At 41.6% G+C, this 144,179-nt stretch overlaps 1 protein-coding gene across 1 annotated transcript; it reads right to left on the bottom strand.

The window, feature by feature from the left end:
- Positions 1 to 37,874: 37,874 nt before the first annotated feature.
- Positions 37,875 to 139,607, bottom strand: ldlrad3 (low density lipoprotein receptor class A domain containing 3). The gene is made up of 6 exons (XM_061773581.1): positions 139,198 to 139,607; positions 111,633 to 111,779; positions 97,256 to 97,381; positions 95,092 to 95,226; positions 43,266 to 43,653; positions 37,875 to 41,259 (listed from the first exon to the last, which is right to left on the bottom strand). Exons 1-6 carry the CDS (start codon positions 139,238 to 139,240, stop codon positions 41,088 to 41,090), a joined length of 1,011 nt encoding a protein of 336 aa, XP_061629565.1. The 5' UTR covers positions 139,241 to 139,607; the 3' UTR covers positions 37,875 to 41,087.
- Between the last annotated feature and the right edge of the window lie 4,572 nt (positions 139,608 to 144,179).

The following is a 144,179-nucleotide window of genomic DNA, read 5'->3' as shown; positions in this document are numbered from 1 at the left end:
TCTTTATGGTATATTTCTTTCACAAATTTTACATGCACTGATGAAATGTGTCCTCACTCCTTTAGCTCATCACAGTAGTGGGCAAACTGGAGCAGGGATCGACTAAGAGCGACTAGACATGTGAACTGGGTTTTACTTAACTACTCGGCTGTCAGACACTGTGCAAATTAATCTTCATTTGAGGCGACCAACTCCCCTTCGGTGGAATGATTTCAAGTTACGGGCATCGTTTGTTGTGCAACACTATGAACGATGGCCAGCTCCCAACGGTCATACAACAGTGTGATGGAATTGTGATTGTATTACATGATTCAGTAGTAGTGATAAAAAGTTATGTGCTGCAGACAACAAAAAGGGGTGCTCCATATGCGCACAAGCATGGGAATATTTTGATCCCACATCTGTGCATGCTTTCATGCTACAGAAAGGACCAGGCCAGATGGTGACTGTTGGTAAGGGGTGGGGCCACTACGTGGTGTGAGTGTCCATTCAGACAAGCTGTGTGATGTGGACTCCTTCAGCTCCTGAAACTTGTAGTACCCCCCAGGGTAGGATCAGAGGTTGAAGTTCTTTCCCAGGAATTAATAAAAATATATTTTATTTTTGTAGCACACTGTATATTGTAGTACTTCCCTGCATTTGTTTGTTTGTACATTACATAACTTGGAGACTTATGCAGTGGACCAAATCCTCTGAACCTGTGTTAAACTAAAGAGTGAGTCCAGGTTCTATAGAAATATATATAATTTTAGATATCTCACATCAATGGAATAAAATGAGGATTACAACATCCCTGTTTAATGAGAATGTGTGTCATATTTCATTTTTCATTTTTCAGGAATGATATAAATTTGTTTATTTTCTCATAAAAAACACCACAAATGACTTCTAGGCAGCATAACAGCCATTAAAAAGTACATTTATTTTTCTACAACTATCGCTTTATGCTCTACATGTTCATTCATTAATTGTATTATATAAGAGAAATAAATATTTTATCTAAAAGAGACAGTGCATATTAATGAACATAGACAATCAATCAATCACATTTTTTTAACCAGGTAAAAAAAAAAATAATTACATAAAAAGAGTGGGATTACATGATTGCACAGGTCAAACCCAAGATCCAATTGAACTTATTTCTATGTTTTTTTTATAATTGTCTTGAATTCCCCAGGGTTATAAGATGAATGAATTTCAAGTATTTTTCTTTTTTCTTTTTCTCTTCAATTACCCAACATTGTTTTTTTTTTTTTTTTTTGGTCCTGTTTGGCTTTTACGTCAAGCAGATTCGAGTATCTATATCCCTTTAATGCCGGAACAGTTTTATTGTGTCACAGTGGAGTTTTTAAGCTACCGCTAGTTTCCTAGTATTATAATGGATATTGATTGAGAATCAGTCGATCGAACAGAACAAGGTTTCTAGAGGGGAGTAAAAAAAGAAGACAACAAAAGATGAAGCACTAACTGTAAACAAGATGACAAAAGTACATCCTTATATGTCTACAACCCCAATTCCAATGAAGTTGGGACGTTGTCCATCCATCCATCCATTTTCTTCAACGCTTCTCCTCAGTAGTGTTGCAGGCCGCTGGAGCCTATCCCAGCTATCTTCGGGCAGGAGGCGGGGTACACCCTGAACCAGTCGCCAGCCAATCGCAGGGTACATATAAACAAACAATCATTTGTGCTCACAATCATACCTACGGGGAATTTAGAGTTCCGTATTAACCTAACATGCATGTTTTTGGGATGTGGGAGGGAACCGCAGTGCCCGGAGAAACCCCACCCAGGCACGGGGAGAACATGCAAACTCCCCACAGGCGGGCGCGGGATTTGAAACTGAACCCCAGAACTGTGAGGCAGATGTGCTAACAAGTCGCTCACCGTGCCAGCGTTGGGACGTTGTGTTAAACATAAATAGAACAGAATACAATTATTTGCAAATCATGTTCAACCTATATTTAATTGAATACACTACACTACTACTACACTACTACTGATATTTAATGTTCAAACTGATAAAATTTATTGTTTTTAGCAAATAATCATTTCCTTAGAATTTTATGGCTGCAACACGTTCCCAAAAAGCTGGGACAGGGTCATGTTTACCACGGTGTTACATCACCTTTTCTTTTAACAACATTCAATAATAATAATTGTTGAAACTTTGAATGTGGAATTCTTTCCCATTCTTGCTTGATGTACAGCTTCAGCTGTTCAACAGTATAGGGTCTCCGTTGGCGTATTTTACGCTTCATAATGCGCCACACATTTTCAATGGGAGACAGGTCTAGACTGAAAGCAGGCCAGTCTAGTACCTGCCCTCTTTTACTACGAAGCCACGCTGTTGTAACACGTGCAGAATGTGGTTTGGCATTGTCTTGCTGAAATAAGCAGGGGCATCCATGAAAAAGACATTGCTTCAATGGCAGTATAAGTTTCTCCAAAACCTGTATGTACCTTTCAGCATTAATGGTGCGTTCACAGATGTGTAAGTTACCCATGCCATTAGCACTAAGACAGCCCTATGCCATCACAGATGCTGGCTTTTGAACTTTGCGTCCATAACAGTCCAGATGGTTCTTTTCCTCTTTGGCCCGGAGGACACGACGTCCACAATTTCCAAAAACAATTTGAAATGTGGACTCGTCGGACCACAGAACACTTTTCCAATTTGCATCAGCCCATCTTAGATGCGCTGGGGCCCAGAGAAGCCGACTGCGTTTCTGGGTGTTGTTGATAAATGGCTTTTGCTTTGCTTAGTAGAGTTTCAAGTTGCACTTACGGATGTAGCGCCGAACTGTATTTATTGACATTGGTTTTCTGAAGTGTTCCTGAGCCCATGTGGTGATATCCTTTACACATTGATGACACATTAGATATGAGTGTTGTATGTGACAGTAGTGCTACACCCTGTGAGGGAAGTACAGGACAAGATAGGACAGGACAAGGACAGGAGAGGAAGCATTCAGGACTAGGGTCGTGAACCCGGCTGTACAACTGAAGTGTGGTGGCAGTGACTATGTAAATTATAAAAGTCTATAGGACAAGAGTGTGAGTGAGGGGATACCCAACCAATTCGTATATTCATGAGTTATTTGTCGCAATAAGTGAGTGGCCCCACACCCAGCGAAAAAGAGCCCAGGGGTGTGTGTCTTCGGACACATGCAAGTGAATTGACACCATTTTGCAAGTGTCCTGTAATGGCTGTGCCTGCACTGCGGAGGCTGAGGACCCCACCCAATCAATCGAGAGGTGGGATCTGGCCCAGGAGTCCACCCGAGAGAAGCCTGGCGGATGGGACACGTCCCACATCGAGGGACCCAGGGTGGTCCGCCGACCCCACCAAATCGACACGACAATCGGCCACCCTGAAGACGACGCAGGGACCCAATGCCAACCCCCTCGCACACACCCCCCCCACCATCGCCCCACGCATCCACCCCCCCCTCCCAACCCGCAGGGCCCACGATGCAGCCAGCGCCCAGCGGTGTGACGGTGTCCCTTATTTGTTGGAAAGCAGGGCGGATAGGGGCGCCCGACAAGGGGGGAACACAGGGGGCAGCCGCGGGGCATGGGAGGGGAGTCCCAACACCAAGCAGTCATCCACCCCAGGAGGCCTGGCCTCAGGAGCACCGCCATGAAGCTAGTGAAAACCCACCTGAACCCCTGTTACTATGACTGCCAGGTCCCTGACTGGCAGTCATTTGCCCTACCCCGTGTATCAGTGAAGGGGGCTGGGGGCTGGGCTGCCAGGTACTGCTGCCTAATAGCCAAATCCCCCCCACCCATGACCCACCGGACCCCAGAGATGGGTGTATGTGGTGCATTAAAAGAAATGCGGATGAGTGTGTGAAAAAAAATCCTGAGGGACAGGCAGGGCGGAGGGGAAGGGTGCCTGGACTGGGAAACAGCACTGACGTACTGAAACCCGGTCCTGCACCCGCACTCTCCCGACCCCACACCAGTCCCCCAGGAAACCGTGGATATCTGTGTGTGCCCAGATGTGACTAGTGGAAAAAATATTTCCAGTGAGTTGTGTGAGTGTGTGCTCGGTGAGTGATTAAGAGGCATGGCTCCTGCAGGTCGGGCCATGAGGCAGGACAACCGCAGACAAAAAGGGCCGCCCTACCCAGCCCCGCAGCACTGACCCCCGGATTCCCTCCACATTCCAGCCACCACCAATTTCTTTAAAAACTGAGTAGAAGCATTCATAAAAAGCAGGTCTCCAGAGTCCAAGAAGGGTAAAAAAGAATTGGTCAGTAAATGTTTTCTGATTTATTTCTATGTTGTTGATGTGCAGTTTAAAGGACAGGTTATCATCCGTTAGAATGCCTAATTATTTAAAAGATGCGACCATATCAGTTTCAACCCCATGCACAGTTGACACCCTCGGAAGTTGAGGAGGAAGCTGCTTGCCATTTAAAAACAACATTCTTTGATTTATCTGCATCCACCACTAACTTGTCAAACAGGACTGAAAGGTGCCACAGTCTTACTGCAAAAACTCAAGTGATTTTTAAAGCTGACGACAAAGAAGTATAGATTACTGTATCAGCATAAAAATGGGATATAGCATCAGGCAATATTTCAAAAAGATTATTCACAAAAAAGCGGCACGGTGGCCGACTGGTTAGAGCGTCTGCCTCACAGTTCTGAGGAGTGGGGTTCAATCCCCGGCCCCGCCTGTGTGGAATTTGCATGTTCTCCCCGTGCCTGTGTGGGTTTTCTCCGGGCACTCCGGTTACCTCCCACATCCCCAAAACATGCATGGTAGGTTAATTGACAACTCTAAATTGCCCGGAGGTGTGAATGTGAGTGCTAATGGTTGTTTGTTTGTATGTGCCTTGGGATTGGCTGGCAACCAGTTCAGGGTGTACCCCACCTCCTGCCCGATGATAGCTGGGATAGGCTCCAGCACGCCCGCGACCCTAGTGAGGAGAAGCGGCTCAGAAAATGGATGGATGGATATTCACAAAAAATGTGAAGAATAGTGACCCTAATATGGAACCTTGAGGTATACCCTTTTGAACAGGCAGGAAAGAGGAAAAAGATTTGGCGGCATGGACACACTTCGATCTAATCTGATTATTACTAGTAATTAGATTACCAGTCTACAGCACGGTTCGATAAGGCATTCTGGTGGAGTCTGTCTGCCAGGATAACATGGTCGACTGTGTCAAATGCCTTTGACAAAGTCCATAAAAAGAGCTGCCTCCATGATGTCTGTTAGCACTTTAACTGCTGTTTATGGAAACCTGACTGATATTGTGAGAGGAGACCATGACCAGCTAAAAAGCTTTTGAGTTGTTTACTGACCAACTTCTAAAAATGTTTCGAGGGAACACACAATTTTGAGATTGGGCTATAGTTGTTAACAAACAAATATACACAGTCACATTCCCACCTATGAACAATTTAGAGTCTTCAGTGTAGCTAATTTGCATGTTTTTTAAATATGGTAGGAAGCCAGTGTCATGGGTGTGTGTTATGCTTGTTGTCTTCCCCCTGTCTCGTACACACCTGCTCCTGAGAGCATGTTCCCCACCTGTGCCTCGTTTACCCTAATTACCCCATGCATTTAACCTCATGTCTCATACTTTCTGGTCGCCAGTTCGTTGTAACTTGTTGTCACGTTTCAGCATTCCTTGTTTCCACGTCAAAGACTCACTGTAAGACTAGACCCTGTTCTGATAATTGACCTTTCCTTTTTGCCTCACGTTTTTTGGATACTGTTGCCTTTTCGGATTGCCTGCCTATGTACCGACCTCTGCCCGTTTATTAAACCTCTCTTTTTGAAACTGTCCATTTGATTTTTTTTGCATTTTGGGTCCTGTCCTTTGTTCTGTTCATGACAGCCAGTGTACCTGGAAGAAACTCACACAAGCTCAGGGAGAACATGCAAACTCAAACTGGAAGATTGAGATTTGATCCCCAAACTTCAGAACTGAGAGGCAGATTATTCTGATTATTATTGCATCTCCCCATAAGCAAGCATTAAAAATGGGTAGGTGCTGACCCATTTCATGAGATATCAAATAAGACTGTATGGGGCTGCTCGACCTTGGGCTTCAACACAGATGTCACTATATCTCTTTGCAACCCTTTCCCACCCAACTTCAAAGGTAGAATCTCCACATCACGGATTTGTTTGCTGAGCTAACTGGTTTTCCTTGAGGAGGAAAAGAAGTGACAGGGTGATTCTCGAGGGATATTGATGGTTAAGTTCAGATGGCTCATTGACCCTCATCCACCCTCTCTATCTGTGTCTCTGTCCCTCTAGGTGCCCCTGTATGACCCCTGGTCACCAACTTTGACCCTCAGGCGCCCAATGTCCACCCCCAGTGTCCACTCAAAGAAGTGAGGGGTCAAAGGTGCAGCAGTGAAGGTGAATATTCGTCTCTGGCCTCTGCTGTTTGTTCAAGGTGGCCTTTATGCAGACCCAACAGCCAAGTTCAGCTATAAGACTTCTCTCTTCTCACTGGAGAGATGCACTGCCTGTTGTCTCTTTCATTGCAGAGCATATCACTGGCACAGGACCTACTTCATTCTTTTTCTTGCTTCAATGGCCTCTTTTTGCTTCTGTCTTTGCCAGCCTCTGTCCTGCCATTTTCTCATAACCTCTCTTTTATATCTTAATCATCCACATTCTCTCTTAGTGCATCTTTCCTCTTTATCTTATCTCTCTTTTATCTTCAATCTTCTGTTCCTCCATCTCCTCTCTGATCCCTATTCCTCCTTCCGTCTCTCTCTCAGTGTGGCCTAGACACCCCGTAGTCTGGAAACGGGCCCGTCCCAGCCCTGCCCTTGAGGCCCTCTGCACGGCCCCGTGGGTAATGGGCATTGTATATTCCCACTGATCCCTGACGGAGCCATATTGTGCCTCGGTGGGATGTCAGGAGCACAAAGCCAACCAGCCTGCCACATTGTCTCACACTCCAAATGAAGAAGTTCCTCCTCTGGCTCCCAACCTAGCCTTGAAATGTCAAAAGAAGAAGGAGGAGGCAAAGAGTGTTGGTGTGTGTTGAATGCATGTGTGTTTTGTTTGGGGAGGGTGGGTGTTTTGTTGGAGATGAGGGATGTGAGTTACTCATTAATGCACCAACACTCCACTCATTTGGATCCAAATCCCATAGCAAGTCCTGGACACACACATTCTCATCGGTGGCTGCTTACGTACACAGAGATGAGCTCACAGACAAACACACATGTAGGGCAACAAGTGTGGCTGGGAAACCAATTGTGTATTTATGAATGGTATTTCTATGTCAATGTTCTGGTTCACATCAACTATCAGTACAGACTACCAGTCAGGTAGGTCATACTGACTGACACCGAGTGTCTTTTGGGTCCGTTTTTAACAGAAAAGGAATATGAAACGTCGTTTTTTGCATTCATCTAAATGAAAATGTTGTTTTGGAGCGTGAAAATACAAATGTTTTAAATCACTTCACAACCCCAACATTTCGGACACAGTTATTATTTTCATTTAAACAATAATAATGGTAGTTTGCAAAATTCTATGACTTTTCCATGTTCATTCTAAGAATGTGCAACCAAACAATGGTCAAACACAGCGTTAAGATTCTCCAGCAAAGTATATAAAGGAAAAAGGTATATAAAGATATGCATATGCTGACTAGTGTATTCAAAATATGCTTTTGTACAAGACCCAGGAGGAAAAGCAAATGGTGTGAAAAGCAGGAAGTGTTTCTTTACAAAGTGACGTATTCAACTACTATCCGGGTAGTTTTCAGTTACTTAAAAACCTAAATGAAAGACTTGGTGATTCTTACTAGAGGACATTTGGAAATGTATTCCTTTTACTTTGAGGTGAGCTGAGCTGCTCTGTGCAAACCAACTGAGAGTGACCATCCATCACAAGTCAGATGATGAAGGTGCGCAGCTAGATAAACAGAGATAAGCATAAGCTTCCCAGGATAGTAGATTGCTTCGCCACTATCACCAAGCAGGAGTGATTGGGAAGAGACGTGCCGACCATGTTCTCTCTGTCCACCAGTCTGTCTAATATTGATAGAAAATAATTAACCTACTCCTTTAGTATTGGTTCAACTGTTAACATTTCGGTAGACATCTAAAGAAATTATTATTGTTATTATTATTATTATTATTATTAGTGAATATCCAAGTTGCATTAACCCTCTTGATAAAAAAAAAAGTTATCCTACTATTATAAGTTAGGTCTGAGGATATTTGAAGAAACCTAAGAAAATATGTCAAGTGAATGGATGGTGTCTTGCAAAATCAACTAACTCCATATGCTGCCATCGTCAGACTATAACGCTCTTTTGTAGCAGAAAAATGTCCAGCCAACAAAGTGACATAGTTTGCATACATCTGCGTGGTTCTGAGAGTACGAAAATAAGATGGTTGTGGATGAGAATAGCGGTTAGCCTTGCCAGCTTTGACTATTCTGATCACAGGTAGTCTTTAAAAGATTCAAAACCAGCGGTACCTTGGGGATGGCGGTGAGGAACGAAGGTACTGAATGTGACTCATTCAAATGTTGGGACTACTGTAGTGTTGATTAATCGACTTCAACACAACTTTCATCACACTGGAGTTGACCACAAAGAATCTTTAGTCGTTCAACCCCGAATATATTGTCACGATAATCTGTAAAGCATCACAGGATCATATTAAAAAAACCTTGCCATTTTAAATATCATGAAAGGCCAGATTTGGCCCGTGGCGCTACTGGGTTGTGTATTGCAATTAATGTGCACTAATTGAAGTGTCCGATGCAAAATTCACTGTTGTAATATCTGAGCTTGTGTTCATTTAAGTGTTTATTTGGGAGCAAAAGTTTCAGCTGAGCAAAGGCAGTGACTCAGTTGTGGACAGATATGTTTTAACATGTTTATATTATACAACTACACTGAAAACCAATTTGCAAAAATCACACAACTCAAATTTGCGCAACCCCCCACCCCCAATATTTAGAGTTGACTGTTCTTCTTCAAGACCTCTGCAGTTTTCTTTTTAGAAGTTTTCTGTCCAGCACTACATACAATATCTTTGCATCTTAAATTGGTTCTAGAGAGACATTCACATTTCTGTTTAGATGATTATAACCTGAACATACTGAGCGGATCACTTTAAACCTCATTGCGTTCCATGTCGAGGCCTCCACCATTTACATTCCATCTATTACTGAAGGGGGCTATTAACCTGTGAATGGAGCTGTATTTATTTTACTTGACTAATAAGAACAGAAAGAGCAAAGATGCCACTTAATCAAATTATCCCTGCCTGTGGATGATGTACTTTGTCTGCGCAAGAATGTTGATCTCACTCAAACATACTTGCACACACTTACTGCCATCATATTTGAATTCCTAAATTAGTCAGTTAACAAATGTTGTGTTTGTGTAACACTTGCACCTAACGGAGTGAAAACATGTTTCCCTTGTGTATGTTTACAAAACCAAGTAATACCCACATATTTGTCGTCACGTTGGTCTTTCTCATTTAAGTCCTCTCAACAGTGCCTCAAAAAGCGTATGAAGTGTTGTTTGTAAGAGTGGGAATTTGCCAGCTGGAGCGGTGGTGTCAACAGGATCAATACTGGTAAGCCTACAGGCTGAGGTTGAGCAAACTGCCCCCTGTGAATCCACTGTGTGAGCCGTTGACACTGAGCACAGTTGGATTGGTTGTGGCTAGACTGCAAACATGGCCGAGGTTCAAAGGACTCGAACTCTGCGCTGCCCAGTTACTCAGACGTCCTGGAGAGAGTTTGTCTGCTTGTCTGAGGTGAAGAGCGCTAATCCTATCCGCACACCAGAGAGCGCTCACCATAACGTTGGAGAGCGGTGGAACGCAATGACAAATTTAGTTTGTCATTGTCAATGAGGCTAGATTCAAATCTAGATACGTTTTTCAAAACTTGCATACTTTACCTTAATCATAAAAACGAAACAATGAAGAGCGCGGACAAACTATTATCGTGGCTTTAGCCTGCAAAGAAAAGTTTGGATCAAGAGAGTGCTATACAGTAGGCACAATAATTGAAGAGGATGAGAGCGAGCCAAGCACAGGTGCTGACAGTGGCTCCTCTGGGAGCCCCGCCGAGTGGCAACAAAATATGACTCCAACTTTCTAAAATGTGGTTTTATTTGGAGCGGGAAAGAGGATGAACCCATTCCACAGTGTGTGGTTTGTGGCCAAGTGCTGAACGCATCATGAAACCATTGCATCTCAAACGTCATCTCGTAACAAAACACATGGCACTATTGTAGCAGGTTTTCTTTAAGGAAAACATGATGAACTGAAACAATCAAAGTCCACTATTGAGTCTTTTTGTGGTGCAAGCATAACCAAAACAAGGGAATCTTCGTATCGTGACACTCTACTGATCGTCAGAGTCGGTAAGCCCCACACAGTCGGGGAACAACTGTGCTTACCTTATCGCCAAAGCTTTCGCCTTCTTTTTCCGACCACCTCTCTGTGTGAGAATGGCTTCTCTTTAATTGTTATGCGTGTTTCTTTTTCAGAAAGCAGGCATTGAAGTTTGGGATACGATGAGAAATCTTCCTTGGTTTAAAGAATAAAGTCATTATTAAGTAAAATTGTTTTAAATATACTTAGAAAAGTTTGAGAACCGCTGTTTTAGGGTAATGTTACTGTTTAAATGGCATAATGTAAGAGTGTCTTGCATTCCTTAAAATAATATATAACGACAACCCCAATTCCAATGAAGTTGGGACGTTGTGTTAAATATAAATAAAAACAGAATACAATGATTTGCAAATCACGTTTAACCTATATTTAATTGAATACACTACAAAGACAAGATATTTAATGTTCAAACTGATCAACTTTATTGTTTTGAGCAAATAAGTGTTACATCACTTTTAAGCAGGGGCGTCCATGAAAAAGACATTGCTTGGATGGCAGCATATGTTTCCCCAAAACCTTTATGTACCTTTCAGCATTAATGGTGCCTTCACAGATGTGTAAGTTACCCATGCCATTGGCACTAACACAGCCCCATACCATCACAGATGCTGGCTTTTGAACTTTGCGTCCATAACAGTCCGGATGGTTCTTTTCCTCTTTGGCCCGGAGGACACGACGTCCACAATTTCCAAAAACAATTTGAAATGTGGACTCGTTTCGACCACAGAACACTTTTCCACTTTGCATCAGTCCATCTTAGATGAGCTCGGGCCCAGAGAAGCCGGTGGCGTTTCTGGGTGTTGTTGATAAATGGCTTTTGCTTTGCATAGTAGAGTTTCAAGTAGCACTTACGGATGTAGTGCCGAACTGTATTTACTGACATTGATTTTCTGAAGTGTTCCTGAGCCCATGTGGTGATATCCTTTACACATTGATATCGGTTTTTGATGCAGTGCCGCCTGAGAGATCGAAGGTCACGGGCGTTCAATGTTGGTTTTCGGCCTTGCCGCTTCCATGCAGTGATTTCTCCAGATTCTCTGAACCTTTTGATGATATTATGGACCGTAGATAACTAAATCCCTAAATGCCTTGCAATTGTACGTTGAGGAACATTGTCCTTAAACTGTTCGACTATTTTCTCACGCACTTTTTCACAAAGAGGTGAACCTCGCCCCATCTTTGCTTGTGAATGACTGAGCAATTCAGGGAAGCTCCTTTTCTACCCAATCATGGCACCCACCTTTTCCCAATTAGCCTGTTCACCTGTGGGATGTTCCAAACAGGTGTTTGATGAGCATTCCTCAACTTTCTCAGTCTTTTTTGCCACCTGTCCCAGCTTTTTTGGAACGTGTTTCAGCCATAAAATTCCAAGTTAATGATTATTTGCTAAAAACAATAACGTTTATCAGTTTGAACATTACATATCTTGTCTTTGTAGTGTATTCAATTAAATATAGGTTGAACATGATTTGCAAATCATTGTATTCTGTTTTTATTTATGTTTAACACAACGTCCCAACTTCATTGGAATTGAAGTTGTATATTTTTTGAAATAAAACCTCTGCCTTGATTTTTATGACCATTTGGTCCTACTACACTAATGTATTTTAATGTTGGATAAGATGTGGTACTTGGAGAACTACTGGTAAATATTTTTTGGGGTGGTAATTGTAAAAGGTTTGAGAACCACTGCAGTACATTTGTAAAATAAATATATTTGTATTTAACTTGCGGCACGGTGGCCGACTGGTTAGAGCATCAGCCTCACAGTTCTGAGAACCCGGGTTCAATCCCCGGCCCCGCCTGTGTGGAGTTTGCATGTTCTCCCCGTGCCTGCGTGGGTTTTCTCCGGGCACTCCGGTTTCCTCCCACATCCCAAAAACATGCATGAATTCGAGACTCTAAATTGCCCGTAGGCATGACTGTGAGTGTGAATGGTTGTTTGTTTCGATGTGCCCTGCGATTGGCTGGCAACCAGTTCAGGGTGTACCCCGCCTCCTGCCCGATGACAGCTGGGATAGGCTCCAGCGCGTCCGTGACCCGAGTGAGGAGAAGCGGCTCAGAAAATGGATGGATGGATGTCCATCTATGGGCAATTTAGAGTCTCCAATTAATGCATGTTTTTGGGATGTGGGAGGAAACCGGAGTGCCCGGAGAAAACCCACGCAGGCACGGGGAGAACATGCAAACTCCCCACAGGCGGGGCCGGGGATTGAACCCGGGTCCTCAGAACTGTGAGGCTGACGCTCTAACCAGTCGGACACCGTGCCGCATGGATGGATGTATTTAACTTAATTTCAATACATTTCCAATTGATGTTTTGGAACTGTCAATTATTAATTTCGGTACAATTTTAATTAAACTCTTGCGTGCAATACATTTTTATTTTAAGCATTTAAGTACAGTTTACTTTTCTACTGTATATTCAAGCATGTTACAGTGGTTTACATTTACAAAATTTAATACAACTTTTAGGAATACAACTCTTGCTATGTTTTTAATGAACACTTAGGCCAAGACTTAGTACACTTCTGTATTTTAATGCTGGTCAAAATGCTTGTACATGGAGAGCCAATTATTTTTCTAGGTGTAAAATGTTTAGAACCAAGCAAGAGGAAATAAATGCTTTATGGAACATTAAGGTATGCAATTCACACACTGACACAGAGCTACAGAGTGATTTAAAAGTAACTCCCTACTTTAAAATACTTATAATTTATTCAGCGGCAAGGTGGGCGACTGGTTAGAGTGTCTGCCTCACGCTTCTGAGGACCGGGGTTCAATCCCCGGTCCCGCTTGTGTGGAGTTTATGTTCTCCCCGTGCCTGCGTGGGTTTTCTCCGGCTACTCCGGTTTCCTCCCACATCCCAAAATCATGCATGATAGGTTGATTGATAACTCTAAATTGCCCATAGGTGTGAATGTGAGTGCGAATGGTTGTTTGTTTGTTTGTATGTGCCCTGCGATTGGCTGGCAACCAGTTCAGAGTGTACCCCGCCTCCTGCCCGATGATAGCTGGGATAAGCTCCAGCACGCCCGCGACCCTTGTGAGGATAAGCTGCTCAGAAAATGGATAGATGGATGGATAATTTATTCATATGTTGCAATATTTTTCTCAATTTTTTTGTGTATGTTCCATGATTAAAGGAGCGAGTCTATTCCACCAAACCAGCAGCTTTTGGAAGAACTTGAAGGGCGAGTATGAGAAGGTCTTCCATCCTACAATAGGTCCTTGTGAAATCAGTTAATGCGGTTAATGGCGGCTTGAGAAACCGGTGGCTAATGCTGGCGAACATATCGAATTTTAAATAAAACGCCATGCAATACACTTTCTTCTCATGTTCATTTCTTGTAAGAATTATAGTTCAGAAATAAATTACAAGTACTTAAAAATGGGAGTTACTTTTCAATCACGCAGTATAGTAACTTATCTGGACCAAACATTTGTTTAGCCATAAAACTGTAAAATCAGCAGTGCCATTAGTGCAAAAATAAAAACTTTTGACTGTATAATCTGTAATGCCATCAATTCTGCTCTTCCTGAATCAGTGAAATTCAAGTATGAAAAAGAAAAAATATATATAATAAGTTCAAGCTTCTGGTACTGTGACACAGACATGCCTGAGGACTGTGATCTTTTGTTTATCATTTCAGTGGTGACTACATGTATGAAAACTGACTAGCATTTCCTGTCGCTCAAAGAGCCTATTTAGTTAAAAATGACATCATCACACCTGACTTTCAAAAGGTGACTCCTCTTTTAAAGGTTTGGTCTGTCTCTCTCCTTCCACATTCTACATTATTCACCATTGTAGCTGAAGCCTTGTCCACACTCCTTACTAATCCTCCCTTTTAGCCATCATATGCAACAACAGACTGTTCTGAGATTTAATTGAGCACTCTTGGTATCTCTTCGGGATGTGCACTAATTTAGACATGCACACCCTTTCATACACAAACATGTTTTTAGGTCCGAGATGATCGACACTTAACTTGCAACGATGTACACTAAAAGCAAAAATATCTTGTAATTTAAGCTTAAAAAATTGTGGTCTAAAGTATAGAGCACTGATTAATACACCAGTGCATATCATAGTGAGCCTCGGAGACCTTGCAAAAGCGCGTCTCGTAAGTTGCTGCCGATAGAATGACGTCATTGCTGCATCATTGCGCTCCTTTCTTCCTTCCTCCTGTTTTCTTCCTCAAAACGGTTACAGGTGAGCTGGAGCCCATCCCAGCTGACACTGGACACACCTGGACTGGTCATCAGCCAATTTCAATGCGGCTCTCCTTCCAATACTCATTCACAAGTATCTGTGTTTTTCTTTCTAGCAATATCACCACTATAAACAGCTAAAGAGAGTGGAAGAACAGTCATTTGTTCATTTTTTTTTTGACAGACAACAAACTCAGAATCACTTGGATGTCACAGACAGGAGAAAAGCATCTCTGATGTTACCATGGCAACCCTAGATTACTGTTAACGATCGAGCCATCCACTTTCTAGCGAGCTCGTCCTCATTGGGGTTTCGGGTGCACAGGAGCCTATCCCAACTGAGTTTCTACACTTTTGTACACCATATTCTCCAGCCAAATACAATACTTTAACTACTAACTACTCGTTTGCAATATAAGCAGACCAGGCTGGATTAATTCTTTTCATTTTGGGTTAGCACTAATGTAGATGCTAACATTATTGTTGAAAGTAATGTACAGTGCTTGGACAAACTTTGCAGCGCAATACAGTGATCCGGGAATGGTGTCATTGACAGTGACCTTTGTTTACATTTAAATGGCACATTTAGTGGCTTTAGCTTCTGGCCTTGTCGTTTCCAATTGGGTGGTAAAAAACAAAAAAGAAAAAAAATGCTTTCAAGTCAGACTAGCCTCACTGTACTTCCTTACTTACTTAAACATAAATATGTTGATATACTCAATACAGTTGAAAAGTTTGGACTTCTTGTTTCAATAATGCCACCTTCTAGAAAGACATACGAACGATACATACAAGACTGAACTGGCGGAAGGGCTTGAGTGACACCTTGCAGGTGGACTGAGTTCAGACAAGATGAAGTATTGCAAAAGAGATGAGCTCTGGTCTTCTATCAAGTGATCAGAGGAGGACATGGTACAACACTTATGACTGTAAGGAATGTGCCAGAGGCATCTACGAGTAACTCCGCTGATAATGCCTGAAATACCTAAATCACATCATCGGGTTTTAACTCATCAGACACGCATTTTTACATGCATTAATCTGAGACAACCTCGGCAAATAATTTCTCCAAAAAGGATTTCTTATTGTTGCCATTCAATGAAATAATTTGTTTTATACACGTGTCATTGACCAAACCCACTGAGCACACACCTACACACACACACGCCCGGTGATAAAATGTTAAAACAGCTTAACATTTGACATTAATCTGAATCAATTGAAGTCATTGGCATATGTGCTACCCCTCCCGTTATACGGCTAAACAAATGAGATCTACAACATGGTAATAAACAGTTGTACCTTATGCTATGCTCAGTAAGTGTGCACTTGCACTTTGTGAGCAGAGTGGTTGGACAGGTGTTAAGCCCCCCTACGGTGAAAAAGTCTCATCAGCCAATGAGAAGTGAGACCAATCATGTCTTGCCAATGAGATGTGCAGAAGAGCACGCAGCAGCGTTTCCCCCTCGCTGTGAGTGAGCGTGTGTTATCTTCTCTGGACTAACAGAGGCCCTCATTCATACTCTGGTCTTTATAACGTGCCAAAGAAAGACTAATTTGGGTGGAGGTTTTCTTTTTTTGGAGGGGGGAGGAGTGGAGGGGCAGAATAGGGGGAGCTGTATTGTTTGCCTAATCCGTAGTGACTGGGAAGTTGTATGCTGTGCAAACAACGCATATTTGAGTAGCTCTGTCCAAAGTAAGGCCCCTTCTGGCCCAAACGTTAAGATAAACGCTCATTTTGGTTTTATGCAGAGAGAACTGTCTTAACGGTCTTTTATTTTGGCTTTCTCCCATGCCATCTTCTTCCCTAAATGAGATGAATGGTGTAAAAACCCACGAGACGTGCTAACATTGGGAATGATTTCAACATGGATTCTCAATTGTTAAATTCTTGTCTTCAAGGAACTGCATAGAAACAGACTGTGGAGTTATTGTTTTTCTATTCTTTCAATGAGATGTAGTGATGATTGAAAATAAGCAACTGCAGGACTCTGAATCCAAATTTTTGGATATGTTAAACATGTTCATCTAGACCAAGGCTTACAAACATAGTGTCCGCGAGCACCAGGTAGCCCCAAAAGGCCACATGAGTAGCCTGCAGACCTGTTCTAAAAATAGCTCACCGGTGCGATGCGACTTCATTTTTTTGTTTTGCTGTTCTGTGGTAGCAGTAGAGAGGGAGGCTTGCTCAGGGCATCGTTCTTTTTAACTGCCACACAGGTGTAAGAAGACGTTAACTTCTTCAGTCCATTTTATTCACTGCTTGTCCCAGCTGACACTGGGCAATCGCAGGGCACAAAAGGACAAACAGCCATTCATACTTACATTCACACCTATGGACAATTTAGAGTCTTCAACTAACCTAACGTGCATGCTTTTTGGAGGAAGCCAGAGTATCTAAAGAAAATCCAAGCAATAATTTGCCAACGTGCTACCAAGACTTTATGTGTGTGTGAAGATAAATATAATGTGTATGTATATCAGAATGCACAGATCAACACCAACAAGGCTAACTTGTTTGACAAAGTGCTTCTTTTATTTCAGCCACCCTTTTAAACACACAAGACCTAATCTATTGGAAGGTGTTTGGATTGGAGGTTTGAATCACTCAAAAGCAAAACTCCCCTCTTTTCTTTTTTTTTTTTGTATTGAGAAATTCCCTTATCTTTCCTCACCAGTGGCACAGCACAGAAAAGAGCAGGGTGCTCCAATTGTGGAGCCCTCTGAGTTCCAGTTTTGTTTGATAGTGTTTTCTGCGGGTCACTTGACACCCCCTCACACACCAGCATTGTTTGCCTCGCCTATTATTCCCCTCTGCAGATTCACAGCGTTTGGGGATTGTAAGGGAGGGGTGTTGGTTGTTGGCGTGCTGCCATTGAGAGATGGATGCACAGAGGATAAGGAAGTTTGTCATCAGTTTGAGGCAAGAAAGACCTCAGCCAGTCAGGGTGAAGCAAAATACCCCAGTACCATATGGAACCTCCAGACAATCAAATTACTCCTTTCTCCTCTCCCCCATTCTCTGTTTCTTTCTTCCATTTTGTCTAAATAAATTATTGCATGCCTTTTGCCACCCCAAGGCAGGGAAGGCAAAAGTGGAAGATGACCTCTACTAATAAGTTAATGAAATAATGAGATCAGCCTTTGTCCACCACGACCTAAAGAATTGTGCTTTCTGAATTCTTTGCTCCATTGCTGAAGACCTTCACGGAGGTCGAATAATTCATACCACCACTGAGAATACTGACATTTTTAAGAGTAGAAATAAATAGAGCATCTAACAAAATACTGCATCCATATATATTAATATATACACTATATTTAATTTAGTTAAATGAGGTAGTACAATGTTAGAAAAAGCACTATAATAATAAACATTGTTAAATGTATACCTCTCCTACATTATCAATCAAACTTGAGCATTATTATCTTTGTGAAGACAGAATTGTTGATATAGCTCTTGTATTGGATCACATTAGATTGTGCAGGTGTACCTAATGGAGTGGCTAGAAAAGTGCATCTTCCCACCATCTTCAATGGATGTTGTCATTCACCATGGTAACAAGTTTATCAGTAATTTAAATGGCAAGGTAAGGAGAATTGCCAGGGGGTGGGAGCGTGCATATGTTTTGGCAGTCAACTGATGCCAGAGTCAATGCCTGGGTGGCCAATTAGTAAAAAGCAAAGCAGTGACCTTGTGCCATCCACCAATGATGGCAAGGGGAGCAGTGAAGGGGATTTTTTTTTGTCTTTTACCCCCTCCCTTTCCACCCTTCCTCTGCTCCTCTCTTACTCTGTCTGTCAACTTGGTGGCCACAGCAAAACTCTGTCAGAATACCCTATGAGGATTAATAGCCTAGAAGCACTGGGATTCCTGGAGTTGCACACACAGTGTGTGTGTGTGTGTGTATGTGTGTGTGTGCATGCGCGTGTGTGTATGTCCCTTGTTTGTTGAACAAAACTCTCCTCATGTGTCTCCGGACAGACATTGGGCTGTCTCGCAAGCCACAGAGGATTACAAACCCTCTTTTTGCCTCTTCACACTGGCCTACAGTGCTTCGCTGCTTCTGGCTAAAGCAGCAAGAAAGTCATATTCATTCCTGAGATGGAAATAGTCAATTTCTTAATCACATGGAAATGTAGAGATTTAAAAAAAAAAAAAAAAAACACCATCCAGCTATTTTCTATGCAGCATATCTGGGTCAGCGTCACAAGGTAAAAATAAAATTCCACACAACTGTGAATTCTTCATTTTGTAATTTACTATTAAGACATTCTAGTCAGGGTACATGCAGTTTAATGCTGACGTTGTATCGTATTCCCTCGCCATATCACGGTTCACTTATTGTGGATTCAGTGTGATGCATGTTTTTTTTATTAATATTATTCATTCATTCATTTTCTGAGCTGCTTATCACGGGCGTGCTGGAGCCTATCCCAGCTATGTTCGGGCGAGAGGCGGGGTACACCCTGAACTGGTTGCCAGCCAATCGCAGGGCACATAGAAACAAACAACCATTTGCACTCACAGTCACACCTATGGGCAATTTAGAGTCGTCAATTAATCTACCATGCATGTTTTTGGGAGGCGGGAGGAAACCGGAGTACCCGGAGAAAACCCACGCAGGCACAAGGAGAACATGCAAACTCCACACAGGCGGGGCCGGGGATTGAACCATGGTCCTCAGAACTGTGAGGCTGACGCTCTAACCAGTCGTCCACCGTGCCGCCTATTATTATAATAATAATAATAATAATAATTATTATTGATCAGTGTAGTGCAGTTACTCAACTGCACATCTCTGGTACAGTTAGCATTATTGGCTATTTGACTATAATGTAACAGCAATGACTTACATAAGGACAAACGGGCTCTTTTATTTTGCAGAAAAAAAAAACCTATCTGAGCAATTTCAACTCATACATTCGGTTGGTCACCTAGTTGCTTAGTGCTACTGTGAACATGACCACTGTTTAACACTCAAGCCATAGTCAGAATTTCATGTTATAATTTCACAAATACTAACCTAGCCTGGCGTATAGCTAATTCACACACATAACAATATGGAATTGAACCAAGCCGCAGCCTGTACAAATTGTCTTCACTTTTATGCCCGCCGCGGAGCGACCGACGCAACCAAACACAACAGAACTGTACCGCCGTGAGATGTTCTACAACTAGTTTCCATGAGTGGCTGACCGTCAGCAACTAGTTCTGCTGTGATTAGAAATATGAATCGCAGTTGAACGGCCTCCTAACATCGGCTAATGGTAACGGCTAATCAAAAATGTGATATTGTCTCATATGCGTTTGCTTTCACAACAAAAATTACCTATCCGGGTAGCAAGTGAGATGTAGTTGGCCGGTGCCAGGCACATATATATATACACACACTGTATACATACAGTATATATACATTGTAATTTACAATAACGCTTAACTACAGTGGGTACGGAAAGTATTCAGACCCCCTTAAATTTTTCACTCTTTTTTATATTGCAGCCATTTGCTAAAATCTTTTAAGTTAATTTCCCCCCCTAATTAATGTACAAACAGCACCCCATATCGACAGAAAAAAACGGAATAGTTGAAAAGTTTTGCAGCTTTATTAAAAAAGAAAAAGTGAAATATTACACAGCCTTTCTTGAACTTTCTCCCATCTCCTGACTGCATCTCTGGAGCTCAGCCACAGTGATCTTTGGGTTCTTCTTTACCTCTCTCACCAAGGCTCTTCTCCCCTGATTGCTCAGGTTGGCCGGACGGCCGACTCTCGGCAGGGTTCTGATCATCCCAAACGTCTTCCATTTAAGGATTATGGAGGCCACTGTGCTCTTAGGAACCTTAAGTGCAGCAAAACATTTTTTTGTAACCTTGGCCAGACCTGTGCCATGCCACAATTCTGTCTCTGAGCTCTTCAGGCAGTTCCTTTGACCTCATGATTCTCATTTGCTCTGACATGCACTGTGAGCTGTAAGGTCTTATATAGACAAGTGTATGGCTTTCCTCATCAAGTCCAATCCGTATAATCAAACAAAACTGGACTCCAATGAAGGTGTAGAACCATCTCAAGGATGATCAGTAGAAATGGAGAGCACCCGAATTCAATATGAGTGTCACAGCAAAGGGTCTGAATACTTCTGGCTGTGTGATATTTCAGTTTTTCCTTTTTAATAAATCTGCAAAAATTCAGTTTTTTTCACTGTCAATATGGGGTGCTGTGTGTACATTAATGAGGGGGCGAGAACTGAAATAATTTTAGCAAATGGCTGCAATATAACAAAGAGTGAAAAATTTAAGGGGGTCTGAATACTTACCCACCCATACCCACTGTATATTTATAATTTCATTTCATTTCATGTACCTGTAGCTAAAATGTGAAGCATGGAGACTCTCTGTCACTGACATGCATGAGTGCAGTCAGTGACTGGGGCTACTGTATGACTGAAAACTGCCTCTTAAATATCAACACTCTCTCCTTTCTTCTCACCCGTTTCCTCCCTTTGTATTAATATATTGCAGAGGCACTCAGTTTCTTCCTTGGCAATGGCCCCGTCCGTGTTGTTTGTGCTTCAGCGAATTCAAAATGTCAATTCAAAATGTTCTTTCCTGATAAGAACACCAGGGGTTGCAGTTTTATCTATTGCAACAAGTTGGTATGTGCGTAAGGGTCAAGGGTCAGGTGTGGGGTGTGAGTCGCCGAATGTAATTTGGTAGTGATTGTCACCTTCGGCCAAATCACTCGGTGAGCAGCGGGCGTTAATATTTAAATATATAACTAAATATATCCCATTTTTCTTGCATTTGCTGTGCATATGAGAATGTGTGCCCGTGCTTGGAAACAAGCCACTCCTTTTAATGGCTCGAGACTGCTGAAATTGAGAATAACTAATGAGCGTGAGCATGCATTTGAGAGCGGGCGTGCTTTTTGTCGATGTCTGCGTGCAGGGGTGCACAGGCGCAGAGTGGGGTGCTGCTGCTGCTTTTGGCGCATTGTGGCTCTCTGTGAAGCGGGGTCGACCTTGTGGGGCGCTCCTCTGGGGCCCACACAAAGCCAGTGCAGGATTATCCACCCAGGGACAAAGTGTGTGATTACCATGAGAAAGCAGGCCGCTCCAGCTTCGTAGCTGAGGACTGCCAGGCCTGCTGGAGAGGTGGGCCGCCACTCATTAGCTGCAGGGAGATGCTGAATGCGGGCGCACACTCACCACCGCACACACAAAGGAAAACACAATGACACACACGCACAGTGATATGCATGCTCATACTGATGCACAAAACACATGCCTCTAGTGTCTGAAAGTTTTTTCCCTGTTTTCAGATGATGAATCTGAACACAAAGGAGCCATTTTGAAGTGAACTGTGTCAATTTCTATAAAAGGAATGTACAAATTTGTAAACGTCAACTAATGAATACATGGAAAAAGAGTCAAACCAATCTGAAATCAGTAACACACAAATTTAGTATATTTGCAACACTGGGAAGACAGTGCTATTGTGTACATTGCTTTACAATGGTATAGTGCGTGTGCTTCACAATGCATAGGCAGAGATTGGTGGGCCATCCTGTTGCGATACCCTTAAAGGGAGCCACAGGTCTTTTGAAGCATTTGCATGTTAAAGCCGCTGATCAGTGGATTTGCCACCTCTTCATTGAAGAGTTTCTTGCATTCAAGGGATGAGCTGATGCTCTTGTCTCTCCTCATCGGTCCTGCTGTCTCCTGCGAGCACGATGAGAGGAAGATGTCTTTTGTTGGACTGAGGCAACCCTCTCAAGTCTGAGCAGAAGGAGGGAGCATGGCAGACGTGATTAGTGATGAAAGATGCCAGCGGGGAGGCTTCGAGACGGAATCACAGGGAAAGATGATGAGTATATTGTTTTAAATGGGGTGGCAGCCTTCGGTCACCACGGAGGTCAAGAGTTCGGTCTCCTGCCACTTTGACCCTTTACTCTTACTACCTTTTTTGTGTGAATTCGCTCTTTCATTCTTTGTCTTTTACAACTGCGCTATTTTACAACCTGTTTTGTTCTCGCTCTGTTGGGAGGGGCAGAAGCAGCAGTGGGCAGGGCAGACTGCCCTGGTGGTACTACTGCGACTCATACTTCTGCTCTATTTGATATGGGATTCTTCTCATGCCTGATCTACTTTTACGTTTTCCCTCCTCTTACATTCACTCAGACACTTTTCCTGACTTTTCCCTTTCTATCCATCCTTTTTCTTCTGCTTTTCTTACACTTCAGTTGATCTCCTGGCTGGTAGACAGCTCACAGCTGTAAGGGGGACCACAAGTCATGGGCGGCTTTGTCTTGGCCTTCACCAAAACATACCAACACAGGAAACTCCGGCAACCACCTTTCTTTTCAGCATTGTAGTTTGGAGGAAAAAACAACATGACTCCCTGAGCCTCAATTCTCCAGCGCCAGTGACTTGAAGGCAAGAGCCAGGCTGTGTCTGAAAATGTAGTATTATTTCGAGTTACGTTTGTTGCCACTGTGGGCTGAAAATAAAACTCAGTCCACAGCAGTGGTGTTTTAAAATCATTTATGTCCACATGAAAAACACATTTTCACACTGTTACGTGTATGTCATATCAACTAGTGCAGGAACTCCTACAGGTAAGGCCATTCCATCCTTTTTTCAGCCAAAAAAGTAATTTCTGGGAAAGGCACAACAATGGTGAATTGAGGGAAAGGGGACTCATATACAGTATTTGGACTCACAGTGAAATTGAGTTATTTTTGAATATCACACTTCAATGTAAAATTCAAAACATCTGATTTTTCAGGAAAATAAACATCCCTCTAAAACTAGTGTCTCACATCAGTTTATTGAGTATCATATAGAAATACACATTTGAAGAAGAATATTCACCTGAAGTACAAATGAAGCAAGCAGGCTTACATTCAAAGCAATAAGACTCCAGGGTCATTGTACATGTCATCACTTGTAATCTAGTTAAGGTGGAGTCTTTTCTATGTTTTAAAGTACAGTAGTTTATTACGGTTCAGTGTGGGAAGGAGGACACAAGAGCAGACATAGGCAGATTTACATAATGAATCTTGACTGATTCTGTTGAAGAAATGGCCACGGGATTCAAAATCCATATAGGATTTCTTATAATTCCTGTGTGAATAGGTCGCTGAATGGATTGTTTTTCTACTCCAAGCTCCCAAAAGAAGCAAATGCTGAAAACAAAATAGATGTGAAAATACATTTTTGTTCTATAAAGTATGTGCGCCGAGCTAGGATTAATGAATCTATGTTTTTGTTGACTTTTGCATCGTTTTAATTAGATTTTGTTTCATTTCATGTTATGTCTTGTTTTAATGTCTCTTCAACTCATTAGGTTTCCATTTCCACCTGTTCTCGTCAGCCCTGTTCCTTGTGTCAACCAATGAGCTCCCTCCAGCCACTCGCGTCTTGTCCAGATGTGCCTCGTTGTCTTGTCAATTTGTTTGTATTTATTTCCCTGGTTTCTGTCTGACACGGAATCCTAATGAGGACAAGCGGTATAGAAAATAGGTGGATGGATGGATGGATGAAGGAAACCCATTTTATATGTGCCAACATCACAACTTTTGATGAACTGGAATAAATTTAGTTTGATGAGACAGTTTATTATAGCAGTGATGTGAGAGTATGATTCACAGATTCTGGAGTAAGTGAAAAGATAAATAAACCCAGGAGCGTGGGTCTATAAATATTTGACTATTTCTACTATAACTACTCACCAGAGGGAAATGTCTGATTCATTAAATTAAGGAGGACAGAAATCCCATTTTAGGAGACCTAAAAAAAATAAATCAAGGTCTGTCCTCTACATCCCACAGAACATCTTATTCAGCAGTAAAATGGAGCTTGTTATCAGTGACACATTACACCACCAAACTGCATATATCCTTTGCAGTCTCCTCCCTTGACCTGCAGCCACATATATCTACACTCTCAGGCCTAGTTTCACTTTCCATTTTTTATCATCTTCCAGTCTTACTTTCATTACAGTCTTGTTTGCAACCTTTGGACACACAATTTGCACTGGAGAGATTCATGAACTGTATGTTCATTTGTTTGGATGGCATTTTGTCACATACTGTGTACACACATCTTTGTTGGGAAGCGCATTTTTGGCATTGAAGAATAACAAATGAATTCATGCAACGTATATAAAGGAGCAGTCTTCAATTGCAGCATAGGATACCACGCACTATTTGTGTGCTTGTGTGTCTGTGTGTGTGTGTGCATGTGTCTGTGTGTTTGTGTCTCTGTGATTGTGTGTTAGTGAGTATCACAGATGGCTTGAGGTCCCTGTGCTGACATGACTCTCATTTATAACAATCAAGCAATCGGGAGAGGACGCTTCAAGCTTGTCTCACGCACGCACGCACACACGCACACACACACACACACACACACACACTGTCCACAAGGGGGACTGTTTGTGTTTGCTCATCTGTCAACCTCGACAGCATTGTCATCTTAAAGAGATCCATGGCTGGATTTAGCTTGATTGCGCAACATACAGTATGTACTCCAGGAATTGTGCTTCAAATTCTATTCATCATTCCATTGTACAGTTCAAGGAACGTTTGAATTCCTCAGTCGAGGGAACCCAGCAAGCTGTTGCACATGCCCCTGCGTCCCCACCCACACATTGCTCACAGAAGAAAAAAAGGGATCAACTCCTTCTGCTGAGTTCCCTGGGCCCTTTGAGCATAGGTCCCCACCCCAGGGCCTTTGGGCATGGCTCAGTGCCCTGACACTGGAGTCTGGGGGTATGCACACCCTGCTGAATGCTTTCTAATGGCTCAGAATGCTCTTTAATGAGCTTGAAGATGCAACACTATTCATGGCGTTGTTCACCTGGGAAAATCACAATCTGTGCCGCCGAGGACTGGACACAGCTTTACATGTTCAAACACACACCAGGGACTCACACCTGGCTGGCTTTTTGCAGCCTCAACACACTATTGTTATCTGGGTGAATGGAGCTGGAACATGGCCAGTCACGGTTCTACATAGGCAGTGTTGTGTGTTTGAGGTGGTCTTTAGTGTGGTGGAGTTTGGCTAACACTTGTAGTCTCATTATTATGTTGCATGTGCGAATGGCATTTATTTTAGTAATACTGATAACAGTAGATGTTACGTGACAGCCCCTCTTACTGTTCATACATACATACTCTATGTAAGCATGCTGAATTTAGACAATCCAACAAATATATTCTTCCCAAGACCACTACTTTTTGTGCATATGACTTTATGTTAACGATGCAGCTACTCTGCCTGGCCTAGAAACAACTCTCCACCGGGATTTACCTCAGCAAACAAACAAGAACGTTCCATTGGATAATGGCCCCATACAAGTTACTCAAGCCTAACTTTTCGCACAATCATGTCAAAAGACATGTCACACCGTCAAGGAAATCATGATCACTCAAATATTCGGCCTGCAAGTCAAGCCAAGAAAACAATTATGGGTTTGTGGAAATGAATATTGTCTTCCTACGGCGCAGCGATTGTGTGGGGGTAAAGAATTCTAGAGGGTGGGGGCAGCAATAGCAAAGGCCCTGTCCCCCAAGGTACAGTGCTTAAATTTAGTGGTGATAATATAACTGTAAGGGGTAACAGTTTCCAATCTGGAGCAATGGGTGTGATCTGTTGAGTCGAAATTAAGTTAATTGGTGGATCGAGACTTACTCATCTGCTATACAAGCCTCTCTTGATGTACACTTATGGTCTAGAATAACGTCAGTTCATCAGGATTAGGTTTACAGTAGAACTGTTAAGTACCCTACCAGCTGGCAATCTGAATGTGATGAATCCATCCATCCATTCATCTTCTATATCACTTATCGATTTTCTAAACCAAGGAGCTGGAGCTTAACCCAGATGATGTACAGCAAAAGGCAGACTACACCCTGGACTGATCACCAGTCAATCACAGCAGGGCACAGATAGAGACAGACAACCATTCACACATCATAGAGTCACTAGGTGGGAAGTAAACTGCCTTCGCAGAAGTCAGTCAAGTGAACCACTGCACTACTATAATGAATGATAAGTCGAATAAATTCATGTTTTTTCTTTCCTTCTAGGTGTTCTCCAGGAGAACAATGTTTTGGGTCTCTCATTTGGGAAAAAAAAAGGATTTTTGAAATTACACTGCATATTCACACATGGGTTGAGCATAAAAGAATTTAGACCTCAAAGGGAGAGTTTGCAGTAAAAACAAACAAACGAACAAAACTTTGTCAAATCGTCCTTGTTACCTGAATGTAGAATATTATTAAAATGATCTTTCGGCACTGGCACCATCTAATGCCTCTAATTTATTTTTTAAATTTTACAACTGGACACAGCAGGACCAGAATAGTGAATCAGAGAGTGTAGTGACAGGAGGCATCACTGAAAATTCTGTCAATCATTTGCACACAGACCAAAAGCCTCTTGCAAGGTACACGATTATAGTTTCTTGGCTGAAATATTTAACTGGTGAGCAACAAAACTCTTTAGCAACAAAATTTATAAGAAGGAATTGGACAGCGCTCTACTTCAAATCAAGGCAAAAAATATATATTGGGGGTGTGTGTCCAATACGCGGATGGCTGTATGGATGAGCTTGGAAAACCACCGCGTTCATTATGTTACTGTTCTCACCCAATCGTCAGGTAAGACCTCTCTTATATATAAAAAAAACGGTAACATTTTGTGCAACGTTGCACGCTTTCGGCCAACGCTGTTGTGCATTCTGATCCGGCCAGGCAAGCACGACAAAGCAGTCTCTTCCTGGTTCTTTTTGTTGTCGAAGTTTAGTGAGTTTGGGGCATTTCTTTGGGGAGAGGGTGCGGGGACGGAAATGAGGCTCCATTCAAATATTGCTAGCGGTTTGAAAATTGCATATTGTACCTTAACCTCACTGAGAATCTTTGGCATGTACTAGAAAAGATTGCATGCAGCGATCTGAGACTTGCAAGTGCGAGCTGTAGGTGAAAAACAATGCAACTGTGGAAGGAAATGCTGTAACATGAACTAAGTTAAAGTAAGTTACAGCAAGTATGTGTAGTGATGAAAGTTAAGTATGGCAGACACAAAATAGTGTTGAGGTTTTTTTTTTAATCAGTTAGACTCATAACATTTGAAGTTATTTTATATAGTCTTTTCCGTCAATAAAACACTTTTGATACGTTCAGTTGTTGCAGCCTTAACCACTGCCGATTGTGTCCACACAGCTGCAGGACTCGTGGAGGACGTGCATGATCCACAACTTGACGTTGTTTCTCAGCAGAGCTTGTCAACTTGACCGAGTGGGAGCTTTCCTCTCTTCCTTGTGCAACAAGGACAGGTTGGCCAACATCAGCGTCCGCTTTAGTATGCACTTAACACTTTCTTCATGTCAATTAGCTCGCACTGCAAGAAGCAGTTCCTCTTTCTTCTTTTCAGAAAACTCAGTCAAAGAATCCAGTGGTCCAATGTCACTCACACTTGAATAGACATAGCACAAAAAAGTCACAGGTGTCAGTGATGTCAAACTATGCAAATCTCCTGCAGATGTGCCCTCACTACCCCTTCCCTCCTCACCTGAGTTTTACAGTTCTACTTCACGGAGCAGAGCATAGTGTGCCTTTGCTTGAGGGCCCCTGAATCGTGAGTGTCGGGGTTCCTGTTGGCCCCCAAAGGGAGTGCCCGTAGGACGCGAGGGGAGGGCGAGGGCGGCCCTGTTTGACAGCTCAACACACAGGGTCTGCTGGTGACCAGGGGGCCAAAGAGGGGGACAAACTATTCTACTTTCGCTACCATCACACCCCGGTTCCATCCCCCAGGCCTCTGGGCTGTTGTTCCTCCCAAGAAGAGGGTGTGTTTGCAGGCAAGACCGGGCGAGGAGAGGCCGGGCTTGGGACAAAAGACAGTCCTCGGGCCAGCACTGTTCTGCATGCTCGCGGCTGTATTCTTCTCCCCCTCTTTTTTCACCTTTTCTTTTCTTTCACTAAGCTGCTTTTGTGGGGACGCGATGGCGGTCAGGGGCCAGATATGATGGATGGAACCGGGGGGCTCGGACAAGCTCTTGGGGGATGGCCATCGAGAAGATCGGGACGGGGGGCCCAGTGTCGTGCTGCCTGTCTGAGAGGAACGTGCGAGGCATGGGGTGGCCTTGGGTAGTGGGCGGACTGTGACCGAGGGAGGGGGTACGGCTTTGTGCTGTGTGTGTTTTGTTTTGAAATAATGGGAAATTATGGCCAGTGTGTATTGAGACTATAAGGGCTATCTAACTTTTGATAACCTGCAAAAAAAGTCAACCCCAAGCAATTCTGTATCCATGTTTGTAACAATACAATCTGTGTGCATGTGTGTGGGTGCTGCTGAATGTGGAGCTCAGTTCTCTGGGGGTGAAAAGACAGATGATTGTACAGCGTGGAGATGAGGCCACGGTATTTCATCGCAGACAGTATAAAACCAGGGCTGGACGCATTAAAATAATCATCAAGAAGCAAGCCTTTCGTTAAAAGCATACAACGCCCTACACGGGAAGCATTGTGTTGTTGTCACTTGTGAAGGTGCCCACCTTATTGACCAATGTATCGGATTTGAGTATTCCCATGAGATAAACCTCCTTCTCTGGTCTCCTGATTGCACCTTGCACTGTGGAATTTCTTCCCTGCTACTCGGTGACAGCCGACTAATCAACTTGCTTCCCTCTCCTGGAGTCCACCTTGCGACCAGGAATGTCTTTAATCCATGGAAATACATGAACAAGTGGCTGTCTCAGCAGGAACAACCCTCAGCCCCTTTCAGCCTCCTGACACCACTTCAATTTAGATTTGTTTTGTCTTCAGACATCCAATTACAAAAATGAATACAGGTGGATCGGCTTTAATGCAACCAGTTGCTCTTTTATTACTATTAACAGTATTTGTGTGCAGAACGTCTTGGAAATACTTACAAATGTATGTGGATGTCAGTGAATACAAAACACGCGTCAGTATCATACCTCTCTCCTCTACTGTATCTGTCAGATAAACTGGAGGTCTTTGTGCGCACACACAGACCACCTGCTGCACGACAAAGCGGCCCTGCGCCACACTTGCCCTTTTCTCTCACCGAGGAAAATATCAAACCTCCCGGTGTCGCACAGACAAAAAAACAAAAAAACAAACAAAAAGGAAATCAGGACAAACGTCAATCTTGTGCCTATCAGATCTCCATCAGGACCTGGCAACCTGCTGGCATCCCTCTGAAATGAGATCACTATCTGGCGACATGCTGGCTGTCCAGTAGCAGGCAGCCTGGTGGCTGTCATCTCATACCCAGAGAGAGAGACATCCTCTTAGGGCTGTGACAAAGGTGGCTGCTCCTCAGGGATTACCCATTAGCATGCTAGTTTGTGTGTTTAACACCGGTCTGAATGCAAAGGACAAGCGCCCAGCACCCCCCAGCCTATTCTAAAGCACGGAAGTGTTACTGTTTCAGCTGCTTATTCCAGACTGACTTATGCACACACACATACATGCATATATATGAAGTATCTATCGCAATGCTTGCTTGTTTAACAACAGTTGATGGAGGAATAATTTGAATTGTTATTTCAAATTGAATGCTTCTCTTCCCAACACTGGCTATGTTTTCAGCACTGTTTATTTGTTGGTAGTGAGATGCAAGAAAACAGTTTTCCACAACATTTTGTAGAGTGAAGGGCATGGACCAATGAGCTTTCTTTCACCTCTGTTAATTAAGAACACCAATTCCGCTCAATTTCCCAGTGAATAATGAATGAATCTTCATGACAAAATGGACACTTATGCAGAGGGTGGGCATGTATGAAGCTTTTCAATTTGATGCACATCCAAATTAGACTGGGATAAAGTCCAAAGGCACTACCGGGTGTCAATATGATTTATTATGTTTTCATTAAATAATCATTGCATATTTAATGTCCATCCATCCATTTTCTGTACCGCTTGTCCTCACTAGGGCCGCGGGCGTTCTGGAGCCTGTCCCAGCTATCTTCAGGCGGGAGGCGGGGTACACCCTTAACCGGTCGCCAGCCAATCGCAGGGCACATAGAAACAAACAAACAATCATTCACACTCATGGGCAATTTAGTGTCTTCAATCAACCTACCGTGCATATTTTGGGAATGTGGGAGGAAACATGAGTACCTGGAGAAAACCCACGCAGGCACGGGGAGAACATACAGGCGGGGCTGGGATTTGAACGCAGGTCCTCAGAACTGTGAGGCAGATGTGCTAACCAGTTTGTCCACCGTGCCACCTACTATGGTCTTATTAAAAGAAAATATCATGAAGTGCTTTTATGTCAACTTTCATTTTCAGTGAGCTTTAGACATTTCCATAAATAACTGTAATTCTTCAACTTAATCAATAATTAATAGAACATTTAATAATGTTTGTTAAGAATGAGATCCAGGATTTGACATACTGTATAGTTGTTTTCAACTGTTACAGAAAATGATTTTGGTAATTACCAATGCGGTTAATTTAGACTGGCTGCGGCATAAACCTTGGTGTTGTAATCAATGTGCAGCGTATATCTTATCAATAAAAATGTATTTAAGTTTTCCACGCAACAAAGTCGTCTGATTGTTTGGCTGTAAACAGCAGCAATGCAAATGTTATAAGACTGACTGGGAGCTTAATCACAGAAGAGCTTGAAAAACTTCTGAGTGAAGGTTGGGATAATATTCCAGGAGTCTTTAAAGTTTGCAACCTTGATGGGCCTTTTTAAAGGTTCGTTCAGGTCATTTCAAAATCAATTCGTAATGAAAGTGTCCAACTTTTAATATTTCCACATTTATAGTCGAGATTCTAATTGGTGATCAAGTGACCCTCAGTCCTACTTTTACTAATGTGAGCCTTGATGTGCGAAGACACCTTTATGGAAATGCATTTCTTTGAATCTTTGTGATCGTTTTAACCGATTGTGTTTTGTGAAGCTGTCCGGTGCCCTTCTTTGTGCGTCTGTGTGTGTGATTATGTGCTCAGACTCGCTGGTTGGTGGCTGATTACAACACAAGAGGCCGCGTGTTTGTGGATCTCTTAGCACAGGAGATTCCCACCGTGCTCAGCGTGTCTGGGCTCTGTATGTTTTTGGGGCTGCACGCGTGACTCCGCCAGCTGTTCTATTCTCTTTTTTGGCCCTCTCAACACTACCCGGCGCTCGCCCCTCGCTGACCCCTCCTTCCCTCAGAGGCCTGCTCTTCATCTGATAAGGGCCACGCTGGCCAAACCCTCGGCAGAGCTCCTCACGGCCCCTCACAGCCTCTGCCTACGAACAATGCACCCTCCTTCCCCTCCGCACTCGCACCATTTACATGTGAAAACACAGAGTCTTATCTCCAGTGCACCGCAGCTATGCTTCAACAGCCAAAGTGAGTGAACGTGTGCACGCTCCTATTTGTGAGAGAAGGTGGCCTTAAGATAACTGCACCACTGAAAGTGAACACTGAAGAAGCACTTCTGTGTATAATTACAGGACACTTCATTAGGTACACCTGCACCAACTAATGATAGCTATGCGATACAAGGGCTGTTTTCTCCATTACTGAAAATCATTGCAGAGCCTTTCTTGTTGCAGCTCAACAAGGTGTTCAGTGATAGAGAATAAAAATATAGAATAGCGTGGTTACCTATTAAGGTACTGAAAGAGAAATTCTTAACAGTATGACGCACAGCCGTCGAGACAGTAAACACGATATTATTATTCGTTTTTTTGTGTGTGTGTTTTTTTTTTTTTAACAAATATGTCATAAAGATTACAAACTAAACATACTCTCCAGTCTTGTTCAGCACAGGCTGAAATTAGGCAGTTTCACAACCAATTTTAAAAGGATAAAATGACATTACAGTTTGTGCACAAACAAAAGTACGGTGGGTGATCTGTTCACTGAAATATGTCATAATAAAAACCAATAATGGTGGAATTCACTGTTGTTTCTGCTTAACACTTCCAGTGAACCCCTGTTCATCATAGAATTGTTCCAGACACACCTACAATAGGTGAAAATCTGCAATATAGCCAGACACTGAAAAAACATTTTTAAAAATAGTTTAGCCCTGCGACAAACTTTAAACTTGTTGAAACACTTAAACTAAGTCAAGCGCAATTTTTAAAGTAATCCTTAGCAGTGATACCTGTAACAGAAAAAGTTTTTATTTTTTATTTTATTTTTTTTACAAAGGAACACATTACTCCAAAAATCCACCATTTTGAGTAACGAGCAAAGTAACAATAATAGTTACTTTTGGATCATCAATGTCTCTTACCAAACAGTGATTTGTACCTGGTGATTCAAAGGAAGCGCAGTCCGAGTGTGCCACAGCACTTAACCAAGACTACCATTTTTCCCAACAACTTGAAGAAAGCGATTGGTAAGTGATTGTTGATTCTACAATGCACAGTGATGGTGCAGTACCATAAAAGTGCAAAGAAATGCACAATTTTACTATCACCACAATATTTTTGTTATTTTCCTTCGTAAAAAGTGTATTTGATTATTGTTACTTTTTTATTTACACATTAAGAATACAATTTTACTGGCGTGTTAAACACATAATGCATTGTGGGTTAAGTATTCATACCGAGTGCACGATCATCAATCGGTCATGGAGGGTAAGGACTGAGTCACTGAAGGACTTACAATACGTAGCTTAAATAATTTATTGTATTATTTTACAATGAAAAGTGCAAACTCTCAACTTCGTCTGTTTGCTGGTTGAACGCGCTGCACGGCTAACGGCATGTAGTAAGTTTGCTCGCTCTTCGCATCAAAATTACTGTGGTGGGAGCAATGGTGTGTGTGTGTGTGTGTGTGCGTGTGTGTGTGCGTCACTCACTTTCACGTTTACATACACGCATGCACAAAGGCACGCACATGCACACACAGTTGCTTTCATGGACCACAATCGGCTGTGTACTGAGAATGGTGTGCTTATTTACGTTTAGGAACTTACAGTATTGTGTTGGCATGTCAAGTCTGCACTCAGTTGCTGATTTAATATGGCTTCAACTACACTAATATTTAAGGTATTGCTTCATGTTGATGACAACATTCTGTAACTTGTGTGGCATACATTACCAAGTAATGGGTACAGTTAAGCTAATGTTTTTTTTGTACTGTGAATAAGTGACATTCCTGCCACTTGGCAGCTGCTGAAAGTAACTAATAAGTAACTTTTTTCTAACTTAGTTACTTTTGAAATCAAGTAATCAGCAAAGTAACTAAGTTACTTTTAAGGGAAAATAATCAGTTACTTAAGGTAACTGTGGGAACGCTGTTCCTTAGCACCTGTCTCACTTTCTTGCAATTCTCCAAATAAGAGACAAAGTGTGCTTGCTTCAAGTTGTTTTAATTGTCACTTGCAGTTATAGTTTACTGTTAAATTGAACAAAAGAGAATTAAACGTTGTTTATTGAAACATGTTCAACCAAACCTTATAATTTTATTTAACGTTATTCTGCTACCTTAATGCTAGCGCATAGAGTGAAACGCCATAGACAGGCTAACACAAATTAGCATTGATGTTACAGTCATTATAAATAAAATAATAATAATACAAATAATTCAAATAACTGCTACTTAAACGCAAACAGAGCAGCAACACATACAAACAAAGCAGACAGCAATATACACAGACATATATTCTCTCTGCTCTGTGGGAATGACTTTTACTGGATATTAGTTGGGGACCTTCTCTGCTTTTAGTTCTTGCTGTAAATTATGCTGCCATGTCTTCCTGGAGACGTCAGTGCTGCCCGGTATTTTCGGACCCAACACAGTACTACACTGAAGGCACACAACTTAAAATACGGACATGCTTGTACACTGTAAAAACCCCTAAAAAACAAAATCGCTTAAAAATCTGCGATAAGCAGGGCCGTGAATAATGAACCCCAGTATAGAGGGGGGAACTGTACTGCACTACTAGTATGACCAGTGGAGTCGCATTATTGTGTATGTATGTCAATTTCCAATTTTGCAAATGCTGATGGAGGCTATTTGTACAGTTTTGGATAGATCCAGGAGGAAAACACGGTGCACAAGCATGATTTCAGTCCTTTTTGCAAGTCCGTGTAAACAAGGATTGTTTTGACAACAGACTGTAGAAGAAACTATTCTAGAAGAACGGATTCAATTTTTTTGTCTGGTGCTTCTTTTTTTTGTTTTGGGCCTTTAGATTTTCCACCAGAAAAGCCCCCCACCCCCCAAAAAACAACAACAAAAAACAAAGCAAAGCAAAACAAAAAAAAAACAAAAAGAGCATTGCATGCATCAGTGCTAACAAATAGCAACAGTAGAAGAGAAGTGACACAATTTGCTATCGTGGCTGATTTCCCAACCTATAAACTCTTTGTAGTGTGACATAATTCACGACCAACGATTTGGCCCGACGACGCTAAGATGAAGAGCCTAGCATGTTTGATTTTTTTTTCTTCTGTGTAGTGTGACATATGAACGAGAACCTGCCGCCTTCGCACCTTGATGTCAACCAAAAGGATTGCGTCTTGCAACGGCTCATCGCCTCCCTTGCTCGGCGTTGTCAAATTTTATTTGCGCGCACCTAAGCAAAAGATGAGTGGAACAACAAAATTGAAGAAAAGCTGGTGGACCTATGACAGTTGCACCCTTGCACCTTTGATGTCGGGTGTGACGATTATCATTACCCCATTAAAAAAAAGAAAACATTTGAGTGAAATATCAGACGCGCTTACGTTATGCTGCCTGCTTACAAGCAATAGTAAAAGTACATAAACAAACTCTCCTTGAAGAACAAAGAGCCCAAAACGTCCTCTCCGGAGCACCCAGGGGTGACACTAAAGACGTTTTGTCTTTTTTTCCCCAACACAAAACATTGCCGCTATCGCTACGGTAACGGTTATATCCGGTAGCGTTGGCACGTTTTCTGGTCCATGCTCACCCCACCACTTGATTTGCCAAGATTTAGCACAGTGATCATAAAAAATGGGATACGGTGATATCGTAATATATGTTGTGTAGTGTTGTCAGTGCCTGACCAAGACACTGCACGATTTTATGGCAGTAGTCTGACATAACCACATCGTGAGAGACCTAATTTGTCTTGTCGTCTAATACAGTTAAGGAGACTAGTTTCAAGAGGAAATTGAGAGCCATTCGGAAATGTACCGCTACTGCAAAGTAGATAATGGGTAGTATATTACTGCAGCGTCCAGCGCTAAATCAGCGTAAACTATTGTTAGCCCCTGTGGTGAGCGGTCAGGGCCTTCTCTGCTAGCCTAAACACTATCAGAAACATTGAACTACATTTACAATCCAGCCATCCATTTTCTCTACCTCTTATCCTCACTTGGGTCGCAGGGCGTGCTGGAGCCTGGGCCAGAGGCGGGGTACACGCTGAACCGGTCGCCAGTCAATTGTCAATTGTTGGGCACATAGAAACAAACAACCATTCACACTCACATTCACACCTACGGCCAATTTAGAGTCTTCAATGAGCCTACCATGCATGTTTTTGGGATGTGGGTAGGAAACCGGAGTGTCCGGAGAAAACCCACGCAGGCATGGGGAGAACATGCAAACTCCACACAGGCGAGGCCGGATTTGAACCCGGGTCCTCAGAACTGTGAGGCGGATGTGCTAACCTCTCGGCTGCTCTGCTTCCAGTAGTGTATGTGGATGTCTGTAACATGTCTTCAGATTCCTGCACACATTAATACCATTACCAAATAAAGATGATTTTGATTTAGCACCTCTGATGAGTATTTGATTGACATTTTTCATGTTGTTATCATGTTATCAGATAAACAGATCTTTGTATAATATGGATGAATTCTATACTATTCTATTGCCATTTGACAATTGTGCTAGTAAAAGGTGAAATAAGTCAAGTCCCCACTGAAGGCCCACGTACCAAATCCATGCGGGTCAATTTGATCAATTCTACATGCGTATCCTCAAATGTTATGCGGCCATGACATAGCTACTTGACCAATGAATGACCTACACGAGTTTATGTTACCCATATGGCACAACCAAAGCACACTTAAAACTCCAACTGACCAGATACTGGAATATAGAAGCTTGTAGTACTGTACCAATCTATACCTGTATTGTACCATCTAGTGAAAAAGTTGAGGAGTTGCTTTTCCCTGACTTGCACTGCATCTGTCGCATGCAAGAAATTACCCCTAAAGTCACCTTTGTGGGAGTTTAGAATTTGACGTTGGTGTCTCATGTGCAATATAGCCACTATTTCACCACAGCCAGACTAATAACTGCAAATCTGGGTGAGCTATAATTGAAGGTATCCTGATTAGTTGCTGTGCAGTTTTAAAGCATTCTCAGAAATCCAACAGCTGCCAGCGAGAGTGACAGAGAGAGTAAGTGGGACATGGCCAAGTGGCCCAGAGGCTTTTAATTAAAGTCTGTGTAGTTAAGGGCTGGGGCTAAGCAAATATGGGCCTCTTGCATCAAAGTTTAATACCAGCTGAAGATAAGTGAGGGAGGTGTGAAGGTGGGGAAAATAATTTGCTATACTGGTAGAGTGATGACACAGTTTGTGCTGACATGCTGATGCTATCACAAGTGGTCTGTGTCATATACAAATGTATTGGGGGGGGTGGGCATTCTAATCATAAAGGGGGAGGGGAATGGTAAGTAATTCATGTTCTCAGAGCTCGGGGGTTTCAAATAAGATGTAGTTTCCATGAATCCAAGAGGGGGCAGATATGAATCTTGAATTCATTTATATGGACAACAATAGTAGCTAGTTTGTCTTAAAAACCTGGCAACAAGAAAACCTATGTCACTTAAATGACAGCATCAATATTTCAGCAAGGTCCCCAGTTGTGAGAGAAAAAAAGCTTTCATTTCACGAACAAGGGCGACATCTGTTGGTGAAACATATAACTAACAACCGCCGAAGAACATCAATCAGGTCGTTAAAGGACTTTAAATTGCTTGTAATAAGAAGAAATGTAGCATGTTTTGCAAAATGTAGTCATATTCTAATGATCAAAATTGTACATTATGTTAACCTACAGGGTCCACAAAACAACTCTGACACAGGGGATTTGAGGATTCAAAAATGATCTAAACATTAATGGGAACAGAAATGCTGTCCTGAGAAATGCTTTTAGTTGCAGCAGAGCGCCATCTTTCAAATTGTTACACTGAAAAAGTGCACATACAGCATTGTGACACATGCTTGTTCCTTTGGTGTGAAAAAACAACAACAAAAAACTTCAAATTCATTGCCTTGGTTGAGTTCTGTTTTGCTATACAAACGTGTCTTGTATTACAAACAAAACCATTTTTTATTGACAGGATTGAAGCAAACAGGGGGACACGTGACAAACACATGAAAACAGATCCTTCATTATTCATGTCACTGAACCACAGTAGCACTACTGACAAATTTACCCCATTAAAGATACACATATTTACAGCAAAAGAAAGAAAAACTGTACTTGTTGTTATTTTGTACCAGAGCTGCAAAATCTAAATTACATTAGGAGTCAGCAAATGTAAGATGAAAACATTTTTATATTGGACATTGGACATGGATGTTCCAGAGCATTTGTATTTTCAGAAAATATTGCCTATTATTGACTTCTTGAAGATTGAAAGTATAATTAATTTCATATTTTTGGGTATTGAAATAAAGGCATAACATTAAATACTGAAATAAACACTGTTCATTTAATCGGGAAATAGCTTGCATAGGCACCGTACACCGACCACAGAAGTATATGATGATAGGGTACAGAGACAACATTGTCCTTTTTACAAACGGCGGTGCCACCAAAATGATTTAAGCTGTAGTAAAACTGCTACATATTGTTGTTGACAAACTTGAAGAAATGTGTAGGCCCAACTGGGTAGCATATCCAGTAACACAAGGCATCACATAATGTCTGATGTACATACACTAATTGCTATTTGTCTCTCACATGAGTGGTCTTCAGACTGAAAATAATGAGAGGTTTTTCCCTTTGTTGTTGTTGTTGAGGAATGATCTAGTTAATGGCAGGGTGCGTTATAAAGTACATTCATTCATTCATTTATTTTCCGTACCACTTCTTCTCACTGGGGTCGTGGGCGTGCTGGAGCCAATCCCAGCTGACTCTGGGCGAGAGGCGGGGTACACCCTGAACCGGTCGCCAGCCAATCGCAGGGCACATAGAAACCGACAATCATTCACAGTCAAATTCACACCTACGGGCAATTTGGAGTCTTCAATTAACCTACCACGCATGTTTTTTGGGATGTGGGAGGAAACCGGAGTGCCCGGAGAAAACCCACGCAGGCACGGGGAGAACATGCAAACTCCACACAGGCGGGGCCGGATTTGAACCCGGGTCTGCGTTATAGAGTACATTTTCTATTTCATGAAATTTAATTGGTCCACTTCATGTATTATTTGTGATACATAGTGTAAAACAACCACACTATTAGCAAATATTGTGAGACAAGAAACTCAAAAATCAAATATTGCTTTGAAAGAAACTTCCCCCAAGTAAGAATTCCTCCAAACAATGCAGTTGCAATATCTATGATAGTCATTTGAAGTATCCTGAAATTAACCGCCACTTAGCATGTAATACGCCCTTTTGTAGAACACTAAAACCACAAATATGGGTACCTATGAATTAGCTGCTTTTAGAAGCACATTTTATACAAGCACTTTTCCAAAGCTTAATGTTGAATTGATTTACTGTTTCGTGTCTTAACTTACCCAAATAAGGCAACAACACAGATATGTGAAAAGTCACTGAATGTCATGTGTTAAATATATCCGAATGTTTTATACTTCTCTTGGAGTCGCTTGATTTTTAAAACAGAAACAAACTCCTATTTACAAAAATAATGCAAAGGTGACTTTGACTGAAGTGCTACCAAAGTGTGTTTCCATTGAGGAGAATAACAACACTTCCACGTCTTACTGACACTATCTACAGTCTGTACCGATTAAGGGGGCTGCATTTGAAGGCTGACTGTGTCATAATGCCATGCGAAGACGGTCCTAATTTAAACACAGCAGTCTTTTCCCATTTTTGTAGTACCATGATGACCAATTTGACTTCGGCACGACTTTAGGTCGCTTAATTTCAGCCTAGCGGGCTAGGAATTCACACAGAAAATCCATGACTCCTATCCTTCACAGCTACCCATATCCTAAAATTCTTCCTGAACAACTGCTCAGTCTTAAAAAGAAAAAAAAAAAATCTCCATGCTGTCACATATCAGAAGGAAAGAGCATCTTTGACTAGGGTTGTCCAAACACACAATGGTCCTCAAAAGGTTTCTAGTTCCTGGGGAAATTTCCTGTGGTTGAAATGCGCCTCTTCTCTGGAAAACCATTTGAAGTATTTCTTCGATATGCAGCTTAAGGTCCATATACAACTACACACTTTGTCATCACTAGTAAGACTATTCAGCGCACTAGTAAGATATTGAATTACCTTTTGTACTCACTAGTAGGACTACATGTTACTTGTGAGGCAAAACTGTGCACTAGTTGACATCAGTGCACTACTAGTACTACTAGTGAAGCCCTAGATGTTAACTAATAGTATTTTATGTCACTATTAGAACGAGTAGCACAAAGTTTTAAACTAGTGCACAGTTTTGCCTCACTAGTATCATGCTTTATATTCTTGTTCATTTATTTGAAGGATAGTGCCTTAAGATGCATCATCTCATTTTCGAGGGGGTCCATGTAGTCCAGTTTGACAGTTGTCCTACTAGTAAGGACAAAGAAGATACGAGTGCATGGACCTAAAGCTGAACATAAAGGATATAAAACATTTTTTGAAAGGCTTTCCATAAAGCTGTTTGACCATTTATTGATTTTTATACAAGTGCACTGAATTATCTTACTCATGACAACGAAGAGCATACAGTACAAGTACATGGTCATTAAGCTCTCATCAAGGATATCGAAATGCTGAAAAAGCTTTCCATAAGCCTCGCATTGTGATGTAACAACACGTGCTAACACAACCAGGAAATATCGTCAAGGCTAGATGAGATTTAACAAGGTTTGATCTGGCTTTTGGGTTGTACAGGTTCCCTACAAAAGTGTGGCGTCATATAGGCATAGGCTGGATGTAGCTCATAAAGTGGGACTTACTTGATTTACTGTTACACACAGTGAAAATATTATCTTATTGGCACACTTATTAATTCACTTGAGATACTCCTCGAAGGCTGTGGTCGCTGATTATGAAAATAGCTAGTACCTCTTAATGTAGAAACACTTCAACTGAAAGGAACAAATGACTCATTCTGAAATAAAGGATATGTCACTCTGCAGAAGAAAAAAAGTCCACCAGGGGGAGCCAAAATACAAAACGAATTTTCAGGATGACGTGAACGCTTAGTGGAGTTGCTCAGTCTTCAGCTCTCGACAGGTCTGTGCTGTGGAATGTGCTGCTTTGTGCAGTCAGTTAGAGAGTAGTTAATGCTGATCCGACATCTGTCTAGAATTTGAGTTGGACTGACTGTTTGAAGACATAGTTCTGATTGTGGGTGACGTGGAAGGGCTCTCATAATGGGGCAAGTCGCTCTCGGAAGCTTCTTGCCCATCTGGGAGGTACGGAGGAGGCGGGAGATCAAACCAGGGAGGCCGACTGGTGGAAAACATAAACACATGATGACTGTGAGCACAACTCACAAAGATTTCTTTGTCAGTTCAGATGTGTTCTGTGACAAGGTCAAATGATCAAAATGATGTCTTCATTGGAAATGCATACACTAAACACAGTGGGGCTCGGTCCCAATCCCCTGCGAATAGCGAAAAGCCGCGAATAATTAACGGCCACTACAATTGAAAAAAAATTACTTTTTTTGTTGTTTTTTTTTACCCAAAAATTCTTCAATAAGCGGGGTACACCAAATAGGTTAATCTGAAAAAAACAACAACAAAAAAAGACAGAAAATAAATAAATAAATTAAATTGGAGAGAAAACAAATTAAAAATCTGCAAATATATTGGTGCCAAACTGGACGTGTGGGGGTCCACTGTATTTATACGTGATAAATATAAGAACTAAAAATACTAAGACCAAACATTATGGTTTAACTCACTTTAAATCAGAGACCATTTTTATTATTACGCATGGCTAGACCAAAAGAGAGATTGTGAAGTATAGTAATCGGGATCAAGCCATCAATAGCGAAAAAAATAATTCAATTGATAAATGTTTAGAAATGTCTATATTCATAGTTAAAACTATAACGACTGTGGGGCCTTGAGATTCGAGTGACTGTCATTTCAAAGTCTTACAAAGATCTTCCAACATTGCTTTACCCTTAAAAAAAAAAATGGCTTGCAGCTAAGCCCATACAATTCAGTAAGTGCACGCCAAAAAAACTTTCAAGTACTGTAATGAGATGTTAAAAATTACATTACGATCGAGATGCCAATGATGATGATGAATTAGCCGTACAGTATGATAATGATGAAGCTATAACTGCAGAGCAAAGCAGAGGAGTTAAATCTCTTCCATTTCTTTCTTTGGTGCTTCGGGAGGAAGACGTGAATATTCTGATGGGCGTGAGGAAAATGATGATGGGCAGCTGCTGTTGCTGCTTCTTCATAAAGACAAAGGGTTTTAGATGTCTCCATGGTAGTGTTGATGGCACTGCAGAATTTTATATGCGTCTGTCGGGTACTGTCGTTCACATCATAATAGTGGGGTACAGCAGCGCAGTGTTTGCCTTCCTTAACAAATCCAGGAAGTTTACCTTCTCATTGAGGGTCATAACCTCATAGCCTGCAGGCGCTTTCTTTGTTTCCCAGAAGCCTTAGAATTAACACGGCATTTGGGTGGCGCATTTGCACCAAGAAAAGCACATACATCACTTACAGTGTTATAGTACTATATTCCATATTGGTATTTAGCTATTTTATGTTAATAATATTATTAGAGCTTTTCACATCAGGTGCCATCCAAGTAACACCAAAGTGTATTTATTATTGTAAGCCATTGTAACATGCACAGTTTGAACATTAACACTCCTCTTAAACATAGGAACAAATAAAGTGTACTGAACATAAGCTAAATATTAATTGCATTGTAATAAAAGTTTAAGAGTAAATATACTGAACTGTGCTTAAAAAATGTACTGTTCTAGATTTTAAAAAAGTGTAACAGAACGTGTGCATAGCTACAGGCTTTTATTCTAATATGTTTGATTATATTGCATATTTAAATTGCTGGAAATTTTGCTTCTATTTAATTCAGTGATTCTTTTTTTTACCACTAGTGGTACTCGTACCACACTTTGAGAATCACTGTATTAGAGAATAAACATTATAGCGCCTATGCCACAAAAAAAAAAAAGACTATTTTTGCAATGTTGCTGACAACTGTGAATAGGTAAATTCTCCAAAGCACAGAAAACAGGGCACATTGAATTTTGTCATATCTTGTCTAGTCTCAAATGTTACTAAGCTATGGCAATGGCCTTGGCTGGCCACACTCGAAAACCATAGCTGACCTGTTACTAGAAATAGTACCTTTTAGAACCTGTTTTTGGCAATGGAAAACCGTCAACAACAAGCAGAGCGAAGGTGAGCAGAGTAGGTGCAATGCAGTGGAAAACCGGCTAGTTTTTTTGTTGTTGTTGTTACCTGACATCCATTACAGCCTGAGAGTACGATGGAGGCGTCTGTGCAGTAGGACAAAGGGTATCAGACAGGATTTGCAGCATCTGAGGAGATGAGCTATACTGCTCGGCTGGAGAAGGGGAGCCAGGAGAGAGACCCGGATCACTGGGATGCATGTGGCCGCGATCCAAGATGACCAAGCGTGACAGCAGCAACGGTTGGTGGTGGTGGTGAGAGGCTCCTCTTACACCAGCAGGAAGCAGAACACTCCTCTTCCTCTGGTGATGAAGCACCAGGGCCAGCAATGCTACGACCAACACGAAGATGACGGCGCTCCCGATGACGGCGTAGGTGATGCTGGGGTAGTAGCGCAGACGGTAGTCCAATGTCACAAAGTCCTGCCCAGGAGCTTCTACAAGGGAAAGACAAAGCTTCAAGTGAGGATGGATGTAGGCGGTAGGAAGTCATGAAGTGGTAAGGAGTCCCTTACGACAAAGGTGTGTGAAGTAAGAATGACGAGAACTACTGGATTTAGAAGTTGATATGGAAAAAGGAGGCATTGGGGAGCTGCTAAGCCAAAGCGCTAAACTGTCTTCATTTGAAAATGGACTCCATGTAATCTTAAGGAGAAAGATGCCAGTATTTTATAACAGGTATAAAAGCAGTTCAAGAAACCCAGGTTAAAATTTTAAATCCTCATCCATTATTATAGAGAAAGAAGAAGGACAGAGGCCAAGTGATTAGAGCAACCTCAAATAAAACATGATCTATGTTTTTGGCGTTGCACATATGAGAAGGTAACCGAGGATCAAGGGTCGAGGTTACCGATTCAGAACAGGGTTTCCATAAACTACTGAAGTTCAGGAAACCTGACAATAAAATAAAATACTGTGCTGCCAAGCTGCTGAATGAAAAAAAAGAAGGGACTGCTATAATGCCAGAAAGCACTGCATCTTACAACCCCAATTCCAATTAAGTTGGGACGTTGTGCTAAACATAAATAAAAACAGAATACAATGATTTGCAAATCATGTTCAACCTATATTTAATTGAATACACTACAAAGACAAGATATTTAATGTTCAAACTGATCAACTTTATTGTTTTTAGCAAATAATCATTAACTTAGATTTTTATGGCTGCTTCAGCTGTTCAACAGTCCGGTGTCTCCGTTGTTGTATTTTACGCTTCATAATGCCCCACACATTTTCAATGGCAGACAGGTCTGGATTTCAGGAAGGCCAGTCTGGTACCCGCACTCTTTTACTATGAAGCTACGCTGTTGTAACACGTGCAGAATGTGGTTTGGCATTGTCTTGCTGAAATAAGCAGGGATGTCCATGAAAAAGACGTTGCTTGGATGGCAGCATATGTTTCTCCAAAACCTGTATGTACCTTTCAGCATTAATGGTGCCTTCACAGATGTGTAAGCTACCCATGCCATTGGCACTAACACAGCCCCATACCATCACAGATGCTGGCTTTGGAACTTTGCGTCCATAACAGTCCGGATGATTCTTTTCCTCTTTGGCCCGGAGGACACGACGTCCACAATTTCCAAAAACAATTTGAAATGTGGCGGCACGGTGGCCCGACTGGTTAGAGCGTCAGCCTCACAGTTCTGAGGACCCAGGTTCAATCCCCGGCCCCGCCTGTGTGGAGTTTGCATGTTCTCCCCGTGCCTGCGTGGGTTTTCTCCGGGCACTCCGGTTTCCTCCCACATCCCAAAAACATGTTAATTGACAACTCTAAATTGCCCGTAGGTGTGAATGTGAGTGTGAATGGGTGTTTGTTTGTATGTGCCCTGCGATTGGCTGGCAACCAGTTCAGGCTGTACCCCGCCTCCTGCCCGATGACAGCTGGGATAGGCTCCAGCACGCCCGCGACCCTAGTGAGGAGAAGCGGCTCAGAAAATGGATGGATGGATGAATTTGAAATGTGGACTCGTCGGACCACAGAACACTTTTCCACTTTGCATCAGTCCATCTTAGATGAGCTCGGGTCCAGAGAAGCCGGGGGCGTTTCTGGGTGTTGTTGATAAATGGCTTTTGCTTTGCATAGTAGAGTTTCAAGTTGCACTTACGGATGCAGCGCCGAACTGTATTTACTGACATTGGTTTTCTGAAGTGTTCCTGAGCCCATGTGGTGATATCCTTTACACATTGATGTCGGTTGTTGATGCAGTGCCGCCTGAGGGATCGAAGGTCACGGGCATTCAATGTTGGTTTTCAGCCTTGCCGCTTACATGCAGTGATTTCTCCAGATTCTCTGAACCTTTTGATGATATTATGGACCGTAGATGATGAAATCCCTAAATTCCTTGCAATTGTACTTTGAGGAACATTGTCCTTAAACTGTTTGACTATTTTCTCACGCACTTGTTCACAAAGAGGTGAACCTCGCCCCAGCTTTGCTTGTGAATGACTGAGCAATTCAGAGAAGCTCCTTTTATACCCAATCAGGGCACCCACCTGTTCCCAATTAGCCTGTTCACCTGTGGGATGTTCCAAACAGGTGTTTGATGAGCATTCCTCAACTTTCTCAGTCTTTTTTGCCACCTGTCCCAGCTTTTTTGGAATGTGTTGGAGCCATAAAATTCTAAGTTAATGATTATTTGCTAAAAACAATTAAGTTTATCAGTTAGAACATTAAATATCTTGTCTTTGTAGTTTATTCAATTAAATATAGGTTGAACATGATTTAAAAATCAGTGTATTCTGTTTTTATTTATGTTTAACACAACGTCCCAACTTCACTGGAATTGGGGTTGTATTATTCTACATAGGAATGAGGGAACAGCTCTGAAAGATAGTGTAAGAATTTGAATCAGGGTGAAAAATTTGTGAATTGAATTTTCTTTTTCTTGCTGGCAGATAGTAATATGTAATTGTAGGAAGAAGGTCGAGAGGGACTCGGTTCTATTTATTAAGGCACCGCAGGCAAGCAGTGCTAATGAGGAGGGAGTATTTTATATTAGCTGTTTTATTTCAAATGACAAAAGTACCTCAGGCTCAAGCTATAAACAACAAACCTCTGGGTCCCTCATAAAAAGTTTGAAACACTCAATGAAATAATTTTTTTCTGGTCTCTGTTAGAAAGTAATGCTTTATTGCCTGAGTACACTTTGTTTCAGTTCCAAGTATGACTTTGTGTGGTCTGTGTTGCCTAGCAACCATGCAAACAGTTTGTGGATGTTGCCAACAGCGCTTGACAGGAAATGACCAATACAAGATAGCTCGAGGTTGCTATAGCAAGACCATGCCTCCATTTGGGAGGCTGGAAGCTGGGAAGAAGGAAACCCCTTTGTGGTGTTTTGAAGTCTTGGGTGATTAGTAGCACTTGAGGGGTATCACGTTTAGCACTCCTGAGATGCCATTAACCTACAGGGCCTCTGAGAATATGAGCAGGTAACCAGGATTGTGTGTGAGAAAATCAACTCATACATCCATATGAGATGCTCGCTTCTATGTATTATAACTGAGGTACGACATATAACATACACTAGACATATTCAACATTATGGGAAACAATTGTATTTCCTTTTGTGCCACAGGTTTAGAAGGGGGGATGCATGAAGCTACAGTCAGCAGCTGGTTTCTCAGCACATACAAACAAACAAATGAAAAAAGGTTGCAAACATGTTTTTTCCCCCCTTGTTTTACTTTTAGGGAAATGAGTTACAAGGGGTTAGAAGAAGCTATTAATGGAAAGGCTTTTACAGCTTGTTTTTATTTCGTGATTTTTTTTCATACTCTTTGTCACGTTTTCTCCGTCTCGCTGACCTTGAAGGCCCAGGAGGCTTTTGTAATGTGTGAGCATGTATGTGTGTGCACACATACTGTTGAATTCTCAACAACGAGCAGCGAGGCATGCCGCCTATTCATGTACCAGTGTGTAGTCGGGGGGCCCGTGCCTTAATTAAATCTCATGTAATTCAGATGCTGCCCCCGCCCGCTTCCTGAACCAGGCACCAGCCAATAAAATAAGACCTCTCTCACCCTCTCTTGTGATTTAAAATTGGACAGTGCTTCATGCTACCAATTAATTGTGAATTGGACTCTTAGCGAAGAAGAATTTCCATAATTACCTAGTTTAAAAGAGCACAAATGGAGACACCTCACCACTGTTACCCGAGTCTGTCTATTAGATGTCCCTGCAGTTCTCTGGGAGTGCAGACAAACACACACAAAAGGAACTCATAGTGCTGTAACATTAACAATGGGGGCTTGCTCGGCACATTAGCTGCAGAAGCTTGAAAGGCGGTTGCAAATCACACAGGCAATGGAAAAAAGAAAAGAAAAAAGGACACAACTGAAGCAGCCTCTGTTTTTTAGTGAGGTAAAAGAGGGCCTGCGTGTCAAAACCCCATTGAGTGCATGACAGAGGAGCACTGCACTAAGTGGGGTGCACACATTCCGATTTTTACGTCTTAACCAAATGTTTAAATGTAAAAGACCTCACACAGAACAAAGATGTGTCCTTACTACTCTTACGGCTTTAGCACATCATAAACATAACTACAACAGTGGTGCCTCGAGATATGAGTGACCCGATACACGAGTTTTCCGAGATACGAGCCGTCGATCGGACAATTTTTTTGCTTCATAAATGTTCTTCAAAAAAGAAGCTTCAAGCTGTTTATTTCCCCTCTCAGCTGACGGTTACTGTGAAACTAAACATATAACAAAGAAAAATAGATTTCCTAATTTTTAGGAAAAGGTATGGAAAGTAATTGAAAATACATCAGCATATAATAGGGAGTACTGTTCAGATTAATGCCGATACTTTTGGTGAAAATGAAAATTTGTTGTTCTGACTTTCTGCCTGTCCCATCAGGGGTTGCCGCAGCAAGTCACTTGCATCATTTGTTTGGCTGTTTTTTTTTTTTTTATTATTATTATTTTTTAACGCTGGATGCCCTTCTGACATTACCCCCCCATCTTTTTTTTTTACCCGGGCTTGGGAAGTGGAGCACTGACCAAGAATCGAAACCGAATGTAATATTATATCTGAATTTAGAACACAGTGGCTGTTGAATAAGTATAGCAATCTCTGTGATTGCTTTTGCGAGTCTGTCTCATTTACCTTTGTCACTTATAATATCGATTGTAGTGTTTTTTCCAAACGTGATCAGAAGCTAAAATAAATGAGATATTTGCTTCAAGACATTATGTTATAGCACCAACGGGCTTTGATTAGTGTTTTGTATGTTGAAGTTTAAAAGTCATAATCACCAGCCTTCCCAGTTAACATGGATATTTGACTTCTGAAGCCGTCAATAGCAGGGAATGTGTTAATCACACTTTAACTTCTGATGAATATTTTAACAAATGTCTATATGTTCTGTCTGGGCCTAACTGAATGTATCATGACAACAAGTAGATCACGCAAACCTACGAGTGAAAGGATTCTTAAAACAATCCCCCCTATTGTTACTGTTGCTTTGCACATAAACATGTATGATCACCAAACATCCATCCATCCATCCATTTTCTGAGTCGCTTCTCCTCACTAAGGTCGCGGGCGTGCTGGAGCCTATCCCAGCTATCATCGGGCAGGAGGCGGGGTACACCCTGAACTGGTTGCCAGCCAATCGCAGGGCACATACAAACAAACAACCATTCGCACCCACATTCACACCTACGGGCAATTTAGAGTCTCCAATTCATGCATGTTTTTGGGATGTGGGAGGAAACCGGAGTTCCCGGAGAAAACCCATGCAGGCACGGGGAAAACATGCAAACTCCACACAGGCGGGGCCGGGGATTGAACCCCGGTGCTAAGAACTGTGAGGCTGACGCTCTAACCAGTAGTCCACCGTGCCGCTGTTGATCACCAAACATATAATACAATAATACATATTCACAACACATACATGAAAGAGTCATTCACATGGCGCCCAATCAGATGCTGTTTAAGGTATATCAAAGACAAAATCTTAACATGCTGTTATTTTTGGATTAACGGTTACTTTTGCACGCTGCAAGTCAGTGATCATAAAACACACACACAGTAGAGTGCACACACACAAAGTTTACTGGCTTTCATCATATAAACCTGACAGGTGAGCTCATGGTACATGAAATGTAACATTGCCTTCCACCGAATCTGAACGTGCTTACTTTGGACTAAATGCATTTAACGCACAGCTGTCAAGATCAAAGTTGGACCTGGCGGTTCCCCAGAGGCTTTCACACTATGACAAACAGACAAGAAAAGCTCACAGGTCACATCCATGCAAGTGTTGGTAGTATTCCTACTAAAAGTGTGCATGTACACACATGAGATGAAAATGGCGTTAGGTGACCCTGAGCAAGGCACTGAACGCCCACTAAGTGCTGAGGGTACAACACCAGTGTGCTGTCCTATTATTCCTGCAATTAAATGTTAATTATTATAATATACATTGTCAATATGTGTAGCTTCAGTCAAATTAACACTTATTGCAGGCTTTTTGATGAATGAGGTCTTAATGTCGTCGTGAGGGGGACAGTCAATGATTCTACATCCAGAAAAGTTGGCAGGATTAATGGGAGTATTACGTATTTTTTCCCAGTTTAATACTCACTCATGCCATCTACCATGGCACCTCTCATACGCTTTCACAGTGTATACTGCATACATGAAGTTTTCATGAGTGGGGGGTTGGTGGGGGATGCAAGGTGCAGCCTTTCTACCCTGCCGCTTGAATTACACCAGTGAGCTGTTTTTAATACACCCCTTCACTTTCCTTGCCTCTTCCTCTCTCCCACTACTGGTTGTTTTTGTTTGCCATGTTGTCTTCTTGTATTGTCTCGCCCTCTCACTCTCCCCTCTCTACTGTGTTCCCCTCCTGTTGGTAATTTACTCTACAGTAAAAAGACATGCAGAATGCTCTGACCAGTTCAGTGCGTATCGCTTGTAAAAACACTGAATGTATCAATTCAATGTCCTCCTTTCACTGCTAGTTGTGTCTAGGGTTGGGCATCGAGAATCGAGAACCGACTGAAACCGGGACTAACGTTCCGGTTCTCCCGGAATCGTTAAAATTTAAAAGTTCCGATGCCTCCAGTCCGCCAACCCCCGAAAAAGAGAGTGGCGAACACAAACAAAGAAAAACGTGCACAAAGACGTGCTTGTGCCCAATGGCGGAGGCGAACAAAAGTGTGTCTTAGGTTTGTTAAAATTAATGACCCGTCGCTTCAGTGAAACACTTATAAGATTATATTGTGCTAAGGATGTGTAGAAGACTGACGTGATCCCTCCCGCCCTGAGCCTCAGCCTACGCCACGCGGAACTTCAGTGATGTCAACTCTCAGTCAATTGAGTGAGTGAAACAATAAAATACGTCAATGCCAACATTGAGGCAGCTAACAATGTAAACGGTTGGTTGCACTTTTCCACTGATGGTTTTTAGCATTTATTTTAGTCTTTAAACCAACGTAAGAGCCGATGACAGAAGAAAATGCTTAACATTGAGCTAAAACTTCAATGTAGCAACTTTACAACACAATGAATTGGGACAAAATTCCCATAAATGTTGTCTCACAGTAATACAGACACTAACCTTGTGCCACATCGGTGGGTAAGGAAAGGAATCGTTTTGTAGCAATTGGTTCCATCGAGCGGCACGGTGGCCGACTGGTTAGAGCGTCAGCCTCACAGTTCTGAGGACCCGGGTTCAATCCCCAGCCCCACCTGTGTGGAGTTTGCATGTTCTCCCTGTGCCTGCGTGGGTTTTCTCCGGGCACTCCGGTTTCCTCCCACAGTCCAAAAAAACATGCATGAATTGGAGACTCTAAATTGCCCATAGGCATGATTGTGAGTGCGAATGGTTGTTTGTTTCTATGTGCCCTGTGATTGGCTGGCAACCAGTTCAGAGTGTACCCCGCCTCCTGCCCGATGACAGCTGGGATAGGCTCCAGCACGCCCGCGACCCTCGTGAGGAGAAGCGGCTCAGAAAATGGATGGATGGTTCCATCGATTAAAACATTTTTTTTAATAATAATAACCGTGTGAAGTTACTTTTCGTGCCAAAATGCTGCGTTCCGGTGTGTACCCTTCAAAATAAAAGGCTACAAGCTTAAAACAGGAAGTCAGGTTAAAACTTGCACATATAAACCATTTGACGTGATAAAACAGTCCCAAATAACAATTTTAAAAATACTATATATAACTTTTTGCTGAAACATTAATTAATGCATATTAAGTCAGCTGGGTTAATTCCACACACATTGCCTTTTAGTTCATAGGTTTGATATTGATACTGGTTATAAAGAACACCGAGTCAAATGTTTGTTTTAGTCTATGCTGCCGGCTGCTAAGAAAATTGATGTTCATAATTTGGAGACCCTTTATTTAAACAATGTAACGTTTTTTGACCCAGCCCCCTAAAGAATCAGAATCGAGAATCGTTTGGAACCAGAATCGTTCAAATTCAAACGATGCCCAACCCTAGTTGCGTCCCGATATACTGCCACAATCTTGGCTTTTTGCCTACCTCTATTACAACTCCCTTGCCTAGGTTGGTATCATGGGATTATACTTTATAGAATAAGAAAAAGAAGAAACAGATGTGGGCCAAATGTCAAACTGGTGAAAATGCACCTTTTTCAGTAACATGTCCACACATCTTATTTACCCTTCTGCAGTCTCTGGAGAGACATCACCATCTAATTGATAACAAGTGTACAATGAACAAGTGCATCGTAAAGAGAAGCTGCTGCTGTCGGCACTCATTTTGTGAGTCTTCACTACATTGTTTCACCTTTATTTCCTGGTTTACAATCCATTTTTTTGTGGCAGTTTTCTGTTTTGTCCCATCCTGTAATATGTGGAGAAACTAAACCAATTACATGTTAGAATGAAAGCAATGCACCCTTCGTCAAGTGAAGTCAAATCAGATATATTTATTTTATTGACTCCATTCACCAGAGTATGCTGGATATTCAACAGGGAGGAACTGGCCTTAATGGGGGAAATTATTATGTATCAATCGTGATTCCAGAAAAATTTGGAATGTCCATAATTAGGGGTGTCCCGATCCAATTTTTGAGATTGAAAATCGGTCCAATGTCAGGAAAAAAACGAGCATCGGATCGGATCGGACTGGATATAAAATCTCCGATTTGACCACACACTATATACAAGCAGTCCATTCCATGCTTCGTACCAGCACCTCTATCCAGCAGCGCCTGGACGGCATGCAGAGCCCACGTGATCACAACAATGCTACGGCACTAACATAGTAGCAAGGAGTAAGAGTGAATGTTGCTTGATTTCTTAACACTCCAGTTTAAGTTCACTTTAAAGTCGCGCAACAAAATAATTATACTTATTGAATGTTCAGTTACAGCACAGTCCTCATTGCTTTCTTTATTTTTGTTTAAAAAAGTCACGAGCTCAAAGCTAACACACATGAATGAAAAACACTACTGACGAGCTACTGAAAGTTAGCATTGAACTCGCGGCACTTCTAGCTCTCAAAAATAATGCATACTGGTACACAAACGCTGCATAACCGCATACAAACAGGCAATATAACAAGAATTACACCTACTGAATGTTCAAATACATCACAGACTTCTTTCTTTGTTTTATGGTCACAGCTAGCTCAAAGCTAACACACAATGAATGAAAAACACCATTGACGAGCTAACAAAAATTAGCATCAAATTTGCGGCTCATCCTTCAAAATAATGAATATCGATACACAAACACTGTATAAAAACATACAAACAGGCAATATGACAATACTGTCTGGCATATATTCTTCAAACTCTGAAGAAACAGTTATAATAACAATATTGGAGTGTGACTTCTACTTTCTTTGTTACTGCAAGTGTATCTCATTGTGTGCGTCACACTGCCCCTCAGAGGCCAAGACGTGCACAAGGAACAGCGATTGTCAATAAAACCAAACCCCAGTTGCATCAAGCACTTCAAGTGTATTGCTGCACTTGTGGAGAAAGCAAATGCTATTCCCACAATATGACAGTAAAAAAAAAAAAAAACATTAATTGAACATTAATTGTTATTTTGCACTTTAAATGTATAATTTTAATTTTTATTTATTGAGATTCTTTTTCATGGTTTTCTAATTTATTTTTGTTTAATGTATTCAAATGTAGAATATGCTTATGTTTAACTGAAGCAGTGCCTTATTGCCTAATATAATTTGTATTTATTGTATTCAATTGTAGTACATTCTTAATGTAAGCCATTGGTTAATAATAAATGGGCCAGTTTTCTCATACCCACTGTTGTTGGTTATTGTTCTCTGTTTGAGTAATATCACTTCATCAAGCCTTTTCTAACATTCCATACTACAAAGTAAGTAAAGTATGTATGATTATCGCCAATATCGGATCGGACCGATATCGGTATCTGCCAAAATTTAAGGGTGCAATATCGGTATCGGATCGGAAGCGAAAAAGTTGGATCAGGACCTCCGTATCCATTATTGTTAAATGAACTTGGAAAATGTCTGTCAAAGATTTCAGATCAACATTTCCATCCCTACGTGTCAATAGCTTGTGAGTATCCTAGCTAGCAAAGTCAATGCAGTGTTCGATGTAATGATTAAGGAAGAGATGTGGCCACAAATGACTACAGAACATGTTTTGGCTTTAAATGCAAAAGCGCAACCAACACCCACCAAGCTGCTGAAGTTAAATCTGTGTTTTTTTATCCTCATTGGCTACTTGTCCATGTATACAAGCCACCAACTTCCAGGACACACTCAATTAAGGACGAATGAGAGCGCAACATAAAATAAAAAGGAATTTGGGATGATAATAAACTCCATACGGCTTAATTGCGGCTTAATTTAACAGTGGAGATAGAGATAACCACTACTTTCAGCATATTCCTCCGACAGGTAATAGCTGTGTGTCTCCTGCAGCACGCTGGCGACCTAGTTCACATTCAGAAAAGCACTTTCTTTAATAGGACTCAAATGTGAGGGGCTGTAAATTAGTTATCATCTTCCTCTGCTCCAGTTTTCCAGGCTTTACTAATCCAAGTCTGTCAACGCCTGATAGAAGTTAGTCACAGCTACACTCCACCTTATTGCAAAGTCACTTTGTGTGATGCTAATTACAGGTGGGGGGCTGCTGGCTCCTTTGGCAGCTCAGCTGCCACAATTACGCTCACTTCTGTGTGATATAAGATGTAGGAGTAGAGACAGACTTGGCAGGCTCAGAGTGCTATGTCCTGTACGAGATTAAATGAGAAGCGATGCAAAGAGAAGAGGACCACCAGGAGGCAGACATTTCACATGTTTCTATACACATAGAAATACTAGGCAGTTTTAAAAAGAGAGGGGGGTAGCCCACACCATCTGGCCTCACACAGCTCTAATAAAAGTTCAATTCGTGCAATTAGCTTGCTGTCCATCCCATATACAATCCAAATCCACCAGCTTCAAACACTGTAAATGGTATTCTATATTGCACCATCACTCGCCTCACGTTTTTATCAGCTACAGTATAACAACAAAACACATACATCTGGAGATGTAGGATAATTAGCTCAGTTTGTGCAAAATATATTGTTACTAAATCAGGATTAATAATAATAATATTAAAACAAAATCCATAAATCTAATTTGTGGAGAGCGAATGTACATTAAGTGCAAAAGAAAAGCACACTTAATTTTGATCAGGTTCTGGATGAAGGTGTTAATATGGGAATATGTTTTCACTTATCCTAAGTATCCTGCTAACTAACAAACTAATTGAAAAGCACAACACGAGTCTGTCATATATGATGTTGTTACTGCAGTTTTGAGTCACAAAGGAACCGTTTCCTCTGCCCCAGAATTAAAAAAAGGTAAAGAAAAAAAAAATCTGCTACATATACATGACTATAAATGAGTTACATACAGTACAGTAGTTTTTAAACTCCCACTATAGTTAAGATCTTGATAGCTTATAAGCTTATATGGTAAAAAGGAAACACCTACTGGTATTTCGTGAGCAACAAGTTGGCCCCAAGCAATCCAATCACTACATACAAGACCAATTCTGGAGTTGATCTGATGGATGTGGCCACATGACAATGTTTTTGTGCATAGTGACACTATTTTCATTTACTGTATGTACTCTATGTACTGCATGTGGATACCATATCCAAAATGTGATCACAGCATAATTTGTAGAAAAACAGAAGTCAAGGATCATCCTCCACTCAGCTCAGCCAAAATCACTATTGCACTCAAGATGCATGTGCTGAGTTTGTCTGCTATATTTTACATAGGAAACATGTTTTGTCCAACAACTTTGACAAATGGCTTGTGAAACAAACATCTAGAACACACAGGTACATTTTAACCAGCAGAACCGTGACAACACTTGGCTACATGCATTATTCTTATAGAGGTTTTCTTTAAGGGCTGCTTGACTCAGGGTATTAGTAGAAAATGATATGATTAATTCCTTTGAGCAACACTCAATACAAACACTCAACAGACCTCCGAAAACAAGTGCCTGGTTGTCATGGCATTAGCATTTAAATCTAGTCTATATATGAAAAAATTGTCATTTATAAAGACAATTATGACCAGTTTTGAATGACAATGTCAGAATGAATTTATCAGTTTATTGCTGAGGTTGGAGTTTGTACTGATTTAGGACCGCAATGCATCATACTGAGAGTGCTTTTTAATAAAAAGGTTACCTCATTTAGCTATGCATGAGATGTATGTAGCCATGTACTAGGGCTGGTTATTGTTAAGAACCTCATCAAGTCTTTATGTTGCAATTCAATTGGATTTTGATTCTTTAGGTTGTGATTACATTTGATATTGATTTAAATGTTTTGATATCGATTCAGTAAGATATATATATATATATATATATATACAATACATATGTGGTGTGTCACCTCACATTTTTTAGGAATATCTGAAAAATCTGGATAATAATAAGTTATTTGCGCATATGGAGTAAAAAAGTAAAAAAAAAGACAATTCTTTAAAAAAGAAAATGAACAAGTGCATGTAAACTTCAATAATATTTCTCCGAGGGACCGGGTCAGAACAGGTCGAGCATCATTCAATTCTTACAGTATCAAGATCGGGAGTTGCTTTTTCGCTCAGCCAACTGACGTGACATCACTCATGACGGTGACAGACTCTTTTTTACGGAGGACCTCTCTGCGGAAGCCATGAGACAACGGTGCGGTTTCGTGAAAGTGTTCGTCAAGAAGGGCACATTCCATGGGTTCACATATAACCCCTGCAAGATGAGGGTCCTCCACAAAGGGAAAATTCACCTATTCTCGTCGCCGAAAGCTGCAGAGGATTTCCATCGTGAGAATGCTTGTTCTGCTTAATTATAACATCGCGGTGTTGCATGCATCGCATAATAATTACGCTGGTGTTGTTATTTTAATCCATAAAGACATCCATCCCATTTAAAAAGTCCAAAACAATACAAGACCGGGTCTGTAGGTATGTAATAGTTCAAGGTAATATACTTTCACTTAAATTGAACTTAGCAAGCTTATATGGACCTAATGAGGACAATCCTAAATTCTTGGAATAATTTTTCTTGACTTTGTCGACATTGCACGGAAGTTGGATTGTCGAGGGAGACTTTAACTGTACATTGGACCCAAGAATGGATCGTTCCACAGGCCTTGACACCATTAAAACTAGGAAATTAATCAAACAGTACATAACAGATTTAAACTTGGTTGAGATATGGAGGGAACGAAATCCAAGTAAGAAAGAATATTCATGTCATTCGTGCGCATTTAAGTCTCGCATTGATTACTTTCTTGTAGCCCGGGGACTTGTATCCAACATTAAAGATTGCTGGTATGATAGTATTGTCCTTAGTGATCATGCTGCTATCTCATTAATTATGCATATTGATAATCTTTTTCATAATCCACCGAACTGGCGTCAGCAGGTGATTTGGCTGCACAATTTGGAATTTGTTAATCATGTAGGCGATAAGATCGATAGCTATTTTGAATTGAATACCAATAAAATATCTGCCGGTATACAATGGGGTGCATTTAATGCATATATCAGAGGAGAAATCCTCTGATATATGCATTATATCAGAGGAACTTGTATAGCTGATGTATAATCATCAGCTATACAAGTTCTAAATCAAGGCAGAAGAGAATAGTCATGGAAAATTTAGAAAAACAAATTAAGGAATTAGAAATTAACCTTAATGCAAATTATGACCCTGCTCAAGAAAAAGACCTGCTGCTCCTTAGAGGTGAATACAATAAACTGTCAGCTGATTGAGTAGCCAAGTCTTTTATGGTTGAAACGGGCCTATTATGATCAAGGAGCGAAGGGAAATTGTTGACCTGGCAAGTTAAACGGATACAATCTGAAAGAGCTATTAAGAGTATTATAACCTCATCAGGCGATTTATCTACGGATCCACTAGAAATTAAGGACAGTTTTAGGGAGTATTATCAATCTTTGTATAATTCGCGCACGTCCAAAACATTGGAAGAACAAAATGAATTCCTGGATCAGTATCAATTTAAAACATTGCCAGACGGTTTGAAAAAAGAGATGCATTGTGATTTAAGTATTGAAGAAATTTCAGAAGCAATTCGAAGTACGAAAAGTGGTAAAATTCCTGGAAATGACGGCCTGCCAATTTAATTTTATAAAACGTTGAAAGAAAGGTTAATTATTCCATTGTTAAATATGTTTAATGAATCACTTCAAAATGGGGTACTCCCACACTCCTTACGATTGGCAGTTATCACAATGATTTTGAAACCAGGGAAACCTCCTACGGAACGCTCCTCTTTTAGACCAATAAGCTGAATGGGTTGTGATACTAAGATACTGTGCAAATCGTTAGCTAAAAGGTTGGAAAAACACATCCGATATTTGGTACATAATGATCAAAATGGTTTTGTGCAGAAACGCCAAGGATTTCCTAATATAAGACGAGTCCTGAATATACTTCATGAAAAGTGTAATGCTAGGGATACAGCTCTGCTCTCGCTGGAGGCCAGGCAGGCTTTTGATAGAATAGAATGGCCGTACCTATTCAGTCTTCTGGCTAGATATGGACTTGGGGATAACATTATAAGATGGGTTAAACTTCTTCATACTAGTCCGATGGCCAGTGTATTAACGAATAATGTTATTTCAAACCTGATGACTGTAGAACAGTCTACTACAGTCTAAGGGATGTCCCTTATCACCTATGACCTATGTTATTCATACTTCTCATGGAGCCATTGGCGATGGCAGTTAGAAGGCATGCTAGCATAGTAGGGGTTAATCTAGGAGGGTAGGAACATAAAATATCACTGTATGCTGATGATGTGACCCTCTTCTTGACAAACCTACGCAATACCATTCCAAGCCTCATTAATTATATAGATATATTCGGCTGCTTTACCTCCCATATGAGTGAGGAGGACAACGGTTTCCAAACTTAAAATGGTATTACTGGGCTGCTCAACTGCGGTCAATGATGTTTTATTTGACAAATGAGACGGGTCCATCTTCGGTGTCTATTGAACGAGCGTCGGTGTCGAAGCTTCCCCTAAAGCTTTATTTATATTCAGCAGACACTAAAACCATCAAAAAGGGGACAAGAAACTAGTTTGTGAAGAATTCTATTGACATCTGGTATAAGGCACATCAACATATTAAAGACACCCCTCCAATGTCCCGCTTTACTCCTCTACGGGCTAACTCAAATTTTACGCCGGGAAGAGATGATGGGGGTTTTAAAATGTGGCCGGAAAAGGGTGTTGGAAGTTTGGGTGATTTGTATGTGAACGGTATACTACTTACATTTGAAGAACTTATTCAGAAAGACTAAGTCCATAAAAAACACTTCTTTAAATATCTGCAGCTCAAACATTTCATATCTTCAAAGTACGAATTAATTAATTCAGAACCTCCCCTTTTCAATTTGAAACATTTAACACTTTCACACAGTGAGGATAAGGGTCTGATAGCTTTAGACTACTCCATTTTGATGTGTGATAAAGAATCCTCTGCTGATAGATTACAGCCATGAACTCTAAATTTGAGGAGGTTATAACAAAAAGAAAAAGGAACAGGGCATGCCTTAAAGCCAATAAACAAACTGTTAACACGGGAATGCGGTTACTGCAATACAAATGGTTGATGAGAACGTATATTACGCCTCTAAAACTGAATAACTGGTCTGTAGATGTCCTAGACAACTGTATTAAATGTTTAGAAGGACGGGGTTCTCTTTTTCACTGTGGGATTTACCCCAAAAGATTTTGTGTTTTGCCCAAGTAAATCAACTTTGGATTCTTCGACTTTGGATTGCTGATTGCACTGTTTCGGAAAAATTCGATGTACCATCGATGAATCAATGGATATGCGACTTGACGAATACTCTCGCACTGGGAAGACTGAGAGGAAGAGCAGATGAGTTTGAAGAAGTGTGGGAGCCTTTACTGAACTTTGTTGACCAATGGGGTGCATAGCCACCTATTGCGCTGTAATATAATGTGGTGTTGCCCTTTTTTTTTTGTATGTGTTTGTTTTTGTCTGTTTATTCTCATGTTACTCTTTGTTGTTGTCATATAAAATATGTGAAAATTCAATAAAGATATTGTGGGGGGGGGGGGGAAACAATGGTTTAATGAAAACAAGTTACAAGTAGTTAAAAACAAGAGCTCCGTCGCATACAAGCTTTGGTTGGAAGCAACCGTATTTATGTGTGTAAACAATGACAATCACAAATAAACATTAAGACAGAGCATGCGCAGACAAAGCGCAGCCTTGCACTATTTCGATTCATGGTTTACTTGAATAAAATTTACTTCTGATCGGTTTGGCAAAAGGAATCTTCCACCGATGTGAAACCGAATGAAATTCCATTTGGCTTCGGCCTGTTGATTCTGATTGAGGTTTTCATATGGAGCATTTTCATTTGGTTCGGGCTTCTAAACCGATTATAATTGGAATAGAAGGCGCCATGAAAACCCCCCTATTGTTGTAATGTACATCACATTACAGTATATTGCATTTTTTGCCCATTAGTTCAAATGAAGACTGTAAAGTGCCTATAGATGTGAATATCGGTATGGATGGTTATCACATGGTTTTGGGTCCAACTACCACGAGACCCTGGATCAGTTGAGCAGTATAAAAAAATAGTTGATGGATGGATGCTATGTCTCTGCTGCTGTGCCCTGTCATATACATGCTCATAGTGTGTCTATGTGTACCACAATGCCATAGGACTATATCTTTACTGCTGGTTTGTACTTTGTGTGGGAAAGGGGGTTGTAATGCGTCATGAGACCTCTATTTAACTGTCCTGTAATAACTTGTTCGCTCCATTGCTTGCTTCTATCGCAAACACCATTACACTCAGTCAAAGCTTACTGTGGTCGGCCAGAGGACAGAAGGGGGGAGGATAGGCTAGAATTAATAGATGAATTTGGCATCGAGTAGGAAGAGGAGAGAGGAGGGACAGAAAAAAGGTGAAAGAACATGATCACATGGCTTTAGGAGGGGTTTTTGTGTGTGGGAAGCTGAAGCATAAAAAGCGAAAACAAACCGTATTTAGCTTATGACCATGTAACATGCAGAGCTATTCTGAGGGGACTGTAAATTTACACTGTTATACAAGCTGGACACTGACTACATTGTAGCAAAGTGTCACTTCTTCAATGTTGTCCCCTGAAAAGAATATGGAAGAAATATTGTACTCACTTTTGTGAGTTACTGTACAGTATGTGCTTTATTCTTAGCATATTTCAAGGCTTCAAATCTTAATAGTGGGAGTTTCATTTATTTTTCTTTAGGACACCCCAAAAATTCCTTTCATTTGATGAGCTGGGTTGGAGAGGTTGAAGGAGAAAGGTTGCTAAGGATCAATGAGGCTTTGACTACTGGCTCATCCTATCATGTCTAATGGGCATAGTTGCCATGGCAACTGTTCTTTTGGGCTCAAAGGTTAGTGGAAGATAGCCTGACAGTGGATATCAAGCTCAGATGTGCCTGATACATGGGCCAACAAGCTTAGATGTGATTGAGATGGCCAATAAAAAAGATATAGGATCTATTTAGGGTCTTTGCACATGTGCAGAAATGGGATCCTGGGGCATAGACCAGTCTCAAACGGAGACCAGGATGGATTGATGCCTGTAGCAACAGACACTAAACAATATGCAGAATGACAAAACAGGAGTCACAAAAGAGTCACAGACACGTCTGGCAGGCTGAGTAGCAAAGTGGCAGATATGGGATGACAGACGACTAAGGGAAAAAGTGAAAATTATATAACACAGAGGTAGCACCAACCAGATGTGGGAATAATGTCTGAATTTAGCATTTTGCAATGGCACTAAATAAGCAGAATTCTGACTTGATGGTTTTGGAGGCGCGAAATGAATGTTACAAGACTTTGGGGATGTGAAAAGTTGTGCAGAAGTTAAGAAAAGTGCAAAAAGTGAGCTGGCCCAAAGATCTACAATTTGGAGTTCACCCAAATGTTTTCAGGAAAAGGTGCCACTCAAACAAAAACTCTATTATAAAGCATGATGTCAAGCAAATCGTGTGTAATACATCAACATGGTGCCCAAAATGCACCAGGTAGCCCACAAGGGCCACATGAATAACCTGTGTGCCCATTCTAAAAATAGCTCACCATTGATGGGACATTGATTTCCTAGGAATTTTGTATATTGATATTTATCTTCATCCCTCCTTGTTAAATTGTTGTTGATAATTATTGTAAGAAATCATTGACATGATCAGTGTCCTCAAAGATCATGTTATGATGAAAAAAATGAATTTTTAATAAAAACATAAAAGTAATTTGAACAAATTTGTTCATTCATTTTATTTGAAACTGGTAGCCCTAAATAGCTCTCATCTTAAAAAATGTCGGTGACCCCTCATCTGGTAGATTAGCTGTTAGTGTGTGTGTGTGTATATATATATATATATATATATATATATATATATATATATATATATATATATATATCCCCTAAGTGCGCAACGAGTTGTCGTCACTTAGGGGCTTAACTGTAGGTAAAACTAAATTTGGGCAATCTGCCAACACGCATTGGGCCAGCGTGGCAGATTAGGGCCTATTCCTTCTTTATGGCAGTACAACAAAAAACACGGCCCTCATTCCCCGGAGGCTTCTACGTCAGCGGGCAGACAAGCTGGGCGGCAGAGGGTGTTAAGAATCACCGGGTTAATTATGGCTGCTTACGGACAACAGATGCTAGACCAGAATACGGTTACTCCTACAAACATTTTAAATAAAACCAAAGGACAATCTTTAGAAGTAGCAAGAAAGAAGCAAAAAAGACATAACGCACAAAATCTTATTGGTACGCTCAACGTGCGAACAACGACGAAATTTTAAAATGGCATTGTTAAAATTGCATACAAAGTAGCGCCATCAACGAGAAAGATGACAACATCCAGAATATCTAAAGCTACTCTCGACTTAATGAAAAAGTGACGAGAAATGAAGAAAAGGGGCAGCATTATCAACAAAATTTAATATGTTGAATTGTGCAAGACGATTCAGAAAAAGATACGAGAAGAATTGAGAACTTACAACGTTCGGCTTGTTCAGAAAAAGCTTGAATCATAATCAGAATCAGAATCATCTTTATTTGCCAAGTATGTCCAAAACACACAAGGAATTTGTCTCCGGTAGTTGGAGCCGCTCTAGTACAACAGACAGTCAATTTACAGAACACTTTGGAGACATAAAGACATTGACAAAAAACAATTGTGCAAAAAGATGCAGAGTCCTCTAGCACTTAGAGCAGTTCGAATGGCTAATATCGCAATGACCATTGTGAAAAGGGCACTGAGACTTCAAGGAGTGTATGCGGTTTAAAGTGACGAGTAGTGCGATAATCTGGGACAATGGTTGTGCAAATGTTACAGATACTCCTCAATCAGTGTGCAAATGGAGCAGATTCTACTCTGGCATGAGTGGCCAGTATATGCAAATAGTGCAGCACGGCGAGACAACTACAGTGAGTGCACGAGTAATACATAATTGGCCCCACAGAAATGTGACAACGAACTCAAGTCAAAAAATTGCCACCTTGTTGTAATGGAATTATAAGTTAGCTGTTTAAGAAGTTGATTGCAAGAGGGAAGAAGCTGTTGGAATGTCTACTAGTTCTAGTTTGCATTGATCGGTAGTGCCTACCTGAGGGAAGGAGCTGGAAGAGCTGGTGACCGGGGTGGGGAGGGTCCGAGAGGATTTTGCATGCCCTTGTCTTAGTTCTGGCAGCGTGCAAGTCCTCAAGGGTGGGTAGGGGGGGTACCGACAATCCTTTCAGCAGTTTTGATTGTCCGTTGCAGTCGGAGTTTGTCCTTTTTTGTAGCAGCACCAAACCAGACTGTGATGGAAGAAAACAGGACTGATTCGATGACCGCTGTTTAGAACTGTCTCAGCAGCTCCGGTGGCAGGCCGTGCATTCTCAGAAGCCGCAGGAAGTACATCCTCTGCTGAGCCTTTTTGAGGACGGAGTTGATGTTGGTCGCCCACTTCAGGTCCTGAGAGATTGTAATTCCCAGGAACTTGAAGGTCTCGACGGTTGACACAAGGCGGCTGGACAACGTGAGGGGCAGCTGTGGTGAAGGATGCCTCCTGAAGTCCACGATCATCTCTACAGTCTTGAGCGTGTTCAGCTCCAGGTTGTGTCGGCCGCACCACAGCTCCAGCCGCTCCACTTCCTGTCGATATGCAGACTCGTCACCGTCCTTGATGAGGCCGATGACAGTGGTGTCATCTAAAAACTTCAGGAGTTTGACAGTCGGGTTCGCTGAGGTGCAGTCGTTCGTGTAGAGAGAGAAGAGCAGCGGAGAGAGGACACAACCTTGTGGCGCCCCAGTGCTGATGCTGCGTGTGGATGAGATGGTCTCCCCCAGCCTCACCTGCTGTGTCCTGCCCGTCAGAAAGCTGTAAATCCACTGGCAGATGGCAGGTGAGACGCTGAGCTGGAGAAGCTTGGATGAAAGGAGTTCAGGGATGATAGTGTTGAACGCTGAGCTGAAGTCCACGAACAGGATCCTCGCGTAGGTCGAGGTGTTCTAGGATGAAGTGCAGTCCCATGTTGACTGCATCATCCGCAGACCTGTTCGCTTGGTAGGCAAACTGCAGGGGGTCCAGCAGGGGACCTGTGACACTCTTGAGGTGGTCCAGCACGAGACGTTCAAAGGACTTCATGACCACAGATGTCAAAGCGACAGGCCTGTAGTCATTCAGACCCGAGATTGCAGGTTTCTTGGGGACTGGAATGATGGTGGAGCGTTTGAAACAGCATGGAACTTCGCACAGTTCCAGAGATCTATTGAAGATCTGAGTCAAGATTGGAGCGAGCTGGTCCGCGCAGACTTTGAGGCAGGATGGGGACACGTGGTCCGGGCCTGCCGCTTTGTTAATCTTGTGTTGGTTGAAGATGCGTCTCACATCCTGTGAAACGGGAAATGGACTAAAAAAACGTAAAACATGCATTAATTCGCCACAAGAAAATAAGCTTTGGTTTGAAAATGGAAGATGGAACACGGCCGCCAAGAAATCGTACAACGAGTTAAAGAATTTTATACAAACCTATTCAGTGACCCTCACCGAATGATCACTGGAAAGCTAGAAGTAGACCCAGTTCCATGTATCCTGAATGAAGAGGTTGAAAATGCTATTAGTTCACTTAAGGCCGGAAAAGCTTGTGGTCTGAATAAAATTTGTTGAAATGCTTAAAGCAGAAGGAACGAACTTCAACTATTTCAATGCTGTTTGGACTTGCAAGAAGTACCGGTGACATTCTTCGCGAATGAAACCAAGATGGCGCCTACCAGTGTGGTCGCCTCGGTAACGCGCTCTCTAGTATTGTCTTTGTTTTTGTGTTTTTCGTCCGTCTTTGGAGACCTTACACGACTCACTTACACAAGGGGAGACCTGCTAACCATCAAGGAGTCTACTCCGGACTTTCTGTCACCAACTTTCGAATATCCGCTCAGTTTTTTCCCCGAGTTACTCACCGGAGCGGCGTCCGCGGTTTTCGCCGCATGGAGACGGAAGCGGCGCCAGAGAGGGAAGCGAGACGGCATTCAGGTAAAACTCCGCAAGAGAGGACACAGATTGGCGTTCCCGTCGATCCACCTCGCGAATGTACGCTCCCTACCCAACAAAATGGACGAGCTTCATCTTCTGTTAAAGACCAGTAAAGACTTCGGACGTTCCGCGGCCATGTGCTTCACGGAGACCTGGCTCTGCGACGCTGTACCTGATGGCGCCGTTATGCTTCCCGGTTTCCACATTCATCGAGCGGACTGCGACATGGAATCATCGGGGAAAACAAAGGGCGGCGGGATATGCCTCTATATCAACGAAAAATGGTGTACGGACGTCACGGTGCTCAGCACACACTGCAGCCCGCATTTGGAGTCGCTATTCTTAAACTGTAAACCATTCTACTCGCCACGTGAGTTCGCATCATTCATCCTGACTGCAGCCTACATCCCGCCTCAAGCTAACACGAACGCCGCATTGCTAACGCTCGCCGATCAAGTCAACGAAATAAAAAAAAAACACCCCGACTCACCCCTCATTATTCTCGGGGACTTTAACAAAGCTAAACTCAACCACGAACTCCCTAAATACAAGCAGCACATCGACTGTCCTACCAGGGAAAATAATACTTTAGACCACTGCTACACTACGGTAAAAAACGCATACCGTGCTATACCTCGTGCAGCCTTGGGCTCGTCTGATCACTGCTTAATTCACTTAATACCGACGTACAGGCAAGAACTTAAATGTGCGAAGCCTACAGTGAAAACAGTCAAAAAGTGGACAAATGAAGCCAAGATGGAACTTCAAAGCTGTTTAGACTGCACAGACTGGAGTGTCTTTGAAAATTCAGCTGGCAGCCTGGATGAATATACGGACACTGTCACATCCTATATCAGTTTCTGTGAAGAGGTCTGTGTACCAACAAAATCATTTCGCACATTCAACAACAATAAGCCGTGGTTCACTGCTAAACTTAAGCAGCTTCGCCAAGCTAAGGAGGATGCATATCGGAGCGGGGACAGAGCCCTGTATAATCGAGCTAGAAACCAGCTGACCAAAGAAATTAACATTGCAAAGAGGATCTATACAGCAAAGTTGGAAAAACAGTTTAGCGCAAACGACTCTAAATCACTCTGGCATGCATTCCAATCGCTGACTAATTACAAGCGACGATCCCCCCAAGCTGAGAACAATAGCACACTAGCCAACGACTTGAATACCTTCTACTGCAGATTTGAAAAGGACAGTTTCACACCACACACCAACCCGGCCGCACCCGCGACCACAATCACACCTCTGACCTCTGCGTTAACCATCCATGAACAGGATGTGAGACGCATCTTCAAACAACAAAAGATTAACAAAGCGGCAGGCCCGGACCACGTGTCCCCATCCTGCCTCAAAGTCTGCGCGGACCAGCTCGCTCCAGTCTTCACTCAGATCTTCAATAGATCTCTGGAACTGTGCGAAGTTCCATCCTGTTTCAAACGCTCCACCATCATCCCAGTCCCCAAGAAACCTGCAATCTCGGGTCTGAATGACTACAGGCCTGTCGCTTTGACATCTGTGGTCATGAAGTCCTTTGAACGTCTTGTGCTGGACCACCTCAAGAGTGTCACAGGTCCCCTGCTGGACCCCCTGCAGTTTGCCTACCAAGCGAACAGATCTGCGGATGATGCAGTCAACATGGGACTGCACTTCATCCTAGAACACCTCGACAGTGCAGGGACCTACGCGAGGATCCTGTTCGTCGACTTCAGCTCAGCGTTCAACACCATCATCCCTGAACTCCTTTCATCCAAGCTTCTCCAGATCAGCGTCTCACCTGCCATCTGCCAGTGGATTTACAGCTTTCTGACGGGCAGGACACAGCAGGTCAGGCTGGGGGAGGCCACCTCATCCACACGCAGCATCAGCACTGGGGCGCCCCAAGGTTGTGTCCTCTCTCCGCTGCTCTTCTCTCTCTACACGAACGACTGCACCTCAGCGAACCCGACTGTCAAACTCCTGAAGTTTGCAGATGACACCACTGTCATCGGCCTCATCAAGGACGGTGACGAGTCTGCATATCGACAGGAAGCGGAGCGGCTGGAGCTGTGGTGCGGCCGACACAACCTGGAGCTGAACACGCTCAAGACTGTAGAGATGATCGTGGACTTCAGGAGGCATCCTTCGCCACAGCTGCCCCTCACGTTGTCCAGCTGCCTTGTGTCAACCGTCGAGACCTTCAAGTTCCTGGGAATTACAATCTCCCAGGACCTGAAGTGGGCGACCAACATCAACTCCGTCCTCAAAAAGGCTCAGCAGAGGATGTACTTCCTGCGGCTTCTGAGAATGCACGGCCTGCCACCGGAGCTGCTGAGACAGTTCTAAACAGCGGTCATCGAATCAGTCCTGTTTTCTTCCATCACAGTCTGGTTTGGTGCTGCTACAAAAAAGGACAAACTCCGACTGCAACGGACAATCAAAACTGCTGAAAGGATTGTCGGTACCCCCCTACCCACCCTTGAGGACTTGCACGCTGCCAGAACTAAGACAAGGGCATGCAAAATCCTCTCGGACCCTCCCCACCCCGGTCACCAGCTCTTCCAGCTCCTTCCCTCAGGTAGGCACTACCGATCAATGCAAACTAGAACTAGTAGACATTCCAACAGCTTCTTCCCTCTTGCAATCAACTTCTTAAACAGCTAACTTATAATTCCATTACAACAAGGTGGCAATTTTTTGACTTGAGTTCGTTGTCACATTTCTGTGGGGCCAATTATGTATTACTCGTGCACTCACTGTAGTTGTCTCGCCGTGCTGCACTATTTGCATATACTGGCCACTCATGCCAGAGTAGAATCTGCTCCATTTGCACACTGATTGAGGAGTATCTGTAACATTTGCACAACCATTGTCCCAGATTATCGCACTACTCGTCACTTTAAACCGCATACACTCCTTGAAGTCTCAGTGCCCTTTTCACAATGGTCATTGCGATATTAGCCATTCGAACTGCTCTAAGTGCTAGAGGACTCTGCATCTTTTTGCACAATTGTTTTTTGTCAATGTCTTTATGTCTCCAAAGTGTTCTGTAAATTGACTGTCTGTTGTACTAGAGCGGCTCCAACTACCGGAGACAAATTCCTTGTGTGTTTTGGACATACTTGGCAAATAAAGACGATTCTGATTCTGATTCTGATGGAAAGACGCAGAAATCATTTTGCTACATTAATCAGACAATAAAATGGACCTAAGAAATTATTGCCCAATAAGCCTGCGCTCAACAATTTCATTTAGTCTTTGCAAAGATATTGGACAAACGAATTGGAATCAAACTCAGTGAAGCACAGCTGATAGAACAAGCGGGTTTTCGTAGCGGTTTTAATCCTATGGACCACATACAGACAGTTCAACAAATAATCGGAAGACACAACTACTACGAAATGCTTGTGTGTAGCCATCATCGACTATGAAAAAGCGTTTAACTTAGTCACCACCACTTCGATACTGCAGGTGCTCGTAAATCAAGGGATAGAGCCTACCTTCAACATTCTACAATCGATATACAACGATTATTCAGGTTCTATACAAATTGATGATGAAGGAGTGCGAATAAGTCTAGGAAAATTGGTCAGGCAAGGCGACACACTGTCTCCGAAGCTTTTTACAGCTTGCCTTGAAGAAATATTTAAAAAGCTCAATTGGGAAACAGAAGGACTAAAAATTAACGGCACTTATTTTGAGCCATCTTCGTTTTGCAGACATTATCCTTTTATTACAGCGTAATTTTCAGGAGTTAGAGTTAGAAAGCCGTCGCTCAGGTCTGAAAATGAGCAAAAGCAAAACGAAGGTCATGTTCAATCGTTACTGTCCACAAAAAGATATCAAAATGGAGGACTATGTCCGAGACGCCGTCGACAACTACATCTATTTAGGCCAGCTTTTAAGAATGGATGGAAATACAAGCACTGTTGAAGTTATGGAATGCTAAGTGTTATATTCAAGAACAATCTTCCCATTTGCTTGAAAAGAAAAGCTTTCGATCAATGTATTTTACCAGTCCTCACTTACGGTAGTGAAACTTGGACTACGAATGCCAAAGTTATACAAAGACTATGTGTAACCCAAAGGAACATGGAATGCCAAATGTTGAAAATAAGCATTTGCGACAAGAAAAGATGCAGTTGGATAAGACAGCAGACGCGAGTTACCGACGTCATTCAAAAAATAAAAAGCCTTAAATGGAAATCGACTGGCCACGTTGCCCAAAGAGCTGACAAAAGGTGGACCACAGAAACTATCAACTGGATACCACTGGGCACAAAGCGACCACGGCGAAGACCTAAAAGTAGATGGATCGATGAAATCATTAAACACACCGGAATACACTGGCAACAAATTGCAAAATGTCATAGTAGTTGGACACGTGACGAAGAGGCCTTCATCCAGCAGTGGATAGATAACGGCTGATGATGACATATATATATATATATACACACACACACACACACACATATTAGGGCTTCACAATATTTAGTTTGAGCATCGTCATCACGATGTGGATGTGGGCAATAGTCACATCATCACAGGGTCTGCTGTGATGTTGTACTACAATGTACAGTGAATCAACTGTAATTATAAAAGTGAACAGGAGAGGGACCTGTTTGGGCATGCTCAAAAGATTTAAAGAAAGTACATCTGCTGCATTTACTATTTTGCTATTCAGAATGAAACTAGGTAGGCACGCGGCATCTGCGTGTGTGTGTGTGCGACGTGCGTTCAGGGACAGTGCGTAAATTGGAGTGAATATGTTCTTTGGTAATACAAGTTTTTCTTCATGTTTTTGAGATTGTAGGGTGAAAGCTGCAGCTAGCTACTAGTGTGGACTGAATTGGTGGCAACAATTGGGAAATGAAATCTATGAACTGGTTCGTCTTTGGACCGGTGAACTTAGTTCAAAATGTTGAATTATGAACTAAACTAGTTCATTTTTGGAACAATGAACTGAACTTTGAACTAGTTCGCATTGAAAATGAACTTTCCCAACACTGTATTATTTCACATCGCAATATATATCGGCGGTTTGAAAAAAAATAAAAATAAATTTAATGTAATTTTTTTCCAATATCGTGTACCCTAAAACATATAGTCCCCTCCAAATGTATTGGAACGGCAAGGTAAATTCCTTTGTTTTTGTTGTATATTGAAGACATTTGGGTTTCAGACCAAACGATGAATATGAGACAAAAGTTTAGAATTCCAGCTTTTATTTCATTGTATTTATCTAGATGTGTTAAACAACTCATGACAGAGCACCTTTTGTTTGAAGCCACCCACTTTTCAAGTGAACAAAAGTATTGGAACAGACATGATTAAATTAACTTAAAGTGAATAACATTTAATATATTGGTGGCATAACCCTTACTTCCTTACATGGTTGGGCGAAGTTGCTGGATATTGAAAAGTTGCTGGATATTGAAAGAAACTGGGAAGCCCATCCAGAGCATCCCAAAAATGCTCAATGAGTGACGTATTCGGTGAGTATGCTGGCCATGCAGTAACTGGGATGTTCTCAGCTTCCAATAATTGTGTACAGATCCTTGCAACATGGGGCCATGCATTATCACGCTGCAACATATGATGGTAATGGATAAATGGCACAACAGCCTCAGAATCTCATCATAGTATCTCAGTGCATTCAAAATGCCACCATTAAAATGCACGCGTTTGTTGTCCACAATATACAGTCCGCCTGCCCATACCATAACCCCGTGGCCACTATGGGCCACTTGATCCACGTTGACAAAAGCAAACCCCTCATCCACATGACGGCGGTCATGCTGTCTACCATCTGCCCTGTACAGTGAAAGCTGGGCATCATCCATGAAGCTAACACCTGTCCAAATTGCCAGATGCCATCGGATGTGAACATTTGCCCACTCAAGTCGGATGACGGACAGCAGTCAGGTCGAGACCCCGATGAGGATGACTAGCATTCAGATGAGCTTCCCTGATACGGTTTTGGACAGTTTGTGCAGAAATTATTTGGTTATGGAAACCGATTGTTGTGACAGATGTCCCGGTGGCTGGTCCCAGATGATCTATGAAATAAAGATGATGGATGTGGAGGTCCTGGGCTGGTGTGGTTACATGTGGTTTGTGGTTGTGAGGCCGTTTGGATGGACTGCCAAATTCATTGAAACTCCTTTAGAGGCTGTTTATGATAGAGAAATGAACAATCAATTCACGGGCAACAGCTGTGGTGGACATTCACTTTTGTCGTTGGCAGCCCAAGGCACACCTGCGCAATAATCATGGTGTCTAATCAGCATCTTCACATGGCACAGATGTGAGGTGGATGGATTATCTTGGAGAAGTCGAAGTGCTCACTAACACAGATTTAAACAGATTTGTGTACAATAGTTGAGAGAAATTCAGATATTCATATCATAAAAACTGTTGTGTTCATATTATGTACATAGTGGCCACTTTGAACTTGAAGGGTTCGGTGGACGAACGGCACTTAATTTGACTTAAAATTTCACAGTATGAACTGTCCAAAAGTCAAAGAACCTAGAACCCTAATAAAAACAGATTGAGATAAAGCCGATCAGCATCTTCTGACCTACCTGCTCCCTTGCCATGCCACCAAATCTCTATATTTCAAAATGTTTCCCATGATATTTTTCTGTATACCCTTTTACAACGGTATCAGTGATGATAAGCTAAAGAGGAAAATGGTTAAATGAAAGCAGTATTCATCAAAGGTAAGGTACACTAAACATTTAAAGTTGTAATAGAGGAACGAGTCAAAGGTTGAACAGCCTCCTCTAACAGACTGTGCTGTGTTTTGAAGGTCCACTGAGCCTTCATAAGTCTAGAATACTTATGGGAAATGTGATCGACATAACAGAGATGGTATTTAAAGAATGCAAACGCATTAATATTTAAAAAAAATGCAAATGTCCAATTCTAAAGGCCAAAATCAGCACCCTGATCAAAGTCAATCTGGAAAAGGTACAGTGAGCAGCAACTTTATACCAACACGACATAGACACACTTATCCTTGCAGATCCTGCTCGAATAACTATGAACTCAGAGTGGGGAAAGGTTAGAGGGAAGTCTTCTGTCTTCGTCTTGAAATCAAGTGGGATAAAACATGCCATTATCCAAATAAGTGTAAACATATAAATAGTACATACACATAGCAATGGATATGCCTCAAAACTAGACCTAAAAATCAGGGTGATGACAAAACATCAGAAAGAATAATAATACGATACATTATTATTATCTTCAATGCAACAGTATAGCATCCAATATCGAAGGCAGTATCAAATATGACTATCAAAGCTTTTTGATGAAATACTTGAAAATTATAACTGAATTGTAAGAAAAAGAAGTAATAATCAATATGCAGAGGGTTATGAGAAAAGCACAGTTTTGCATTAAAATAATAAAAAATTGTCATGTTGACAATGGGGCTACAAAATTAATACAATTTTAACTGTGAACAAGATTTTGACAGCCACGATTAAATTAACCTGACCATCAGCTGTATTTACATTTACAACCCCAATTCCAATTAAGTTGGGAGGTTGTGTTAAACATAAATAAAAACAGAATACAATGATGTGCAAATCATCCATCCATCCATTTTCTGAGCCGCTTCTCCTCACTAGGGTCGCGGGCGTGCTGGAGCCTATCCCAGCTGTCATCGGGCAGGAGGCGGGGTACACCCTGAACTGGTTGCCATCCAATCGCAGGGCACATACAAACAAACAACCATTCGCACTCACAGTCACACCTACGGGCAATTTAGAGTCTCCAATTTATGCATGTTTTTGGGATATGGGAGGAAACCGGAGTGCCCGGAGAAAACCCACGCAGGCACGGGGAGAACATGCAAACTCCACACAGTCGGGGCCAGGGATTGAACCCGGGTCCTCAGAACTGTGAGGCTGACACTCTAACGAGTCGTCCACCGTGCCGCTCTGGATGAAGATTTAATGTTCAAACTGATAAACTTTATTGTTTTTAGGAAATAACTTAGAAATTTATGGTTGTAACACATTCCAAAAAAGCTGGGACAGGTGGCAAAAAAGCAAAGAAAGTTGAGGAATGCTCATCAAACACCTGTTTGGAACATCCCACAGGTGAACAGGCTAATTGGGAACAGGTGGATGCCATGATTGGGTATAAAAGCGTTTTCATGGACGCCCCTGCTTATTTCAGCAAGACAATGCCAAACCACATTCTGCACGTGCTACAACAGCGTGGCTTCGTAGTAAAAGAGTGCGGTTACGAGACTGGCCTGCCTGCAGTCCAGACCTGTCTCCCATTGAAAATGTGTGGCGCATTATAAAGCCTAAAATACCACAACGGAGAACCCGGACTGTTGAACAGCTGAAGCTGTACATCAAGCAAGAATTGGAAAGAATTCCACCTACAAAGCTTCAACAATTAGTGTCCTCAGTTCCCAAACATAAATTGAATGTTGTTAAAAGAAAAGGTGATGTAACACAGTGGTAAACATAACCTTGTCCCAGCTTTTTTGGAACATGTTGCAGCCATAAAATTCTAAGTTAATGATTATTTGCTAAAAACAATAAAGTTGATCAGTTTGAACATTAAATATCTTGTCTTTGTAGTCCATCCATCCATCCATTTTCTGAGCCGCTTATCCTCACTAGGGTCGCGGGCATGCTGGAGCCTATCCCAGCTGTCATCGGGCAGGAGGCGGGGTAAACCCTAAACTGGTTGCCAGCCAATCGCAGGGCACATACAAACAAACAACATTCAAACTCACATTCACACCTACGGGCAATTTAGAGTCCCCAATTAATGCATGTTTTTGGGATGTGGGAGGAAACCGGAGTGCGCGGAGAAAACCCACGCAGGCACGGGGAGAACATGCAAACTCCACACAGGCGGGACCGGGGATTGAACCCCGCTCCTCAGAACTGTGAGGCTGACACTCTAACCAGTCGTCCACCGTGCCGCCGTCTTTGTAGTCTATTCAATTAAATATAGGTTGAACATGATTTGCAAATCGTATTCTGTTTTTATTTATGTTTAACACAATGTCCCAACTTCATTTGAATTGGGGTTGTAAAATGCAGGGTCTGCTGGATATCTAATAAAGCAAACCAAATCAAATTTATTTATATAGCGCGTTTCATACACAAGGTAACTCAATGCGCTTTACATAATTAAAAGCATTTAAAAATAAAGAAAAAAAACTGCTTATAAACATTTAAAACAAAGAGAAAAAAAGTACAATTAAAACAGCATACAGTGCAAGAAATATGATTTAACATTAGAAATGCTCTAAAAAAAACGAGAAAAAACTTTGGGCTGACGTAACTTCTGTTGGCAACTTATTCCATTTGTGTGCAGCATAATAGCTAAATGCTGCTTCACCATGTTTGCTTTGGACTCTGTGTTCCACTATTTGACCTGAGTCTGTCGATCTCAGAGCCCTACTGGGTTTATATTCCATTCGTATTTCTTTCATGTATTCAGGAGCTAAACTATTTAGTGATTTATAGACCAATAGCAGAACTTTAAAATCTATTCTAAAGCTGACTGGGAGCCAGTTTAAACACTTTAGAATTGGAGTAATATGCTCTGACCTCTGACAGCATTATGAATGAGCTGCAGCTGTTTAATGCTCTTTTCGGGGAGTCCAGTCAGAAGACCAGTACAATAGTCAAGTCTAATTGAGATATGTTCTTTAGAAGGTAGAAGGCAGTTTTAGGAATTGATTTAATATGACTTGAAAATCAGGTACTATCTATCAGTACACCAAGGTTTCGGACTTGGTCTTTGGTTTTTAAAGAGAGTGACTCCAGGTATTGACTAACAGCAATCCTTTTTTCTTTATTGCCAAAATGCCAAAAAATGATCTCAGTTTTGTTGTGGTTTAATTGAAGAGAATTTCGTCTCATCCAGTTATTTATCTGTTTTAGACAGTGACACAACACTTCAAAAGAACTATAGTACTCTGGAGACACTGCTAGATATAACTGTGTGCCATCTGCATAGCTATGATAGTCAAAATTAAAGTTCTGAAGAATTTGACCCAAGGGTAGCATATACAGGCTGAACAGGAGGGGTCCAAAAACTGACCCTTGAGGAACCCCATAGGTCATTGCCATCCATCCATCCATCCATCCATTTTCTTTAACACTTATCCTCACTAGGGTCGCGGGCTGCCGGAGCCTATCCCAGCTATCTTCGGGCCGGAGTGGGGTACACCCTGAACCGGTCGCCAGGCAATCGCAGGGCACATAGAAACAAAGAACCATTCGCGCTCACATTCACACCTACGGGAAATTTAGAGTATTCAATCAACCTACCACGCATGTTTTTGGGATGTGGGAGGAAACCGGAGTTCCAGGAAAAAATCCACACAGGTACAGGGAGAAGAATGCAAACTCCACACAGGCGGGGCCGGGATTTGAACCCCGGTCGCCAGAACTGTGAGGCAGATGTGCTAACCAGTCGTACACCGTGCTGGCTAGGTCATTGCCATTTGATAAAATTTGAACACTTCCAAAGGTTACAATATAACTCCTTTCCTCCAGGTAGGACTTGAACAATTTAAGGCCTGTTCCATTTAGTCCTACCCACGTTTCCAACATGTTCAACAGTATATTACGATCTACCGTATCAAAAGCCGCACTGACATTCAACAAGACCAGAATTGACACCTTTCCCGAGTCAGTATTCAACCTTATATCATTTAGCATTTTGATAAGAGCAGATTCTGTACTGTCATGCGTTCGGAAACCTGATCCATTTAAGTTCAAGAAATTGCTGAGTTGATTAAAAATAACTTCTTTCTAAACAATCTAGGCTATGAAAGGGAGATTTGAGGTGGGTCTATAGCTTGCTAACATGGAAGCGTCCAGCGTTCTACTTTTTTTAGAAGAGGCTTAATGGCAGCTACTTTAAGAGCTTTGGGAAACTCACTTGACTGAACTGGGCAATTGATTAGTTGCTGCAAATCAGCTAGCACAGAGTTCGCAACAGCTTTGAAAAAGTCAGATGGTATTGAGTAAAGACAGCTCGTTGATGGTTTCAGCTGCTGAACCGTTTTCTCTACAGTTTTTTGCTCAACTGTATCAAATTCTGACATGGTAAGAGAGTTTTTCCTGGATGGCTCCAGATGTAGTATCATTTTATCATTTTGCTGATTTGTGCTGATATTTAACCTGATGGATTGTATTTTTCCACTAAAATAACAAGAAAATTCATTGCATTTATCTGCTGTTAGGAGTTGTGGAGCTACCTGATTTGAGGGGGAAGGGGGGGGGGGGGAGTTGTCAACAACAGCAAACAGAGTGGAGCTGTTGAAGCTCTTACTGACGACTTCAGAAAAGTGTTGCTGTCTCGCCCTGACAAACTCTTGGTTAAAATTACAAATACTTTGTCACAGTTAATTTGGACTTTAGTTTTTCTCCACTTATGTTCTGCTTTCCTACACTTTGATTTAGAGGTCTTTTCCATCATTGTGCCCCTCCATGGTGTTCTAGGTCGCTTCAACATTGTCTTAGTTTTATTAGGAGCGACAGCATTCATGATATTTGAGATTTTCAAGGTGATATTATCTAAAGGTTCATCAACTGTCAGCATTCACAGTTTGTGGCACAGCTATGGTCTCCATAAACATAGTGGCGGGACTTTCATTGATGTACCTTTTCTTAATAGACAGAGGTTGTCTAAACTTTTTGGGAGAATCTGTAATTCAAAGAATACACAAAAGTGGTCAGAAATAGCCATATCTTTTGTCAACTGATAGAATTTCAACATCCTTAGAGATGACCAGGTCTAAGATGTGGCCTTGAGTGTGGGTTGGACTCTTAATATGTTGAGAAAGGTCAAATGTGTCCAGTATAGCAGAGAGTTCTTTAGATTTTTTTTTTCCATGTTATTATCAACATGAATTTTAAAGTCTCCCGTTATGACAAAATAGTTGTACTCAGTACAAATAACTGACAGGAGTTCTGAAAAATCCTCCATAAATTTTCTATTGTATCTTGGAGGTCTATAAATTATTAAAACAATAACCTTTGTGTCACCTTTAACTAAAAAAACAGAGACATTCAAAAGAGCTAAACTCACCCAGTATAATTTCTTTACACTGAAATAATGACTTAAAAATAAGAGCAATACCACCGCTTTTCCCCCCTATTTGATACTTGTTCATAAAATTAAAATTTGCTGGTGTTGCCTCATTTAAAATGGTGTTACAGCTACTTTCTGTTAATCACGTTTCATTTAGTATCAAAAAGTCTAGAACAGGGGTCGGCAACCCAAAATGTTACAAGATGTTATATTCGACCAAAAAAACAAAAAACAAATCTGTCTGGAGCCGCAAAAAATGTAAAGCCTTATATAAGCCTTATAATGAAGGCAACAGATGCTGTAAGTGTCTATATTAGCCTACTATTCAAATGACATAATGAGCATTCACGATTAAATGTTTATTTTTCCTGCAACGCATCCTGGAGAGAATGACGCACCACGTGACATGACGATGGTGTTTTAAGTTTAACTTCCATTATTAATGTGTTATGTTTCGTTGCATTGATGTTATATATTATATATTATATAAATATAAGAAAGAAAAGAGATTTTTTTAATGTCATTTTTATTTTGAGGTTTCAAAAAACAAAAGGAACATGCCTACTGTAATTTCAGACTTCCCCATGGAAATAAAATGCAGTCCTCTTCAATCCTCAATAATACAAACAATCCTCTTCTCTTTTCCCCCTTATCTGGGCAACAGACAGAGTGTAATAAAACGCAGCCTGCAATTATAAAAATAAAACAGTAGCCTTTTGAAAAGGTACGAAAAGAAGCCAGTTTCATTCTGATTAATAAAATAAAATAATGCACAACCCTCTTCTCTTTCCCCCCTAATGGCGGCAACAGACACAAATGAATATGCTACAATTGCACATGAGTGTGATAAATTACAGCCTGCAATTAAAAGGAAGCCTGCTTAAATAATAAAACAGTAGCCTTTTGAAAAGGTAAAGTATATCCATCCATCCATTTTCAACACCGCTTATCCTGGTTCGGGTCGTGGGGCGCTGGAGCCAATCCCAGCTGACTTTTCGGCAAAAGGCGGACTAGACCCTGAACTGGTCAGTCGCAGGGCACATATAGACACGGACAACCATTCACAATCACATTCACACCGTCACTGAGTGGGAACTGAGCCCACGCTGCCCGCACCACAGTCAGGCGAGTGTACCACTACACCATCAGTGACCGGTAAAGTATATACAATTAAAATAATACAGTTTAAGTTCGATTTGTGTACATTGAGTTCTACAAATGCTAAGTAAGTCAGTGCAAAGTAAAAAACAGCATCATCATCTCTTTTGACACGCATGATACAACGCAGCCATCCTCGGACCTGAGCAATAAAATACAATAATATCCCTACTGACAAAAATCAGAAACCACTTTATAAAAACAGACACTTTGTTGCTAAATATGTGGCTATGACAGAATTGTGTTCGTACCCGTTTAATGTGACTTCTGTTTTCGGAGATCAATGGATAGCTTCTCAACATCGGGCATTGTAAGATGTAACTTTAATCTTTGCACATGACTGGAAGCTCTCATCTGTGAGGTGTTTGCGGTATTTGGATTTAATGTAGTTCATGTGTGAGAATATCTGCTCGCACAGGTATGTTGATCCAAAGATGGATAATACTCCAAATGGATATTTCTTCATATTCCTATTACTGTCAGGTAGAGCATTCCATGTTTCAAACACATGTTTTTCGGGTGTTGCGAGGCTTTCAATTTCGCTTCATTCGTAGCTTTGGGCAAGCTGGGCTTTCTGGTGAGTGACATTTTCAAGTTCGGCTGTCAGACTTTTTAATTTGGACACCCATAAAGCGATATCGGCAATTTCCATTTCGAGGTCAGCTTGATTTACTCCTGGGAATGTGTTCAACAAGGACAGCGAGCATGCCTTCCCTGGAAATTTCTTTCCACATGACTCTTTTTGCTATTTGACAACTTCTCATGACAAAGCAGTCAGATTTGCAGATAAAGATTCTTCATGGGTGGAGGAGGGGCCCTTCGCATCTTAGTGGACGTTGGTTTCAGGTGAGGGGGGATGGGAGGAAGATCTTGGCGTGGTGTGCGTTGGATTCCAATATTGACAATAGCCTTCATCATGTCCGTCACACCTAACAGGGCATTTAGGCTAGTACAGAGTTTGCTTTGGGCTTTGATCCAATGGGGCAGGGAGGGGTGTGGGAGATTCCAAGTGCTGCCTCATCTCTTTCCTTATTCGTTCCTGATGAATCCATCTGCGCCTTGTGTCGACTTAGCTCTTGTTCCTTCGATTGTTTGGGAACAACTGCATACTCCTTCTGTCCTTTTGTCCAACTGCATCTTTTTGTCCTTCAGCCGTGTCAACAAGGCCAATATTTTCCTTTCGGCCCGCTGAATGATGTACACAGCAAAAAATGTTGGCAGCCAATAACCCCATGTCTATTTAGACAGAAACCGTTTGCCTTGTAAAGATGTCTGCGCTCCCTAAAAATGCAGAAATTGTCAATGAAACGCACATAATGTGCACTACACTCTTTGAGCCACTTATTTAATTGAGTGAGACTACTGAAACTTTAATCTCCAAATCGTACCATTTGGATAGGTCCACTTATGAAAACCTTAGCATCCAAACATTGCACTTTCGTTAGGAGACCAATGAAATCTTGCTTCAGTACCTCTGATTTCTGCTCGACAACATCCAGGCCCCCTGTGTGTATAATCGCTAGGATTTTTTTTTTGAGATATCAGACACCATGTCATTGGTAAAACACAGTAATTTGGTGTTTTACCTTGACAGTTCCATTACCAACTATTAATGTTTGGGGTGTCATTTTTTTTCTTGTATGATTTAGTTTCATACCTTTCAGTGGTGGTGGGGGATGAGCATTGTTGGCCAGGGTCTTGTAAAAGTGGCTCAAATCTATTTGTATGTCTGATGTCAATGTTTTGTATTGACTCGTGTCCTCTTTTGTTTCCCTTCGCTGTAGCAACCGTCCACGACCGCTCTCTCGGGGTTGAAGAAGCACGCAACGCAGGCCAGCCGGATTCCTTGGTCATTTGCTGGTGTTGTGTCCTCCCTTTTAGATGTTCACCCATATCTTTGGGCTTTGCTCCGAGTAAATTCCAGGAACAACTGCTGGATGATCCATTATTGTTTCCACAGTCCACATCCGTCCTCTTGTTGTAGCTGTCTGTTAGCACCCTTCTGCTCACCATTTTGAGACATTGGTTGAGTGGTTTCATTCCCCGACTGTCCATTTACATCCACATACACGTCAAGACGGTGGATTTTTATTTCCAGGACCGCCATCTTCTGTAGCAGTTTGTGATAGTCTTCAGTGGAAAAGGGAAGCATCTTGTTGCTGGTCTCATTGCTAATAGCAGGCTTGTGCTAATTAGCAGGCCATGCTCACATATTCGTAAGGGGGCATCAAAAAATATTGGAATATGGCAACAACTGACTGTATCTACAAAAAAAAGTACAGTCCCACAAGTTTAAAAATATCCAGGAGTCCATCCATCCATCCATTCATTTTCTTTACCGCTTATCCACACTAGGGTCGTGGGCTGTTGGAGCCTATCCCAGCTATCTAGGGGCGGGAGGCGGGGTATACCCTGAACCGGTCGCCAGCCAATCGCAGGGCACATAGAAACAAACAACCATTCCCACTCATATTCACACCTACGGGCAATTTAGAGTCTTCAATCAACCTACCACGCATGTATTTGGGATGTGGGAGGAAAACAGAGTGCCCGGAGAAAATCCACACAGGCACTGGGAGAACATGCAAACTCCACACAGGCGGGGCCGGGAATTGAACCACGGTCCCCAGAACTGTGAGGTAGATGTGCTAACCAGTCGTCCACCGTGCCGGCTATCCAGGATCATTTCTTCTAATTTCTTTGGAAGAAGAAAAACAAGCTTATCAGCAAGAAAAATGTACACAGAAGTGAAGCAAGCAGCATTTTCTCAACCAGTAGTCAGCCAACTACCAGGGGCCAAGCACTTGGTTAAGGCGTCATTAAGATGCCTAAGTAACAAGTGGGCGAAAGGGATCAATATTTGTTTTCTGGACTTGTTTGGCATTCAGGGCAAGCGATTAGCATATTTATTCAGTTAACCCTTGGTAAAGTTTAAATTATTGGATGAATTTGGTTTCTTTTTATCATTCATTCACTCATTTTCCATACCCCTTATCCTCACTCGGGTCGTGGGCGTGCTGGAGCCTATCCCAGTTGACTTTGGGTGAGAGGCGGGGTACACCCTGAACTGGTCGGCAGCCAATCGCAGGGCACATATATATATAAAAAAACAAAAAAACAACCATTCACACCAACGGGCAATTTACAGTCTTCATTTAACCTACGATGCATGTTTTTGCGATCTGGAACGACACCGGAAGTACCCAGAGAAAACCCACGCTGACTTCAGGAGAAAGGCGGACTACACCCTGAACTGGTCGCCAGTCAATTGCAGGTCACATATAGACACGGACAACCATTTGCACTCACATTCACACCGTCACTGAGTGGGAACTGAACCTACGCTGCCCGCACCAAAGTCCGGCGAGTGTACCACTCCACCATCAGTGACCCTTCTTTTTATCATTTATCTTAAAATGATAATCCATTTGCTTTAAAGTTTTTTTTCCCCTAACGAGGAATAATTTTGAATAATGATCGGGTTTACAATATTGATCCAAATAATAGTGATCGTAATTTTGTCCATAAATTTGCAGGCCTAATAGACAAACACATTTTGAGGATTATATTTTGTTACATTTAAATTGCACATTATTTCACTCACACAAATGCTCTTTTGAATCAAGAGGCATGTTTCATCTTCTGTTTTCCCTTTGCCAGTTCCATATTGTAGAATAGAAATAAGGACGTCTTATAGGTGGGTTTCTTCCAATACATATATTGCACCGTCCTTGTCAAAATATTGTAATACTGCATTGTAAGGGACAGTGTGATTCCCAACCCTACGAATCATGCATATACATCTCAAATATAATTTCCAGCATACAATGCCAGCCCTCCCTCGGTTTCTGTTCTGCTTTATTCTCATCCTAGTAAAGAAGTAGAGCAAGACCCCAGTGTCTATTCCACCATCTAATCGCTCTCTTTCAACAATAGCTCTGGTCATGCTGGAGGAAGAGACTGAAGCCCCTGAGTCTTTTATCAAAGTTAAACAATAGAACAACACCCACCAAGTTGGTTTCTGCTACTCGTATCCTCCCTCAGCTTCAAAAGACAGTGAATTCACTCTGTGCTGCGTGATAGTTGACGTTATGACTGGGTGATTAATCAATTTAAATGATACGTTTTTTGGGGCCACATCAATATAATAAAATAATAATAATAATAATATTAATTATCAATAATAATGGCGGCACGGTAGGCAACTGGTTAGCATATCTGCCTCAATAACGATAAACAAGAATAACAATGATAAGAGAAGCCCCAGGCAATGCAGGAACCCAACAAACCCAACTGAGATTAAGAAGGTTGATGTGGAAGTTCCATTTTAAAACTCACAAAGACCTAAAATGATGAGATGATAGTGATAATCATAAAAATAAAATAAAAGAATAAATAAGTCAAGAAATCAGTATGTAAAAATATTAAATAAAATTTTTTTGTCTAAAAAAGTACCGTATTTTCACGACCATAAGGCGCACCGTATTAAAAGGCTACATGGTCTATTTCTGTATTTAATACATACATAAGGGGCACCGAATTGTTGGGTGCAGGCATGGTAAAACACGCTAGTTTAAAACATACGATAGCATGCATGCACGCTTTTAAAAAAGGCAGCGGGAGCAAAACTGAGTTCGGTTGTACTTTATTGTATTAGTATTTAACAATGTACTCACGTTATTTTTTTAATTAATCCTCTTCCACAAATCCATCATAGTCCTCATTTTCTGTATCCGAAATGAACAGCTGGGCAAGTTCTCCAACAAACACGCCAGGTTCCCTCTCGTCATTCTCGGAGTCAGTCTCGTTGCCGTGCGGCTCCTCAGAAATGATGCCGGCTTTTACGAAAGCTCGAGCAACAGTGCAAGCAGACACGTTAGCCCAAGCATCCACAATCCATTCACAAATTGTGGCGTAACTCGCCCGGCGCTGCCTCCTCGTCTTAGTAAAGCTGTGTTCGCCATCTGTCATCCATGGCTCTCACAACTTCACTTTGAACGCCCTGTTTACACCGATGTCCAGCGGTTGGAGTTCCTTCGTCAAGCCTCCCGGAATGATGGCAAGCGCCGAGTTATTGCACTCAGTCGAATGGTGACTGTAGAGACGCTTCTCCCGGCTGTTCTTTGCTCATTAATCCATTGCTCAAGTCGGTCTTCCAACTCGGGGCACCTCGCCTTGTTTCCGCGGAAACTCAGCTTCGTCTTCTTGACATGGCGAAGCTCATTTTCCTGCTTCCTCCACTTGCGAACCATGGATTTGTTGATCTTGAATTCTCTCGCGGCTGCTCGATTCCCATCTTCCTCCGCGTAACTGATAGCTTGCAGTTTAAACTGTGCTTTGTAAGCGTGTCTCTTGATAGGTGCCATCTTCAGGGGTCCTTAGCCAAACCGATGTTGTTTTGCACAATGCACACCCCGGCACTATATACCAACTGGGGGCGTGCCTTTACCGTCCTCCTTCACATGTACCCTTCCCCCTTTAACGTCCGCATGCTCTCCTCAGTCACGTCCCCCTTTCCTCTATATAAGCAGCTTGTCGGCAGGAAATGCTCCCAGTCAGTCAAGTGGAGCGCTCATCAAAGTCACACAACAACATTTACAGATTTTGGAACTCGGTGCACACATAAGGCATTATAAGGCGCCCCGTCGAAAATGTAAGACTTTTAAGTGCGCCTTATGGTCATGAAAATACAGTATCCAGAGTCATCAAGTGTTTTTGCAGATACAGTAACATTCTTTTTTTAAGCTTGAAGTTGTTCTGCTTTTTTTTAAGAAATTCTATTTGTTGTGTGCTGACATTTAGAGTACTATATTAGTTTCAACAAAGTGGATATTGGTAATACATAAAGAAGAAAAAAGAAAAAAACAGTATATTAATAAATAAATTACACCATACACAAAATACCCACAAACAGAAGAAAGACCTATTTGTCAAGAAAGATTTTTACTCCTCATCAGTCAACATCTAATCGTACGGTGTTAAAAACTGTTACTGATAGTAAAATCAAGGAATGGAAAATCCCTAATTTGTAAAATTCAAAACTTGACTTATCTTTGCTGCATATAAACTACTTCTACATTTGTAAATCACAGTATTACTGTAATAAAATAAAATAAAATACTTTTTGTGAAGGAAATCACAGCTCCTCATTTTGATTCTATTTCTAAGAATTTCTTCCCAGTAGACTGCAAGGGGGATGCTGTGTCTTTGTGACGCTAACGGCTATAGAGCAGGACTCAAAGCCCATCCCTCAGGGCCCACTTGGTCTCAACATTCAGTCGGTCTGAGTGGAATTGCCTTATAGCTCAGTAGACAAAAGCAAAGAAACAGCAAACAGTTTATTATATTAATGCATGCAGATGTGTACACTGAATTGCCTTCACCTCATGAACAGCACAACACGTGAGGATTGAGTCACAGAAACAGAACATTTCCCTTACTGTAAGGAACAAAGAAGCAGTTGAGAACAACTATGGAGCCTCTTGTAATTGCAATGAATTAGATCACTTGTAAAATGCAAAATCCAGTTTTTTTTCTTTTCACTTTTTTGTTTCTTTCATGTTTTCAATCCTTATTTTAATTTTCATGCACTGATTTATTTCATTACCATCTCACTAAAGTTGCTCAACTTAATTCCAGTCATCCATATCCCTCAGTTGTCTCATTCTGCATTTATACTAGCTCATTCCCATTTCAGCAAATACCACTATACTCCGCTTACTTCATGTTTCTCTACCATCTATTGTTTTCTATATGTTCTCATAACCCCTCCCTGATCTGCCGTCTCCATCCTCCTGTTCTTTTTTCACTCCATGATTCCCTGTCTTTCTACGCACTGAATCCAGAGGGTTATACCTTTTCCCGCAATAGCTTTTGTCACTTTCCTTGATCCCTCATCTCTGTCATCTTTTCTCTCGCTCTGCATTGTTCTCTGGCCCATGCTTTCTTTCCCTCTATCTCTCCATTCTATTTCACACATTTTACTTTAGCTCTTTTATTCATCATGTATTCTATCCCCCCGACCCCACCGTCCACTCACATTTCCGTCTGTCATCGTCTCTGATGTGACTCCTTTCTCTCTCCTGGGCACAGTTCTTTTTTATGTTTTTTAGCATTTTTTCTGATGGATACACAAACAGCATATACATGGATGTGGAAACCAACACATACAGGTCTGAATTATATCTCGCATTTACAATTCTACGGCCTGTCGGCAACAACTTCAGTGAAATCGTTTTGCGGGTGAATGCACACTTATAGAACTGGCATGGAGCAGAAAATAACCAGGCCCATTACAGCGGGAAATGACTGACATCTAATGCATCACTTAGGTGGGCTTCTGTTTACTGCTAAACACTGCCCCTTATGAAGGTCTACTGCGCCACAAGAGGATTCATGTTGGGATTATTTTGATGCTATATGGGATTTCATTATGGATTAGTTCATTTTAAAAACCTGATAATACATATTGTGGAGCACCCATACTGAATATGCCAAGTATATCATTAACCTTAGAGTTATTTATTGATCAAAATCCTGAATGATTCCACGTGACGGCCACTTACCGGAAATGTGTATTTCGGGAAATTTGTTGGCAGTGGTGGTTATGTGTGTTTCAATACATTTGCCATTGTTATTTGCATAATCTCTTCTCACGTTGTTTCTATGAAAATGTGTAAATCGATTGTAAAATTAAAGGCACATTCTTAGCAGAAAGGCTAATTCTATCCAATGTTTACAGAACTTCGGGTGTTTTGACAGACGACAGCATTTTCAAAATGATCCCGATTCACACGGACCTGCAATAGCAATAGATCACTTTGTAGTATTTATACAGGGTCAGTAGTTGTGGCATTAAAAAAAATAAAATAAAATAAAAAACATGACACACAGGCACAGCAATTGCTTGTGCTCCAAATATCTTCCTTTAGCAATTAGACAGTTTTTAAAACTTTCAAACTTTGCATTGTCAGGCCCCACAAACCATTTACAGTCACATTCAAACAAATTGCAAAGAACACATTGTTATTCATTTATCTTCTGTCTTAAAGTTGTCACAACCATCAAACATGTTCCACAGATATTGTCACTCTATAAATGCCTAATCTATTCAGCATTTACTGTATGCAGCATCAAGTTTTCTCGGTCAAGGCACAATATTCTACAAAAAAAAAAAGAGATTTAGTCTCAGGCCAAGAAAGGATCAGGTGCTCTTTATAATCACACAGTTTCCACTGTGATCTCCTTGCTGCTGTCACCCAACCAAGAAGTGTTTACCAAGGAGCCAAAACGCTGCACCTATTTCAAGGCAGGCATCCATGTAGAAAATTCCGCACAATTCTCACGTGCACATGGTTGTCGTTAGAAAGTCTGAAAATTTTACATTTACATGCTTGTTGTCGGCGGCACGGTGGAGACTGATTAGAGCGTCAGCCTCACAGTTCTGAGGACCCGGGTTCAATCCCCGGCCCCGCCTGTGTGGAGTTTGCATGTTCTCCCTGTGCCTGCTTGGGTTTTCTCCGGGCACTCCGGTTTCCTCCCACATCCCAAAAACATGCATTAATTGGAGACTCTAAATTGCCCGTAGGTGTGAATGTGTGTGCGGATGGTTGTTTGTTTCTATGTGCCCTGCGATTGGCTGGCAAACAGTTCAGGGTATACCCCGCCTCCTGCCCGATGACAGCTGGGATAGGCTCCAGCACGCCAGCGACCCTAGTGAGGAGAAGCGGCTCAGAAAATGGATAGATGGATGCTTGTCATTATGTTTCCTTCATTAATAGCATTTTTTCTGTCTCCAGAAAAAATTAAGATTAAGATTTAAGATTTCCTATTTTATTGGCAGTCCTTGAACGCTCACGTGTGCAAGGCGGAAAGTGAAGTTAGTTTACTTGTCTACTGATGCAGCTACTGATGCAGCTACCGATAGCACAGTGAACCCCCGTTTATCATGAGGAATACGTTACAGACCCACCTGCAATAATAGGTTAAAATCTGTGATATAGTAGAGATATCGTGTAACACAACATTTTTAAAAATAGTTTTACCCCCCACCCCCCTTTTGCTTTAAACACATTGAGCTTATTACGTAAAATACACTGTTTAAACATTGCAAACATATTTGAACACAAAAAATGCACAGGTAAAAATGAATAGAAATATTGTCAATATTGTAGTGTCTGTTATATATGTGCTATTAAGAGGCCCCATTATTGTAATGACGAGATCAGTCCCCACGACACAAACACACATGACACGTGCAAACACATACACGTAAAAGCCCACAATCTGTCCTCGTACAGCTCTAACCAAAAGCAACAGAGGAGCTTTTGTCCACAGTGAAATTCCTCAAGCAGTCTGTGTATGCCTGTCATCACTTGCCCAACTATCACCATGGCGACTGCATAGGCTGCGGACATAGAGCTTGTTCATTTACACGGACTTGACAAGTGACAGTTGACTAGTCCTGTTCCAAGGATGTGGGGTGATTTATATGCACCCATTACAATTTGGTGTGGCCACAACCTATTTCCAACAATCCCTTCAAAAATAAGAGCTCTAAAAAGACTGGCACTTGGTCAGTTGGAGATGAGGGGATTTAAAAGTAAGAAACTTGCACCTTTATATTCCAACAATAACGCCGCAAAACTATAAAACTATTTTCCACCAGAATACATGTAGTAGTAATGTTAACACCATATGAGCTAATGGATAATCACAATATAGATACTAAATGTTCTCTAATTTGAAATGCTCTTTTAGTTATACCATGTCAACAGCAGTTTACAGCGTTGTGCGTAAGTGGCCATCATCCCTCTAAATGCGGATATACAGGCGAAATTGATCAACACTGATTTATAAACATGGTTTTTCCAATCTTTTCAAGAGTTTAAATGCACTGGCAGTGGTGACACGTGTGACCTCCCATGAGAGTTGACATTGGACTCCCACACCGCAGTCTATAGCCATTACATTCCCTTATACCATTTCACACTCCCTCCCACACCCTTTCACTCTGCCATCTCTCAAGAGTGCTGCCGATGAAGGGCATTGCTCGACAGTTTCAGCGACACACAGCACTCCGCTATACAAACTGCGCATTAATTAAAGTTTTAATCTAATGCACCTACTCTGTATTATTTGGAGCTGTACAGTGTGGCGGGAATGGCAGCATGAGACATGATTAGCAAGCTCAGGGATACCACGAGTGAATAAAGGCTGAGGGCCATTAAATTACTCTGACATTCTTTCCATTCATCAGACTGACAACACATCAATGTCAAATTAACAGGCAATGGTAATGAAGAGGCTGGAGATACTGGTTGACGTTTGCTGACAGTCACTGTATACTACAGCCCCATGTCAATTATTTGCTTCGTAAATGGCTGTGGTTTCAACGCAGCGAGCAGATACAGTAGATACAATGCTACTACATGTAGTGTATAGCTCTTACACTTCCTGAGGATCACTCACTGAAGGCTGCAGATTACTCTTTACAGCAGCCAAGCACTCCCCTGAGTCTAAAACGAGGGATTTGACATCTCAGCTGGAGTTCTTACACACATCAGAAGGTTATGACTGATAATGGTGTTGCTGTAATGGAAGCGGTGATATAAGCTTATGGGCAATTTAGTTATTCACAATAACATAAGAAAACATACACTAAAATTTACAGAAACAAGTTCAAGCATAAAATTTTTTTCCCTTCCGGACACTTCCTTTGCATATTTGTGTCGCTGCTTACTGGTTGGCCTAATTTTTAGCGAAGCAATCCATGTCATAGGTGATAGTCAGCTGCCAATATTTTGACATGAAACTCATGTTGTCGAATGAATCTAATTGTCAGCCTGCCTGCAATGCAGCTTCCTGCTCTGGTTCCCTCTGACACGTTCTCAAAGGATCCACAATCTATGCTGACGTTATTAAAATGTATTACAATAAAAATAAAGCCGCATTTGAACCCAGGTCCTCAGAACTGTGAGGCAGATATGCTAACCAGTTGTCACCGTACCGCCCATTAAAAAAAAAAATTATAATAATTAAAAACACCTAATTATTACAGATTTTACACACTGCATAATTTACTGGGTATTATGTAAACAAAGAGTTCCCTTCAATCTGATTAAGCAGGAAACTCATGACAACCTAATTCAGTGTTCAATAGATTGCAATTGAAATCAGATGAAGTGTTTTTTCCACAAAAAAGAAAAAAATATGCAGAGTCACAATATTGCAACCATTCTTAAAGAGTGAGAACAGAACAGAGCATAAGTCACAATTTCTGCAGTGCAATGATCTCTTCTGCTGCTGTTTTGAGTATTTATGAAAAGAGCATTAAAATCCACTTAACCCATATCCACTTCAGCCTACCCCAGCTGACTTCGGGCGTAAGGCGGACTACACCCTGAACTGGTTGCCAGTCAGTCGCAGGGCACATAGAGACACGGACAGCCATTTGCACTCACATTCACACCGTCACTGAGTGGGAACTGAACCCACGCTGCCTGCACCAAAGTCAGGCGAGTGTACCACAACACCATCAGTGACTGTTGTTATCAATCAAAAGGTCATAATTGTAAATATTCTAAAGTAATATTTTCAAACTAAATGCTAAAATGTGTTTACCATTATGTGTCTGAAATGAAGTTTCATAATTTGCAACCTGTTTTCTGGAGGTGGTGATTACATTTTTGGGTAGATGGGGTTTTTCCTCCTATTTTAAAATGCCTTTTCCACAAAAACACAAAGGCCTCTTAGTGTCTTCAGAGTTATTTTTTTTTGGGGGGGGGTCTTTTACAAACGATCCTTCTTGGTCACTCAAGCTGTCTTTACCGTTAATGCCACCGGAGAGGGCCTCATTATGTTGTTGCAATACAAGAGGGATCCGTGTGCCAAGATGAGGCAGCGATTTTGCATTCACACAATAGCAGACAGCAAAATAAATGGTGTCATTTCTGAAATATGGACAAATATGGATGCATTTGTGAGTGTCAGAACTTTTGCATGTCTTTACTGTTATTACGATTGTATAAAGACAATAATGTAATAGGTTTAATGAGTAGTTAGGCTCATTTATGCACTTGTGTTTTCAGAGTTTGAAGGGGAACACGTAAATCATGCAACTCATAATTTTATGCAGCTGTTTGTTTTTACTGTTATAAAAAGAAGTGTATTTCATGGGCTACCACCATTTGCTCTGTCAATAAGGATTGCCTTTACTATGAATGCCTAAAATTTAAAATCATCAATAACTTTGTGAAAATAGGACTAAGCATGGCTGTTTCAGCATGGGAGACATTTACCCTTATAAAACCAAGGCAGCATAAAAATTATTGATCAGATTATATGAAAATGACAAATGACAATTACAATTCAATACCTATATCCTATTTACATGTACATTTCAATTGAAACCTATAATATATGACTGCTTACATTCATAGAAAACATAAAACATGACATGTGCACGCTCTCAAATTGCTGATAAATAACTACAAAAGCATGAACACCAGGCAGTGACAACACAGAAGTAAACAGTAGTAAATAAATAATACAAATACAGTATTAAACACTAAAGTTTGCCTGTGCTCCCGCTTCTTTCTCCTCTTGATTTAAATGAGTGTAATGTCCACACTACTCCATTGGCCACCAATGCCATTGGCAACTACTTTCCTAATTTGATGATCAACACTCTTCGAATGTACCATGTTGAGATCCTACTTAATTGTGTTTTTTTAAATTATTTTTTTAATGTTAATTTCTGTTGTTTGAGCTGACATGGATATATCGGTAAATCGTTATTTTGTCACTTGAACCTAATGAAGACTGTTACTTGCAAAATGCTTGATTCTTATGCCCATGCAAAACAATATTTTCTGATTGAAAATAGGCGGTTGGGACTTTGTCAAATGTTAAACCTTGTGCTCGCTGATCTTTGCTCACACTAGTCATTCTACTTCTGCTGTTTGTCTCTCACAATAATGACACTTTAAAAGCAAGCCAAGATGAAGCCTCCATGAAGTGACTTTGTGAAATTTCATCGCTATTGCAATCCCCACACAAGTCAGCACACAATTTGACATGCTTTTTTTACTTATTCTATGTGTAAATTGAGACTCTGATGTGAGGATTTTAGGGGATTTTATTGCATTAAATATGCAGGACCCAGCATTGTGAGTGTCTATCGTGCAAATGTTCCTCTCATCACAGCAAGGATCCCGTCTGCCCAGCAGCTCTGATTAAACAACAATCCCTTGCAGAAGTAAGCATTCAGTTTTGATTATGAAGTCTATAAGAAGATGGGCAAAGCAAAGAGAATATTGCAAAACGAGTTTCATGTTTCATTTCTGTTTCCAGATTTCCAATGCTCAGCCTCAGGGTTTGACTTGAGATAGATGCTGTCTTGATCCTCTCGAGTTATTGCACAATCCACACCTTTTTCTGCCTGTTTGGCATTTTACTGACCTCTATCCTTCTGCATTGCTATCCATCACTACATGTGATGCCCTTTCTGTGATGTTCATGAGGAGCATTTTCCATTTCTCATCTCTGTTAAAGGCACTTGATCCCACTCTCTCTATTGTCCTCTTCTGTGATTGCAATACTGCATTTTTGGACAATTGCACACAGCGCTGCACTTGTATCTCTCTGTCATTGCAAAATTCAATTACATATTAAACAAACAATAAACAGAAAGAGTATCTGAGTATCAGACTGTCTGTATCTACATGTTTAAGGCCACTCTAATAAAAAAAAATCTAAATACTAAAGGCATAAAAGAATACTGCAGATATCTAATTGTCACCTCAAACAATTATAGCCCTGATGTAATCAAGTCTCCTAAGAGTCACGAAAGGCTGATCTCTGGCTATAATGTCCATTTATAGAAGCTAAATGTGGACACAGGGAAGGAAGCAATCATTAGTAGCGTGGAGAAGCACATGGACCGAGGTAAACGTAGAGGAGGGGAAGTGTGGAGGGAAACGCAGTGCTCAGGTAGCTTATGGCGGATATTGTATGCCTTATCTGTCACCTGCAGGTCTGTGCTCATTATAAAGGGAAGCAGTGCACGTGCGTGTGTTTGTTTATGTGTGTGTGTGTGTGTGTGTGTGTGTGCATGCGTGCGTGCGTGTGTTGTGTGAGTGAGCGTGTGTGTTGTGAGTGACAACATACACCATTCAAATTGTAGCGCTGCAATAATTCACACATCTCAAAGTAAAACTCATTGAAATGAAAATGTAAAAAAAATAAATTTTTTTTTAAAAAAAGCTCAACACCAGTCTAAGCATATTATTTTCAGGGATGTGGATTACGGTGATACGTAGCTTTTCAACATTCAATTAAGCAGTACTGCAATAGAGAGTGCAGGTGTGTGGAAACTCAACAATCTAACCCAATCTGCTAAACGGCAAGGCTGCCAAAGTTCTTCAAAGTGTGAGATAAATTACAGATTTTCCTGTATCAGTCGATATCTATATCTGGCAATCAATATCATCAGGTATAGTGATGCTTAAATATCACAGTCTTCAGTTGTACTAATTTAATGGGGCGGCAGGGTGTTCAACTGGTTAGCACATCTGTCTCACAGTTCTGAGGACAGGGGTTCAAATCCCGGCCTCACCTGTGTGGAGTTTGCATGTTCTCCCCGTCCCTGCGTGGGTTTTTCTGCGGGCACTCCGGTTTCCTCCCACATCCCAAAAACATTCATTGGTAGGTTGATTGAAGACTCTAAATTGCCCATAGGTGTGAATGTGTGCGCTAATGGTTGTATGTTTATATATGCCTTGCGATTGGCTGGCGACCAGTTCAGGGTGTACCCCCCCTCTTGCCCATGGATTGCTGGGATAAGCTCCAGCACGCCCGCGACCCTTGTGAAGATAAGCGGTACAGAAAATGGATGGATGGATAATTTAATGGGGTACAAGAACTACTAAAAAGCATAAAATCAAGATCAGAAATAAAAATCTCTACATAGGTTTGACTTCTGCTGAATACAAAACATTTAAGACATTTGGGCAGGATGTAACATAGGATTACAGTCGCACTGGGTCAAATAGATGCTCGTTTTACCCAATCTCAGCAGAAAATAAATGACTGTTATGTGTGCAAGAGCATTACTATCAAAGCCCATCAATCTATGTTATACCTTTTTTTGCCCTATTTTTTTCTACTTAAAGACTTTTCTCTCGACAGAAAAAACAAAATCATCAGTGGGACTGAAACACCTACACGCAAGGATTGTCAGGGTTTGGCAGCTAGCAGGAAGCATCTCAACTTACATTCAAAGAGTGCCGAAAGTGTTGACAGAAGCCGTAGAGACCAGCTGACTGTGTGAGGTGAGGCTGCCAGTTGTACCAGACACAGAATAAAACTTCATAAACAAGAAGGCTTCAAACTCACTGACATTGGTGATATGAATGTACACCGACCAGCCACAACACACAGTATTGCTCGAGCTGTATCAAAGATTCTGCCTTTACAAACTTAATAATGTTCTCGCTGACAGTGTCAATCAAAACTGACCATTATTGGCTTTTGAAAGGGAGCATATTTGTTTCAGCTTTTGTGTTAGATAGCATTCTATTGGGTAATATGTCACAATGGTGTGGCTGGTTTGTGTAAATACAGGTATACATTCATGATAATCCTCCTCAAAAGAGGAATGAAATCATAACCGCTTACTGTACATTGCGTTTGGTATGAAGTCAGTCGGACAGTTTTATTTTGAAGTCATGTTGAAAACAAGATTTGACATCCTGAGCCAGTAAGTGTTGCTAAATTCAGTGTATGATGCTATGGAAATGGAAATATTGAATCTGCAAGCCATCACTGTCTCTTGAATATTTTGCATTGTCTATCTATTCTGTACTTAAAGTGCCACAGAATCCCCCAAAATACATATTTTTTTGTTAACTATTACAATTTTCTTTAATAACACATGATGCTTACTCAAGCTTGATAACAATTTAACTGCAATTAGAACCCCAAATTTAACCAGTATAACTAAGAAGCCAGTTGTGACACTGCACATTTAAACAGCTAAATTTGAAAAGTGGCAGGTTTTGCTGCCATCAGTTTATTTGTTTGCCTGTCTGATTGCATAATTATTTACAGAATTGGGGTAAAAAGGGCCAAGTAAGAATCTATTCAGTACTGGGGCAGATCTGTTTTAATACATCTATATATTTGATTACATTCCTGATAATAATAAATAAAAAAAAAAAACGTGCAGCCACTGATACAGTAAAGTGTATACTGGTGCTACAGTTTTTGAATAAAGTTAATAAATCAGGATTTGCTTTAACGTGTGGCTACAGGTGCTAGTCAGACATGTCTTAGAGGCATTTAAGGTAAAAAATTTTGCTTTTTGTACAACAAGCTGCTCTTTGAAAACTACACGGAGAAGACAAAGCCAGAGTTTTCAGTGGAAATCTTGGGAAACATTGAATGGACAGAAAGAGAGAAGAAATGTGTGTTGCTGAGCCTCTAAATATGAGGCAGGCTTTATTCAGACTTATGGTGACATGAACTTTTGATCAACGAACTCGTCTTACCTGCTGTACTCAGGCAGAGCTCCTCGTCGCTGTTATCCTGACAGTTGTCCTGACCATTACACAAAAAGCTGCGGTCTACACAGCGGCCGTTTCGACACTTGAAGCGGGCCTCAGAGCACACCAAGGGGTTACCTGCTGTAAATAAGAGAAGGAATAAGATTTGTCAAAAACCTGTCTGCTTTGCTCTGACCTTTAACAGCATGCTAAGGAGCCTCAGGTTTACAGTACCTTTCATCAGGACATCATTCAACTCACACAAGTAACAAATGTCAAGGACAGTATGCTCACCTACAGCATATATATATATATGTATATAAAAAAAATCCTGTTACTCGCCATTGCGCAAAAACTACTTCATACTTTTGTGGCTGCAAGGCTGAATTATTTTAACTGTCTGTGGCAATCCTGACACATTGATGCAATAATTATTGAATGACCCCTTGTCCAGAAGGTTGCTTTTCGAGTGCTGATGAGAACTAGAAGTTATTGATCATATTTATTCTACTTTGGCTCACTGTACTGTATAAATAGGTTCAAATATAATTTTCGTTACTAGAACCATTGTACCCTAATCTATATAGCTCATGCTGCCTTAAAACAACATTACATTCAAGGATTACATAGGCTGAATATACAGTACATAATGGGAGGCAAAGCCTTCAGACCTTCCAGTTCTGGTTCTGAGGGCAGACATGGCTGTTCTGTATATTTAAGAGCAAAACTAACACCTAGTGCTGCAATTCAAGGGCAATTAATTAATGGTTTACTTGCTTTCACCAACACAGCTGAATTTGTTCTGGTGGACCAGCTGTCATATGTATGTACAGTAGCTATCACTTTTGAAAACTGAGATATAATTATACAGTGATGTCTGTGTTAAGAAAGGAGAGCAAAATCAGATGGAGAGCTGTCATTTAGCTATTTTCTCTGACTTTTGAACTTTGAATCTAATGAATTAAAGCATTTTTACAAGGATTTTTTTTTCTTCATTCAGTGGTACCTGGTATTGACTTCAAAGACGTGCATTGTTTTTTTTCTACTAAGAGGCTGTTAAGCAATGTGGTTAGGGACATTTCTCGTGTTATGAAGTTCAAATCACCAACAACTGTAACGACATTGCTCTATCCCTGAATTTTGTTGGTCAGTACTAATTCTTATCCCGATATATTTTGCAAAGATAATTGAGTTCACAGTTTCAGGATTAAAGTTATTTGGATTCAAGTAAGGTAAAATAAATCTATTATTATTACATAAATGCCTCAAAATTCCTTGATCCGAAGCACTTTGCTGGACTGCCTTTCACCCTCACCTTCACAAACGGTTGCTGGTGACTACCATATAAGGTGCCACCCTGCTAATTAGGAAAAATTAGGGGTTCCATTTCTTGTTCAAGGATACTGTGGCTTTTGGGGAGCCTGGTTTTAACTGGTAACCTTCCACTAATGAGACAGACATTCTAACATAATTCAAATGAAGATTTTCTTTTGTAATTAATAAACATCTACATAAATATGTCTTATGTAAAATTTGGAAATACAGCACATAGTTAATAAGCATAGAAAACTTACATAGCTTTTAAAAAGATAAAACATGATGTTTTAAGAACAAATTATCATAGTTTCTATGATTGTTTTCATATTTTATAGCAATCACCAGAAAGCTGGAATAATTACCAACATTATTTATTATTATTACTGAATTGACCTGTTCACAGTCAGCTGGAGCCTATCCCACCTTTTGGGTGGGAACGTTGAGTACATCCTGGACTTCTTGCAAATCATTGACAGGACACATATTGACAATCATTCAAAATTTAGAACACATCCATATTTTTGGAATGAAGGAGGAAACCTGACTAAAACACACCCAACCACTGGGAAAGATGGTTAAGCCAAGATTCAAACCTGCATCCTCTTGAATGTGAAGCAGATGAGCTAACCCTTTTGGATGAGTTATCGGTGAGAAACCTAATAGCTCCAGTATACCAAATAACAAAAATGTTTAATACATCTTATTTGTTAAAGTAGAATACGAACTATGAAATAATAATATTTTTGTAGTACAAAATATTGTAATGTGATTGCTACCGCCTTATCATGGAATCTAATAACATTAGCCTCATATACATGGCACTTGTTAGATGTGTTTGCTGTGGGAGACTTACTGCAGTTTTCCTCATCGCTCCCGTCAGGACAGTCACTATATCCATTACACTGGAAGCGTCCAATGATGCAGTGGATCCCATTGGCACAGGCAAAGAATGTAGGTGCACACTTTGACCTGACTTTAGCTGAGGAGTGAATGGTGGGAGAAAACAAAATCACACATTAGTCTCCTAGCAGAGGAAACAAACTAAATAAATCAATAAATTAAAAAAATTAAAACAATCACAATATATGCATTTTGGTTGGACTCATCCACAACCTACAGTAGGTGCAAAGCAAAGATCCACATGACACAGTCATACCTCTGTTTTGAACATAATAAATTTTGTTTGTCTGAAGCATGGTTTTTGATGAGTGATTCAACACCGTTCAGATGCTTACCTATGGTGCCAGTGTTCCATTACGTTAAGAGGTCGTCAATAAGGCAACTGACCACAACTGCTCGCTAGACCACAGATGCGTGCAAGCTCATTATGTATGATCATTTCATAAGAACATACAGTAGTAGAAGGGCAAGCAGAAAGCAAGTTTGCATCTTGAACTACCGAGGAAACCTGTAACTGCCATATTGCAGTGCTTTGTTTCAGACATAATATCCAAGACTTTCCCAAATTTTAATGATCATATGGCAATTATTCATTGTATCTTTTCTACAACAGGTTTTTTTATTTTATTTATTTATTTTTTTTTAGTAAGTACAGATGGCCACTGGTTTCCATGACACTTGTTTTGTAGAGTACATTGCAAACGGGGTTATCAGTCTTTTAAAATGGTGAATTAATTGTTTCAATATTAAAACAAAAACATTTTCTAATCCGGAGGACGTGTATGTGTGAGTATATCACATTCATTTAATAGCATGTGCTTTGGCTGTTCAGCTGCCAGTCGTTTGCAGGATATTTTTTTATTTTTTATGTTCAATCGGATTTAAGCTTCGATTACTGGCCGATGCCAAACAGATACAATAGAAATGGCTGGTTCATTTTTTAACCAAGGTGAACCAATCAGATTTCAGATTCAATAAACAGAGCCACCTAGAATGCTCAGGGTGATGTCAGCATTTTTCGGTCCTCTTATTGGTTCAGAGCTACTCGAGTGGGATTCCCCTACATTATATGAAACCTGTGACTTTGGCAAGAGAGGACAACTGTCGGACGTGATTGAAAATTGCTTTTCAAGGCAGACTTTTCACGAAAAACTGGACTGTGAGAATAAGCCAGTAATAAGTACTTAAAAATAAGGAGTTACTTTTCAATCACCCTGAATATAGGAAAATTGACACTCAAAAAATTTCAAATATTACTAACATTAGAAATACGACTTAGTGATCACTACTTGTAGTATTTTATTGCCGACAGAGAGAGACAGGATGCTCACTTCAACTCTAATTGAGCAGAAAAACTATTTTTATTTTTCATTCCTTATATAGTTGTTACTAGAGAGCTACAGAAACTGCATTTCAATTATTTGTAAGTACTGACTATATCGAGCAGTGAAAATAAAAATCCTTGAATGTTGAACTAGACATATCAAATGCCAAGGGCACAATATTTTCAATAAATAACAATGTTTGGGCAGTGTTGTTGTTTCAAATAGCAGAAATATATTTGGTAAAGCAGGAGGTTTAGAACAGCAACAGCAAGGGGAGCGCTTGTCGCCAAGATGAAAAGTAATCCGCAGAACAAGGGACGGAGCTGCGCTTGAGTCCAATCTGTCTGTATGTACTCTGGGAAGCCTTTGTTTACCTGGACAGCACACCCATAACCACCCAAAGCTCATTAGGCACGGTGTATCATGTCCACTGGAGTCCAGGGAGGAAAGACATATGGCTCTCAGGTATATGGAAAAAAAAATAGGGACAAAAACAGAATGTACTTGTATACGAAGTTTTACGCAATTTTCGGATTGTATTCTTCCACTTTCCTTCTGTCTTTTCCCCTACAGACATTATGTTGCATTCTGCAGAATACATGGCTATGATTTTCTCGGTAAAGACAGCTCTGTGATTGCTGTGAGAAACTATTATTCACTTCCTGTCTCATCGACATCCTCATTACCACACCTGCTGTTGGCAAGATTTTTCTGACCCAGTGTTTGTGTTCCCAATTAACTCAAAAGTCGCATGAAGGGCAAGCGCTTGAAGGGAAATTTGTGGGTGGGAGAGACAGCAAAAGGATGGGGCTTAAGCGCTTTGATGAATTCGTGATGCAATACCTATACTATGAAGTGAGTGGAATTCAGAACAAGACAACAAATATTATGAAAGAAAGCACTAAGCAGTTCCAGTTGAAGATGTGGAAAAACAGAATCATATTAGTATTCATTTGTTAATCATTTGAAGGTGTCCTATTTCACTTTCATTCAGTACCCTTACAAGCTGGAAAACGCTTACAGAGCAATTGACAGAATATCGATCCTGTTTTCTTCTCTTTCATTCCCGTGTTTCATCATTTGACATTTTAAAGCTCTGTGCCAAATATACTTTTTCGTCTCTCTGTAGAACCTCTTCACTATGAGAGAGCAGAGTGTTGGGCAAGTTCCAAACTTAGTTTGAGTGTTTATCAGTGCAGCACAAATGAGCATGAAACAAAACAGTCAAGATGAAAATATCGAAAGCAGAGTATGTGACTGATTACAGTGGAATGCACAAATGGAGGATATAGTTTTATAGTGGATCTTGCACTTGTACAGTCTATCTGAGTTAATTTAGGTTTAGCGGGAGAGCACACCCTTGACAGATCACCAGTCAATCACAGAGCTGACTCGCAGAGACAGAGAACCAACCTTACATACCATCTTCAACTGACCAAACATACTTTTAAATGGATAGTTATGGACTCAGGGAGAACCAGAGATTACCTACACAAGCATACAAGATGCCACACAGAAAAAAAAAAATATGATTTGAACAGACAGTGGAGGAAATATTTACTTGATCCCATGTTTCTTCCATTTTCTAATTACTGCACCAACAGGTGTCTCCTTCTCACGTAGCCTCTTTCCAATGGCCTTGTAGCCCATTCCAACCCTGTGCAAGGTCTAAAATCTCATCCCTAATGTCTTTACAAAGTTCTTTGGTCTTGCCCATGATGAAGAGGTTGATTGATTGATTCTGTGGACAGGTAACAAGTTGAGATAGGTGTCTTTCATACAGCCATCGACTTTAGATTAGGAGTACTTTCATAATGTGAGAAAAGTAGTTTGTGGCAGTCAGAATTCTTTATTGTCGCTAGGGCATCAAATATAACTCAATGAAATGCAAATACATTACACAATACAATACTGTCTCTTGCTGTGAACATAAACCTACGACTAAATTTACAGACCGCTCATGTCTTTGTCAGTGGATGGACTTACAAAATCATCCATCTTTTCTGTACCGCTTTTTATTATTTGATCCCTCACTGATTTTGTAAGGGCGGCACGGTGACCGACTGGGGTTCAAATCCCGGCCCTGCCTGTGTGGAGTTTGCATGTTCTCCCCGTGTCTGCGTGGGTTTTCTCCGGGCTCTCCGGTTTCCTCCCACATCCCAAAAACATGCATGGTAGGTTGATTTGAGACTCTAAATTGCCCGTATGTAAGAATGTGTGCCCGAATGGTTGTTTGTTTATATATGCCCTGCGATTGGCTGGCCACCAGTTCAGGCTGTACCCTGCCTCTCGCACGAAGATAGCTGGAATAGGCCCCAGCACACCCGCGACCCGAGTGAGGATAAGCGGTACAGAAAATGGATGGATAATAATAGGTCACAGGGCGGCACAGTGGACGACTGGTTAGCATATCTACCTCACAGTTCTGAGGACCCGGGTTCGAATCCGGCCTCGCCTGTGGGGAGTTTGCATGTTCTCCCCGTGCCTGCGTTGGTTTTCTCTGGGTACTCCGGTTTCCTTCCATATCCCAAAAACATGCATGGAAGGTTAATTGAAGACTCTAAATTTCCCATAGGTGTGAAAGTGAGTGCGAATGGTTGTTTGTTTATATGTGCCCACGACCCTAGTGAGGATAAGCGGTACGGAAAATGAATGAATGAATGAATAACTCACCGTTAACAAAATTTGGAGATGGTATAATTAGTTTTCCTTTTCACAGTTACCAATAAACAATTCAAATCCAGGTAAGGTAGTGCAGCAACTCAAGCTGACATAAACCAGAACACTACTTTTTGTCTGCTCTTCTGTGCCTTCTCCTCCTACATACTTCAGAATTCCTGTCAGGTGGCATCTGCTAGCGTATTTGCGTACTTTGTTTTGCCCTTCCCCAATATATACCTCCATGCCCTTCTTCTGCTCTTTCTTTCCACACCTCCCCAGAGAAAAGAATAACTTTTTTAGCACAGGTAGGCTTGGTCGTGGTGAGCATGCATGATTGATACAGGGGTGAGAGAGGCATGCTGCGGCGGGACTGAAGAGACTAACACAAAAAAAAAAGTGTACGAAGGTCAGGTAAAACTGGATTTCAAAAATTTCTCTGACTTTACTCAATGCTAGTGAAGGTGGAAAATCAATCAATAAGGTTATCTGACTCCGGGTGTTAGAAAGAAGATCAGGAATACTTTCAGACGCGAGGTTTAAAAGATACAAACCATATCAGTTCCTTGAATAACTACAAAGTAAAGTGTCCATGTGCCGTAGTGAAAAGGCACAAAACAAACTGTCCTGGGTTAAAGCTATTTAGGCTTCAGAAGAGCAATCATCATTGCTGGTGTTAAAGCCAGCATCGCTGATTACAACCCATGAGGTGCACAAGCCAAATATCAGTAATAATTCAATAGATTTTCATTAATGTACAGGGAGAAAGACATGCTAGTAATAGCTCCTGACAATTCAATTGCAGGCCAAAATTACATTTTCATCAGGCAAACAGTGCTTTTCCTACTATTTTTTTCCCCTCTCACTTATACTATTATATCATAAACAAAAATGTATTTGAATGAACTTATCAATTTAAAATGAATGAATTTACTACTGGCTGTTATTCTCATTACTGAAGAGAACAGAATCAAGCACCATTGTTGCTGTTATTGCATATACATTTGTAGTGACAATAAATATAGCAGTGATCTTTTTTTACAGAGAGTTTCTGAAATTGTCCTCCACATACTACACGTGATATAGTAGAAAATGTAGTTATGAGGCAGAGTACGAGCGTATGAGAACTGAATGTTCGGAGGATATCACACGTCTCGCTCATTCATGACATGCCGAGAACAAACTAATCATCAGATTTACATCAAACTTCACAAAAAACAAAAATAACAATAGTTCATCATGTCGATATAAAGTGGAGGAAATAATTATTTGACCCCTCACTGATTTTGTAAGGTTTTCTGAGGCGCTTCTCCTCACTAGGGTCGCGGGCGTGCTGGAGCCTATCCCAGCTGTCATCGGGTAGGAGGCAGGGTACACCCTGAACTGGTTGCCAGCCAATCGCAGGGCACATAGGAACAAACAACCATTCGCACTCACAGTCATGCCTACGGGCAATCCAATTCATGCATGTTTTTGGGATGTGGGAGGAAACCGGAGTGCCCGGAGAAAACCCACGCAGGCACGGGGAGAACATGCAAACTCCACACAGGCGGGGCCGGGGATTGAACCCGGGTCCTCAGAACTGTGAGGCTGACGCTCTAACCAGTCGACCACCGTGCCGCGTTTGATAGACAGAATATAAAAAGAAAATCTAGAAAATCATATAAAATAAATGATTCAAATTATTTTGCAATTCACTGAGAGAAACAAGTATTTCACCCCCTATCAAAATATGACTTGGTACTTAGTGGGGAACCCCTTGTTGGCAAGTACAGAGGTCAGACATTTTTTGTAGTTCATCACCAGGTTTTGCACACACCTCGGGAGGAATTTTGGACCAGTTCTCTTAGCAGATCCTCTCCAAATCCTTAAGGTTTCGAGGCTGTGGCTTGGCAACTTGAAGCTTCAGCTCCCTCCACATATTTATTTATAGGATTTAGGTCTGGAGACTGGCTAGGCCACTCCATCACCTTAATGTGCTGCTTCTTTAGCCACTCTTTCATTTCCTTGGCTATGTGTGCTTTGGGTCATCGATGTGCTGGAAGCCCTATCCATGACCCATTTTAAGTTTTCTGGCTGAGAGAAGGAGGTTGTCAACTTGTCACCCAGGATGTCACGATACAAGGCTCCCCGATATATCCCCCGATGTGGTGAAGTTGAACTGTCCCCTTTGCAGAGAAACACCGCCACAGCATAAATGCTTCCACCTCCATGCTTGATGGTGGGGATGTTGTTCTTGGGGTCATAGTCTGAACGGAACAGAAGATAGGACCCAAAAATGCACGACTCCAAAACAAATGGACAGTTTCAAAAAGAGAGGTTTAATATACGGGCAGAGGTCGGTACACAGGCAGGCAATCCAAAAAACGCAACAGTATCCAAAAACGTGAGGCAAAAAGGCAAGGTCGATAATCGGAACAGGGTCTAGTCTTACTGTGAGTCTTTGAGGTGGAAACAAGGAATGCTGGAACGACACGACAAGGTACAACGAACTGGCGACGAGAAAGAATGAGACACATGGTTAAATGCAAGGGGTAATTAGGGTGAACGAGGCACAGGTGGTGAAGATGCTCTCAGGAGCAGGTGTGTATGAAACAGGGGGAAGACAAAAACCGGAACACACACCCATGACAGTACCCCCCCCTTAACGGCCGGCCCCAGACGGCCCTGGAGCCCCTGGATGTGCAACGTGGAAGTCCCGAATGAGCGAGTCATCCACGATAAACGCAGACGGCACCCATGAACGTTCCTCAGGCCCGTAGCCCTCCCAGTCCACCAGATATTGAAACCCCCTCCCCCTCCGACGAGACGACAACGGTCGCCTCAGAGTGAAGACACAGAAACAGGGGGAAGACAAAAACCGGAACACACACCCATGACAGACAGATGAAGTTAGACTGGAATCCCCGATGACCTGGTGGAGGCATGCACTGGAAAGGAGAGGAATGAAGATTAGCCGAAGTAAAACAGAATGCATGTGCATGAATAAGAGGGGTGGAGGGGGAAGAGTGAGGCTACAGGGAGAAGAGATAGCAAGGGTGGAGGACTTTAAATACTTGGGGTCAACCGTCCAGAGAAATGGTGGTGTGGTAAGGAAGCGAATAAACGAGTCCGAGCAGGTTGGAACGGGTAGAGGAAGGTGTCAGGAGTGTTATGTGACAAAAGAGTCTCTGCTCAGATGAAGGGCAAAGTTTACAAGACAGCGGTGAGGCCAGCCATGATGTACGGATTGGAGACAGTGGCACTGAAGAGACAACAGGAAGCAGAGTTGGTGGTGGCAGAAATGAAGATGTTGAGGTTCTCTCTCGGAGTGACCAGTTTGGATGAAATTAGAAATTAGCTCATCAGAGGGACAGCCAAGGTTAGATATTTTGGAGACAACGTTAGAGAGAGCAGAATTTGATGGTTTGGACATGTCCAGAGGAGAGAGAGTGAGTGTATTGGAAGAAGGGTGATGAGGATGGAGCTGACAGGCAAGAGAGCGAGAGGAAGACCAAAGAGAAGGTTGATGGATGTCGTGAGGGAAGACATGAGGGCAGTTGGTGGTAGAGAGGAGGATGCATGAGATAGGCTTACATGGAAAAGGAAGAGGCGCTGTGGCGACCCCTAACGGGACAAGCCGAAAGGAAAAGAAGAAGAATTTGCCTTTTTTGCTTTGTATGCTAATATAATGCTGGATTTACTGTTTTAAATATAAACAGCAAAAGATATAGCCCAGCTCTTGGCATCATTACATCATTACCAGCCAGCGAAGAAGCACCTGGTTTTAAATATCCAGAATAGTGCATGATATAATTTACAAACAAGCAGCCTTTCATATCTCAGATGCAGCATTTCAGTAAATGTGACACTGTCTCATCCATGAGCAAAAAAAAGATTGCTTTTAAAGTAATGGGGGGGAAAAAAACATTTTTCAAATAAAAAAAAGAAATAGAAACGTGTGATATGTTTCCTGTTGTCCTTTAATATGTGTACAGTTTATGGATGGAAACACAGCTGAGTTTGGATGGAAACACCGCTGAGTTTAACTTTCTGCGTGAAACATAAACAATGTGGGTCCGCAAATTGTATGGAAATATTATCAGTGTCTAAGAAGATGACGCACTATTTCAGAATAGCAATTTCTATGAAATGTAAATCCTTTTTCATGTCAGTCTCAACCGACCACATTTGTGTCACCTTTTGATCTCTTCTCATTGCATTATGAGTCCCGCCCATTCACCCTAGCTGCCAATGATTTTCATTTCTCTCCTCTTGCCTGCTCATGCCCTACCCAGACAAGGGCAAAGAGGCTAATCCTGGCTCGGAGGCCCAGTAGGCTCAGTCAGCTTTACTTCTTCACTCCTCTGTCAGAATCTATTTTGTGTCTCTCTGTCATTTGGCACACTGTGAGTTTGTGGTCCTTTTGACCTCTTTTAGAAAATGTTGTAAATTAGAGATATGTTGTGGAATTCATGTGGAACAATTTCTTGTAATTAATTCTTAGGTCTACTGGTTCACCATTTCCGTTTAAGGCATACATACACGTTTAGTTATAAAACAAACTGATTGTCTCTGGACTTAACCTGTCCAAAATACTTTTAACAGTACGCTGGATGATAACAGGCACCAAAACAAACAAACAAACAAACAAAAAACAGCATTGACTCTGGCATTAGATACTCAACATAAGACCAGTAAAAATGAGCGAGGAGAGGAGCTGATCTCATACTAACAGATGTTCTAAATGATGCTCAGCAGCAATATTATTTTATCTTCTTGCCTTTGACATTTGGCAGCATATGAATGTCATGAACGGAACAGAGGATAGGACCCAAAAATGCACGACTCCAAAACAAATTGACAGTTTCCAAAAAGAGAGGTTTAATAGACGGGCATGGGTCGGTACACAGGCAGGCAATCCAAGAAAGGCAACAGTATCCAAAAACATGAGGCAAGGAGGCAAGGTCGATAATCGGAACAGGGTCAAGTCTTACTGAGTCTGTGACGTGGAAACAAGGAATGCTGGAACGCGACGAACAACGTACAACGAACTGGCAACGAGAGGGAATGACACACGAGGTTAAATACAAGGGGTATTTAGGGTGAACGAGGCACAGGTGGTGAAGATGCTCACAGGAGCAGGTGTGTGTGAAACAGGGGGGAAGACAAAACCCGGAACACACACACACACATGACAGTGAATGGCTTCATATACTTCAAGTGATTTGATCATCATCAGAGGTGGGTAGTAACGTGCTACATTTACTCCATTACATATACTCAAGTAACATTTTCCATAAACTGTACTTGTCAGAGTACTTTAAATGCACTGTACTTTTTACTTTTACTTGAGTATTTATGTGAAGAAGGATCGATACTTTTACTCCGTTACATCGATTGACATGCCGTTCGCTACTTTTATTTATTCATTCTTGCGCGTGCGCGTCTATTTTAGACTCCATCTTCGACTTCCGCAAAAGGTGCCCGTTGCGCCATTCAAACAGGATCACTAATGTCATTTGTCACCAATTCACCAATCAGTCAACACAAGGCAGTCACATGACCGTGCACATAGCCTTCGCAAGCCAATCAAAATGACTCATTTTGGGGGGGGAAAACAGCAACTGTGTTTATTTTACAGACTCCAAAAAACAACAGCTTTATCATACAGCTTTTAAATTATGACTGCCCAAACTTGGTTATTTCAGCCAACTTCAAACTCGAGAAAACACCTCGCTGTGTTTTGGTAGTGGATATGGCAAAATTAGCACTATCCCTATGGTGTCGCACACGCACATGCACATGCACACACAATTAATAAGTCTGTTCAGCACACAGCTTCTTCATGAAGTCATTTCAGTGAATAAAGCAAATCATGTTTCTGTAGGCCCAATGTATGTGTTGTTGTTTTTGGGCAGTTAAAAATTTAAATGGTGGCAGGTATGTGTCGACTCCCATATATTATTAAAAGTATTAAGAACTGTTACCTCTCTCTAACAGCCACTGACATTATTTAAATGTTTTTCACCCATATAATTAGCCCTCAAAGCCTGCTCATTGAAACAAACAAAAAATATAAAAAAATTAACAGGATACTTGTATCTTGCATTAGTTTGCTTTGTGTGCTCAAATATAGGCCCATGTCTTGTCTGACCTGCCAAGTGGCAGATTTCTCTCCTGTGAGATACAACCCCAATTCCAATGAAGTTGGGACGTTGTCCATCCATCCATTTTCTGAGCCACTTCTCCTCACTAGGGTCGCGGGCGTGCTGGAACCTATCCCAGCTGTCATCGGGCAGGAGGCGGGGTACACCCTGAACTGGTTGCCAGCCAATTGCAGGGCACATACAAACAAACAACCAGTCGCACTCACATGCACACCTACGGGCAATTTAGAGTCTCCAATTAATGCATGTTTTTGGGATGTGGGAGGAAACCGGAGTGCCCCGAGAAAACCCACGCAGGCACGGGGAGAACATGCAAACTCCACACAGGCGGGGCCGGGGATTGAACCCGGGTCCTCAGAACTGTGAGGCTGACGCTCTAATCAGTCGTCCACGGTGCCGCTTGGGACGTTGTGTTAAACATAAATAAAAACAGAATACAATGATTTGTAAATCATGTTCAACCTATATTTAATTGAATACACTACAAAGACAAGATATTTAATGTTCACACTTTTTTTTTAGCAAATAATCATTAACATACTTTTATGGTTGCAACACATTCCAAAAAAGCTGGGACAGGTGGCAAAAAAGAAAAGAAAGTTGAGGAATGCTCATCAAACACCTGTTTGGAACATCCCACAGGTGAACAGGCTAATTGGGAACAGGTGGGTGCCATGATTGGGTATAAAAGGAGCTTCTCTGAATTCACAAGCAAAGATGGGGTGTGAGAAAATAGTCAAACAGTTTAAGGACAATGTTCCTCAACGTACAATTGCAAGGAATTTAGGGATTTCATTATTTACGGTCCATAATATCATCAAAAGGTTCAGAGAATCTGGAGAAATCACTGCATGTAAGCGGCAAGGCCGAAAACCAACATTGAATGCCCGGAACCTTCGATCCCTCAGGCGGCACTGCATCAACAACCGACATCAATGTGTAAAGGATATCACCACATGGGCTCAGGAACACTTCAGAAAACCAATGCCAGTAAATACAGTTCGGCGCTACATCCGTAAGTGCAACTTGAAACTCTACTATGCTAAGCAAATGCCATTTATCAACAACACCCAGAAACGCCGCCGGCTTCTCTGGGCCCGATCTCATCTAAGATGGACGTATGCAAAGTGGAAAAGTGTTCTGTTGTCCGACGAGTCCACATTTCAAATTGTTTTTGGAAATTGTGGACGTCACGTCCTCCAGGCCAAAGAGGAAAAGAACCATCCGGACTGTTATGGACGAAACGTTCAAAAGCCAGCGTCCGTGATGGTATGGGGCTGTGTTAGTGGCAATGGCATTGTTAACTTAAACATCTGTGAAGGCACCATTAATGCTGAAAGGTACATACAGGTTTTGGAGAAACATATGCTGCCATCCAAGCAACGTCTTTTTCGTGGACGCCCCTGCTTATTTCAGCAAGACAATGCCAAACCACATTCTGCACGTGTTACAACAGCGTGGCTTCGTAGTAAAAGAGTGCGGGTACTAGACTGGCCTCCCTGCAGTCCAGAACTGTCTCGCATTGAAAATGTGTGGCACATTATGAAGCCTAAAATACCACAACGGAGACACCGGATTGTTGAACAGCTGAAGCTGTACATCAAGCAAGAATGGGAAAGAATTCAACCTACAAAGCTTCAACAATTAGTGTCCGGCTCCAACTACTGGAGACAAATTCCTTGTGTGTTTTTTGGACATACTTGGCAAATAAAGATGATTCTGATTCTGAGTTCCCAAACGTTTATTGAAAGAAAAGGTGATGTAACGCAGTGGTAAACATGACCCTGTCCCAGCTTCTTTGGAATGTCTTGCAGCCATAAACTTCTAAGTTAATGATTATTTGCTAAAAACAATAAAGTTGATCAGTTTGAACATTAAATATCTTGTCTTTGTAGTGTATTCAATTAAATATAGGTTGAACATGATTTGCAAATCATTGTATTCTGTTTGTATTTATGTTTAACACAACATCCCAACTTCATTGGAATTGGGGTTGTACATTAATACATTCTGCCTGCACACAATGGCCTCTGTTGCAAAGTCCATCACAAGTAAACATTTGTTTTGTGCTGCAAACCTGTACTATAGATTGAGACACCCTGGAATATTATTATTATTATTTGTGCACCCTTTGAATTCTTATTTACATTGTTCTCAAACATATTTCCGATTAATAAAACAGTATATGAGTAAACAATACAACTCTATTTCTCAAATGAAATTTAAGGTGTACAGTTTTTTTTCCCCGTTTTAAAGCACAGACTATATCTATCTATTATATATTCTGTAAAATATAATTAAATCAATTATTTTGATTGTTGTCAAAACCATTCAGTAAATTCCATTAATAACAAGAGTGATGGAAAATTAAAACATACCCAAAAATGTATTGATAGAAGGTTCCCAAATACTACAGACACAGAATGCATCTATGTTAATGTTAGGTGTGAAAGGTAGTGGAAATGCATTATCTACAATAATATACCTGATCAGTTACACATGAGAAACTATAGTACTCGTAAAGATGAAAACTGTATTGTGTTAAGTTTGCATAAATCACATTAGTAAGTAATATTAAATATAGAGTGTAAGATGCGTGTTTTGTTAGATTCCACTCATTATCCACAACTCCAAACTCAAGGTGCATTACTTTCCTCTTATATGTGTGGAGTTTGCATGTTCTCCTATGTGGGTTTTCTCCGGGGACTCCAGTTTCTTCCCGCATCCCAAAAACATGTATGGTAGGTTAATTGAAAACTCTAAATTGCTAATAGGTGTGAATGTGAGTGTGAATGGTTGTTTGTTTATTTGTTCCCTCCGATTGGCTGTTAACCAGTCCTAGGTGTACCCTGCCTCTCGCCTAGAGTCAACTGGGTTAGGCTTCAGCACCCCCGCGACCCTAGTGAGGATAAGCAGTACGGAAAATGGATGGATGGATAAACAGTTACAGAGCTTTTAGAACAAATTTAGACGTCCTTAATTTTCCATATGTACACGCAACTTTTATTTAACAAAGACACGTGATAACTTTGACCTGTATCCCATGTGGGAATATAAAAAAAATGAACATTTATAAGAGGCTGTTGGTTTGAACAAGAGAACCATGAGGAAAACTGAAGGAGGACATCCTGACGAGGCCAAGGCAGGCAAACTTAAAGTGACAGAATGGGAAACAATAAGTATTTTTCCTCAATTAAATGAGCTGCGCAAAACAAATCTCTGCAAGAGGGTCATGACTTTCTAACTGAAAACAATCAGCTGTAAAGAACATGATAAGATAAGACTCAGGTTACAGTTGATAAGATACAAATAAAACGTAAAGACAGGTGATACAAATTATACTTTGTGAGGCAGAACAATCTATTGGCATTCCATTTTATGCGGCCAGTAAGCTTGATAAGTCACTCTACACTGGTAATCTGATCTGTGTAGTGGGCTTTGGCTTTGGGAGGTTTATTTGGCTCCTGTGGTTCCTTGCGGAGGGATCCATACATTATCTATACCACCTGGCATGTACAGGGTTGGAGGCATCTGGAGCATATTCCAGGAGATTTTAGTCAAAAAGCAAGCTACATCCTAGGCAGATTACGAGGAGCTGACACATAGGAGACACTCACTCAAATTCAGCTATATCCCAGTCCACAGGCTATTTTAGAGTCATTAAGTGTACAGGTTTTTGGTCTGTAGGTGGAATCTGGACTACCTTGTGAAATTCAAAAACAGATGCAGGAAGAGCATAAAAACTCAACATGCTGTCCAATTATAGTATGACAAAATACAAACTTCCTCCATCTAGTTTCAAAAAAGAGAAAGGGGGGGTACACCCAAAACAGATTCCAGTGCTGACTAAAGCACACAAACAAAGTCATCCACGAATCTAACATATGTTTTGGACTTTGGGAAGATGCAGACTACCTGGAGAAAACACAAGAACAGTAAAAACATTCATACTCTACACAGAAAGTGTCACAGCCCGAAACCCATGATCTTTTTGTTTGCTGCTAACCACTGCACCACTTGAGAAACACACATTACGAAACACTGTTTTTATTTGTTACTAATGTTCTTTTTTTTTTTACAATTATGTTACCATTTTACCACTACATGGTCAAAACTTGTTATAATAAAAAATGATCGCAACAATTCCTTTCTTGAGGGCCAGTATTGACAAAAACATGATCAAATAAAGTGGGCTTACGGCAGCCTTTCTCGTCACTCTTGTCAAAGCAATCGGGCAATCCATCACATTGCCATCCTCCTGGGACACACTTCCCATCTCCACACATGAAATTTCCAGGGATGTTGCACTCTGTGGTGAAGTTATTCCCTGGAAGCAGCTGGCTCTCTGAAAACAAAAAAGCAAACACAAGAGAATCAGATGGAAGACCATTCCAGAAAGAATTTCACCTGCAAGGTGGATTTAATTTGCATTTATGTGATTGTCAAACCCACAGTCAATATTAAATAGTTATTCGTCTCCATTTAGTAAAAAAATAAGGATAATCTTACAAAAGACATTACATCAGAAGACATTACAGACAACACATAGAAAAAAGGCACATATTTATGCGCGGAGTATAGTTTCCCAAATAAGCCGGGACAGTCTCTGGGGCATTTTACTCTGGTTAATAGGCATAAATGTGAAACATGGCCTTTTAGCTGAGATCTGACACCACGGAGCAAGCAATAATGAGTGTCGCACTGACCAGGGGATAGTGTTATGCTGCTGTGCTGAAAATGGGTTGTACGGCTGGTCAGCTTCATTGCACTTAAAAGACCCAGAAGCTGTGACCGCTGTCAAGAAATTTGGACCTTGAAGCCATTAGTTACCTACTGGCATAACTAACTCCAATTGCAAAAATGTGCAACAGTAAGCATTTCCTTGAAGATTCCTCAAATTGAACCCTAAAACAAGTGAGTTAGCCTTGAACTCAACACTTCACACTGATTACTATGAATCAAAACAAAAGTTCAATGTTGTTGGTGGCATGCTGCCATGACAGTACTATACTGCGACACAGTACAGTACAAACATTTAAACTTATTAAGATAAGGAAAGTGGTATTTAAGGACAATTATTGTTTGTAAGTTTAAAAAATAATGATTGCATTTGTTAAGTGGGAAAAAGCAGCACTCACCAGTTCTCTAAAATGAAAAAACATTTATGAGATCAGAGGGAATTATGGACAAAGCTTCAATTGTCTCTTGCAATTGAGAAAAGAGAGTTTGAGAAACAAAGAAACTCACTCGATAAACATGACAGGAAAGCATTGCAATTATTGGGATTTTGTGGAATATAAAAAAAGAACCTGCAAAAAACATTTATGAACTGCCAGATATGAAGACGTGTAGAATTTACTATTATGATTATTGTAAGAATGACACCGATTGTTTTCCAGTTACACTGTCAAAACATACTTTTGATTGATTCCTCAAAGCTCGAGCAGTCTGCTCCACAGTTTGATTTGGTCGACTTTCAAAACAAAATATCACCCCCCAGTCAATTACATTTTGAATAATTTAACTCTTCTACTGAAACCCTGCATACTTGTCAAATGCGAATAGACAGAGGTTCACTAGCATAGTTAGAATCCCTGTAATTTTTTGGGCGGCTTGGCCTCTTAACGGGTCTTAGTTGATTAACAGAGAGCTTCCTTTCCCTCTGGTTTATCAGGGAAATTGTGTTCAATGCCCACAAAGATAAACATTTTATTGGTTTTACACTCAGCCGTTATATCCACATTAAAATTTCATTTTAAAGATGGCTTGGTATCAAATATGCCTGATGTGGTGAAAGGTAGCACACAAACTCAAATGGTCAAACCTCACACATGAAGTCTGTTTGCACCTGACTGGAAAAACAATAAATTTTCAGGAAATAGAATAGGGTCTGTACTTGTCATCCTAAGCCTAATCCTAAAATGCTTTCATCCATTTATGGCCTCTTCTTCAAACGTCATGCTCAATCTTTAAATCATAAAATCACTGTACAGTATGCCCCATTGATTTTAAATATTGCCCAGAATGCATCTATATTTCACATTCGTGACTGTATTGTGTAAATGTATAATGTTTAAAACAGAGTTACAATTTCCGCAATATCTAGCGGGGACCTACAGTACGTGTAAACATAATAATATGATAAAATAAAGAACCGATAATTTGGCGTTTACACTTGATTGAATGAAAACCCTACTAATAGGTATAATTATAATTACAACAGCAGAAAACAGCCTTCGCCTTTTACACGGAACCATGCAAAATAACTACAAACAGTTCTCTGTTTGAGAAGCTTCAAGATAATTGGACAGGAGGTTTGGAGACGTGAGAGAAAGCACAGTGAAATATTTGTGTGTTGTTGTGAATTGGAGAGGGGGCCAAAAAAGATCCTGTGTTCCCATGAGTCTTGAACACTGTCAATAATAACTTCAGCAGTACCTCACAAGCATATTGCGAGTTCCTATGTCTCGCTGTACACTTGACCCATATTATTCCTGAACTTCAACAAAGTCAATCGGGTTTAAGCCAGACAACTTGCAGAGTTTGAGGTAACAAACGTGCCCCTCTCCTCACTTAGGGACACCACTCATTACAGTTAACCACTCAACTCAATGAGTGAGGACAATGAAATGCTCACAGGGGAACATTCAATGGAAATTACAGTAAGCATGTCATCAAATTCATTCCTTCTTCTCATGCTTTGTGTAAAGCATAGGATATGTGCCAGAATATGCTGTCAACAACTGTGGTAAAACATTGTAGGGAGAGACTTGCTAGTGATAAGGCAGGGATAGTACAAAAAGTGCTACTTTTTGTGTGAAGGTTAGTGGCTCGTGTTAAATATCAACATAAGCTACAAGCTACATTCTTACTCTGGTCACCAAAGGAAATTTGGCTAATTTGTAGCAAAACAGCATTTGTGGGGCTAAGTTATCTTTTCCTCCCCACTGGTCAAAATGTATTTGTAATTTCACGGCAAAAAAAAATTCCAAGATGAGCAGATGTTTTCATTATTGGTCACGTAAAGAATCAGATGGAGACCTTTAACAGCTGAACAACAAACACATTTTTGAGACCATGATCCACCCACCATATGTGATATAAACTCAAAAGCTTAAGCAGTTTAATATCATATAAATGTCTGACCCAGTTTAACTGAAAACTGAAAGCAATATGCAAACCATCCATCCATCCATTTTCCAAGCCGTTTCTCCTCACTAGGGTCGCAGGCGTGCTGGAGCCTATCCCAGCCATCATCGGGCAGGAGGCAGGGTACACCCTGCCAGCCAATCGCAGCAATCTGCAAACCCCTTGATAGAATGTGTTAATATTCAACCTTCATAATTTACTACCCCAATTCCAATGAAGTTGGGACATCGTGTTAAACATAAATAAAAACAGAATACAGTGATTTGCAAATCATGTTCAACCTATATTTAATTGATTACACTACAAAGACAAGATATTTAATGTTCAAACTGATAAACTTTATTGTTTTTAGCAAATAATCATTAACTTTGAATTTTATGGCTGCAACACGCTCCAAAAAAGCTGGGAGAGGTGGCAAAAAAGACTGATAAAGTTGAGGAATGCCCATCCAACACCTTTTTGGAACATCCCACCGGTAAACGGGCTAATTGGGAACAGGTGGGTGCCATGATTGGGTATAAAATGAGCTTACCTGAATTGCTCAGTCATTCACAAGCAAAGATGAGGAGAGGTTCACCTCTTTGTGAACAAGTGCATGAGAAAATAGTCGAACAGTTTAAGGACAATGTTCCTCACGTACAATTGCAAGGAATTTAGGGATTTCATCATCCACGGTCCATAATATCATCAAAAGGTTCAGAGAATCTGGAGAAATCACTGCATGTAAGCGACAAGGCCGAAGACCAACATTGAATGCCCGTGACCTTCGATCCTTCAGGCGGGACTGCATCAAAAACCGACATCAATGTGTAAAGGATATCACCACATAGGCTCAGGAACACTTCAGAAAACCAATGTCAGTAAATACAGTTTGGCGCTACATCCGTAAGTGCAACTTGAAACTCTACTATGCAAAGCAAAAGCCATTTATCAATAACACCAAGAAACTCCGCCGACTTCTCTGGGCCCGAGCTCATCGAAAATGGACTGATGCAAAGTGGAAAAGTGTTCTGTGGTCTGACGAGTCCACATTTCAAGTTGTTTTTGGAAATTGTGGACATCGTGTCCTCCGGGCCAAAGAGGAAAAGAACCATCCGGACTGTTATGGACGCAAAGTTCAAAAGCCAGCATCTGTGATGGTATGGGGCTGTGTTAGTGCCAATGGCATGGGTAACTTACACATCTGTGCAGGCACCATTAATGCTAAAAGGTACATACAGGTTTTGGAGAAACATATGCTGCCATCCAAGCAACGTCTTTTTCATGGATGCCCCTGCTTACTTCAGCAAGACAATGCCAAACCACATTCTGCACGTGTTACAACAGCGTGGCTTCGTAGTAAAAGAGTCCGGGTACTAGACTGGCCTGCCTGCAGTCCAGACATGTCTCCCATTGAAAATGTGTGGCGCATTATAAAGCGTAAAATACGACAACGGAGCTGTTGAACAGCTGAAGCTGTACATCAAGCAAGAATGTGAAAGAATTCCACCTACAAAGCTTCAACAATTAGTGTCCTCAGTTCCCAAACGTTTATTGGATGTAGTTAAAAGAAAAGGTAATGTAAGACAGTGGTAAACATGACCCTTTCCCTGCTTTTTTGGAACGTGTTGCAGCTATAAAATTCTAAGTTAATGATTATTTGCTAAAAACAATAACGATTATCAGTTTGAACATTAAATATCTTGTCTTTGTAGTGTATTCAATTAAATATAGGTTCAACATGATTTGTAAATCATTGTATTCTGTTTTTATTTATGTTTAACACAACGTCCCAACTTCATTGGAATTGGGTTTGTAGATGTCTCTACGTCAATTGTCATGAAGTTCTCTGGCAAGGTGGGTCAAATTTAGGAATGATCTTATGAATCCTGTAGGAGGAGTTCCTGAAAGTACTATAACCATTTTCCCTATCTTCCTCAGGATCCCCATGCTACTCGATGCTCTATGTAGTGAGTCTAATCCTATGGGCATGGGTTGACACCAGATCCTTTCACTGGGGCACGTGCCCCAGTATAAATGAACTGTGTCCCTGTATCCGGCACGGACTCGCCATTGGGAGTCCCGAGAGTTTTCCCGGTGGGCCGGTGTGGCCGAAATAAAAAAAGAAAGTTGTTATTGTGTCGCATCCACCACAATGTTTCCCATTCATTCGTTTGCTACGTCAACTGCACGCATGCACGCACGCAGCGGTAAAATGTATGTGCGAGAGTATGGTCGCACAGGGTGGCATGGCACAGAAACGCTACCTAAAAAGCCCCTATGTAATTGCATTCCATTGCAATATATGCACGTATTTGTAAATAAGCTGAACAAGTATGCTGCACACTCACGCTACAGCAAGCGAGGAGGGACAGTTTTGGAAGGGGAACAAAAGGCAATTCACAACTGCTTTAGCAGTGGAATGACAACATATGGCTGTCACCAACACCCGCTAAGGGGCCCCTTACTTGCTGCTGGCTGGTGGGCCCCACCTCCTACAGGTGGTATTGTCTATATCAACGACACAACTCTCAACAGACATTGCAATGACACGTTGGGGTCAGAGAGCTCTCTTACTAGCATGCTTGTTGGAAGTACGTCTACAGCACAATAAAAAAATAGTGGGAAGTGTTGTATCTGTTACATGAGAAAAGTAGTGCTGCCAGTTTGTCCCAGTTGGACAAGCATCACGAAAATTAATTGCACACTACTAGCTAGCATTAGTTAAACAGTAAACCTGCTAATAAACAAGTTGAGGCAAAACATATCTGTTTGAATTTATTTACACTGAATGGGTATATGGCATTATTAGCCATGCTGCAGGAAGTTAGTCCCATGCTGACAATGATAACGTCTCCTATTAGCATAATAATACAAAAGCAAAAATTTATATCAAACTCAATTGTGCTAAAATGTTATCATGACGTACTGGAGCTGTTACTGCAAATGGCTGTTCATAAATTATTGTTCACTTGCATGAACATATTAAAGGAAGGTTACCAAATATAGTATGCTCTTTTCTTTTTTCTTCCTCAAGGTGCTTTGTTAACATTTTCTTGGTCAACAGCAACTGCAGTAACAACAACAACAGCAACCCTCTTTAACTCAAAGTAAAATTTTATTAAGTTTATTTGTTAAGTTATAAATAAAAAAAAATAGCATAATATATTTGGAACTTTCACAGCTGAGTCACTGTCAAGTGATTGATTTATGTAAATGAAAAATAGGCAGTATGTTTTAATGCGGAAATAATAAACCAACAGAGTTCTGACTTTCTATTTGTTTATGTCATACAGTATATGCATTTGCTGCCATGCTCAAAGTGTTTGTAATTGTTTTTAATATCTCAAGTAGTAGTTTTTGTCATGGTCTGTGTTTTGGGTTTGGGTTGTGTTTAGTTTTGTTCCATGTTTTCCTGTGTTCCATGTTTGTCGTGTGCTCATTAGGTTGTTGTGTCCACCTGTTCTCGTCTATTTTGTGTCGACCAATCAGCTCTCTCCAGCCACTCGTGTCTTGTCCAGGTGTTCCTCGTTGTCTCGTCAATTTGTTTGTATTTAGTTCCCTGGGTTCTTTCAGTCCTTGTCGGTTCATTGTCGTTGTCACATGTCTTGCCATGTCATAGTCGCCAGTTGTTTTTGTCATAGTCGCCAGTTGTTTTTGTCATAGTCGCCAGTTGTTTTTGTCATAGTCGCCTGTTGTTTTATCATTGATTAAATATTATTATTTTGAGATTCCCGCACTCCTGCCTTGCCTCCCTGCTTCCCTGCAATTGGGTCCACCATGTTCTTGCCTTGCGTTCCTCGCCGTCGCCCTAACCATGTTCATGACAGAATGAACCGACCAGAACAGGACCCAGCGGGAAGAACATGGCGTCACCCTGGACGCCACCAAACTGCCTCCCACCGTCCTCAGCCTGCCATCCATACCTACCCTCCTCCAGTAAGCCCTATCATTCAGTCTTTTCTGTCCTTTTCCTCGGGTCCTCCCACTTGTCCTAGTTATTCACCATGCCCTACTATTGTACATCCACGTTTCTTTAGATTCAGATTTTTCTGATTGTGAAGATGGCCCTGATTTAGTTAACCTCCTATCTGATTCTGACTCTGACACAGATTTAGATTTTTATGGTTCCTTCCCTAGTTTATCCCGTCCTCGTCCGTTTTTGTCACGTCTCCCCGTTTCCAACCCCAGTGAGTCCAAATCCTTTCCCTCTGACCTTTTCTTGGGCACCCGTTTGGCCATCTACCCGGGACCGCCGCGTGGTGGCCAACGGAGGCGCCCAAGTAAAGGTCAAATTTTGCCCCCTCGTTTTTTCCCCCCTGTTCACAAATCACTTGATTTTTCACCTGTTCCCACACGTTGTTCCACGGCTCCAATTAAGTCACGTCTAGTCAAACCTGCCCCCAAGCCATGTTCAGTACCAGCCATTTTTCCTAGTTCACCTTCCCGAGACCTTGTTCACTCTTCCACTCCTGTACCCTCTACTCCCACACCTCAATGGCGGCAGGCTGAGGAAGCGACTGCAGCTCCCGTTCCGGCTAATCGGCAGCTGCGCCAGGCTCCCGTTCCGGCTCCTCGGCAGCTGCGCCAGGCTCCCGCACCGGCGGCGCTCGTCCAGCGGCCGCCACCCGTCCTTGCTCCGGCGGCGCTCGTCCAGCGGCCGCCACCCGACCATGTTCCGGCGGCGCTCGTCCAGCGGCCGCCACCCGTCCTTGCTCCGGCGGCGCTCGTCCAGCGGCCGGCACCCGTCCTGGTTCCGGCGGCGCTCGTCCAGCGGCCGCCACCTGACCCTGATCCGGCGGTGCTCCTCCAGCGGCCGCCACCCGTCCTTGCTCCGGCGGCGCTGGTCCAGCGGCCGCCACCTGACCCTGCTCCAACGGCGCTCGTCCAGCGGCCGCCACCCGCCCTTGCTCCGGCGGCGCTCGTCCAGCGGCCGCCACCCGTCCTTGCTCCAACGGCGCTCGTCCAGCGGCCGCCACCCGACCCTGCTCCGGCGGCGCTCGTCCAGCGGCCGCCACCCGACCCTGCTCTGGTGGCACTCGTCCAGCGGCCGCCACCCGACAATGTTCCGGCGGCGCGCGTCCAGCGGCCGCCACCCGACCCTGCTCCGGCGGCGCTCGTCCAGCGGCCGCCACCCGACCCTGCTCCGGCGGCGCTCGTCCAGCGGCCGCCACCCGTCCTTGCTCCGGCGGCGCTCGTCCAGCGGCCGCCACCTGACCCTGCTCCAACGGCGCTCGTCCCGCGGCCGCCACCCGTCCTTGCTCCGGCGGCGCTCGTCCAGCGGCCGCCACCCGTCCTTGCTCCGGCGGCGCTCGTCCAGCGGCCGCCACCCGACCCTGCTCCGGCGGCGCTCGTCCAGCGGCCGCCACCCGACCCTGCTCCGGCGGCGCTCGTCCAGCGGCCGCCACCCGACCCTGCTCCGGCGGCGCTCGTCCAGCGGCCGCCACCCGACCACGCTCCGGCGGCACTCATCCAGCGGCCGCCACCCGACCACGCTCCGGCGGCGCGCGTCCAGCGGCCGCCACCCGACCCTGCTCCGGCGGCGCTCGTCCAGCGGCCGCCACCCGACCCTGCTCCGGCGGCGCTCGTCCAGCGGCCGCCACCCGACCACGCTCCGGCGGCGCTCGTCCAGCGGCTGCCACCCGACCACGCTCCGGCGACGCTCGTCCAGCGGCCGCCACCCAACCCTATTGCCTGGCCCCTGCATTACCATTGGGTTCGGCACCGTGGCCGTCCGCCTGAATGGCCCTGTAAAGACCCTGGTGCTTGGCGTCCTGGACGACCTCCTGAACCGCTCAGCCAAGCACCTCACCTCGGGTGGCCTGGATGGCCACCAGACTGACCTGAGGGGTGGACTCTGTACCCTCCTCCAGGCCCCCTTCCGCCCACCCTGGGTTGATGACTTTTTGGTTGTTGTTTGGGGAACGTCTGGGATCCGTTCCTTTAGAGGGGGGGTACTGTCATGGTCTGTGTTTTGGGTTTGGGTTGTGTTTAGTTTTTGTTCCATGTTTTCCTGTGTTCCATGTTTGTCGTGTCCTCATTAGGTTGTTGTGTCCACCTGTTCTCGTCTATTTTGTGTCGACCAATCAGCTCTCTCCAGCCACTCGTGTCTTGTCCAGGTGTTCCTCGTTGTCTCGTCAATTTGTTTGTATTTAGTTCCCTGGGTTCTTTCAGTCCTTGTCGGTTCATTGTCGTTGTCACATGTCTTGCCATGTCATAGTCGCCAGTTGTTTTTGTCATAGTCGCCAGTTGTTTTATCATTGATTAAATATTATTATTTTGAGATTCCCGCACTCCTGCCTTGCCTCTCTGCTTCCCTGCAATTGGGTCCACCATGTTCTTGCCTTGCGTTCCTCGCCGTCGCCCTAACCATGTTCATGACAGTTTTAGTAAAAGTGAAACAGTGGGGTGGGGCAGTGTGTGTGCTTTTTTGTACGTGTCTGTGCATGGGCTCACGTGTGTGCATGAGTGCGTGCATGTGTGTGTGTGTGTGTGTGAGGAAGGGGATATACTGTAGTAGGGGGTCTGTGCCCCAGTAGAGCTTTGCGCCTATCAACACCCCTGCCTATGGGTATCAGAACCTTCAGAAACAGCACTGCACCTAAAGTCTCTGGAAAGACAAATCAAACACCCACCCAGACCAAATGTTAGCCTGCTTCCCCAGTAATTACATTTATTATTTATATATACATTGTAGGCGGCACGGTGGACGACTGGTTAGAGCGTCTGCCTCACAGTTCTGAGGTTCAATCCCCGGCCCCGCCTGTGTAGAGTTTGCATGTTCTCCCCGTGCCTGCGTGGGTTTTCTCCGGGTACTCCGGTTTCCTCCCACATCCCAAAAGCATGCATGGTAGGTTAATTGACAACTCTAAATTGCCCATAGGTATGAATGTGAGTGCAAATGGTTGTTTGTTTATATGTGCCCTTCGATTGGCTGGCAACCAGTTCAGGGTGTACCCCGCCTTCTGCCCAATGACAGCTGGGATAGGCTCCAGCACGCCCGCGACCCTAGTGAGGAGAAGCGGCTCAGAAAATGGATGGATGGATGGATGGATATACATTTTACACTGTATATATAAATATGTATTTATACACATACATACACATGCACACGCGCACGCACACATTGTATGGAATATATAGCATACGACCTGGTCAATACCCATTTGTTTGGATTTAAGCATTTTAAGTGTGTGCTGTAGTGAGATTATGGAAAGCACACAGCACAGTGCCGGTAGAGAAGAAGAATAAATAAAATGCGGGAAATCATTTACATAACAGAGTACAAAGGTCATAAAAGGAGGTGAGGAGAGGAAAAAGGAAATGGTGAGGGGGAGAATATAACGCAATACACTCACCAGCCCCAACATTTTTACCGCAAGCACAATGAAATGAGATCCAATATAAGAGCTGTATCAAAAATCCGCCATAATGCCTCGATCAGACGACAGGATTTTAGCCCCAATATTGGCACGATCAGCTATCGCAGCCGATTTCTTAGATCGGGCCCGACATATTTTGTCTGGAAGTACAAAACTTCTTGTATTGTGACATAATCCACCACCAACGATTTGGCCCTACGACGCCAAAATGAAAAGTCTAGCATGTTGATTAGATCTTCCGTCTAATGTGACATATCAAGAGCACCTCTTCGACAGTGCACCTTGACGTTGAACAATATGATTGCATATTGTGACGGGCGCATCGCCTCCCGTCCTTGCCGTTGTCAACATACTTGCACGCCGTTGTCTAAATGCGGTGGTATCGGAGTACATGTCGTAGTGTTGCCCTTATCTGCCAGAGAAACTGCAAGATTTAATGGCAGTAGTCTGACATAGTGCAGTTGTAAAAGACAAAATTTGTCTTGTTGTCTGATCCAAGCATTACAAAGACATAATGCTCAGTTTTGATTGACACTGTCATAATCATTGTTATTTTGAGTATACTTTACAGTGGTGAGAAATTTATCTGCATCACACTCAGAGCTATTTTCAAATAATAGTGAGTGAATTGCTCATTTGCCAAGCGTCTGTCTTTTTTTCAGTTTGTTTTAAATAATCTACAAGGAAAACGCATGATCCATGGGTCGAGGAAAACATAAATTAAGCTCTGAGCTACAGTATATACGGTATATTACATATAAGCAAGAGAGAAAAATTATATATTTTCACAGTGAACACCCTGAATTTAAAAATACAATACCAATTGAAAGCAAATTCAATTACAAAATTACAACTCAGCACTCTATTTTGCAAACAAACAAATAACAGTGTTGACAGATTGAATTGGATAGTTTATGTACTGTATGGACAAAAGTTTTTTTCTATTTTGCGCAATGTACTTCTTGTGTGTCTTCTCTTGCATGCTATTTATATTACATATTTATATTTCCTATATCCACAATTGCTGCTGAAACGATGCTAATTTTCCCATTGTGGGACTAATAAAGGTTATCTTATTTTATATTACAAATATTTATGAATAATAATAATATACTTTTAACCTGCCCACGTTCTGAAGTGACGTGTGGAGTGACGTACTAATTATTCTCCGGTTTAGATGAAGTGTCAAGAGTGGACGTGCATTATTTTATGTATCTATAAACACATATTAATTGGCCTGTCATTTGGTTGTTCAAAGTTGGTTACTCTCTGCGAAAATGCGGTTCCAGCCAGACCTATAGTGTTCTGTATCACCCAGACACACACAGACACCAAAGGCATGAAAAAGGTGACAAAAAAAACAAAGACAAAAAAACGTAGGTACGAGAGGACCATCTCTTGTCGCCGATGTTACGTGTGCTTCACGGTTCCGCTGGGACCACAACCAGGGCCACGACCTGCAGCACCTTAATGCGAAAATACAAAAGACCAGTGCAACAAATACGATATTGGCTGATCTGGTGAACAAAAATGTTGCTTAAATGTACAGTAAGAGTAGCAATAGAGGATGTCCGCACCAGAGGTAGGTAGAGTAGCCGAACATTGTACTTAAGTAAGAGTACTGTTACTTGACAATAATGTGACTCAAATAAAAGTAAAAATTAGTCCTCCAAAAAATTACTTGAGTAAGAGTAAAAATTAAACAGTGAAATAAATACTCAAGTACTGAGTAAATAGTGAGTAACGTCTGAGTTCTTTAACCAGAGCATGAACATCAATAAAAATAAATAAATAAAATGTAAATGTGCGAATTCGGATGTTGCTCTGTGTGTGCGTGTGTGTGTATGCACAGCCAAAATGACAACAAAACATCTGCAATTTACTGCACGGTGTTTTATCAAGTTATAAATGCCTTTATGTCTCAAAAGTGTTCTCTGTCAATTGACTGTCTGTTGTCGTACTAGAGCGGCTCCAACTACCGGAGACAAATTCCTTGTGTGTTTTTCGGACATGCTTGACAAATAAAGATGATTCTGATTCTGATAAGTGGGCTGAAGTATCAACGTTTGGGCAGACAGTGCCAGTCAAATACTAGAATACATGAAAGCTGTTGTTTTTGTTCATCTAAATGTAAACACAAGTAGCGCGCCGTTGCCTTCGTGGTAACGACGACCTTCCCAACATGGTGGCCACATTGGCACGCCGATCAGACGGGCTGGCTTATCTAGTGCTAACATCTATGACCGGGAAGCCCAATAGAAGACGTTGTGTGTCACGTGACTTTCTTTCATTGGTGAACTTGACTTAAACATCACTGCCGCTTAAATTGGATTGGAGCAAACGGCGCCCAATGCGGAAGTCGAAGTCGTAGTCTCCCGCACGAAATAGTTAATAAATAAGCAATAATTGATCAATAAAGGTAGCAAGCGACATTTAGATCATTGGAACGGAGTAAAAGTACCGTGACTTATTAACAGCAGAAGCAGTGGAAGTGTTTTTACTGGTCTCGTCAACTCCTCTGACTTATCCAAAGCAGGTCCCGAGCGCACAACCAGAACCTCAGGCCGATGCGTTCGCATATTAGTCCGCCGCAGAATAATATTCAGAAATTACATCTGTGCGTGGATGGTGGATGTGTGGAATGAATCTTGCAGCCAGCATTCAAGGAGTACGAAACAGCCTATGGCAACAGCGACAACTTTCGCCTCCGCGGCTTGGCAGCCAGTGGGGGTAATAAAATGCATGCTGTTCAAGGTGGACGCGCCGGTAATGTCAGACACCTGATTTTTTTTTTTTTTTTTACGGTCGTAATGAGTCAACGTTCAGTGATTTCCACAACAAAATACAGACGCTCCGTAACATTTGACAGCGCTGGTCACCTAGGTTATTTATTGGTCAAGTGTTTGTTTTCTTTTTTAACTGTTGAGCGTAATAATTTGGAACATTGTATTTGAAGTAATTTTTTTATATAAAAAAATACTGTTGCCTTAAGTGATTCTGTTCACACAGTGCAAGTTCCAACATTAACGGTGATGATGGCTGCGCCAGCACGCCGCTGTGTTGGGTCACAACGTAGCTATTGATGCTGCCTCGCTCAGGCCAGTGCAAACTTCTAAGTCAACGAAAATGTTCGCCTGCTGCACCGACAAGGGCACCTGCGCTTGCACCCAAAAGGCAAAGGCAGGTGCTATCGAAGGTGGCGTGTCTGTTTATAAGAATCTCAACAACTACCTATAACTATGTTCTTCTCTCGGGAAAAAAGAGAGTGAAAAAGGACGCTACAATGGAGCGGCGTCAGGACTAAGAGGGACGGTCAGAGGAAGCATGTAATACGCGCGAGTCACAATGAATAATTTCTTATGTTTACAACCTCATACGTTGTTCATTAAAATTTAATTCGTTATTTCTAAAAAATGTCAGAAAATGTTTACATTTTTATTTCTTAAACAAATGTTTGGGCCTTAAAACAGGTTTTGACCTTTGTTTCGTTATACAATAATATTAACAATAATAATAATAAGTACAACAACAACAATAATAATGTACTTATTTTTCTTACAAAGGTTTGAACTTTGAGCGTGTTTAAACAAAAGAGAAATGTGAGAAAATGTTAATGGTAAGGTTTACAGCCTTAAAACATAGTATAACAATTGTAAAAAATAAAGTTACCGCGGGTTAATTTTTTAACGTAACCCCCGCGATAAATGAGGGAACACTATGTGTGTGTGTGTATATATATATATATATATATATATATATATATATATATATATATATATATACACACAAACACACACACACACACACACACGTAACTATATCATTTCGCTTTGTTTTACTCTGCTGTCTGCAACCAGGTTGGCATTGCTGAGCCCGTGGCGGTAGCGGACCTCCTGGCGGCAGACTCATGGCTCGACGCCGGGCCAAAGCGGCGACGTAAGCTCGGGGAGCACCGACCTGCTCCTTCCCCACCAAGTGTGGCTCAGCGGGAAAATGTAAAGTGTTTGGAAAATCGATGTTTGGAAGCCTCACGCCCCTCAGCCCCAGCCGAGGAATATGCACACGCCGCTTGGGCTCAGACCCTGTACCTGACCCGTACCCTGGTAGTTTTTTTTCGGTGGAAACACAGGGGGAACTCAAGCTACCAGGGTTGCTAGGGAAGTTCCTGCAAAGGTTCCTGCAGTGGGAAAGGCCCTTTGGCCTGTGTCAACTGTCTGTCAACCCTTAGTAGATGACTATTGATTGTTAAAGCATTTGTCCTGTGAAATTATGTTATTGTATGGTGAGTTGGTGACTGGATAAAAAAAGTTCTACTTCTACTACTACTACAACTTCAACACAGGAAGACCTGGGACCTCTTAACTGTGAGGCAGATGTGCTAAACACCACACCTACCATGCTGCCCTACATTGTTTGTATACAGTTTAAAAATACACATATGATAAAACTTATTACATTACTTAGGAAACTTATGTGCTTTTATGGCCCTCCATGACTCGTTATTTCCCATTACAACTAATTCCTGATTTGTTTTCCACTGTAAATAAAGCTAAGCAAGTGTCTCATACTAGGAATACGCCACAGCCTGATCTGTCTGCTGCACAATGCTCTCCTCCACCCACCTCCCACGTCTACAAGGGGGTGCTAGCGCTTCCCATTGGCTGTTCGTGTCCCACTTCTCCAAGGGCTGTTTGAGCGAAGCAGGCTGTTACAACTTATTTTGGAGTAGAAGCCTGTGTTTACAGCTAAGATTGATGCTTAGTACCTGAATCATATATGTTTTGTTGACCTCTAGGAAGGAATTTAGCTTGGCTATAAATGTGCATGTTTACTATTATTAGTATATACACCAGTAACATATTCCTATAGCACGCAGTAAAACTAGGGCTGCTTTTAACAAACATGCCACATTTCCTGTCATTTATGTATATTTGACAATATAGACCTCAAGAAAAAAATGCTCTCTCTTTTCTCTGAAATAAACTACTTTTTTCATCAGTAAAAATAACACCCACAAAGACCACACAATAAAGAAGCCTACGACACATTCGTTTAAATTCAATATGCATGAGGCTGACTTAGTGTGGATGTGTCCATGCCTTCTGTTGCCTTCATATAAATGCAAATAAAAATAAAAATAAATAAAACACTAAAAACAGTGAGTGATTGGAAAGCGTCTGTTTTCTTCTCCTTTCATTTCATTTTTTTGCAGACAACAATGCTGGCAGCTCTTCGTTTGCATCTCTGCTGGTAGGTACTCTCCGCGTTCCATAGCTCAATTGCTTTCTACCAGTGAATGGGTTGATGGTAAAATGCTACATCCACATAAAATCAAGAGACCTATTTCACCAACAATTTTCACGAGTTCAAAATTTCAACATTCAAGAAGTATGCCAACAATTATTCAAAAGGAAATGTAAAAAATTACTTTTTGGAGCAATTTGGGGACTTTTGTTCAGAAAGTCAATGAAAAATTAAGCACAATCAAGTATGAATAATTCATATACTTCTACTTTGAGTTGAGTTGAGTTGAGTTGAGTTGAGTTCAGAATCAGAGCTATGATTTAATCACACTGATGTGCCCACCCAGTAACCAGAGGGGAGGAGAACTCAAATACCATCTTAAAAGGCTCAGACTTGTTAAAGAGGCTACATTATTGATAGACCCTCTTTGGGAAGAAATAGTACAAGCATAACGAACTTGAATTTGAGAACAACTTGGAGACTTTATATCCAGTATCACTTTGCATACAGCGTCACGCGTTTGAATCTACTTCGTAAACCATCAAACACATTTAATGCTAAAATCCAATGTGAGTATTGGGCTCATAAACTCTAACTTTCTGAATTAAAATCACCTCCCAAAAAGCTGATGGAGTTTATAAATCCACAGGGGTCCCTCATTTCCTAAAACTCAGGGGCCTTGAATGCCCACGAGCCCAGGGAAAATCTTCCCTTTGTTGCCCCCACTCCGACTCCCATGCAAAGGACAAACAGTCCAAATATACAAACCCCAATTCCAATGAAATTGGGATATTGTGTCAAATGTAAATAAAAACAGAATACAATGATTTTCAAATCCTTCTCATCCTATATTTAGTTGAATGCACTACAAAGCAGGGCTCTTGACTAACTTTTGCACTGGTCACACTGGTGCACCCAACCTTTTTTATTGGGTGCACCAACATAAAAGTTAGGTGCACCCAAATTTCCTTTGTTTTTTTTTGTTTTTCAATTTCTTTTTTTTTCTTTTTTTAACCTGTCTTGTTCAGCTGCATGGCCTTGCAGAATGGTGGCTCTGTATGCCTTTTGTGCTGGAGCAATTTCACTCTGCTTCTTTTAAAATTTTTCAATTATTCTGATGTTTATTGAAACTGTAGCCAGTCGGCTGCCTTGGTTGCCAGTCAGGAAACCTGGTAACCATAGTAATAGAGTGGGTGGTGGGTTTTCACATTTGTCTTGGTTGGACTCCTGGGGCCGGGTGGGGGCCCCGCTTCCTCTCTCCTCTCTTGGCGTCCTCGCCTGTCCTTGCGCACGACAAGGGTTGGGTGTCGTTTGGGTTTGGGCATTTCCGGTTCCTTGTTTCGGTTCCGGGAAGTTCTTTGTTCCGGTTCTTTTGGGGGGCTGGGTCGGGGAAGTTTGGGTGGTTTGGATAGGAGGTGTCCAGGTTGTGGCCGCCCACGGTTTGGACTGGGGTGGCCATTTGGCTCGGGGTTCTTTGTGGCCAGTATCAGTGTCGGACCTGTGGGCTGGGCGGCGGTGTGTGTTGGGGTGGCCCAGTTGACTTGGTATTCATTGATTGGTGTTTCGGCTGGGGGTTTGATGTAGCGTTGTTGAGGTGGTTGTTTGGGACTGTTTCATCACGTCGGGTGGTTTGTGTGTGCGGATTTTGGCTTGGCTTCCTGTTTTAAGCTTGTGGCCTTTTGTTTTGGGGCGTGCGTGCCGGGGATCGGCATTTTGGCACGGAGGGGTGGGGGAGGGGGGCTTTGCACGGTGCCGGTGATTTATTTTATTTTTTTTCATGGATAGAGCCGGGTGCTGTGGAGTGCTGGTGCCTTTCCTGATTTTCACCGGTGGGGCGCGGGGTTGGTGTTTGTGGTGCTGTGGGATGGCGTTTGTGTAGGTTTGTCCCGGTTCACTGTGGTTTGGGGTTGCTGCGGTGGGATTTTAGCTCGGTGTTGACCAGCTGTTGGCATGGACGTGTTTTGGGGTTTCGCTCGCCCGGTTGACTGGGAGCTGGCTTCGCTGGGGCTCTGTGCGGTGTGGGGTTGGGCTCGGGGTGCGTCGGATGCTGCGCGTCATGGGGGCTTCCTTTACGCAGTATGGTCTTGTTCCGGGTGTTGTGCTGGGGCGAACAGTCATTGATTTTGGCGGGGTTGTACGCCGCCGCTGCCGTTGGGCGCGTCTTCGTCCGCGTTCTTCTTCGTTGGTTTTCACCTCTTCTTCATTGGTTTTCGCCGCTTCTTCTTCGGGGTAGGCGGATTGTGGACCTCGGGGCTGGGGGCCGGGTCTTTGGGTTTGGGCGGTTATGGTGGAGCCGGGGCATTGGTCCGGTTTTAGGTCGATTGTTGATTCTCGATGCCCAACCCTCCTCACGACGGGCGCTTAACTTGGGCTCGCTTTGGCAGGCTATGACTGTTTTTGGTTTTTTTGGGCCGTGTTGGTGGCTGGGGCCCCCATGCTCTCCGGGGGTGACTGGGACGGTGGCAGTGGTAGGGCTCGGATGGGGGGCGTCGGTCCGGTGCCCGTACCCCTCCCCTTGGGACTGGTCGGGGCGCTTCGGTCGGGCTCAGGACCTCCCTGGGTCTACCTTATAATGGATTTTTACAATGCATGATTTTGCTTCTACCTATATGATCAAAACATGAAGTATTATCTGTATTTTGTTTTTTTCAAAGAATTATCCTGAAGTGAAGCACTTTAGTTGAACACGTAATACTTTCTTTTTATTTACTTGCTCTTATTTTGAAAGTTCACAGCCCTACTTTTATTTAGTAAATGAGGAAACACACAGTTGTGCTCATATGTTTTATTACGCAAGCAGAATTTGTAAGATGGGTACAATTCTTTAAAGAAAACACGAAGGGCCAGGCGAAGCACATTTAATTTTATTTTAATGGAATTCAAATTGAACGGTCACGCATTTAACACAAGCATTATCATTAAACAAGACATAACAATAAAGAAATTAATGATGGTTGTTGTTCAGTCATCAGTCATATTTTAAAAAATATATATTTCACAAATTCTGCCAGGGTATGTGAACTTATGAGCACAACTGTACATTTATGCAGTCATACGTACCCCTGTCATATTGGAACAAAAGTGTAGGCTCCACCTTTTTCATAACCACTAGGTGCCGGTGGCATATTAGAATGAAAGTCTACACATTTCTCATAACCTCTAGCGGGCTGTGGCATTTTGTAATGAAAGTGCACAGCTTTTTCATAACCTCTAGATGGCAGCATACATTTACAACCCCAATTCCAATGAAGTTGGGACATTGTGTTAAACAAATAAAAACAAAATACAATGATTTCCAAATCATGTTCAACTTAAATTTAATTAAATACACTACAAATACCAGATATTTAATGTTCAAACTTATAAACGTTATTCTTTTTAGCAAATAATCCTTAACTTAGAATTTTATGGCTGCAACACATTCCAAAAAAGCTTGGACAGGGTCATGTTATTACCACTGTGTTACAGCACCTTTTCTTTTAACAACATTCAATAAACGTTTGGGAACTGAGGACACTAATTGTTGAAGCTTTGTAGGTGGAATTCTTTCCCATTCTTGCTTGATGTACAGCTTCAGCTGTTCAACAGTCCGGGGTCTCCGTTGTCGTATTTTACACAAAATGTGTGGCACATAATGTGCCACACATTTTCAATGGGAGACAGGTCTGGACTGCAGGCAGGCCAGTCTAGTACCCGCACTCTTTTACTACGAAGCCACGCTGTTGTAACACGTGCAGAATGTGGTATGGCATTGTCTTGCTGAAATAAGCAGGGGCGTCCATGAAAAAGACGTTGCTTGGATGGCAGCATATGTTTCTCCAAAACCTGTATGTACCTTTTAGCATTAATGGTGCCTGCACAGATGTGTAAGTTACCCATGCCATTGGCACTAACACAGCCCCATTCCATCACAGATGCTGGCTTTTGAACTTTGCGTCCATAACAGTCTGGATGGTTCTTTTCCTCTTTGGCTCGGAGGACACGATGTCCACAATTTCCAAAAACAACTTGAAATATGGACTCGTCAGACCACAGAAGACTTTTCCACTTTGCATCAGTCCATCTTAGATGAGCTCGGGCCAAGAGAAGCCAGCGGCGTTTCTGGGTGTTGTTGATAAATGGCTTTTGCTTTGCATAGTAGAGTTTCAAGTTGCACTTACGGATGTAGCGCCAAACTGTATTTACTGACATTGGTTTTCTGAAGTGTTCCTGAGCCCATGTGGTGATATCCTTTACAGATTGATGTTGGTTTTTGATGAAGTGCCGCCTGAGGGATCGAAGGTCACGGGCATTCAATGTTGGTTTTCAGCCTTGCCGCTTACATCCAGTGATTTCTCCAGATTCTCTCAACCTTTTGATGATATTACGAACTGTAGATGATGAAATCCCTAAATTCCTTGCAATTGTACGTTGGGGAACATTGTCCTTAAACTGTTCGACTGTTATCTCACGCACTTTTTCATAAAGAGGTGAACCTCGCCACATCTTTGCTTGTGAATGACTGAGTAATTCAGGGAAGCTCCTTTTATACCCAATCATGGCACCCACCTGTTCCCAATTAGCCTGTTTACCTGTGGGATGTTCCAAACAGGTGTTTGATGAGCATTCCTGAACTTTCTCAGTCTTTTTTGCCACATGTCCCAGCATTTTTGGAACGTGTTGCAGCCATAAAATTCAAAGTTAATGATTATTTGCTAAAAAAAATAAAGTTTATCAGTTTGAACATTAAATATCTTGTCTTTGTAGTGTATTCAATTAAATATAGGTTGAACATGATTTGCAAATCATTGTATTCTGTTTGTATTTATGTTTAACACAACATCCCAACTTCATTGGAATTATAGGTCGAACATCCATCCATCCATTTTCTGAGCCGCAAATCCACACAAGGGTCGCGGGAGTGCTGGAGCCTATCCCAGCTATTTTCGGGCAGGAGGCGGGGTAAACCCTGAACTGGATGCCAGCCAATCGCAGGGCACATATAAACAAACAACCATTCGCACTCACATTCACACCTGCAGGCAATTTAGAGAAGTCAATTAACCTATCATGAATGTTTTTGGGATGTGGGAGGAAAACGGAGTGTCCGGAGAAAACCCACGCAGGCACGGGGAGAACATGCAAACTCCACACAGGTGGGGCCGCCATTTGAACCCCAGTCCTCAGAACTGTGAGGCAGATGCTTTAACCAGTCGTCCACCGTGCCGCCTATAGGTCGAACATGATTTGCAAATCATTGTATCGTGTTTTTATTTATGTTTAACAACGTCCCAACTTCATTGGAATTGGGGTTGTATAAAATGGGAAAGTTTTTTTCAGTTTCCCCTATACATATGTATAATGCGCACTATTGACTTTTGACATTTTTGGGGGGGAAAAAAATGGATATTATACACAAGAAATTACGGTAAGTCAATTGAGCAGTTTACACGTGTAATCACCATCTGCTACATTTCCCATAATACATCGTTGCCTTACAAATTACCGCCAAGTGACCGGATTTTACCACTGGGTGGTAGTGTACCCGCATCAGTCTAAAGCAGCGGTTTTAGAAGTGACTTGAGAAACGTTCCCATGATCCCAAAATGTCGAGGAAGCGAAAAGTCGATTCAGATAGAAGCATTTTTGGAAAGATTGGAAAACCAATATATATTTTTCTGCTGATGTGTTCACGGGTTTCTGCATTTCATGCAAACTAATTTTTATAGTATTCCCGATTAACACATTTCTCATTAGCAGGTCGTATTCCCTTTGCACCTAACACCAGGCCGATTTGTATTTCTAAAATGCTAACTCTGCCACCAATCTTCTGAGTAGTGCAAAATTGTCAAGCGTAACAAAAAACCTTTGAAAAAAGTTAATGTCATAATTTGGGTTTGGAGATATTCTTCTTTATTTACTTAAATAGTTTGATGGTTGATGGATGAGCAATGCGGGTTTCTTAGGATTCATGCTATAATACCAGGGCAATAAGTTATAATAAATACAGTTATTTAACAATATATTGAGGAGTATAGTTACATTTAATTTACATTACGTTTTGTTGCATATACTGTCTTCTAACTGGCCCTTCGACGGCATCGATAATGTCAATATGGCCTTTGGTGAAAATGAGTTTGACACCCCTGGTGTAGATATTTGAGCACAAGTAACGTTACACAGAGCACAATGAAATCGTGTTCTTACGCTATTTGTTTTGGGGGTTGGGGGGGGCACCCGGTAAGGACATGCAATAACTAACCAAGAGAACAAGATGAGAGAAGAAAGAAAAGGGCAGGACAGGATGTGAGAAATGAGCAAGGCAGTGCTACTGACGACTGGTGCAGTGGGATTCTTTTAGTGTCTTAACACCTGTAACAACCTGTGAGTTGATATGATAGTATAACCTTTGTTGTTATCAGTGCTCCAAACACAAGCAATGAAAGAGTGTGTCAGCATCTCCTGGATAACGAAGGCTATTGATGAAACTTGAATCAAATGTTGCACCTCGGGGACATCATCGTATATCGTTGTTTCTACAGCCGCCATGTTGCACAAGACTGTTCAGTAGCTGACTGATTTCTTGATCCAGGTCTGGGAGGAAATGCCTCGGGAGACCATCTGTCATCAGGAACATGCCAAGGCAATGTAAACAGTGCATACAAGCACATGGAGCCCCGAGACACTACTGAGTTGTCTTGAGAAAATTGACATACGTTAGATCACCCTTTGATCTAATTGTTCAACTTTGATTTTGAATCCATTCCTCAATGGGTTAAATGGTTTGGGTTTCCATTAATCATTCTTATTATTATATTATTTTGTTCTCAACCAGTATTGCTACATAATTAATAAAGCTTTTCAACTACAATATTTAATACCTCGAGATCTGGGATGATTTTGAACTCAATTGAAGATCCCCTTTGAGCATTTTAAATTCAGGATGAATCTGAGTGAACCATCAGAGGATATGTTAAACAGGAGAAAAAAGACAAACCTTTTGCACAAAAAGTGATATATTAAATGAGGCAAACTAGACGTGCTTTGTCCGTCTCCTTAGCTACAAACTAGCAATTAATAAACTCCCAATTGTGTAGCCAAGCCATAGAGTTACTGCAGAGGTTGGAAATCACAAGTAATTAACTACTACTATCTACTAGGGTTGGCATCGAGAATCGTGAACCGATTGGAACCGGTACCAGTTCTCCCGGAATCGTTCAAATAAAAAAATGTCGGTTCTCAGTTTTGATGTCTAGTCCGCCGGCCCTGAAGAAGTAGTGGCGAAAACCAACGAAGAAGCGGCAAAAACCAACGAAGAAGAACATGCACGAAGATGTGCTTGTGGCCAATGGCGGTGGCGGCGAACAAAAGTCTGTCTTAACTCCGTTAAAATTAATGACCAGTCGCCTCAGTTGCAACACTTGGAATAAGATTATATTGTGCAAAGGAGACTTTCACGATGTGTCGCGTCTGACGCACTCCTTTTAGTCTTCAAACCAAAGTAAGGGCCAATGACAGAAAAAAAAGCTTAACATTAAGCTAAAACTTCAGCGCAGCAACTTTACATTACAATCAATTGGAACAAAATTCACATAAATGTTGTCACACAGTATCACAAACACTAACCTTGTAATCATTTGGTTCCATCCATTTTAAAAATAATAAATTACCGGTGCCATGTGAAGTTAACTTTTCATGCCAAAATGCAGAATGCTGAGTTCCCTTCAAAATAAAAGGCGACAAACTTAAAACAGGAAGTCAAGTTAAAATTTGCTCTTATAAATTATTTGATGTGATAAAACAGTCCCAAATAACTATTTTAACAATGCTATATTAATTTTTAGCTGAAACATTAATTAATTAATATTAAGTCAATTGGGTTAGTTCCACACACATTGCCTTTTCCTTCATAGGTTTGATATTGATACTGGTTATAAAGAACCCCAAGTCAAATGTTCATTTTAGTCTATCCTGGGGGCTGCTAAGAAAATAAGTGTTCATAATTTGGACACCCTTTATTTAAACCATGCAACTTTTTTGACCCAGCCCCCTAAAAGAATCGGAATCGAGAATCGTTTGGAACCTGAATTGAAATAAGGAACCAGAATCGCTCTAATTCAAACTCTGCCCAAACCCTAACATCTACTAAAGCTAAGAGCAAAGAAAGCGAGCAATGCAGAAAGGAGGACCAAGAGAGAGAGAGAGAGCAAGATCCAGCAAAAAAAATAGTAAAATAAACTAGACTACAGTATCCTAAAAAGAAGTGTTTGAACAGTGTTCTCTGGCAGATGATGTTGTAACTAAAGGTCATTCACTTAATATTGCCATCTATTTGATGTCTGTAAAAGGCCAACTTAGACACAGAAGTGACATGACAGGCAAAGACATTAATAGGCTGAGATTGGTGATTTAATTGGTGATGAATTTGTTGAACCATACAATTTGAATGTCAATATAAGGGTTGTAGAGATTTGAAACAAAACAAAATTTGAGTCAAATAAAGGTAAACTCAAGAGAATAGCTTAACACTGTAAATTTCCCAATATAATTGTTTAGCTCTGTCAAAAACGATTAGCAGGATTTCGGAATGGTAACGAGAAATACAATGACAATCATCAAGTCGGAAATTCAACTTGTGATATAGTAATAGCATCAAGTCAGAAAGGCGTACACATCTTTGTCCACCTCTAGTAGCTTTAAGCAGCAAGTGTATAACACCAAGTCAGTGGGCTCTACTCTTGACACCTACTGTACTTATACAAAATGTAGCTAATGAAAGGTATTGGCACTGCATGGTCCGGCAATGCAGCCTGCATATTTTCATATGTACAGGCCAAACAGTAAGCATATCATATGCATTTGACCCCGTGTGAAGGTCGAATTAGACTGCAAGTTTTGAAAATACAGTACATAATTATAAAAACTGATGTCTACATTCATGTCTACACTTGCCCATTTTAATAACTGTATAAATGTCTGAGTGTGTGCAGGCGCAGTGAAGAATCTCTGACTACCTGCAGAGGTCAGTCAAGGAGGAATCTATCATGTTCCATCATAATCAGTTGCTGTGCTGTTCCTTCAGGGCAGATGAGCTCCTGACCCACAGCGAACACAGTACGGATGAGAACCCCATGACGGTGAAATGTGATGTTAACCTGCTTGACTGATTTTGACCCTATCACAGGTTTTGCAGACAACATGCAGGTCAAGAATTTACAAATGTGTGGATATTGACTGCATGGTTTTCTTCTGGAAGATGTGTGTATTTAGACATCAAAATATGAAATGAGTAAACAAAGAATATATTATAATCTACCAAGACAATACCATGTGCAGTATAATTATGCAGAGTTAGAATGAGTAAGAAATGTGTTTTTATGGCAGTCTGATTAACAGTGGTTCATGTTTGTTTGTTTTTTATGTGCAAAGTCCTGCTTACAATTGTAGGTATGTCAAGCTACTACTGTGTTCTAAATTAAAGGTACATAAACAGGTGAGTTTTTGTTTTTGGGGGGGAAGTTGTGCATATATTGTTTCCTCTAATCTATTTTAAATCACTGATGTAAATAACTTTGATCATTAGTTTCCAAGATGAACTTTATTTAAGGGAGATGATTGAAAGACGTTGTTACACGTTATTAAGTCAGTTGTAGTTTTTATGCATCCTGCTGATGAGAAGAACAGAATAGCCCAATGCCTTGCGAAAGGGATGAAAACCTTGGACCTTATTTACATATAGTATATTATGAGAAATATCGTCTTAAATGCCAGGCAGAAAAGACAACTAGAATAGCTTGAAAAAGGGCATTCTGGGAATTTCCAACCTAAAATATCTTGCAAACCCAATAAAAGGATTTGCTGGAAGGGGACCTTTAAGTCAGAAAAGGCATGCAGCGGCGCCCCTTTCTGGCTGCACAGATTCTCCCGTAGGCATAGACCAGTGACTGGTTTCGTGGTATACCACGGTTTTAACAAGTCACGGATTCAAAACTGCTAAACCTTTCCATCAGTGGTATGAACCACCAACTCTGGTAGCACTGTCCGATACTGTGATAAAAGCATCTACCGTATTGTGATAAAAGCATCTACCGTACAATATACTCTAATCCTCTATCGTTTATATCATAATGTTTATGTGTGGTGTATTGGGTTAGCTCTATTGCTACACTAATGTAGCGTGTGAGACGATAAAACAACAGCCGCCTTTCTATTACGTCATCCTTGTTCCTCACTCCAGGCATGATTAATTGATTTACACTCAATCCAACTGTTCCACGTTTGCAACACAGTTAACACAGGGATGACATGCTAAAGAGACGACTGTTATGTTATACTGTTCACTTGTGAGCCCAGTTCAATAAACGGAGTCTGTGCAATATGCATGCGTTCCAAGATATGAGTTTCAGAGTTTTTGTGTAACAAGAGTGACTTTTGACGCCCTACACCTCTGACTTTCCTCTAACACTGTATGAATAAATGAAGGTTAATGAAGCTGCAGGACTGCCACTACTGTGCGATATCACATTTACAGTACATAATATTTACAGCACTGCTGGAGGAGCATGAATGTAAACAACATTGTACATTACACCACATTTCAATAGTGTACATTCCTTGAAAAACTGCTTGTCATACCAGATATTTTTAATGGTATTTTTCCGCTGTATATTTGTTTTATTGTATTTTTATTTCTTATTCACGTAATTGCATTTTCTACTTAAAATATTTCATTTCAAAATAAATGGAGAAATTATAAGTAAAAAAGGCCATAAAATGAATGTAATTTTTAGGAAAGATACTCCATTGGGATATACATCGTTATCGGGATCTAAAGTTACCAATACAGTCATTATAAAAGTGTGTCAATATCAGACACGAGTAGCTTCTGGCATTCAGAAAATTCTTCATCTAAATCTGAAAAAGCAGGTAAGGTGTATTTTAATTTACCATACTAAGCTACTGGGAATTTATCTTTTTTGCGTTTTCTTCTCTTTTTTTTGGGCAGCACAGTGGTGACTGGTTAGCACACTTGCCTCACAGTTCTGAGGTCCCCGATTCAAATCCGGCCACCTGTGTGGAGTTTGGTTGTTCTCCCCGTGCCTGCGGTATCCTCCCAAAAACAGGCACGGTAGGTTAATCAATGACTCTAAATGTTCCATAGGTGTGAATGGTTGTTTGTTTATATGTGTCCTGTGATTGGCTGGTAACCAGTTCAGCGTGTACCCTCTCGCCCAAAGTCAACTGGGGTAGGCACCAGCACACCTTGGACCCTAATTAGGATAAGCGGTTCTGAGGATGGATGGATGGGGTTTTTTTTTGCTCTCGCAACACATGTTGTCAGTTCAGTCCTGATTAACCTGTCACAATGTATGTTGCAGCAAAGCTGTGTCCAGATTTTTATTTTTTGTTTTCATTATGCCAAGTAATCAAAATCGGTGTTGTATATAATTGACAGTTAAAACCCATTTTTACTTTTGCGCTTAAGTACATGTCATTGTGTGTACTTCATTACTTTGCGTTAAATCAGTCCTACTTTTACCAGCGTATTTTTGGGGGGAATCTGTGCTTACTGAGGGTAACAACTTTAGCCACCTCTGCTGATTGGAAAAAAAAACCCATCACCAATCTAGTGGACGAGCAAGTACCAAGTGTCCCGTTATGAACCGTGGTGAGGCCGCCCACGTAAGCTCCGCAGGGGCCCGGCTGCCACGGGCCGCCTGGGGAACAGTTTGTCATTGGGCTCGCCGCTCAACCAGCTCCCTTCGTCGAGTTCATTCGCACAGAGGAAGGATGGAAAGAGCGGAGGGTGGCTTTAGCAACATGCTTCTCTCGAGTCACTCGTAACTGAAGGGGGTCCACCTACAATATTCGACACTTCGCAACATTCACGCCAAAAACCAACAGGGAAATGAAAGTTCTTCACCAAAGCAAACTAGCTAGTCGACGGCGAGATACACCAGGTCGCCCCCTCCTCTTCACACCCCGCGCATCTGACGCCATTAAGTTTGCGTGTTCATTTCCAAAACTTACCAACTGTGCCTGAGCCGAGCAGAATGTACCAGATCCACATCATACGCGCTCCTTTCCCCGCAGTCCTGATCTTTCCTGGCTCCACCGCGGGGCCAAAAACGGGTGGGGGGGTGAAAAACTTCCTCGGCGACGCCTGTTGGACTTCAGATTTGGAACTACTTTATCACCGGCCGAGTTAAATAGACCATTTTTGGCATTCCTTGGAAAAGTTCGCGTTGAGTGTGGGCAATGGCGTTCGGTCTTGGGAGAGGGGTAGGGGGGAGGGGAGGCAGAACGTGGACGGGTCTTCGGGGTAGAGGGTGGCAGGCTGAAGTCGCTCCGGTGTTGTTGTTGAGAGGCGGGGGCGGAGACAGAAAGCCGGTTGCAGAGGTCGGCCCTCCGGGATAGCGGTTCCCAAACTGCGGTTCGGCTGGGGACCGCCAGCGACCCTTCCCAGAAACTGCCCTTCTGTCACAATGCAAACGGATACATGGTAAATTAAATCTCATGCATCTGATTAACGGCACTTTTTCCCAATTTTATTTCACATATATTTTTTTACCATTTCTAATGCTTTCCATTCAGTGGCCACAACATTAGTGCACCTGAGCAATCTGATGATAAAACATTACAAATATTTTCAAAAACAGATGATTCCCAAAAATAATAATCCAGTCTCATGATACTCACTGAGGTAGAATTTAATTAACCTTGTGTTCATTACTGTGGTTTGAGCCACAATAATGAACACAAGGTTAATTAAGTTGATTGTTTGTGTTTGTAAGGTTAAATTAATTATTCAATTTGTTGTTATTTAAATGTGATTGTTTGTGTTCGTAAGGTTAATTAATGATTCAATTTCTTGTTATTTTAATTATATATATATATTTTTTTATTATTAAACTTGTCCTGCCAAATGCATCCCTTAATTTATTACTGACAATATGCTCATGTACTGATACAAATAATACATTTATAATACCAAATATATTGTTTTATAGGTAGTGAGGTAATGTCAATACAACCAAGAGATATAATAATAATAATACTAATATAAATAACATAAAGGTAACGTCAAGTGAACCAAATATGTAAGCAAAATGGCTTGGGGAACATTCAAGGAATGAAGTATATAACCAACACGTTTAGAGAATGTAACAAAAACTTGGTGCTGCAAACAAGGAGTAACCAAAACCTAACCAAATGTAACACTCAGGGAACGCTACTGGAACAATAAGCTAACGTTATCCAAATATTCTGGGGACCAAAATTGTTAGTAGGGGCTAGTCCAAGGTTATCAAACACATTTTCATGGCGGGCCGAGTTCTAGTAATGGTTATTACATCGAAAACCATATACAGTACATGTACACAATTGCTCCTGTGTTTAATTGTGATGTACAGTATATTGTTAACAACAAATTGAATGAATTTGAAATAAGAAGTCATGGAAAACTGCACTGAAAAAAACTACTTAATTTTCAGTTGCACATGATGAAAATGTGAAGCTGACATAATTTTTTTTTCCTTTTCCTTGAAAATAATGTATATTTGTGGAACACATTTTCATCATGTGCATCCGATGTACATGTTCCAATTAAGTAAATTCTAAGGAGGTTTTTTTTTTCTCTGTGTGGCACTCAAATATTTAAGTTTACAAATATTGATCAATGTATGTTGAAAATGGATTTGGTGAAAAAAATGCTTGTTATATCTGTGAAAAGGAAAGGAAAGGAAAATTGCAATTTTTGTGATAGATTTTCAGTTAGTGTGAAAAGATGAACTCCTTTAGCATGAAACATGAAGTTGGCACAATTTATTATGCTTCAGTGGACCACATAAGGCGATACGGGTGGCCGTATGTGGACCCATGCATGGCCTTCAGTTTGACACCTGTACTATATTCTGTATGGTACAACATTAAGGTCCTCAGATTGAATCCTGCCCCCCACATCATCTTGGCTGGCGAAAGCCTGCCTCACATTTTCCTTGACTTTTGTGCAAAACTAGCTATAAAATGATAATAACCTTTTTGCGGGAGCAATTATGTAATATAATGGGCCAATTATTGGGGTTCGCATGCAGAACATATTAGGTTATGGGCAAGAAATGTAACTGCCTTGTGGTCCAGCTACACACCTAGTCTTTAAACACATACAGTGCGGCTCAGTTTCTGGACAGCAGAAGTCATGGATAGTCATATGCCTTGAAAAAAAATGAACCCATAAAAATAAAATAACTATCACAGTATAAATTCAACTCCCACCAGCATTTAAACAGCCATTCCCGGGCTCTTCAGATAAAGCTAAAAAAGAATGCCATTCCTATAATATTGAACACCATTTAATCTGTTGCTCTGGTCTGCATCATTAATTTCGTAAAGAGAAAATATTTAAGCTGTTGATATTTCATTATAAATGTCATTAAATCTGTGCCGGTGTACACAAATGAAAAGCAGTTGGTTTTGCATTTTGGTTTCTTACTGTATCTTATGAACCAAACTGTGAACTTAAAACCAAGGTTGATGCTAAACAGTGACTTTTGGTACACTGTTACACCCCTAGCAATTGCAGATTTATATGATTTGCGGGCTACCATACCTATGATGTGGCTTGTAATGAAAATACGTTTATTTCTTTATCTTTTGGTTTGTTATTTTTGTAACCTTTATGTAACCAGAAAAAGCCCAAATGAGAACAGAATCTCTTTTACAAAGGTGACCTGGCCAAGAGATTGTGTCAGGGGCACATGTCCTATAAACCATTAAAAGGAATTGCCAAGACAATACCTAAAATCTATCAATAATACAACAGCAATTCAGCCTCTTGTCAGTGCAAATGAATATCAACTGGATCAGTCCTAACTGATGGCTGACAAAAAGGTCTCATTGCCAAGGTGTGAATCATGACACGTTGCATGATGGGTAAGAGCGGAGAGCTGTCTCAAGACCATTGCAAACTATCCATCCATCCATTTTCTGAGCCGCTTGTCCTCACTAGGGTCGCGGGCGTGCTGGAGCCTATCCCAGCTGTCATCGGGCAGGAGGCGGGGTACACCCTGAACTGGTTGCCAGCCAATCGCAGGGCACATCGAAACAAACAACCATTCGCACTCACAGTCATTATTACGGGCAATTTAGAGTCTCCAATTAATGCATGTTTTTGGGATGTGGGAGGAAACCGGAGTGCCCGGAGAAAACCCACGCAGGCACGGGGAGAACATGCAAACTCCACACAGGCGGGGACGGGGATTGAACCCCGCACCTCAGAACTGTGAGGCTGACGCTCTAACCAGTCGGCCACCGTGCCCATTGCAAACTAATTGTTGCAAAACATAACGATGGCATTGGTTACAGGCGCATATCTAAGCTTCTGAATGTTCCAGTCAGGACGGTTGGGGCCATAATACATAAGTGTAAAGCAGATCTTACAACCATAAATTTGCAGTGATCAGTTGAAAGAAAGAAGAATCAAAGAATAATCAGAAGAATTGTCCAAGGACCACCTGTGGAGACCTTCAAAAAGACCTGGAATTAGCAAGTACTGTTGTCACAAGGAAAACAGTGAGTAATGTACTCCGCTGCCATGGCCTGTATGCACGCTCACCACGCAAGAAAAAAAAGCATGTCAAAGCTCGTTTAAGGTTTGCTGAACAACATTTTGACAAGCCAGTTGAATACTGGGAGAATATAGTCTGGTTGGATGAGAGCAAAATTGAACTCCATAATGCACACCACGTTTGGAGGAGAAATGCCACTGCACATCACCCTAAAAACACCATACCAACAGTAAAGTTCGGAGGTGGGAACATGATGGTGTGGGGCTGCTTTTCAGCAAATGGTACTGGTAAACCTCACATTATTGAAGGAAGGATGAATGGGAAAATGTACCGAGACATTCTTGACAAATATCTGCTGCAATATATGAGGATGATGAAAATGAAACGAGGGTGGGCATTTCAGCAGGATAATGATCCAAAACATACTGCTAAGGAAACTCTCAATTGGTTTCAAAGAACAAAAATAAAGCTGCTAGAATGGCCCGGCCAATCACCTGACTTGAATTCAATCGAAAAACTATGAAACTCAAGGTACATAGAAGAAGCCCACAGAACCTTCAAGATTGAAGACTGCCTGTGTGAAGGAATGGGCCAAAATTACATCAGAGCAAGGCATGCAACTCGTTTCTCCATACAGGAGGCGTCTTGAAGCTGCCATTGCAAACAAAGTCTTTTATACAAAGTATTACATAAATACCAGTTGGTGTGTTCAATCCTTTTTTCCCTGTGTCATTTCACATTATTAAACACAACATAATTTCTGAGTTTATTTGTTCTACTTTCTTTGTATGTATAGATTACTTGGGTTGCTCCCAACATCTGGTGAAAATTTCATGTCAATACTAGCACCTTTGGAAATATATTTAATGAGAAAAATGGTGACGTGATAAATACTTACTTCAGCCGCTGTATTTTCAGAGGTTTCCTCATGTTTCCTACACTGAAGAAAAAAAAAATAAAACATGCTAGACTTCATTTTGGCATCATAGGGCCAAATCGTTGGTCGTAGATTATGTCACACTATAAGGAGTTATGTCGTTCCTGACAAAATCTGTCGGGCCCGATCTGGGAAATTAGCTATGATAGCAAATCGAGCCAATAAAGAGACTAACATCTTGTAGTCTGGTCTAGGCACAAGGTGCACACATCAATGTGTGTTGTTTACTTTAAACTAATACACTCAAATATAGAAATACTAACATACTATGTTGAAACATATGTGTGAAATTACAGATTAATTACAAACAAATGAAAAGTGCTATACGTATTACAGTATAACTGGGGATGAAAATAAATTATTTTTGCTTCATGTCTGGCTGGACACTCACCTGTTCAATACTACAGTCCATTTAAATAGAGGTAGACTTCACACAATTATCTCAGTATACATCTGTGCTTTGTTGAGCATAATTTATTTTCTATTTTATCCTGTATTTTCCCACATCG

The sequence above is a fragment of the Phyllopteryx taeniolatus genome, chromosome 5 (assembly GCF_024500385.1).
Source record: "Phyllopteryx taeniolatus isolate TA_2022b chromosome 5, UOR_Ptae_1.2, whole genome shotgun sequence".
In the NCBI taxonomy this organism is placed as follows: domain Eukaryota; kingdom Metazoa; phylum Chordata; class Actinopteri; order Syngnathiformes; family Syngnathidae; genus Phyllopteryx; species Phyllopteryx taeniolatus.
Note: the sequence above shows the minus strand (reverse complement) of the source record. Positions and strands in the feature narration are given on the sequence as shown.

Excerpts from the sequence above, each read along its gene's own strand:
- ldlrad3 (XM_061773581.1), bottom strand. The coding sequence starts at position 139,240 with ATGATGTGGATCTGGTACATTCTGCTCGGCTCAGGCACAGTTG. Across the intron at positions 111,780-139,197 it reads GCTCGGCTCAGGCACAGTTG|AGAGCCAGCTGCTTCCAGGG; the intron begins GTAAGTTTTGGA and ends TTTTGTTTTCAG. Across the intron at positions 97,382-111,632 it reads GAGTGACGAGAAAGGCTGCC|CTAAAGTCAGGTCAAAGTGT; the intron begins GTAAGCCCACTT and ends TTCACTCCTCAG.